The sequence below is a fragment of the Indicator indicator genome, chromosome 3 (genome assembly GCF_027791375.1).
Source record: "Indicator indicator isolate 239-I01 chromosome 3, UM_Iind_1.1, whole genome shotgun sequence".
Taxonomy (NCBI): domain Eukaryota; kingdom Metazoa; phylum Chordata; class Aves; order Piciformes; family Indicatoridae; genus Indicator; species Indicator indicator.
Window position 1 is genome coordinate 10,749,057 of NC_072012.1, and position 140,218 is coordinate 10,889,274.

Sequence of the window (140,218 nt, forward strand, 5' to 3'; positions counted from 1 at the left end):
TCCAGTGTCCTCAGACAAGAAACAGCTGCTTAAGGGTGACCCAGGGCTTCAGGTGTCTTTGAGGAGCCCAGGCCATCCCTTGGTACCCCAAAAGGGCCCCCAAATCCGGAGCAGGGCAGGGGGGGTGGCAGCTCAGCCTGGCAGACGCTGCTGGGAGGTTTAATCTCGGTTAATCGGCCTTTAATAAGCAGGTCGGGGCCTCCTGCTGGGGTGGCTCCTGCTGCTCCCAGCTTCACTCCAGCTCTCCCAGCTGAGTGGGGAGAGGCTGGTGGAGCCAGATCCTGCACCTCACCCCAGCCTGGACACTGGGGACAGGAGTGGGGGTTGTCCCCTGGCCATTGAGGGGTCCTGCAGAGCGAGGTCCTGTGTGTGATCCTGCTGCGTTTGCTGTCTCCATCCCACATCCCATCCCAGCACTGCTCTGCCCAGGATCAGACCCATACCCATCAGGGAATTGCAGGATTTGGCTCCAAATTGCAGGATTTGACCCCAAAAATACTGGTGGGGGCTTGGAATGAGCCCATCTACTGCAGCTGGGAAGGGGCAGGGTGGGGAGTCTCAGGGTGATCTTCAGTGGAGTACAGGTCCTGGAGGGGGGGTCCTGGGGGCATCAGGTCCCTTTTGGGTGGTGGCTGGGGGTGGAGCCTGCTGGGTGGGGTGGAGCTTCTGGTGTGGATGTGGCCTGTGGGGATGGGTGGGGCTTGGGGGGGATGCTCCACCCCTGATACCCTGCTGTGGGCAGGGCCCCATTGATGAGCTGGCCAGGGGGGTTCAGCTCAGCATTGTGGGCTGGGAGGGATAGATGGACAGACAGTCGGGTGGGTGGGTGAGTGGGTGGATGGATGGATGGTCAGGACAGACAGCCTAGCAGAAGGATCAATGGCTGGTTGGATGGATGGAAGGACAGATAGACGGATGGATAAGCAGATGGGTAGATGAATGGTTCAATGGCTGGACAGACAGCCAGGTAGATGGCTCAATGGTTGGTTGGACAGATGGATGCACAGACTCCGTCATGGATGGATAGAGGATGGATGGACAGCCTGGTAGATGGATACCAGTGGCGATGGGTGGATGGATGGATAGAGGATGGATGGCTAGAGAATGGATGGACAGCCTGGTAGATGGATACCAGTGGTGATGGGTGGGTGGGTGGATGGATGGATGGATGGATGGATGGACAGACAGCCTGGTAGATGGATATCAGTGGCGGTGAGTGGGTGGATGGATGGATGGATGGACGGACAGCCTGGTAGATGGATACCAGTGGTGATGGGTGGGTGGGTGGGTGGATGGATGGACAGACAGCCTGGTAGATGGATACCAGTGGTGATGGGTGGGTGGGTGGGTGGATGGATGGACAGACAGCCTGGTAGATGGATACCAGTGGTGATGGGTGGGTGGATGGATGGATGGACGGATGGATGGACAGACAGCTTGATAGATGGATACCAGTGGTGATGGGTGGATGGACAGATGGATGGATGGATGGATAAGCAGATGGGTAGGTGGATGTTCAACAGCTGGACAGACAGACAGTGGGATGGATGTCTGTACAGACAGAGGATTGCTAACTGGCTGACCAGCTGGACAAACAGCCAGACACACAGACAGCCTGTGCCCGCTCTGTCTCTCCATCCATCCATCCGCCCCTCCCCACCCCCCAGGCAGGAAGGATGATTGGAGCCTGCAGCCTAATCCTTGGTGATCCAATCTCCGCAGGCTTACGCTCAAAGCTCCGTAATCACCCAGCACTGCCCTACATATCCTGTCCCCGCCGCCCCCGGGGGCCATGGGGGGGTTGAAGGGGGTGTGCACAACCCCCCACCCCCACCACCAACACCCCCCTACCCCCAACATGTCAGCACAGAGCTGCCCCTTCCCATCCTATAGCCCCCCCCTAAATTCCATCCCCATCTCTCCTGCACTTGGACATGTGCAGCAGGTGCCAGCACAAGATGCTTCACAGGTGCCTCAGTTTCCCACCTGTCCCAGAAAATGGGGGGCTGGATCCAGGGAGCTGGTCAGCTAATCCTGCCCACCCCACACCCCACCTGACCTGTCCACAGCACAGGGCTGGATCAGCTCTTAACACCCGGAGTCACTCGGGGACGCACGGCCGTGTTGCCACAGTGACCATCCTCCTGCAGGTCCCCACATCCTCTCCACCCATGGAGACACTTCAGGGAGCCAGATACCCTCCTGGGGGGTGGAGGTCACCATCACCACCACCCTCACCACAATACCCCTTGTTCATGGGTGCCCAGCTCATCCCACACACCCACCACCCCATGCCCCCCCCCCCCCAAATCCACACTGGATGGAACAGGACCTCCATGACCACCCAAATCCATACTGGGTGGAGCAGAACCTCCATGACCACCTTCCCGACCCTTGGGTGATGGGTGGGGGACACCGAGGGTGCCTGGATGCACCTATGGGTGCCAGGGGGTGCCCATGTTCGCGGTGGTTCCCCAGGGCTGTAGTTGGCAAGTCTAGAACCACCGGATCCTGCTACCGCACCAGTGTGAGTTCTACCATTGCCAAAAGCAGACCCAGGGCTGGGCACCACCAGCACCATCTCAGCAGCCAGGCCCTGGTGTGGGGACGTAGGAGGGGACAGGTGGCCTTGGTACCAGGCTTGGAAAGCTGAAAAAAAATTAAAAAAAAAAAAACAAAACAAAACCAAAACCCAAACCCAGTAATTTCACTCCTCCAGCCAGAAACCTCTCTGCTCAGGCCCTCTGTGGAGATGCTTGGCTCAACCCCAGTGAGATGCCACCACCGTGGTCTAGGAGGGAACAAAGAGAGGGAGTGATCCCATCCTACTCATGATGACCACCATGGGGATGCAACCTGACTGAGATGCCTCCACAGGCTGGGAGACCACACTGGGATGGACACCTCCTCAGTGAGCACTTCTGAATGAGGTCTGATGACCATCCCTCCACCACCCCACTGATTATAGGTTGCCTCCCACCTCCAACAGCAACCCTTTCCCTGAAACCACCTCCTCAACAGCACCCATGGCTGATGACCATCCCATGCTCTTCTCTGGTGCACCCTGTGACAGGACAAAAGGTAATGGATAGAAACTACAGCACAGGAGGGTCCACCTCAACATGAGAGGAACTTCTTCACTGCGAGGGTCACAGAGCACTGGAACAGGCTGCCCAGAGGGGTTGTGGAGTCTCTTTCTCTGGAGACTTTGTGACCCATCTGGATGCCTTCCTGTGCAGCCTGCACTAGCTTCTATGGTCTTTCTCTGGGGTGGGACTCCATGATCTCCAGAGGTCCCTTCCAACCCCTAACATCCTGTGTGATCCTGTGATCCCACCAATGTGGGGTCCTTCCCACTTTCCCCCATCATCCAACAGCAACGCTTTGACCGAAAGCACCTCCCCACCACCCCCCTTCATCCGTTCCCAGCAACCCCACGCTGCTGTCTCCACCTCCTCCCATATTGGCACTACACATAATTGCTCAGCAGCTACCAATCACAGCAAAAATGTGCTAGTGCCAAAAGGGGCCAGGGCGAGGTCGGCGAGGGCCCCGCCGGCGCCCGCGGGTCTTTCTCTGCTCTGTTTATGGCCCTATGGTAATTCACTGACCGCGGGGTTGCACAGTGAATTCTACCAGTGCCATACACAGAACAGGAGTAGCGAGCTCACACCGTCCTGGCAGGGGGAGGGGGAGCTTCTCCCCTCCTTAAGTGCCTCCGAAAAATCCACCATTAAAAAAAAAAAACCACCAACCCACAACAGAAAACAAGAAAACAGAAAGAAATGTGTGGGGATGACATTTCAGCCATGCTGGGCTTGGGCTGATGGCCACGGTGGGCTTGGATTGATGGCTGTAGTGGTCTTGGGCTGATGGCCATGGTGGACTTGGACTGATGGCTGGAGTCACCTTGGGTTGATGGCCATGGTGGGCTTGGACTGATGGCTGGAGTCATCTTGAGTTGATGGCCATGGTGGGCTTGGGTTGATGGCTGTAGTCATGTTGGGCTGATGGCTGTAGTGGTCTTGGACTGATGGCCATGGTGTGCTTGGGATGATGGCCATGGTGGTCTTGGACTGATGGGCATAGTGGTCTTGCTTAATAACCATGGTGGTCTTGGGTTGATGGCCATGGTGGTCTAGAACTGATGACTGTGGTGGTCTTGGGTTGATGGCTATAGTGGTCTTGGGTTGATGGCCATAGTGGTCTTGGGTTGATGGCCACAGTGGGCTTGGGTTGATGGCCACGGAGGGCTTGGGTTGATGGCCATGGTGGGCTTGGGTTGATCTGATGATCTCGGAGGTCTTTTCCAACCAAACCAAATCAATGATTCTATAAGCAAGAGCAGAATGTCTCCATTCCCCAGTGGGGTGGGGGGGGGGTTGGAAAGGGAAGTAAATCATTATCAACCAGTAAAAAGGCTTCAGAAACCAGAAAGTGAAGGGAGATGCTCATCCGGATGTTTCTCCAGGGGTGGTAGGGAAAAGCCAGTTCCCAGCTCAGCTGGTTGATCACTGAGGATTTTTGGGGATGTGGGATGAGGAGATGCTGAGAACTTGGAAGCCGTTCCCCAGCCTTGGTGGGGTTCTGTGGGTGCCTTGGAGCCAGGTCTGGAGGGAGAAGACACTGCCAGATAGTTGCAAACCCCTTGAATGGCTGCAATCTCCCCCCATGCTCCCATTCTCTCTCCCCTCCCCCCCCAAAAAAAGCATTCCAACCTTCTGGAAGGCTGCAGAACCCCTAGAAGCTCACAGACATCACCGCCACCCCCCAAAAAAAACCCCAACCAGTGATGTTGCAACCTCTTCTTCATGGCCACAAGACACCCAGATGGCTACAAATACCCTCCCCCTTTCCCCCCCCCACCCCCAGTGAAACATTCCCACTCCCTGGAAGGCTGCAGAACCCCCCAGAAGCTCACAGACCTGCCTCAAAAAAAAAAAAAAAAAAACAAACTGGCAGCAACTTCTTCATCCCAAAACTTTCTGAACCCTCTTGATGGTTGCAGAACTTGCAGATGGTTGCAAACCTGTCCCCCACCCCCAGAAGGCTGTAACCCCCTCCTTGGATGGCTGAAGAGTCCTCAGATGGTTGCAGTCTTCCTCCTTACCCAAAAAAAACCCAAACCAAACAAAAACCAAAAGCTTCTAACCCTCTGGATGACTACAAACAATCCCCCCCAAAAAAAACACTGCAACCCCCTCAAAAAAAAAAAAAAAAAAAAAAAAAAGGCTGCAGACCTTCTAGAAGGTCCCAGATCCCACCCCACAATACCCTCCACCCACCCTCCAAAAAACCCAAAAAAAAAAAAAAAAAAAAAAAAAAAAAAAAAAAAAAAAAAAAAAACCCAGAACAACAAAAATTTATAAACCCCTTGGAAGGTTGCAGACCTAGGTCACAGACACCTCCAGGTGGTAGATCCCCTAAAAGGTCATTGCCCACACACAGACAAAAAAAGGTTGCAGACCCTCTAGAAAGTCAACCCCACCACACCCCCCAAACTTGTAAACCCCTCGGAAGGTTGCAGATACCCCTAGAAGGCAGCAAACAACCTAGGTCACAGACTAATTCCCCCCCTCCTCCCCCCCAAAAAAGGTTGCAGACCCCCTAGAAGGTCACGGACTCCCCAGAATAAGGTTGGAGACCCTTTAGAAGGTCACAGACAGCCCCCCCCCCCCCCCCAGAAACTTGAAGAGCCCCTAGAAGGTCACAGACACCCCCCAAAAAAAGGATTGGAGACCCCTTAGAAGGCTACAGAACACACAACCTCTCCTGGAAGCTTGCAGGCAACCTAGAAGCTCACAGACCCCCCCCACCCCCCCAAGAAAAGATTGGAGACCCCTTAGAAGGCTACAGAAACACACACCACACACAGCCCCCTCCCTCCTCCCCCCAGAAGCTGGCAGACCCCCTAGAAGATCACAGACCACCCCAAAAAAAAAGGTTGGAGACCCTTTAGAATGCCACAGAAGCCTTCCCCACCCAGAAGCTTGCAGACCCCCTAGAAGGTCATAGACTCTCCCCCACAAAATGGTTGGAGACCCCTTAGAAGGCTACAGAAACACACGGTCTCTACCAGCATCTTGCAGGCAACCTAGAAGGTCACAGACCCCCCCCAGTAAAAGACTGGGGACCCCTTAGAAGGCTACAGAAACACACACCACACACAGCCCCCTCCCTCCTCCCCCCAGAAGCTTGCAGACCCCCTAGATGCTCACAGACCCCCTAGAACCTCACAGACCACAAAAAAAGGTTGGAAACCCCCTAGAAGGCCAGAGATGCCCCCCCCCCCAGAAAATTGAAGACCCCCTAGAAGGTCATAGACCCCCCCCCAAAAAAAAGGTTGGAGACCCCTTAGAAAGCTACAGAAACACACAGCCTCTCCCAGAAGCTTGCAGGCAACCTAGAAGGTCACAGACCCCCCCCAAGAAAAGACTGGAGACCCCTTAGAAGGCTACAGAAACACACACCACACACAGCCTCCTCCCCCCTGCCCTTCCAAGCTTGCAGCCCCCCTAGAAGGTCACAGACACCCCCTCCCCAAAAGGCTGCAAACCTCTTGGAAGGCTGCAGACACCCCCACAAACCCCTACCCCTACCCCCCCCAAGGTCACAGATCCACTTCCAAACCTTGCAACCTCCCCTGCCTGGTTGCAAAGCATCCAGATGGCTCCAACCCCGCCCCCCTTCTCCCCCCACCCAAAATCTTGCACACACCCCCCCCCCCCAGGTGGTTGCAACTCCCCCCTCCCCCAGCTGGCCACGACGCCATCCCCAGCAGCCATGGCGGCGTTGGAGGAGGAGAAGGAGGAGGAAGGCACAAAGTCTCCTTTGTGTTGGCCAAGCCGAGGCCCCAACAAGCCGAGCGGCCCCGGGATGAGCTTGGGGTGCCCTGGATCTGGGGCTGGAGATGACCTCCCCCCAGCAAGGAGGCAGCCACCAATCCCTTGTACCCCTCTGGGCCTCGGGTCTGCGTCCGCAGGGGAGCAGCAGCGCTCCTGCCGCTCCAGCACCCCCATGGCATGGGGAGCGTTGGGAGCAGAGGGGTTAACCCTCTTAGGGAGGGATGTGTCCCCTCCACCTGCACCCCACCTTTTGGCTCCACCAGCAAAACCCTCACCCTGCAGCCAAGCACCTCAAAATCCTGAAGGACTGCCCCAAAGCCCCGAGGCACTCAACCAAGCACCCATGGCGTTCTACCGAGAACCCCAACATCCTGAAGGACTCCCCAGATGCCCTGCAGCACTCAACCATCAGCCTCAGAATCCTGGGGGAGACACCCAAATCCCTGTGGTGCTCAATGAAGAACCTCAAAATCCTGGAGAAACCCCCAAAGCACTCAACCAAGCACTGGAAAATCCTGCAGGACCCCCCCAAAGCTCCATGGCTCTCAACCAAGTACGTCAGAGTCCTTCAGGACACCCCCAAAGCCCAAAAGCACTTGACCAAGCACCTCAGGGTCCTTCAACACAGCCCAAAAGCACTCAACCAAGCAGCTCAAAATCCTGGACAAACCCCCACCTCCTCCCACCCCTGCTCCAAAGCCCCATGGTGCTCAACCAAGCATCTCAAAATCCTGTAAGACCTCCCCAAAGCCCAGTGGTGCTCAAGCAAATGCCCCCAAATCCTGGAGGAGACCCTCAAAGCCCTGTGGTGCTCAACCAAACACCTCAGAGTCCTGAAGGACACCTCAAAAGCTCCACAACATCCAAGACCCCCCAACATCCTGAAGGACTTCCCCCAAAGACCTGAGGCACTCAACCAAGCCCCTCGAAACCCTGCAGAACTCCCCCCGCCCAGAGCAATGCGGTGCTCAACCAAGCACCTCAGAGTCCTGAAGGATGCCTCAAAAGCCCCATGGCATTCAATCAAGAACCCCAGCATTGTGGAGAACTCCTCCTCAACCAAGAATCCAAACATCCTGGAGGACTCCCCCTCAACCAAGAACCCCAACATCCTGAAGGACCCCCGAAGCCCTGTGGTGCTCAACCAAGCCCCTCGAAACCCTGCAGAACCCTCCCCATGCCAAAGCCCTGCGGAGCTCAACCAAGCACCTCAGAGTCCTGAGAGGACACCTCAAAAGCCCCACAACATTCATCCAAGAACCCCAACATCATGAAGGACTCCCCTCAAGCAAGACCCCCAACATCCCGAAGGACTCCCCCAAAGCCCTGCGGTGCTCATCCAAACCCCTCGAAACCCTGCAGAACCCTCCCCCCGCAAAGCGATGTGGCGCTCGACCAAGCAGCTCAAAAGCAAGAGAAGCCCCCAAAGGCCACGGCACTGTCCTCACCTTGGGGCCACAGCGGCAGCTCAGGGAGGCCACCGGAGCTGGGGGACCGCGGGCAAGGCCGCTGGCACTGCCATCCTTGGCGTGACTTTGGCAGCAACGCCTTCGCCTAATCCCTTCCGTCGGCCGCCCCGCGTGGCTCCGGCACCATGCCAGCGTCTGCGGCCCTGGCACAGGGGGGGTTAGGATGACACTTTTTGGGGGGGCACCCCTCCACCCCCACCATCGCCCTTGTCCTTGTCCCCCCCCACGGTCTCCACCCAAGGCCACTGCGGCAGCCCAGGCCGCGGGGCTGAGCCTGCCCCTCTGCAGAGCCGTGACGTTGGGCGCTGCCGCATTGCGGATGCGGCTTCCCCCCAGGGCTCCCCCCCCGGCCCCCTTGCCAAGGGCTCCACCAGCTTCTCTCCAAGATGTTCAGTATGGGGACGTCATGAGGGGCTCCTGGTCACCAAGCCCCATAGAGGCAAAAATCCATCCCCAAGACCAAAAGGCATCACCCGGAGATGCTGGTGCCGCCACCAAGATGGTGGTGGGGTGGGGACCGTGGTGGCTCCAGGGCCATGGCCACTGCCTGAGGTCTTCTGCACCCACCCAGGCTTGAGCTCTCAACTCAGGTCAGGTTTGATGTCACAACTTCCACAGGTCCCTTCTCCATGGGCATCACCAGTGGGAAGGTGGGAAGAGTATAGAGATAGGATTGGGATGGGGATAAGATTGGGATGGAGATAGAGATGATGATGGGATCAGGAAGGGGATGGATAGGGCCAAGGACAGGGAAGGGAAGGAGACTGGGTTGGGGACAAATATGGAGATGGGGACAGGGATGAGGATGGGGAGACAAGAATGGAAATGGGATTGAGATGGGGACAGAAATAGGAATGGGGACAGGGATAGGGACAAGGATGGAGATGGGATTGAGGATGGGTATGGAGACAGGGAAGGGGACAGGGATAAAGATGGGGACTGAGATGGGAAAGGGGATGGAGATGGGAATGGGGATCGAGACAAGAATGGGGAGGGAGAAGGGAATAGGAACAGAGATGATGACAAAGAAGAGAATGGAGAAGGAGATGGGGATGAGGATGGGGATGAGGTTGGGGATGGTGATGGGAACAGGGATAAAGATGGGGATAGAGACAGGGATGGGGGCAGAAACGGGGATGCAGACAAAGATGGGGATGGAGTTGGGAATGCGGTCAGGGATAGGGACAGAGACAAGGATGGAATCAGGCACAGTTTTGGAGCTGCCCTGTTTTGAGGCTAAACTGGGCAGATTTCAGTCCCAGCACCTGAGGAATACCACCACCACCACCCAGTCCCCCGTGTCTGGACCAGGACCCCGCCCTGTATGTCCCCCTCAACTGAGGTTTTGTCCCCAAACAGGGCTGGGGGACACTCCTGACACACACCGGGGGTCCTTCCCCCCCCCTGCAGGTTTGGGGAAGACGCTGGGGTGAGGGCAGGGAGGGTGGACAGGGTGTTTGTTACCCCGGGGGAGGGGGTACGGACAGCCCCGTGTGGGTCCCCCAAAAGCAAGACTCCCCCCGCTCCACATATTGGAGAGGTCCCCCCCAGGCTGGCTATGGTTAGAGACATCATTTGACGACAACGGAGCTGACATCGGGGCTGCAAAGCGCCGACAGTCACACGGGGAGCTGGGAGGGGGCACGCGGGAACCCAAAAATACCCCCCCTAAAATAAGGAGGGGGGGGGGGGGTGCGGCTGCAGGCGATGGGGCTGGATCCCCAATTTCGTTGTCACCCGCGATCTCTGCAACTCCCAGCTCGTCGCCGTCCCCTGACGGCAGAGGGTTTTCTTTGAGGGGGGGGCCTGGGAAGGATGGGCGAAGCTGAAGGGAGGGATGGTGAAGGTGGGGGGGCTTACCCTCACTTGGGGTGTGGGCGGTGTGTCACCCTAAAAGGAGGGGGATCACCCCACGCCGAAGAAAAACAGGGAGAGGACAGGCCACCCCGGGACTGAATCCTGCTTGGGGTGGGGACGGACCGGAGGGAAGCGGGTGGACAAATTAATGGGGGGGGTGGGGGGTGGGGGTGGGGTAAGGAGGGTCCCTCAGTTCCCATGGTGGGGTCCCCAACCTGACCAAAACCTCTCAGGAGCCAAAGTGGCTGCACTTACCTCTTCTCTTGGCTCCGGGACCCGACGTAGTGAGGGTCACTCATGAGCTGGGGACCCACGGCGACGAACATAGAACCCTCCCGGTCAAAAGAAACGCTCCCACCGCCAACACCCCCCCTCCCGCCCACCTCCCCAGCGCTCGTCCAAGTGCCGGGGAGCGGCAGCAGCAGCGGCCTTAGCCCGGCCTGGGGGGACCCCCCCTGCGGCTCCCAATTGGCCCAGGTGCCCCGGGAAGGTGGAGCCGGGTCTGGGGAGGTGGGGGGAGCACAGCTTCACCTTGGGCTTTCCCCCCCCCCCCTCCCACCACTTCCTTACAGCCTCATCCATCCCATATCCCACCCTCCGCCCCGGGAGCTTTATCCCAGTTCTCTCCCAGTTAGCCCTTTACCAGCACCAGTGAGGGGGTAGGACCACCCCCATCAGTGATTCCTTAGCACGGGGCGGGGAGGGGGTGTAAAATGGGTAAAATTTAACACCCCCCTCCCCTATTTTTTCCATCCGGTACCGGGGTGGGAGGCAGCGGCTTGCCCATCACCTCAGGGCTGGGAGGTTCGGTCCCAGCGACCCGGGATAGGGGTGGGGGGAAAAGATTTGCGCTTCCCTCGGTCCCTTTTCCTTCTCCCTTTTTGTCAAGGGGGGGGCAACATTTTTATAACCGGGAGCGACCCGCCCCGGAGCCACCGTCGGGGCCATTCACCGGCTGTCGGGACACCGGACACCGGGCGACAGAAGAGCGGCCGAGCACCTGAACAGCCCCCCCCCCCCCCGCACCTACCCCTGATCCGGTTTCCCCTCTTCCTAAATCCACACCCCCGAATGGAAAATGATCCCTAACCCCCCCCCTCCCACCCCACCCTCTGCCTTCCATCCCCTCCTCAATCCATCCCGCCCCCACCTCCCCTTCCCCTTCAGTGCAGCGCAACCCGAGCCCGCAGCTGCCACCGCCCCGAGGGGACGGGGATGGGGTCGGGGGGTTTAGGGGGTGGGGGGTGATGTGCGGACACGACCCCTTTGTTTGGGGGAGTGGTGGTCAAGGGTTGGGGGGGGCATGGCTTTGTGTTTGTCCCCAGGGTGAGGGACAGGTCCCCACTGGTGTGTCCCAGTTGTGGAGGTAGCGGAGGGGGGGGTGGGAGGGGAGAGGCCGAGGGAGGGGCTCATAGTGGCGTACAATCCCCCCCCCCCGCTAAATTACGGCCCCCCCATTACATCCTAGCTCACTCACATTTACATTTTTTGCCCCCCCCAGCACATCCAGTGCCCCTAAAATCGCATTTCTGCCCCCAAATGACATCCCGCCCCCCCAAAAACATCCCAACCCCCACTAAAATTACATTTCCTCCCCCCGAAAAAACATTCGACACCCCCAAAATGACACCAGCTCCCACCCCAACTGCATTTCTGCCCCAAAACTGACATCCCACCTGTCCTAAAACTACACCACCCCCCCAAAAAAACCCCACCCTAAATTTTCCCCCCTAAAATTACATTCCCCCCCTGCCATCTCTCCCCCCTTAAAATTACATCCCCCCTCCCAATTACATTTCCTTCCACCAAATAACTTCCCCCCTAAAATGCATTTCTGCCCCCAAATGACATCTCACCCCCCCTTAAAATTATGCACACCTCCCCAAAAATTGCATCCCAACCCCCCCAATGACATCCCACTCCCCCCCCCCTTAAATTATGAGCCTCCCCCCGCCAAATTACACCCCCCCTCCCAATTAAATTATCCCCCCTCCCATCACACACAATCCCCCCCAGATGAAACCATATAGAACAAATTTTAGGGGGAGAGAATGGGAGGGGGTGTGTGTGTCACTGTGTTCCCCCCACCCTTCCCAGCACCCCGAAAGTGCTCTCCAGTGCAGCAAACCAGCCCAACCAGTTTGGGGCCGCCGGGACTGGGATCGGGTTGCAGCTGGGATGGAGGAGCTGGTTGGTGCCTCCTGGGTGGGTTGGGTTTTATTTGGGGACGGGGGGAGGGTTGGGGGTGTCAAACCCCGCTCTGGAAAGAGGCTTTTTGGGGTGTGGAAGGGCGGGGGTGGGGGGAAGAACCCCCCCCAAGAGAGACTGTAGAGGGGAACGAGGGGAAGGAGAGATCAGGGGAGGAGGAGAAGGTTGGTGCGGGGTGAGGGTGGTGGATCTTGGGGTGACCACTCAAGACGGGGCTAAGCTTGGCCCCTGTGATGGGGATGGGGATGTTTCTGGGGTCTGGGGAACCCTTGGGTGGTGTTGGAGAAAGGAGGGACCTTAGGTGGTCTCCCAAGGTGAGTCCCAAATGCTGGGCTGGATTTCAAGCAGGGACATGCTCTGGATGAGGTACAAGAGGTCAGAGAGATCTCTAAGACATCCCAGCTGGTTCCAAAGATCTGAGATGATCCCCAAGAGCTTGACATGGTCCCTGAGACCTCTGGGATGAGTGCTAAGCAAAGAGTCACCCTGGATTGTCCCCAGCCCCTGAGACAGTCCTGGAAAAGGTTCTCTAATATCCCAACATGATCCCCAAAACATGGGATGGTCCCCAAGAGCTCAGGACAGCCCTCAAGTAGAGAGACACCTTAGATGTTCCCTATGCCCTAGAATGGTCTCTGAGTCCCCAGGATGGTCCTCCTAAGTAGGGAGACACAAAAGATGGTCACCAAGAACCCACAATAGTGCCTGAGAACTTGGGATAGTCCCTAAGCAGGGAGGCACATTAGATGGTCCCCATGCCTAAGGATGGTCCCTCTGACCCTGGGATGATCCCCAATCAAGGTGGCACCTGGAATGGTCCTTAAGATCCCAGGGATGGCCCTTGAAACCCTGGGATGATCCCCAAGCAAGGAGGTACCTTGGGTGGTTCCCAAGACCCAGGAATGGTCCCTGAGACCCCAGGATGATCCCTAAGCACCCCAGGATGGCCCCTGAAATCCCAGGATGGTACCAAATCAGGGAGGAGGCACTTTGGATGATTCCCATGAATTCAGGATGGTCCCCAACCAAGGAGACACCTTGGATGGTCCCTGAGACCCCGGGATGGTTACCATGCATGGAGGCAGCTGGGATGGTCCTTAAGATCCCAGTGATGGTCCTTGAGCTCCCCTCTCCCCAGGCTGCTTCCCTACCCAGGAGACACTTTGATGACATGCATGGTACCAACCCAAGCACGTCCTGGGACCCCTCGGCGCCGCTCCTGTCCCTCTCCCCATCCCCATCAATACTTTGGCTCCACAAAGGTAGGGCCAAAATCTCCTGGAGGCCTGAACCTGTGTAACCTGAGTGGAGCAAATGGCCCTGTTTAAAAATTTACATGGTCTTCTTCTGTTCCTCAGACGAATATTGAATGAGGATGGAGCTGGAAGAGCTTCTGGAAAGGTGGAGGGGGGTCGGCCAGGGCTGGGTTTCTTTCTGTGTCTCCTCAGTGATCTCAGATGGGGATGGAAACCATAATGCAATATTGATGTGGAGGGATGAGGGAACTCAACCCACGAGCATTGGCCAAGAGTCCTCCCCAGCATGTTCTACGACCCCAGAGAGGCTGGTGCTGACAAAACCCTCCCTGCTCCATGAGATCCTGGCTTCAAAACGGGCTGGAAGCCCACTGAGGGTGGATGGTCACCCTCCTTCATCATGATGGGTGTAATCTTGACGTGGGAAGAGTGTCTCCAGGGTGGTGAGACACTAGAACAGGTTATCCAGGGAGGTCAGGGATGCCTCCTCCCCGATGGTGTTCAAGGCCAGATTGGACAGCAACCTGCTCCAGTGGAAGGTGGGTTGGAACTGATGATCTTTAAGGTCCCCTCCAATTCCACCCATTCTGTGACTGTATGATCTCACCCTGATGTGTTGGACCACCTTGGCTTTGTGATGGATGTTGGTCTGGGATGAAGTTGTTTGGTTTAGCATCACTATGCTCAGGTGGGAAAGGACAAGTGGGGTGAAGGAGAGAACTGCGGGGAGAAGAGGCCACAGTTCAGAAGGAGGAAAGAGGTGAAAGTTGGGAAGGAGGAAAGAGGAGATGAAGAACCATCAGAATCAGAGTCAGAATCAGCAGCTAGGGGGAAAACTCTGCCCACCCTCTGCAGGACCACCATGGGCACCTGGGCTGTGGCAGGAATGGTTACCCTTGCACAAGACCCACGTAGCAGCATGGCCACAACTCCAGCCCCACACGTTTACCTCCACGGACAGTAAGGAGTGAAGCCCTTCCCCAAAGCCTTCTCTCTGCCTCTTGTCCTCCTGTGAGGGGTGCAGGTGGCCCGTGGGGTTCCGAGGGGCGCTGGGGGGGTCGTTGGCAGGTGCCTCCCGCCGGTGCATCATGCATTAGTAATGGTCACTGAGCCACTGATGCCATTTCTTCTAGGAGGAACAATTGGGGCAGTAACTGGAGCTGAGGTGGCTCAGGTGTCCCACTGGGTCCTCGGGGTCATGGCAAGTGGCCTGGCTCGCTGCCTGTGTGGGCTCTGGAGGTGCATGGTGTTGTTCTCATCCTCCCCCCCGGAGCTGGTGGCCTGGGCAAAGCTGCAGTATTGGCATTTCTCGAAGTGGCATCTGAGTGGGGAGGCAGCACCCCTCAGCTGGGGCAGGCCCCAAGGGTCTTTGGGTCTCCAAAGGGGAGAGGGCTGGTCCCATGGTGGAAGATCACATCACAAGGACAAAGCCAGGAGAGAAGGGAATGTTCCCCCCTCATCCCAGGAGCAGCCCCAGGACCAAAGCCTGGAGCATTTGCCAGGGCTGGCTTGTCCCACTCTGACACAGGGGCTGTGTGGTCATGGGGATGGTGACCAGAACCTCATGGGGGTGGCACCCAGAGCCCCTCGGGGAGAGCACCCAGACCTCCATGGGTATGGCAGCCAAGGCTCTGTGGTGACAAGAACCAGGATCCCACAGAGATGGCACTCAGGACCTCTTGCGGATGGCACCCTAAACCTCTGTGAGAATGACCCCAAGAGCCCCATGGTGATGGCAGCCAGTGCTCCATGTGGACTGTACCCAAAGCCCTGTAGAGATGGGATGAAGCTCATGGGATGAAGCTCATGGGATGAAGCTCTGGGATGAAGCTCATGGCACAGCACCCAGAGCCTCACAGGAAGGGTATTCAGACTCCATGGGAATGGCACCCAGAGCCCACAGGACCCAGGCTCATGGCTTTGCCCTCCATTGGCACCTCTGGGTGCTCTGAGCAGCATCCTCCACCAGCTGTGGATCCCTGTCCCCCATGTCACCCCAGCTCCAAGTCCTCCAAGCAGCACCCTGGGGCCCCACAGGAGCTTGGGCCAGGTGAAGCAGATCCCAAAAGACGGTTGGTGGCACTTGGCACCAAGGGCACAGTGGGGACAGAGCAGAGATGCGGCCACAGCCAGAGGACAGGGAGGGCAGCCAGCACCAGACCCTGAAGTGGGCAGAGTGGGAGCCTACCGGTGTGGCACGGGGGCCCCCTGCTGGGCAGAGGGGACAGTGCCACCTCCTCCCAACCAGCATCACCCGAAGTGCGCAGGGCTGCCAGGCTGGGTGCTGGCAGCAGGTGGCACTGGCATGACACGGACCTGCCACCCTGTCCTCAGGCTGGGTCCTGGGGGTGACAAACAGCCCTGGCTGGAGGAAGAGTGTGGGGAGGAGGAGGAGGATGGAGAGGAAGATCTTAGCTCCAGCAATTTTAGGACAGGAGTTGCAAGAGAAACCATGATGAGGACAAGCCACATGTCAGGCTGCTGTCCCCTTCCCTGGCTCACCCAGAGCCCCAAAATGGCATCTGGGGGTCCTTTACCTGCTCTCACTCCTGGTGACATCTTCTGCAGACGCTCTCCTGATCCCCACGTCCCATCAAGCCAAAATGCTGAGTGGTTATCCAGAACAGAGCCACCTCTGTCATAGCTGCCAGCCCAGGACACCAAACATGAGTCCCACCGTGGCTGAAGCAAGCAGTACCAGCAATATCCTGTCCTGCAAGAGACCTCAAAAGAAATCCATCCTGTGAGGCTTGTGGGATGGGGAGGGATGGATGCCCTGTGGCTGCACTGAACAGCCCAAGACACTAAAAAAAAAAAAAAAAAAAAAATCAGCTTTGATGCCTCCAGCCATGGTCACCAAGCATGGAAGGTCATCACCCAACCACATGTAGAAGAAGGTCACTACCCTAAGCATGACCATCAGTGCATTGGGTGTGCTCAGCCACCTCCCTTTCCCACCTCCAGCTGATCAAATCTAGGCAGAAGAGGCCCTGGAAGAGCTTTGATCCTACATAGATGAGTGAAGGTATGGTGGGATGAGCCAACACCAGGAAGTTCAAGGCCTTTCCTGCAAGACCAAGATCCTAGCGATCAAGCAGCAGCCAAACTTCAAGGTATATACAGACTTTATTTTAAAAAACCAAAACCAAACCAAACCAAAACCCCAAAGAAAAGAAAAGCTTACAGTTCTTGAATGATACACAACTACTGCAGAGGTCATACCCTAAGAGAAGAAGAAGCTTTTTTTTTTTGTGTGTCAAGGTGGTGGATGTGCCCTCAACAGTGACAACCCAAGAAGAAAAGAAAATGGGAAGGAAAAAAAAAATAGGAAAAAAGAATTATTTAAAAAAAAAAAAAAAAGGAAAAAAATCAACTCAAAGCAAGGGCAAAACCCACCCCTGAATTCTTCAGGTATCACACAACAGGTACCAAAGACCAGCAGTGACCTCATGGCCATTTCTCACACTGCAACCATCCCAGGCTGAAGTGGCAGCAGAATCAGGAGGAGACAAGAAACAAAAAAAAAAAAAAAAAAAAAAAAAAAAAAAAAAAAAAAAAAAACCACACCCCCCCCCCCCCAAAAAAAAAAAAAAACCACAAGGAGAAAATACCAACAAACACCTCTCAACCTTCTTGATGGTCTGAAGATGGTCCTGGCTGATGAACAATCCCTGTCAGATGGGGGTGGAAGGGGAGCCCCATCTCTCTGGTGGGCATTAAGGGATGGGTAGATGTGAAAAGAAGAGAGAGCTGGATTGAGGTTCAACCATGGGTAGAGGCAGGACAAGCTCATACTGATGGCAAAGGTTCAACCATGGGTAGAGGCAGGACAAGCTCATGCTGATGGCAAAGGTTCAACCATGGGTAGAAGCAGGACAAGCTCATGCTGATGGCAAAGGTTAAACCATGGGTAGAGGCAGAAGGAGAAGCTCATGCTGATGGCAAAGGTTAAACCATGGGTAGAGGCAGAAGGAGAAGCTCATGCTGATGGCAAAGGTTAAACCATGGGTAGAGGCAGAAGGAGAAGCTCATGCTGATGGCAAAGGTTCAACCATGGGTAGAGGCAGAAGGAGAAGCTCATGCTGATGGCAAAGGTTAAACCATGGGTAGAGGCAGGACAAGCTCATGCTGATGGCAAAGGTTAAACCATGGGTAGAGGCAGAAGGACAAGCTCATGCTGATGGCAAAGGTTCAACCATGGGTAGAGGCAGAAGGAGAAGCTCATGCTGATGGCAAAGGTTCAACCATAGGTAGAGGCAGGAGGACAAGCCCATGCTGATGGCAAAGGTTCAACCATAGGTAGAGGCAGGAGGACAAGCCCATGCTGATGGCAAAGGTTCAACCATAGGTAGAGGTAGGAGGACAAGCCCATGCTGATGGCAATGCTCTTTTTCAGCCCATCCCCACAGCTTCCTTCTGCAGCTGCCAAACCAATGCAAGGGTCAGAGAAAACTCAGCGTGGACAATCACCAACTGGCCCCAAGAGACCAGGTGCCACCATCAAGGGACATGGGAACTCAGCTGTTCGTGACCTTGATGGCAAAAAGGAGATGTCACAGGACCAGAAGCCAAAGGTTGTCCCCAGACCAGCACCAAGGGGTTGTGGCAGGTTTGAGTAGTAAGGAACTGAACCCCGAGGTCCATCACAGGCTAGCCCAGAACTCCCATCACCCCAGCGAGGTGCTACCACCATTTCCCACAGGAGGAAGAGGAAAACCCCTCAAGAGGCCCAAGCCTTGCTTGACCACAACTCCACCTTTTCTTCCAGACTATGCAGGTGCAGTTTTAGTTACAAACTGTTTGGAGGGGGCATTTTTTTTGGGAGAAGAAGGGAAAAAACCAAAACCCCAAACACACCAAAAGAGATGAAAAATGATGAAGGGGGAAGAAGCAGAGGGGTGCAAGGTGGCCAAGGAGCTCCTGCCCTCACTCCACCTCATCCCCTGGAAGCTTCTTCCATCCAGGGCATTTTTTAGAAGCAGAAATACTTTGGTTTTCCCTCTGCCACCACCCATTTTGGTGGCTCTCGAGGTGCTTAGCCACCAGCTCACAGAGCTTGCAGGAACTGTGTCCTCACACCCAGGACAGGAACCAAACCGAAGCCTCAAGCTGCATCAGGGGAGGTTAAGATTGAACATTAGAAGAAAGTTCTTGACTGAAAGGGTTCTCAAAAGAGTGGCATCTGAAGGAGGTGGTTGAATCCTCATCTCTGGAGGTATTTAAGAGTCACCAGAGATGTGGTGCTGAGGGCTTAGCACCAGACTTGGGAGGGCCAATGGCTGGATGTGATGATCTTAAAGGTCTTCTCCAACCAAAATTATTCTGATTTGCCAGTGGTTTTTTGGGCTTGGAGGGGGTGGGAAATCCCTGCTAGTAGTTGACAGAAGGTAAGGGAAGGTTTGGAGCACTAAATCCATCTGAGGGGCAGAAAAAACCTGCAAAGGAAGAGGGGGATGAGGTCATCAGAAGGCTGTTTGTCTACAATATTGAAAAAAAACCCCATTGACTTTTATTGGGATTTGGGGCTGACTTTGGTTGGTTTTGAATTATTTTTTTGAGGGGGGGTGGGGGAGTTGTTATCTTTGAAACAACTCAGCACTTAACTCTACTCCTAAATCAGCACATACAGAAAAAGACCCAAACCTCAAAGGTCAGAGCACAAGCAAACTGCCAGGCTAAAGAAAAAAAAAACAAAAGCACCCAAGTTAAACCCTCCCCCCCACTGCCAGCAAAAAGGAAAATAAAATGTGGCCCCCTCCCCAGATGAATGAGCAAACAGGGTGCTAGATAAGAGTTAAGTACACCATTACACCTTAAAGATCAGTAATTAATAGAATTAATAACCACCCCTTCCCACAAGCCACAAAATGCAGTCACCAGCCACAGCCCTAAAATATTCACTGCTTGGAGAAAGGGGCTTGGGGAGGTAGGGGGAAAGAGAAGGGGAGGAAGAAACCTTCAGCTTCATGCCCAGAATTAACATAAAGAGGAGATTCTTTGTTTCTCTTTATTAAGGAAAATCATGCTAAAGCCAAAAAAAAAAAAAAGGGGGTACTTTAAGAGGTGTGGTTTTGTTCCCCAAAGACACAAAAAATAATAAGGCATCCCCCTCCCAACTCCCCCAAAAATAAACTGATCATGCTTCATGGATTTAAAGAAAGGATTGCAACCTTCCAAACACAATGGAGCCTAATGTGGTGGCATCTCAAAAAGAAAAAAACAAAACAAAACAAAACAACCAACCAAAAACAAACCCCAAACCCCAATGTAGTAATTATGGGGAAAATGGTAAAAATGCCAGTTTGAGGGTCTGCTTCCAATGTGGTGGCATCGCAAAAGGTAAAGAACCAATAAAACCCAACAATAAGCATGGGGAAATGGTGAAAGAAAAACCCCAGAAGTTTGGAGTTCTGCTCCCAGCTTGGTGGCATCTCAAAAGGCAAAAAACCAACCACAAAACCCAACAGTAATTCTGGGGCAATGGTGAAAAGCCCAGCTGGAGATTCCAAACTCTGCTCCAGGTAGGTGGAGTTTGTCATCTGCTGCCCTGTAGGCTGGACCTCAAATGAAAACACCTCATCCAACCCCTTCTGAAACCATTCCCCCACCCCTAAGGAAGAGCCAGCAGATACCATTCAATGTTCAAAATCCATCTCTGCCTCGATCTCCAGTGCACAAATCCTCTCCCAAATTCCAATAAAGCAGCAACCCCAGGGAGATATTTATCCTGTTAAGAGGTTTTTGTAGCCTTCAAAACTAACCAACTCGAAACCTCAAGGTGTTGACAGCCACCAGAAGAAACCAAGCATCTCCATTCAGAAGCATCCTGGAAACTAAACCCAAGCAACCCAAGACAGAGCAGATTTGCATCCTCAATTCGGTGCTTTTAGGCTTTGTTTTGTTTTGTTTTTATTCATCTCCATTTTTGTTTTTTCTCTCTAGATTTTGCATTTCTTTCACTTCTAAAGGACTTTCCAGTCCTGTTGTACACACACAAGCAAGATGGCTACCAAGCCAGTGCAGAAATGGGGAAGGAAAGTAGAAAAAAAAACCAAAAACAAAACAAACAACAAACCAGACAACAAAAAAGGCAAAAAAAACCAAGGAAAAGGAAAATCGGTGCCGATGGGATCGGTGGACTACAGCCAACAGCAGGATCTGAAAGCTCTCAAGCAAGGTTGATCCATCAGGGCAGAGGACCTCCAGGAGATGGTGAGTATCTGTGAGGTGTTGAACCATACTTCAAGCAAAACAAAAAGCCATAATAAAAGAAGAAAATCCAAAACTTGAAGCCAGTTTCCAAACCAGGACAAAGAGTTTGAACCTCAAGGTGCGCTCCAGCTTCAACCAAAGCATTGTTCAGAGAGCGGCAGTGGGGATGGGGTGGGAGGGGGCAAGGGTTGGTTTGGTGTTCTCCTTTTCTCTCCCCAAAGAGGGGAGCCAAGCTCCATAATCCAGACCGAGGAGGTGAATCACAATCCATGAAGAAGGCTTTACAAAGTCCAAAAAGAAAGAAAGAAAGGAGGAAAAAAAACCCCAAAAAATCCCAACAAAAAAGCTCAGTGGTTGTCAAAGTCCTTACAAGTTCAGGAGGGGCAGGCAGGAGTCCACATATAAAACTGGACTGAAAAATCCAGAATTAAGCTCAGAACAGCTCCATGCACTTGTACTGTTTGTTTTTTTTTGTTTGTTTGTTTCTCCATTTGTTTTTTGTTTTTCTCCCATGTGACTCCACACAAAATACCATCAGCAGCAAAGCCCAAGCTGAAGGAGCTACCTTTTAAATCCACTGTGTTTGATCTTCTCTACATTACTGAGGCAAACAACCATTCCACGTCCAGCTGAGGTGGTGTCTTTGGAAACAACTGATAAACAAAATAAAAAAAAAAAAAAAAGGCAAAATATCTTGGTTTTAATTTCATTTTTGTGTGTGTGTTTTTGGTGGTGTTATTTTTTTCTTTTTTTTTTTTTTTTTAACTAATTACCTACCTAAGCAAGGGCAGCTTTCATAGCTGACAGTTCAGTAGCGCACACACACAGAAAAAAAAAAAACCAAAAAAACAAACAAACCCCAACCAAACCAAAAAGAAAACACAAAAGAAAGAAAAAAAGAAGTTTTTGACTTGGCCAAATGGAATTTTGAATGCATGCATTTGGGCTGCATACTGCTACCCCCAACAAAATTATTATTATTATTATTAATAATAATAACAAAATTATGGAATGTGGGAAATATGCTATGCACCTTGGGTTGAAGAAATGACCAAGAAGAAGAACAAAACAAACCAAAAAGGAAAAAAAAAAAAAACCAAAACCCTAAAAAACCAAACCAAAAAGGAAAATAAAATAATAACAATAATAATAATAAATCAAGATCTAAAGGGTGATGATAAGAGATATATCAATGCTATTATTCATAAAAACCTTGTTTAGTAATAAAAAAAATTGCTTTTGTTTAAATATGAATATTATAGTCTGCTTCTCGTGGTTAGGAAATTAAAGAGTCTCTCTGAAAAGCAGGTTGCCCTCTTTTACTACAACTCCATGTCTTGAGCTTCATCTTCCGAGAAGTCGGACATGGAGCTCTCGGATGAGCTGTCCCCGGTGCCTTCTTCCTGTTCTTTTAGTGCTTCTTCTGTTGCATATTTCTGAATGTACTCTGTGGGAGGAAAAGACAAAAAAGGTAAGCAGCAAATAGTTGGGAGGTCATCTGTTCTTTTGAGGACTTGGGTCACATCACAGAACGTCAGGGGTTGGAAAGGACCTCCAAAGACCATCTAGTCCCAGCCGCCTGCCAGGGCAGGAACACCTAGGGCTGGATCCATTCCAGTGTGACCTGCTCTAGGGGATCCTGCTCTGGCAGGGGGGTTGGACTGGATGATCTTTGGAGGTCCCTTCCAAACATTCTGTGCTTCATTCTGTGATCACCTAGACTAGAATCATAGAATGGTCTGGGTTGGAAGGGACCTCTAAAGGCCATCTAGTCCAACTCTCTCTGCAGTAAGCAGGGGGCTGCCCAGAGCCCAGTTGAGCCTAAAGAAGATTGTCCCCAGATTTCTTCTTGGCCCCTTTAAGTCCTGAAAAGCCACCAGAAGGTCTCCCTGGAGCCTTATCTTCTCCAGGTTGAACAAGGCCAACTCTCTCAGCCTGGCCTCACAGCAGAGGGCTTCCAGCCCTCCCATCATTGCTGTGGCCTCCTCTGGCCCTGCTCCAACAGGTCACACTTCTCTCCTGTGCTGAGGACTCCAGACCCAGACATGAATATTTGAGAGTTAACCCAAGAGGGAAGAACAACCCCCACTGAAGCCAAAGCTGTGAGCCAGACAGAAGTGTAAAGAAGGACGGCCAGAGAAGACAAAGCAGAAGACTACTCAAGGGAACAGCTGCAGAAAGAAACCTGGGGCTGCCTCAGGCTCTGTTTTCACAGCCACAACTCTCACAGCCTGCTTCAGATCAAGAAGGACCTGCAGGGTGCCAGGCTGGCACGCCACAGGCCACCGATGGAAACCATGTCTCACAGTGGGGGCTGAAACCATGCTGGCTTCATGCATCCAGATCAACACCTTGAACTTCAGCCAAGAGCAAGCAGGAGAACTGGTTTTACTGGGATTCCTGCAGGCAGGCAAAGGAGCTGCTGCCAGCTCAGGCTGGTGTGGCTTTCACAGTCACCTCTGTGCAGAGGGACAGAGCAAAAAGGCAACACAAAGAGCTGGATTCAGTCTGCCAAACCCTTCAGAGGCCCCATCCCTGCAGACATTCAAGGCCAGACTTGATGGGACCATGGGAAACCTGATCTAGCTGGAGATGTCCTTGCTGACTGCAGGGGGTTTGGACAAGACAACCTTGGAAGGTCCCTTCCAACCCAATGGATTGGATTCTGTGATTCATGGCTGTGACCTCTCTGAGATCCAAGCTGGGGTTGGTGTCCCCAGCAGGCAGACAAAGCCTGCTCCTCACATGCAGAAGGGGACAGGGGTGAAAGGTTGCCACAAAACTGGCTTTAAAAAAAAAAAAAAAAAAAAAAAAGGTGCTCATCCCTCAACCTCAAGCCCTCCTCTTATTTAACTCTTTTCCACCTCACACTGAGAAAGCAGCTTCATGGCCTGAAGAAGTGTTATAACCTCATGATCTCAACAGCAGATCCTCCATAGCAGAGGACATGGACTCTGGGGAGGAAAGGGCTGTTGTGCTCATGTTGCTGCTGGGGAATTTCAGCTGTGAACTTCTTATTTTTCCAGAAAGGACCTAACATTTGACAAAGCCTCCTCCAAAGAGCAGTATTAAAAAACAGAAGAGGGAATATCACCAGCCCTTCCAGCTCCAAGGTGAGAGGTCTGTGAGGAGCATCTCTGCCCTCCAGGAGCACAGGTCATCACATTTTATTCCATATCATACTGGCAGGTGGATGGTTTGCAGCAGGACACATCTAATGCCAGAGAACTGCTACAACACAGCCTTTAGACTGTGCTTTGCAGAACCTGGTTCCTCTTAAAGCCATCCCTCCTGCTCTCTCCATCACCATCCTTCAAGCCTGCTGGGAGGGACAACACACTCCACAGAGAGACCTGCATCATCTTCATGGTTTCTTCACCCCCCCAGCCCCCAATTTCTGGAGTTGAGGTAAGGACACCAAGACAAAATGTGTTATTCTGGGTTCAGGAGCATAGTAAGGAAAGAGAGACTGAAGACAACACTTCATAAAATCACAGAATGGGTTGGGTTGGAAGAGACCTCCAAAAGTCATTTAGTCCAACCCCCCTGCAGTTCAGCAGGTACATCTTCAATAAGAGCAGGTTGTTCAGAACTGCAAACAACCTGACCTGGAATGGCTCCAGGGATGGGGCATCTACCACCCCTCTGTGGGCAACACCCACAGCATCAAAAAGGTCTTCCTTCTCTCCAGTCTACATCTCCCCTTTTCAGTTGCAAACCATCCCCCCTTGTCCTGTCACAAGAGGCCCTACCTAAAGTCTGTCCCCAGATTTCTCCTAGAATCCCTAAGTCCTGAAAGGCCACAAAAAGGTCTCCCTGGAGCCTTCTCTTCTCCAGGTTGAACAATCCAAACTCTCTCAGCCTGGCGTCACAGCAGAGGGCTTCCAGCCCTCCCATCATTGCTGTGGCCTCCTCTGGCCCTGCTCCAACAGGTCCATGTCTCTGCTGTGCTGAGGATTCCAGAGATGGATATGGCACTCTAGGTGAAGTTTCACTAGAGTGGAGGGGGAAAGCACTTCATGGAGGAGCTCCCTTGGCAGATCTGCCCCACCCTGAAAGGCTGGAAGGTTCTCCAGTGAGCTTCAGCTTCTCCATCTCACCATGCAGTCAGCTTCAGTCTGACTGATGAACATCATTCACCTGCTCACTTGACCTGTAGGAGCAGCTTTTCAGATCTGGTTTAGAAGAACTTGCTAAGAACTGATAGAACATTGAACCATGTCAACACTGGGAAGCATGGAGCACTCAAGGTCTTGGATTTCCTTCAGGCTGCTGGAGCCCACACAGCATCAACAAAAACAACCTTGTCCTCCAGTCCTGGCCACTCTGAACCTGCTTTCTTGGAAGGTGCTTGACCATGGCATCATGAAGCTAGGCCCTGCTTGATCAAGCCTACTGCATGGACAATAGGGTTTCAGAGTCTGGGGCAGGGACCCTTTGCCAAGAGGTGGACACTGCAAAGACAAGTTTGTGAGACACAGCTAATAAAGATGTGAAGGACCGAGGGAAGCAGAGAGCCAACGACGAGAGGGACCGAGGGAAGCAGAGAGCCAACGACGAGAGGGACCGAGGGAAGCAGAGAGCCAACGACGAGAGGGACCGAGGGAAGCAGAGAGCCAACGACGAGAGGGACCGAGGGAAGCAGAGAGCCAACGACGAGAGGGGCCGAGGGAAGCAGAGAGCCAACGACGAGAGGGGCCGAGGGAAGCAGAGAGCCAACGACGAGAGGGGCCGAGGGAAGCAGAGAGCCAACGACGAGAGGGGCCGAGGGAAGCAGAGAGCCAACGACGAGAGGGGCCGAGGGAAGCAGAGAGCCAACGACGAGAGGGGCCGAGGGAAGCAGAGAGCCAACGACGAGAGGGGCCGAGGGAAGCAGAGAGCCAGCGACGAGAGGGGCCGAGGGAAGCAGAGAGCCAGCGACGAGAGGGACCGAGGGAAGCAGAGAGCCAGCGACGAGAGGGACCGAGGGAAGCAGAGAGCCAGCGACGAGAGGGGCCGAGGGAAGCAGAGAGCCAACGACGAGAGGGGCCGAGGGAAGCAGAGAGCCAGCGACGAGAGGGGCCGAGGGAAGCAGAGAGCCAGCGACGAGAGGGGCCGAGGGAAGCAGAGAGCCAGCGACGAGAGGGACCGAGGGAAGCAGAGAGCCAGCGACGAGAGGGACCGAGGGAAGCAGAGAGCCAACGACGAGAGGGGCCGAGGGAAGCAGAGAGCCAGCGACGAGAGGGGCCGAGGGAAGCAGAGAGCCAGCGACGAGAGGGGCCGAGGGAAGCAGAGAGCCAGCGACGAGAGGGGCCGAGGGAAGCAGAGAGCCAGCGACGAGAGGGGCCGAGGGAAGCAGAGAGCCAGCGACGAGAGGGACCGAGGGAAGCAGAGAGCCAGCGACGAGAGGGACCGAGGGAAGCAGAGAGCCAGCGACGAGAGGGACCGAGGGAAGCAGAGAGCCAACGACGAGAGGGGCCGAGGGAAGCAGAGAGCCAACGACGAGAGGGGCCGAGGGAAGCAGAGAGCCAACGACGAGAGGGGCCGAGGGAAGCAGAGAGCCAACGACGAGAGGGGCCGAGGGAAGCAGAGAGCCAACGACGAGAGGGGCCGAGGGAAGCAGAGAGCCAACGACGAGAGGGGCCGAGGGAAGCAGAGAGCCAACGACGAGAGGGGCCGAGGGAAGCAGAGAGCCAACGACGAGAGGGGCCGAGGGAAGCAGAGAGCCAACGACGAGAGGGACCGAGGGAAGCAGAGAGCCAGCGACGAGAGGGACCGAGGGAAGCAGAGAGCCAGCGACGAGAGGGACCGAGGGAAGCAGAGAGCCAACGACGAGAGGGGCCGAGGGAAGCAGAGAGCCAACGACGAGAGGGACCGAGGGAAGCAGAGAGCCAGCGACGAGAGGGACCGAGGGAAGCAGAGAGCCAACGACGAGAGGGACCGAGGGAAGCAGAGAGCCAACGACGAGAGGGACCGAGGGAAGCAGAGAGCCAACGACGAGAGGGACCGAGGGAAGCAGAGAGCCAACGACGAGAGGGACCGAGGGAAGCAGAGAGCCAACGACGAGAGGGACCGAGGGAAGCAGAGAGCCAACGACGAGAGGGACCGAGGGAAGCAGAGAGCCAACGACGAGAGGGACCGAGGGAAGCAGAGAGCCAACGACGAGAGGGACCGAGGGAAGCAGAGAGCCAACGACGAGAGGGACCGAGGGAAGCAGAGAGCCAACGACGAGAGGGACCGAGGGAAGCAGAGAGCCAACGACGAGAGGGGCCGAGGGAAGCAGAGAGCCAACGACGAGAGGGACCGAGGGAAGCAGAGAGCCAGCGACGAGAGGGACCGAGGGAAGCGGAGAGCCAACGACGAGAGGGACCGAGGGAAGCAGAGGAGAGCCAACGACGAGAGGGACCGAGGGAAGCAGAGGAGAGCCAACGACGAGAGGGACCGAGGGAAGCAGAGAGCCAACGACGAGAGGGACCGAGGGAAGCAGAGAGCCAACGACGAGAGGGACCGAGGGAAGCAGAGAGCCAACGACGAGAGGGACCGAGGGAAGCAGAGAGCCAACAGAGCAGAGTGCCTTTACATGAGAGTGTGGGTTGGTAGCAGAGCACAGGCAGAGCTAAGGAGATGGGATGCCAAGATGACCTATCCTTGTAGAGGCTACTCCCTTCCCAGAGCATTCCAAGAATTCATCTCCTTCTGGAAACCCAGGAGTTGTTATTGCTTGCACAATCCAGCAAAGGGAATCCAGGTTCCATTTCTCTAAGACTCTGCATGTGCTTGCATGACTCTATGCTGTGGCCAAAGCCACCTAAACAACTGCTGTAGCAGACCCCAGACTGAAGGTTCTAACCCTAAGAATGAGTCTCCAGCAGCACACTGGTAATACAAGAAAAAAAAGCAGCTCCGTGGTGAAGGACCTGGGAGTGCTGGGAAACAAGGTCACCATAAGCCAGCAACATTCCCTCATTGCCAAGAAGACAAATGGTGTCTTGGGGTACATGAAGAAGAGTGTGGCCAGCAGGTGGAGGCAGGTTCTCTTCTGCCTTCATCTCTGCCCTAAGGAGGCCACAGGGGTCCAGTTCTGGGCTCCCCAGTTCAAGTGAGACAGGAAACTACTGGAGAGAGTCCAGTGGAGGCTCCAAAGATGCTGAGGAGCCCGGAGCATCTCTGAGGAGCAAAGGCTGAGAGCCCTGGGGCTGTTGAGCCTGGAATAGAGCAGCCTGAGAGGGGATCTCAATGCTCAGCAAGAGCTAAAGGATCTGTAGGGGCCAAAAGGATGTGGCCAGACTCTTGTCAGTGGTGCCCAGTGACCAGAGGAGGGGCAACAGTCACAAACTGGAACCCGGCAGGTTCCATCTGAACATGTGGAGAAACTTCTTTGCTGTGAAGGTGCTGGAGCCCTGGAGCAGGCTGCACAGAGAAGATTGTGGAGTGTCCTCCTCTGCAGAGATTCCAAACCCACCTGGCCATTGTGATCCTGGGCAAGCTGCTGTGGAGGACCCTGCTTTAACAGGGTCGGACTGGATGATTTCCAGAGGTCCCTTCCAATCCTCACCATGCTGGGATTCTGGGATGATAATGGATGTTGACAAGGTCCACAATACATCCTTCCTTGTTTGGGTTTCATCCCAAGAATCACAGGAGCTACAAAAGCTTGGGCCACATCTCCAAGCCTCCACCCATCTCTGCACTACCACACAAGTCCCCTATGTGCTCATAACTAAAAAATGAGAAGCAGCAGCAATCAATTATGCATCTGCTCTTCTAAGCTTCCCAGAGCAGAGGCGCTGCTCCAATCCATCCCATAAGTTTAACATCTCCAAGGCTATTTTTAAGCCACTACAGTATGAGGCACCACAGTTGGTTAGCTTCATCTTATCCTTGTCACGCAAGGCTGGGAAGAGACAGCAGAGGCAGGACTCTTGGGCACCTGGAACATCAGCCACCTTGTAAGCACTTAACGCTCCTTCTGGATCATCTTCAGGATGGAAATGAGGGAGAAGACTATCCTTGGCATGTCAGGATGAGAGAGTAGGGCTTGGCCAGCCTCCCTGAGGGATGTTCATAGAAGCATTTTGGCTGGAAAAGACCAAGTGCAGCCACTCTAACTCTGCTCATGGTGCCACATCACGTCCCTCAGCACCACATCTGCAGCTTTGGAACGCTTCCAGGGATGGGGATTCAGCCACCTCCCTGGGCAGGGTGTTTCAGCGTTTAAGAACCCTTTCAATGAAGAAGTTTCTTCTGATGGTGGACCTCAACCTCCCCTAGTGCAACTTGAAGCCATTTTCTCTCTCCCTCGTCCCTTGGGAAAAGTGACCAACACCCAGCCGGTGCCAATCTCCTTTCAGGGACTCGCAGAGAGCCAGGTCGTCTCCCCTCAGTCTCCTTTTCTCCAGGCTCAACAACCCCAGTTCCCTCAGGTGCTCCTCACAAGCCTTGTGCTCCACACCCTTCACCAGCCTTGTTGCCTTTCTTCGGACCTGCTCCAGCACCTCAATGTCCTTCTCGGAGTGAGGAGCCCAAAACTGACCCCAGTTCTCAAGGTGTGGCCTCACCAGTGCCCAGTCTGGGGGACAATCCTTGCCCTACTCCTGCTGGCCACACTCTTGCTGATCCAAGCCATGATGCTGGTGGCCTTCTTGGGCACACACTGGCTCACCTTCAGCTGGCTATTGACAGCAGCAGAAGCTTTGAGCTTCCTTGAAGCTCCTGCTGTTGGCCAGCTGCAGTTTATTTGCCTTTTTCCTTGGGATTTATCCTCTTTCACTCCATCGAAGTACAGAGGACACGCAAAGCGTCCCCTGTGCTGGGCCTGGAGATTTTATCTGACAAACTATTTTGCCTGGAAGCTTTGTCACACAAAAGCCAAACAAGCAGTGGACTTCAGGATACTGAGCAGGCCAGGTCTGCAGGGTAATTGTTCTGATCCTGTCATGGAGCTGTCAAGGGAGTCAAGCAGAGCGAGCTGAATAACTCAACATTGAACTCACAGCTTTGCTTGCCCTCATTTGTAATTCCACCCTCAAACAAAAAAAAAAAAAACACCTTGCAGCTGTAGAGTCATTTCCTAAATTCATAAGATTCATAGAATGGCTTGGGTTGGAAGAGACCTTCAAGATCATGCAGTTCCAACCTCCCTGCCATGGGACACCTTTCACCATCCCAGGAGGCTCAAGGCCTCATCCAACCTGGGCTTGAACACCTCCACTATTCTGATTTTTTAAATCTTACTTCTGATGTTTGAAAGATTAATTCCTTTTGTGTCTCACTTGTCTGCTTGCTAAGTCAGTTCTATCTCCAGACCTGGGAGCCTCCCCCGATGCCAAGGAGGTGCTGACCCTGCTCTTCAGCCTTGCCTAACGTGCTCTTTCAACCCTTCCAGGAGGAGACACACCAGCTGCCTCACTGGTTCTGCCAGTGCTCACCTACCCTCACTGGTCACTGTTAATGTTTAGCCTGGGCAGCCCCAGTTGAGTTACACATCTGTGACCACATCCTGGTCACCCTGAGCACAGGACAAATCATTCCCTGCCCCTTTCAAGGCACCTTTGACATGTCAAAGTTCACAACCTATGTTCAGTACTCTAGATTAAGCTCCTCCACTTCTTTCCCTTTCACCTGTTAAGACACATCTCAGCACAGGACAGATATAGATCTGTTAGTGCAGGGCCAGAGGAGGCCACAACAACGAGGGGAGGGGGCTGGATGCCCTCTGCTGCGAGGCCAGGCTGAGAGGAGAAGAGAATGTTCCAGGGAGACCTTCTGGTGGCCCTTCAGCACTTAAAAGGGGTTCTAGAAGAAAGCTAGGAACAGACTTTTGAGCAGGGGCTGTTACGACAAAGGGTGATGGTTTTCAACTCAAAAGAAGGAGATTTAGACTGGAGGGAAGGAAGAAATTCTGTAGGTGAACCTGCTCTGGCTGGGGGGTTGGACTAGGTGATCTCCAGAGGTCCCTTCCAATCTCTATCATCTTGTGATTCTGTGACCTGCTGACAATTCCTGATGTCTCCAACAGCATCACTAATGCCTTGATTGCTGCCCTCAGATCACAGAGCTGCTATCAAACCACCTTCCAGCCAGGAACTGTGCAATTGGATGCTCCCATTTCAGCTTAACACTTTTCCTTGTCTCTTCCTCAGCAGGGCACCTTTTCTACCAAATCATTTTTCTAGCCTCTCCAGACTGAGGTGAAACCTAACCCAGCTTTGCTTCCAGCCTGCCCTTAGGGTATCTTAATGATTTAAACCCCACTGCATCCATGGCAGCAGCAGCTCACCCGCCTCTTTACTTCAGTTTAAAATGGACAGAGACCTTCAATGAGACCTTTAAAAGGTTCCCTTCCAACCTAAAACGTTTTGTGACTGGCCACTGACCTCATTCCTCCAGGGTGGAACTCACAGGAGCTTAACCCTAAGCCCCCACCCATTCCATCCCTGTGTTCACTTCCTGTCCTCACCTTTAATTTTCTGTTTGTATTCTTCTGGTCGGTGGAGGTACATGGCTGCAGCATCACCATTTAGAGGATCTATAGGGTTGGGATAGGCCAGCAGCTGGGGCAGGAACGATTCAAATATGTTGGTGAGATCTGGAAGGGAAAGACAAAGTTGTTCATGGCCACAGATCCAAAGGCAACCCAATTAATCATCCCACAAAGAAAAAAAAAATAAACATTGAGGTCCTTCACCCCCCACTGAATTCTTCTCCTATTTCCACCTTTTTCTATCACCCTCCTTAAATGTGCTCTGTCACTAAATTATCATATCCCAAGCATAAAGCTTCTTCCAAAGTGCTTTAGATGACTGTGTTAATAGAAAGAGCAACCAACAAGTCCCTCCTCCAGCTCCAAACAATTTGCAGAATGTGAAGAGCTCACATTAACACCTTGGGGCCAGTTGGCATCTTGTCACTAAAGAATCCACAACAGGAAACGTCCTTCTGGTGCCGATGAGTCATTTGTGGAGACGAGAAACCTCCTTCCCACATCCCCAAGATGACACTTCAGTGGTGGAGGTGCTCAGAAGCAAGCCCTGTGCTACCATTTCTCCTTGGGAGCCTCAGAAGAACCTTGTACACCCATGCAGAGCAGAGATTAAACCCCCAGTGCTGGGGCTATGCACCAGGTTTGGTCACAGGACAGCTGTTGGTAGAGGCAGAGCAGCGTGGGGGCCTCTCTGCTGGGTTTTGTTTGTGAACGTTCTACTCATCTTCTCTCAGGATCTCTCTTTCCTAATTAAAATGGGTGTCTCTCTCTCTCATAGATTCATAGAACAGTTTGGGTTGGAACACACCCTCAAGATCCTCCAGTTCCAACTCCACTGCCACGAGCAGGGACACCTTCCACTAGACCAGCTTGCTCAAGGCCTCAACCAACCTGGCCATGAGCACCTCCAGGGAGGAGGCACCCAGAACTTCCCTGGGCCACAGAAATCCTGCCTGTGGACATGCATTATCAGTCCACACCAGTGTGGATCAAAGTAGAACTGCTGGAAGGGAAGCTCAACATTGTTTTGGGTCAACCATGTGAGCAGCTTTGCCATCTCAACCCATCTCTTACAGGAAGAAATTGGTGTGACTCTTCTTGGGCTCACACCTCTCTGAGCTTCATGGAGCTGCTAAACTTAGCCACATCTCATGGTGGGTAAAGTCCTCAGAGCCCATCACTGTCTAAAAGACTAATCAAAATGGGTGGGCAGTTATAGGGAGGCATCTCCAGGAGGTCTCCCTGTGCACATGGTTACACAGAAATCCCAGCATGGTGTGGGTTGGAACGGACCTCTGGAGATTATCCAGTCCAACCTCCCAAAGCAGAGTCACCCACAGCACACTGCCCAGCATCACCACGGCCAGGTGGGGTTGGAATCTCTCCAGAGATGGAGACTCCACAACAACCTCTCTGGGCAGCCTGCTCCAGAGCTCCACCACCCTCACACCAAAGAAGTTTCTCCTCATGGAACCTCCTGGGTTCCAGTTTGTGACTGTTGCCCTTTGTCCTGTCCCTGGGCACCACTGACAAGAGTCTAGCCACATCCTCTTCATGCCTCCTCCTCTCCCCTACCCCCAGGTACTTCATCTCTGAGCACTGATCAGATCCCCTCTCTCAGGCTGCTCTCCTCCAGGCTCAACAGCCCCAGGGCTGTCAGCCTTTCCTCCTCACAGAAATGCTCCAGTCCCTGGTTACTGCAGCTCTGGGCTGCAACCACAGAAAACCAGGTTCTAACTCCATCAGCAGCAAAGATACAGCTGCAGAAGCACTGCACAGGAGGTCCAAGCAGATCTTTGCCAACGCTCCATGTTACCACCTCTGCAAGTCCACCAACAGATGTGCTTCCAGATCTTGCTCAAGATCATCGAATGAGACACTGAACAGGCTGCCCAGGAAGATTGTGGATGCAGCCATCCCCACAATCTGCAGGTGGCATTTAAAGCTGTGGAACACCAGCACATGCTGCACTGAGCTGGATTCTGCTGCTGAACCATTCAAGATCTGCTAACACCATTTCAACTCCTCCACCTCACATCAAATCCTCCCAAGACCCAAGAGAATCCTCTTCTTCCATGAGCACTTGGGTCAGGGTTAAGCTGAGCCTTCACCACAGAACCAGGTGAAGCATACTCTGTGCATCTACTACACTCCAGGCATTTTGATGAGGAGTAAAGTTCAACAAGTTGCTATAGCAATTTCCCACCCAGGATTCACAAAGCCTGGGGTTTCCTGACAAAGAGAGCTTGTGAGGAATATGAAGTAGCTCACCCCTCTAGCTTCAAAGCTTCAGCTCCTAGAGGTGAAAATCAGCTTTTCATGGAAGAACATGAAGGATTTGATGTGCACATTCTCCTGAATACTCTTACACAAGAGTGGAGAAGAGAAGGCTCCACGGAGACCTTCTGGTGGCCTATCAGGACTTAAAAGGGCTGAGGCAAAAGCTGGGGACAGACTTTCTAGCAGGGCCTGCTGTGACAGGACAAGGGCCAATGGGTTTAAACTGAAAGAGGGGAGATTTAAATTAGATGTACAGAAGTGTCCAGTTCTTCCACTCCATGGACATCCTGGGGCAACAGGCACAAACTGGAACCCAGGAAGTTCCATGTAAGCACAAAGGAAAAAATTCTTCACGTTGAGGGTTGTGAAACACTGGAAGTTTACCCAGAGAAGCTGTGGCTTTCTATCCCTGGAAGTCTTCAAGGACAGATTGGGCAGGGCTCTGAGTAACCTGACCTAGTTGAAGATGTCCCTGCTCATGGAAGATGGCTTGTAACTAGGTGATCTTTAATGCCCCTTCCAACCAAAACAGTTCTGTGATTCTATGAATAGATTGAGTGATCCTTCGTGAGATTTATTTTCACCTCTCTGGCATAAAAAACAAATCTATGAAAGCATTTTCACATGAAAATCTTGCTGTTCTCATGATCTTGGCTCTGTGAGGAGCCTAAAACTTCAGCAAAACAAGCAACCACCAAACCAAGAGTTGGCCTAAGATCATCAAGCTGTGTTATGTTAACACACCAAATAAACATTAACCCGATCAACTTTCAGGGAAACACCAAACTCACCGTAGAGAGCTGTCCAAGTTTGATTGATTACATCTAGACATACAGTTCCTGACCTGAAACACATGGAAAGGGATGGAATTAGACACAGTCACACTCAAGAAATACTCTGGGGATTTAAGAAAACCTAACCCCACCTTCCCCTGCCCCACTGTTTCAAGGCAAGCTCTGATTTATCCCTCTTTTGTGGTTAACAAAGCCTTTGAAAATGTGAATCTTCATCCTCTGCTCAAAAGAAAATAAATTGGAACCTTCACTGAATGATTTGGTCCATATGGAAAGACTAAAGCAAAAGTGGCTCCTCTTAACAAACCTTAAACTGGGGAAAAAAAAAAAACAACCCAAACAACCCACAACGTGGCAAAACATCTCCCACTCTGGGCTTTTTAGATTGGTGAAAGCATCCTGAGCCCATCAGGAAGCCAAAATGAAGTTAAGAGTGAGACAAATCCCTTGGACAAAGCCCACCTGAGGCAATCTACTTACGCTTCGTCGATGTTGGGATGGAAAATTTTATTCATGAATCCTGCAAAGAGACACACTAGTAAATAACAGCAAACAAGAGGAGACTGGAATTTACTGGCCAAGGACTCATCTGACTGGTTTCAATAAAACCCCAGCCTTGGCTATGCTATATATAGCTATGTAACCTTTAAACCACACAGGCAGCGTTCTGCCCCTCAGGGTCCTTTGTCCATCCCCTCAAAATTCAGCAGAACTCCCTCTCCCCAGTGCAAATCCCACCACAAAGGTTCTGTGCTGCAGTATTATCAAGCTCAGCAGCACCATCAAGCACCCAGGTTTGATAAGGAGTTATCAAAAGCTTCAAGGATCTTTGGGTTTAAACCAAAACTTCCAGCTCGACATTTGCTGTGTGATTTAATTTTTTTTCAAATGCCTCTATGAACTTGGAAGTTGCATTTGTCAGCCAGTCAGGGGCAGGAGATTGATTGCAGAGAGATGAGACTTTGAGTTTTGCACCAGAACAGCAACGAATTTATCACCTGGTACCTCTGGGCTCCTAGAAAACAGCTCAACTGCAAGGTCTGGAATGAGAGAGCTCAGCATGTCTTTGTCCATGTCAGGCTTCTAGATTTGAGTGTTTTCTTTCTTCTGATTTGCAAATGGAATTGTTTCAGTGGAACTGGTGGTTCCAAAACCTTAGGACATCATGGGAGAAGATGTCTCACTGCAGTAGATGTGAGACATGTTTTCTAGTTACCTGCTTGAATCTTGAGTTCAAGTCAGATGGCACTTCAAAAATACCCTCCCTTTCAGTTTACAGAACAAAGATATTAAGGGATTCACAACACAACCTGTTTCTGTAGAAATAAAGCAAATCCACCCCAAAAGCCAAGTGAAGCATTGCACATGATGGCTGAGAGCAGAGACAGATTCACAGACTGCACAGAGTTGGAAGAGACCCTCAAAGGTCATCATGTCCAACCTCCCCGCAGTGAGCAGTGACATCTCCAACTAGAACAGGCTGCCCAGGGACACAACAATCTTGAATGTCTCCAAGGACAGGGCCTCAACCACAGCCCTGGGCAGCCTCTTCCAGTATTTCACCACTCTTGTGGTGAAGAACTTCCTCCTGATGTCCAATCTAAATCTATCCAGCTCTGGTTTCAATCCATTGTCCCTCATCCTGTCACTACAAGCCTTCCTAAACAGTCCTTCCCCAGCCTTCCTGTAGGTTCCCTTCAGGTACTGGAAGGCATAAGGTCCCCCTGGAGCCTTCTCCAGGCAGAACAACCCCAACTCCCTCAGCCTATCCTCACAGCAGAGGTGCTCCAGCCCTTGGATCATCTTTGTGGCCCTCCTCTGGACTCGCTCCAACAGTTCTATGTCCTTCCTATGCTGGGGACAGCAGAACTGGACACAAGCAAGGATCATGATCACAATCTGAGTGACAGCATGGTTGCCCACCTGGGCTAAGAGCTGACATATGGATTGAATTCCTTTTTTCCTCCCCATGTATTATGACACCAACATAATTTCATGTTCATACTGCTGGGATTTTGCACAAATAGCAAGCGAGGCCAAAATCATGCCCAAAGCTGGAGCAAGCTGAAAGGACCACCAAAGAACTGCACCAACAGCTCCACCCTAACAAAGGCCTTTCAGGAATATTTTGCCATGACTGAGCTTCAAAAACTGAAGCAGGCTTGAAAAAGCCATCAAATATTTACATTATGGCAGCTCTGACAGGTTTAAATCAGGTCACAGATCCATTATGCTGGCACTGGAGAGAGCTGCAGTGAGCATTGATCCTGACTCTTAATCCTGTCTCTGTCTTAGGAGGGGGAAAAAAAAAAATAAAGTTCTGGTAAAGCAGAACAGAAGAAAGGATGGGGGAAGGCTTGAGGAAGGCAGATTTAGACTGAAGATGAGGATGAAATTCTTTCCAAGGAGGGTGGTGAGGCACTGGAACAGGTTGCCCAAGGAGATTGCAGATGACCCCTCCCCCTGAAGGTGTTCAAGGCCAGGCTGGAAGAGGCCCTGAGCAACCTGGCCTAGTGGGAGGTGTCCCTGCCCATGGCAATGGGGTTGGAACAAGATGATCTTTAAGGTCCTTTTCAACTCAAACCATTCTGTGAACCTGTGAAGACATCAAGTAACAGGAATAGGATGGCAAGATGTAGAGCTGCTGAATTAAACACTTTGTTCTGGTATGTGGGATGCAGAGCAGCTCTTTTTTAACCCAGCTAGACCAGAACCCCAGAATTGTTTTGGCTGGAAGAGACCTTGAACATCATCAAGTCCCACCATCAACCCAGCACTGCCAGGTCACCACTGAACCATGTCCCTCAGCACCACATCTCCATGGCTTTGAAACCCCTCCAAGGGACAGGGACTCCACCACTGCCCTGGGCAGCCTGAGCCAGGTCCTGACAACCCTTTTGGGGAAGAAATTGTTCTCATGTCCAACCTAAACCTCCCCTGGTGCAGCTTAAGCCTGTTTGCTCTCATCCTGTCACTTGTTCCCTGGAAGAAGAGACCAACCCCCACTATGGATGCATAGAATTGTTTCAGTTGGAAAAGAATTTCAAGATCAAGACCATCACCATGGCCATTAAACCATATCCTAAAGTGCCATGTCCACACATTTCTTGAACACCTCCAGGGACAGTGGCTCCACCACCTCCTTAGGCAAGCTGTTCCAACACCTGACCACTCTTTCAGGAAAGAATTTTTTCCTAATATCCAACCTAAATCACCCCTGGCACAACTTGAGGCCATTTCCTCTTCTCCTACTGCTCATTCCTTGGGAGAAGAAACCAACCCCATCTGTCTCCAACCTCTTTTCAGGGAGTTGTAGAGACCAGTGAGATCTTCCCTCACTACAACCTCAGAAGCTGTAGGGAGAATGTTAAGGGATGGAGGCATCCCTTTCATTTTGATTTTCTGATCATCTCACCCATATCCTAGGACCTTCTACCAAAGCCACCTGCAGCTGGCTGAACAAGGCTGTGATACAAACCCATCTGTAAGGTTTTGGACAAGCCTTCATTCACACACCTGAGTGTTTAAGCTGCCTGTCAATGGAGAAGAGTTGTCTGCTCCAGCACGTCCTGTGCTGAAAATTTCTAATTCTTCTCTGGCATCTTTGCCCTCAGCCCAAGGCAGGAACAATCTCTTCTTTCACATTGTCCTTTCTCTCAAGCTTTGCAAATGATACAGTTGTTCTTCAAGATAGGACACCAACACCCCCTCCCTGTGCTTCCTAGGTTGTTGCAACATCATCTTGCAAGTCTTCAAGGTTCCCTCAGTCTCATTCTCCTACAGATATAAGCAGGCCAAAAGCAGCTCTGTTCTTACCTCTTTCTGCTGCCCCAGAAATTACCTCAAACCAGTACTTCCTCCTCTATTTGAGCTGGAAAGTCTCCTGCAGAGACAAAGCTTTAATGCTGCTCTATCAGGACTGACTTGCTCTGTAATTATTTTCACAAATACAAAAGACAAAGCAGGCTTCAACAGCCAGGGAAAAACGGAATTCCAACTGGAAGAGGAAGTCCCCAGTTAAAAAAACAAACCTCCCAAGCCAGCACAAACACTGGGGGAGGTTCACTGCTAATAGTCCTGGACACAGCACACCCAGATAAACCATGGAGAACTCCAGATGAGCACTGCTGGAAAGCAGCTCTGTGGAGAAGGACCTGGGAGTGCTGGTAGAGATCACCATGAGCCATGCCCTTGTGGCCAAGAAGGCAAACGGCCTCCTGAGGTGCATGATAAAGTGTGGCCAGAAGGTCAAGACATGAGTGAGGACACAGCTGGAGTCCTGGGTCCAGTTCTGGGTTCCCCAGTCCAAGAGAGACAGGGAACTACTAGAGAGAGTCCAGTGGAAGCTCCAAAGGTGCTGAGGGGCTTCGACCATCTCTGTGAAGAGGAAAGGCTGAGAGCCCTGGGGCTGTTGAGCCTGGAGAAGAGCAGCCTGAGAGGGGATCTGAGCAATGCTCAGCAAGAGCTGAAGGGTGGGGGGCAAGAGGATGTGGCCAGACTCTTGTCAGTGGTGCCCAGTGACAGCATGAGGGGTAGTAGGCACAAACTGGAAGCCAGGAGGTTCCATCTGAACATGAGAAAATTCTTGGCTGTGAGGGTGTTGGAGCCCTGGAGCAGGCTACCCACAGAGGTTGTGGAGTTTCCTTCTCTTAGAGAGCTTCCACCCCCACCTGGCCATTGTGGTCCTGGGCAAGCTGCTGGGGGTGACCCTGCTTTAGCAGAGGGGTGGCCTAGTTGATCTGCAGAGGTCCTTTCCAACCCTTAGCATTCTGTAATTCTGTGACTCCATGACGACTTCCTAAAGTCAAACTCCTGATTTTGGGTTCTCACCACAACCTGGAGCATGAAGCCAAGGTCACAGCCTGAGCAGCTGTGACTCTGTGTGCTGGACTGACTGTGAACACTTCACATTTAAAAAGCACATTCTCACTGCCCCCTGGAAAAGCCACTCCTGTGGAGGAATCTGAGCAGCACAGAGGCTACAGGTTCCACAACCTCTCTGGGCAGCCTCTTCCAGTGCTCTCTTTTCAGAGGGACACCAAGATCCAGGACTATTTTTGAAGGTGAACCAGGACTGCATAGAATCTGTATGGACATAAAGGGTTTGGGTGAGAACAGAAAATAAACTGTCCATCCAAACAGGCAGGGTGCTGGATCCCCATCCCTGGAGGTGTTAAAAGAGTAGATGTGGCACTTTAGGGCATGGCCTGATGCTCATGGAGGTGTTGGACCTGATGATCTTAGAGGTCTTTTTTAACCTTAATGCTGCTATGATTTTATGACTCCATGCAAGGAGTTACACAACAGAAAGGGACACATCTGTTCTGATCCTAGAAGATGCTGAACCAATGTGCAGATGCTGACCTTCCAAACTTGCTGGCATTTCTGCACTAGCCCTGGAGTCATGGCTCTGTGGGTTGACAGAAATGTGTGAAGAGAAAGGCACTTTGAAACCTCAGCTAACTGAAAGGCTTTCAATCTTCTTGGTGCTGCAAACACAGCAACACTCAAAGAGCTCCGGTTGCTGGATGTTTTCCAGTATGACATGATGTTCTCTCACCATGCTCAGGCCTATAGATGACTCTAATCACAGAACCCTTTGGTTGGAAGAAACCTTCAAGATCACCAAGTCCAACAGTTAATCCAATGCTCACCACTAAACGTTGTCCCTACACAGCTTTTAAATATCTCCAGGGATGGTGACACCACCACAGGCAGCTTGTTTCAGGCCTTGAAAGCCCTCCAGGGGAACAAATTGTTCCTCATGTCCACCCTAAACGTTTCCTGGTGCAACTTGCCTGTTTGCTCTCATCCTACCACTTGTTACTTGTGCACCCAGGGCATAGAGATGCAGTTGGGTCAAAGCAGTGACTCGAAGAGTTAAGTTCCCAAAAACCAGCTAGAAGGCACTGCCAGAACCAACATGAGCTGCTTTGCCACCAAGTTCTTCAAGAATCATAGAATTGTTTTGGTTGGGAAAGACTTCAAGACCATGGAGTCCAATCATCAATCTAAAACCACCAGGGCCATTAAACCATGTCCCAGAGTGCCATGGCCACATATTTCTTGAACACCTCCAAGGATGGTGACTCCACCATCTCCCTGGGCAGCCTGTTTCAATGCCTGACCACTCTTGCAGTACCAAAGTTCTTCCTAATATCCAACCTAAGCCTTCCCTGGCACGATTTCAGGCCATTTTCTCTCATTCCATCACCTGACACCAGGGAGAAGGGACCAACCCCACCTCACTGCAACCTCCTTTCAAGGAGTTGTAGAGTCAGAAGGTCTCCACTCATCTCCTTTTCTCCAGGAAGAACAACTCCAGGTCCTTCACCAACTGCATTGCCCAATATCTGGGTAACTTGAGGTGCACTGAAGACTCTCAAGGCACTTCTACTTGTCCTGTGGAGCAAAAAAGCTCCTGCAAGAGGTTGTTGCACATTGATTGTTCCCCTATCACTACACCTACAGGAATGGACTGTGATTTAGAAAGGGTCTCCTACCTTGGTACAGCCCCCATAGAACCACAGAAGGGTCTGGGTCAGAAGGAACCTTAAAGATCATCTAGTTCCAACCACCTGCCATAGGGAGGGAGATCTTCTACAAGACCATGTTGCTCATCTACCATTGAGGACTCAACTTGGGAGATAAGAAGGATCAGAAAACAAGGCTGGAGATGGTCTCCTTGCTCTTCCCACAGCTTCAGCTGCACAGTGCTGGCCCTGCAGCAACAGCAACCCTTCGGCACTCCTTGGAGCTTCTCCCCCAAGTCAGGAACCGACCACAATCCAAGCAGCAGCACTTCAAAAGGCAGCCTGCTGCTTATCTGAGCTCAAAGTACAGCCACAGCATAGCTGCTGGCTTAGCTGAGAGGTCCCCAAAGGAGACCTTCTCTTCCCCTGCAGCACAGCTATCGAAGCAATCCTGGTGCTGCTAGCCCTGTGGATGGATAGAGGAACAGCAGCATGGCAGCAAGCACAGCACTGGCATGAACGTGGGCTTCACATCTTCTAGCTCAGCTGGGGGTCACCTGCATGGTGAACCACACCAGTGATACATTCAAGAGGACTTCCCACCAGCTCTGGGGGAAATGTGCCAGAGTGGAGCTGCTTTCTATCCACATCCCCATCCCAAACTCACCACTGCTTGCTCTCTTTGCTCATAAAATGAAGTCAACTGGACACTTCACCACCCAACCAACTTGTGACAGCAGAATTCCTCTCTATGCCACCACAGTGCCAAGCCAACAGCTAGCAGGACTAGTGTGTGTAATCATGCAGTGCAACAAGACTAAGCCTCAAAGTTTTACTTTTCCATAAGAGATTGAGGCCAAGTCACAAAACTGCTCAGACTTCCTGGCCAGTGAGGTGGGAAGGTGGTTACAGTCTCTCTGAAGCAGGGTGTAGGTAGTTTTAAGCACCACACCAAGTCAACCTGGCTTAGGAGACCACCCAAAGCTCATGCAGAGAGATCAGCACCCAAAAAAACCCTTGTGTAGAGCACAGAGAGGTCAAAAGCAGCATTTTAAAATCCACACCAAGTCACCATGGCTTAGGTGACCACCCAAAGCTCAGGGCAGAAAGTCTGTGCACAGAGATCAGCACCCAGAAAAGCTCATGTAGAGGTCAAGAGCAGTGTTTCTAAACCCCACACTAGGCCAACATGGCTTAAGTGACCACTCAAAACTCAGGGCAGAAGTCTATGCACACAGATCAGCACCCAACAAAGCTTATGCAGAGCACAGAGAGGTCAAGAGCAGCATTTTTCCTCTGCTTTTTTTACCTAATGGAAAAAGATCTCCCAAGTCCTCCTGCAATGTTGCCAGCCAGATAAGATTAGGCTCCACATAATGTTTATTCCTTCCCCCTGCCCAAACACCCAAAAGCCTGTGAGGGAACACAAATTTAAACCCACATTGCCCTCATTTCAGAGGCTACCTTCTTGTGTAAGTGATCACGAGCCTGCCACACACCACAGGCTGAGAAACAGTGATTGGGGATGAAGGAGAGGGCACTAGGGCAAGGCCTCTGCCCTACTCTTCCACACAGTAGCCCTGCAGACTGGGACAACTGGTTTCTTGTGTGGCTGGTCTCCATTTGAAGGGCACAGGATCTGTCCACCTCCAATGCCACCTGAGAGGAGTCCTTCTGACTCTCTATGACTCCCTGAAAGGAGGGTGGAGCCAGGTGGGGGTTGGTCTCCTCTCACAAAGAAGTGATAGGAAGAGAGGAAATGGCCTCTAGTTGCACCAGGGAAGGCTTAAGTTTGACATCAGAAGAAACTTCTTCACTGAAAGGTTCCTCAACCCTGGAACAGGCTCCTCAGCGAGGTGGTTGAATCTTCATCCCTAGAGGTGCTCAAAAGCCACACAAATGTGGTGCTGAGGGACATGATTTAACATCAGACTTTGTAGACTTAGGGAGTGGTTGGACTTGATCTCAAAGGTCTTTTTCCAACCAAAACCATTCTGTGGTTTTAAGTGCAGCACTCTCAGGTCAGCAAGTTCTCACTGGTAAAGGCAAAGATTTGTTTTTCATGAAAAGGGGCCTACAGGACACCTTTTCACAGGGTCCTGTGGAAACGAACACCTACAGGTCCCTTTTCACAGGGAGGGACTTTTCACAAAGGCTTTGTTGTGACAGGATGAGGGGCAATGGCTTTGAGCTGGAAGAGGGGAGATTCACCCTGGAGATTAGAAATAAATTCTTCAGAGTGAGGGTGGTGAGACACTGGAACAGGTTGCCCAGGGAGGCTGTGAATGCTCTCTCCCTGGAGGTGTTCAAGGCCAGGTTGGATGTGGCCTTGAGCAACCTGGTCTAGGGGAAGGTGTCCCTGCCCATGGCAAGGGGGTTGGAACTAGGTGATGTTTAAAGTCCCTTCCAACCTAACCCTTCTATGATTCTGTAAGATTTGGAGGTTAGGAGCCCGAATATATAGGAGTCAAACACGTTAGGAGGCAAATAAAAGCTGTGCAGTCACACAGAGGCATTCACAGACAGCATGGTGGTGATGCAAGGAGCTGGGTAGCACCAGCTTGCCCACAGCAGAAGTGGAACAGTTTATGTTACCATACTCCAATTCTAGCAGCTCTTCAAAACAATACCATAAATAATTCTGTGGCAGCCTCACAGCAGGGAAGATCAGGACAGCAAAATATGTCTGAGAGATGATGGAAAAACAGTGGCAGAGCTAAAAACTCCGGATCCTCCTGCTCAAGAGCAAACTGCTGAGGGATTTCTTCATGGAAGGGGAAAAGAAAACCCCAAAACTGAGGGATCCTTCTCAGAAAGGGGGGGAAAAAAAAGAAAAAAAAAAAAAAATCAAACCACCAGTCTGCAAACTGATGGATAAGAGCAACAATGTCTAGAAAAACATGCACAAAGCACTGCGCAGTATCAGTTCATCTCATGGCTTAGGTGCAACCATCACCTGATGCCCAGGGCTTCAGAGACTGGCACAGAGGGCAGCAAATCTGTGCCAAGCCAGGCTGAAAACACCAACACACAGCCCCCAGCCCGTTTTGTCAGGCTGTTGCCATTCTCCTGATGGATAGTAAGAGGGAATCTGCGTCAGACCCAGGTGGAGACAGCGACACAAATGACTTGTGAGGTGTCTCACTTTGCCCTTAGACAAAGCCAAGTGCATCTGGAAGAACAACCATCTTCACTGCTCCTCTAGGTCACAAGAAGGAGCAACACAACAGAGAGGGAAGAGCCTGGTCACAGCCAGTAAGTGACTCATGAAATTCTAAACAGCAAAATGTAAAGCAAGCCAGAGACAGGAGCTGGAAATAAAAATAGCAGCTGCAGCTGAGAAAAAAAAAAAATTAAGCAGAGGCCAGGAGAGATCTGGTAAATCCTGGCTGGAGATGAACATTGCTTCATCCCTGTCCTGGCTGTCACAGTGCCTCCTTATAGACACACACAATGCTTCCATATGTTTTGTGTGCATAGGAGGCATTTGATTTTCACAGTAGCATAGAATGGCTTGAGTTGGAAGGGACCCTAAAGATCATCTAGTTCCAACCCCCACCCCCTGCCATCTGCAGGGACACCTCCCACTAGGCCAGGTTGCTCAAAACCTCATCCAACTGCAACAGTTCTGTGATTCTGTAAATTTGCAGCTGTGCCATTTGGTTATTAAGAAACTAGGAGTGACTCAAATGCTGGCTGGAACTAGACGATCTTTTAAGGTCCCTTCCAACCCAAACCATTCTGTGATTCTGTATTTCACCAGATTTTAGCACTAAAAGAAATCATAGAATGGTTCTGGTTTGGAAAGATGTCTCAGGTCATCAAGTCCAACCATCAACCCAACACCACTGTGGCCATTAAACCACATCCCACACTACCATGTCTACGTGTTTCCTGAGCATCTCCAGGGATGGTGACTCCACCACCTCCCTGGGCAGCCTGTGCCAATGCCTGACCACTCCTGCAGCGAAGAAATTTTTCCTAATATCCAACCTAACCCTCCCTGGCACAGTTTCAGGATGTTCTCTCTTGTGCCACACTGCTTCCAGGTGAGAGCTTAGGCTCCCAGGTTCATGTTTCTACTGTTCCTATCATCCAGAGCAGGGCAGGACCTTCACATTCTGAGCTTCCTCCTGTGTTGATGGCATCAAAGAGCATCCATCTCCAGCTGCTGGCATGAGTTAAGGACTGTTAAAAAACACACAAAATTTACACAAAGTGTTCTCCTGACCTGGGAGCTCAAAAAGTACTTCAAGTACTTCACAAGTGTCCTTTGAAATAAAGCAGGAAGAGATGAGGCAGAAAGTCTGCCTGAAGATATTAAATCCCAGAAGGAAGGGGAAAAGCAGGGAAGCAGTGCCAGCAGGGTTCCCAAAAATCATAAACAGCTCAAAACAGAGGCTAAGAGAAAGCAAAACCAGAGCCAAAATCTAGCAGGGGAGTGTGTCAGGTCCTCAAAAGCAGAAAGGGATCTTCACATTAAGAGCAGCTTCAGCAAGCAACTGGAGATGTGTTAGGAGCTGGCTTTGTTCCAACAACCTGCTCAAGTTGAGGAGGTTTGTTTGAACCCTGAAGATCTGAGTATTTAGGGACATGAATGGAGCTAGATCATCTCAGTGGGAGCACTCAAGCCCAGTGCCCACCCAACAGCTCTACATCTGGTTCTTCCTAGGGTGCCAGCAACGTGCCCTCATGGTCAAGAAGGCCAAAGTTCTCCTGGGGTGCATGAAAAACTGTGACCAGAAGGGTCAAGGAAGGTTCTTCTTTCCCTCTTCTCTGCCTCTGGGAGGACACAGCTGGAGTATTGGGTCCAGTTCTGGGCTCCCCAGTCCAAGAGAAACAGGGAACTACTGGACAGTGTCAAGTGGAGGCTCCAAAGATGCTGAGGGACATGAAGCATCTCTGTGAGGAGCAAAGGCTGAGAGCCCTGGGGCTGTTGAGCCTGGAGAAGAGCAGCCTGAGAGGGGATCTGAGCAATGCTCAGCAAGAGCTGAAGGACCTGTGGGGGCCAAGAGGACGGGGCCAGGCCCTTGTCAGTGGTGCCCAGTGACAGGACAAGGGGCACAAACTGGAACCCAGGAGGATCTATCAGGAAAAACTTGGTGCCTTTGAGCCCTGGAGTAGGCTGTCCAGAGAGCTTGTGGAGTCTCCTTCTCTGGAGAGATTCCAAACCCACCTGGACAATCTGCCATGGGTGACCCTGCTTTATCAGGGGGGTTGGAATGGATGATCTCCAGTGGTCCCTTCCAACCCCCACCATGCTGGGATTCTGTGATTTCCCTTTTTCCTGCATGCTTTATAGCTCTGGGTCAGAAAAAAAAAAAAAAAAAAAAACCCAAACAAAACAAGCATCTTGCTCCAACATGGGATCTGCCCAAATACAGCAAAAACAAAGCAAGGAACAGGCAGTGCCTGGATGTGATGAAACACTGGAAGCTCTCCCAGGAACTGCTCTTTTCACACGGATCCCAGGATGGTTCAGAGCTTTAAGCAGAGGCATTACCTGCCTTGTCAGGAGAGCACTGTCCCTGGGGCAGCATCATTTAATAGACTACAGAGATAATTATCAGCCTGAGGAGGGCAGGAAATAAATACCACACATATTTGAGAAGGGAGCTGTAGAGAGGGCAAGGGAGCAAAGATTTGGCAGGAGATGAGCCACCACATGGAGCAAAGATTTGTGCTGGAGACCCTCAAAGGTGAAAAAGACTGCGGCTGGTATCAAGCATAGATTCCAGCAGTTTCACAGAATCCTAAGGGCTGAAAGGACCTCTGGAGATCATCTAGTCCAACTCCCCTGCTAAAGCAGGGTCACCAAGAGCAGGCTGCACAGAAACATAATGTTCAGGTGGGTTTGGAATCTCTCCAGAGAAGGAGACTCCACAGCCTCTCCGAGCAGCCTGCTCCAGTGTTCTACCAGCCTCAAAGCAAAGAAGTTCCTCCTTCTGTTCAGATGGAGCTTCCTATGTTCCAGTTTGTATCCATTACATATTGTTCTGGGAACCACTGGAAAGACTCTGGCCCCAGCCTCTTGAGACTGATCTTTAAGTATTGATAAGCACTGACAAATCTGATAAAATAAATAGTTGTCTTTCCTTCAGTATCACTTGGATTTATCTCTCTTTCATTAATCAATCTTAAATGGCTGATAAATTAAACTGGGTCAGACACTTATGACCAGACCAGGCTGGATGGGGCCCAAGGATGCTCCCTCACTGGAGGTGTTCAAGGCCAGGGTGGACAGGGCCTTGAGCAACCTGGAAGGTGTCTCTCTCCATGGCAGGGAGGGCTGGAACTAGATGGTCTTTAAAGTGCCTTCCAACTCAAGTCATTCTATGATTTTATGATTCTGTGACAAGGACCACTACTCAATTCAAGGTCTAAAAAAAAAAAAAAAAAGAAGAAAAAAATCCACATTTGTTCAGATGACAAATCTGGAACCTGCTCTAAAAAAAAAAAAAACAAAAACAAAACAACTCCTTTTCGTATTTAGGTTTGTCAGGAGGAGGGCACCAACTCTTCCCATACCTCACACTCAGTCATGCTGGGATAAAAGCAATCTGAGCAGCTTAGAGAGCAACTATTAGCAGCTATTTTTCAGCAGCAGCTTTCTTGAACACTTGGATTTGCTTCAAGCCATCATGTCATTTGCTGCAAAAAAAAACCCCAAAACGTCCATACCACCTTCAAGACTGTGTTAAGATGGAAAGAAAATGTTAGCCTGCAGTACCATAGGAACAAGGAAAGCTGCTAGGACAGCATTTTTTTGGCTTTAAGCCTCAACATAAAAGTGTCATTTGTTAAAGGAAAGGCACCTGCTGGATTCTGTGCTTTACACAAGCCAGCAACTTCCACAGGCAATTTGAACTCCACATGTTGTCACCACAGTGGGGAGCTATGAGGTGCTGAGAACAGAAGGGCTGCAAACAAGCCACCCATGTGCTTGAGATGACCTTCTGTCCGTTTATGAGCTCCACCATCTCTGAAATCCTTCACTTCCACCTCTTTACCAATCAGAGACTGCCACAGCAATGCCCTACTAATTCCTACCCCTGTGTTATCCGGAGCTCAGGCTGGGGTAGGACACCCATGCTCACTGGAATAGGAAGAGAAGATGATCTTGTGTCTTTTACAAGCTCCCAGTTCAGCTCTGAAGCTATCTGTAATGCCCAAAGCAGTATCAGGCACTGCACACCCAGTCTGCCTCTGAAAGCAGACTGGGCTGGCCCGGAGGAAGGGGCTGAGACGTCACTCAGCTCTGGCTTCTCCAGATAAGCTGGGCTGGGGCTTGAGAAATGGGAACCAGACAAAGAAAAACAAACCTCTTCCTGCAGCCACTTGGAAGCTTCCCCAGGTCCTAGAGCTCTCCTTGGAGCTTCCACTCCCCAGCTCTTTCCTCCCTGCAGGAGAGCCAAGTCCTGCTTTGCTAAGCCAGCTCTGCGCTATCCTAAACTATTTGTTCAACCTGAAGCTTCAGCTGCAGGCTGCTTCACCCAGGAGGTAATTCAGGCTCCCAGAAGCTACAAAGAAGAAAAGCCAGCATTTGGGGAGCTCAGCAAGAGAAGAGGTGGGTTTCAGCCTCTCCAACAGAGACTCACAGGGCAAGGGAAGCATGCTAGAATCATGAAATAGTTTGGATTGGAAGGAACTTTAAATCATCTAGTTCCAAGCCCAGCCACCATGGCTAGGGACACCTTCCACTAGATCAGGTTGGATCATCCAACTTGGCATTGAACACTTCCAGGGAGGAGCATCCACAACCTCCCTGGACAACCTGTTGCAGTGTGTCACCACCTTCATTGTAAGCGTTTCTTCCTCATCTCCAGTCTGAATCTCTCCTCTTCCAGCTCAAAGCCATTGCCCCTCATCCTAGCACTACAAGCCCTTGTAGAAAGTCCCTCCCCAGCTTTCTTGTAGGCTCCCCTTCCTTGCAGGCCCCTAGAAGCAATGATGAGTCCAGAATAAGGCAGTCACAACACAACAGGTGTAAGCAAGCTGTTGAGGGAAAGTTGCTGGACTAAAAGGAAGACACCAAAAATGCAATATTAGAAGGGACAAAACAACTAGAGCAGAAAATAACCCCTCTGCAACCTCCTTGTGCTCACAAGGAGGAAAGGCCATCCTTGTGGTGTCAGTTCTGAAAACACAGCTGGGCCAGCTCTGATCTCTGGCTGCCTCCAAGCCAAACCCACCAAAATACCCAACACCTTCCATACAACTAACCAGAACCTAAATCAACAGCACTATAAATGCACATTGTATTTATAAATACACATATAGACACACAGCCAACCTTGAGCTGTTGTGCTTTCACAGGTTACTGGAGTTTGGTTTTTCACTTTAAGCCAGAGACCTTGATTTCTAATACATCCAGAAAGGATGTATTAGAAGGAGAGAAAATCAACTATAACTAGCATCAAAAGAAGGAAGCAGAGGTTTACATGCCCAGTTGTCTGTAGCCACCTCAAATACTGGGTTTAATTTTGGGTCCTTCACTCCAAGAAGGACCATTGAGGTGCTGGAGCATGTCCACAGAAAGGTAACAAGTCTGGTGAAGGGTCTACAGAACAAGTCCTGTGAGGAGCAGATGAGGGAACTGGGGTTGTTTAACCTGGAGAACAGGAGGCTGAGGGGAGACCTTCTTGCTCTCTACAACAACCTCAAAGAAGGTTGCAGTGATGTGGGGATTGGTTTCTCCCCTGCAGTATCAGGTGCTAGAATGAGAAGAAATGGCCTGAAGTTCTGCCAGGGGAAGTTTAGGTTGGATAGTAGGAAAAATTTCTGCACTGCAATAGTGGTCAGGCATTGGAACAGGCTGCCCAGGGAGGTGGTGGAGTCACCATCCCTGGAGGTATCCAAGAAACACGTGGACATGACACTTTGGGGACATGGTTTAATGGCCATGGTGGTTTTAGGTTGATGGTTGGACCAGATCTGAGAGGTCTTTTCCAACCAAAATGATACTATGGTTCAGATTGGCAATGTAACAGCACCCTGGTTTTGTGGAACTTGAAAATCAGGGAGGGGAAAATGGCACCAAATAACTCATCAGCAATCTCCAGCAGGTTTATAGCAAGTTTCAGAGCTGACTCAAGAGGAAGGAGAAACAGGTTGGCATAGCTGCAGCAGTTACTCAGCTGCATGCACATTTTTGTGGTTCAGCTGAGGTTCTGACAGAAAAAAAAAAAGGAAAAAAAAAGAAACCCAACAAGGTAAAGGATGGTCTAAAAATGATGCCTCTCTTTCCCAGAAGGCACAGCTCAACATTTGGAACTAGACAGATTATTCCTCACACCAGAGAGATCTTAAATAGGAGGCACTTGTAGTGTAAGAGTCTATTTTAAGAGAGCAGCCAACACTTATCAACTCCAAATCAGGATGTTGACGTCGGAAGGGACCCATCTCGTCCAACCCATAGAGTCAAGTTTCCCCATCAGCAGTTTTCTCAGTTCTTTGGAGTCCTCTCTGGTGGCTTGACCACAAGCACACCCTTCTGAGGGAGAAGCACAGAGTTACCAGCACTTACTTCACAAGATGGGAGAGAGATGTTGGACCTTCATGCATCTGCTCCAGTTTTTCAAGCTATACTGGCAATATATTTGAGTGATAGCTTAAGTGCTTGGGATGAAGTTAGGCACCAGAAGACATCCAAGTTAGATCATCAGTAGCCAAGGACAACAGTAAGATCATAGAATCTCAGAGTGGTTTGGGTTGGAAGGGACCTCAAAGATCCCTTCCTAGTTCCAAACCTTCTGCAATGGGCAAGGACACCTCCCACTAGATCAGGTTGATCAAGGCCTCATCCAGCCTGGCCTTGAACACTTCCAGGGAGAGGGCATCTACAACTTCCCTGGGCAACCTGTTCCAGTGTCTCACCACCCTCACTGGAAAGAATTTCTTCCTAATCTCCAGTCTCAATCTCCCTCTTCCAGCTCAAAGCCACTGCCCCCTATCCTATCACTACAAGCCCTTGTAGAAAGTCCCTTCCCAGCTTTCTTGTAGGTCCCTTCTGGGTACTGAAGGATGGATCCAATCTGAAGAACATCTTATCACACTTCCAACATGCTCCCAAAGGTTAAACACACCTGTGACAAGTCTAATCAGCTGCAGTTTTTCTAATGATAGCTCCCTGGCTGCTATGTTCTTCCAGACATGCATCACCTAATCCAAGAGGACAGAGGCTTCAGCTCCTGTCTTCACTTCCATCCACATTTAGTCCCAAAAGCAAGGTTCATCCCAAGATGATGAACACAGAATCACAGAATGGTTTGGGCTGGAAGGGATCTTAAAGATCATCTAGGGCAGGGAACACCTTTCACTAGACCAGGTTGTTCAAGACCTTAGCCAGCCTGGCCTTCGAACACTTCCAGGGATGTATTAAAAAGCACATAGCAGAGAGCCTCAACTCGTCACTATGTGAATGTGCCACCAAATCCCACTTCCAAATCCCACTTCCAGCTCCTGGTCCTTCACCTAAAAGACCAAACTTGCTGTCCACTTGGGCCATGATAGCTGGAATTCCATGCTAAAAGCATTCTGCAGACTCCAAGCAAAGCTGTTGCCCTGAGGGTTGGTGCAACTTCACCTGCCACAATGGTACAAGCAATAACATCTGTAAAACCACCACCAGGTTTTGGACAAAAATATTCTTGGTTACCTATAGATGGGGATTTGAAGGGGTATTTATCAGGAAGGTCGACTCTAACTTTCCATACTCCACCTTCATATGGTGCTGCAAGGAAAGAAATGCAGATGTTAGACACTGCTTCACTCAGGAGAAAAGAAACAGAACTGCAGTGCTGAGGAAAACATCTTTGGAAGAACACTTGGCTCCATCAGGAGGTAAAGATTTCATATCAAATCTCCTAAGGTTCCTCCTGTGCTGCCTGACAAGAAAGGGATGATTTTTAACTGATACTGCAGAAGATCTCAGCAGAGAGACACAAGGGCCTTGTTCAAAACAGACTTTAGAATAATCCACTTAGCATAAAATGGCTTAGGTTAGAAGGGACCTTAGAGATCATCTAACTCCAACCCCCCTGCTGTGGGCAGGGAAGCCTTTCAACTAGACTTGGTTGCTCAAGGCCTCATCCAATCTGGCCTCAAACACCTTCCAGGGAGGGGACTCACCTTCAAAGATGTTACTAAATTAAGGCACTTGTGACCTAGCCACTACAAAACACCTCTTTAATTACAAACTCCACAAAAAATTTAGATGACTGCCACAAAACTAGTGAGTCAGGTTTAGAAAAATTAAGGATCAATACTGAAGGCCATAGCAGAAGGCTTAGTTGTTTAAGGGTAGAATCCAGCTCTGCTCAGCTCCAAGGGAGGTGGTTCATCTGCTCACGGTTGTAATTTCTCGCTACCCTTGAGTGAGAAGCCTTCAAGAATTGCTGTTCTTTGATTTCTTACTCCCACTTTGGTTTGCTCATCTCTCCTTTTCCACTCCAGAAGAATGTGTCATTTCTCTGGTCCCCACCATGAGCCATTAGGTTGTTCTTACAGAAGGAGGGTTGGGTCAGATACTTACTTCCTTGTGGTCCATAAAACTTGACGACGAATTCATTGAGTCCTCCTAAGATTGTGACCTCATGTTTGCTCTCAATACTGATACAGCAAGTCAAGGAAAACATTTAGTGCAGGGAACCAAAACTCACTGACTCAGGTCTGGGTAAACTTACTAGAAGCCTGACAAACCAAAGAGCTTAAACCCAAATATTCTACAGCCTGCAACTGAAGAGTCTTGTTATGGTGACAAATGGAAATGGGCTCAAGTTGCACCAGAGGAGGTTTAGGTTGGTTATTAGAAGAAAAATTCTTCACTAAAAATGTTCTCAAAGACTGAAACAGGCTGCCCAGGGAGGTGAGGGTGGAATGCCCATCCCTGGAGCCGTTTCAAAGCTGCAGAGATGTGGTGCTGAGGGACATGGTTTAGCACCAGGACTTGGGAGTTAGAGATGGTCTTAAAGGTCTTTTCCAAGCAAAATGATTCTATGATTCTAAGCGACCACAGCACCAGCAGGATGCTAGTAAAAGCCAGTTCTACAGGCTGAAAGATCCCTCTTCCTGCATGAGCCATCTTGAGATTGAATCATAGAATCATTTCAGTTGGAAAAAAAAAATCCTAAATTGAGCTCAACCAGTCTCTAATTCTACCCAGGGTGGTCCTAAACCAGGTCCCTCAGCACCACATCTCTGTGGCTTTTAAACCCCTTCAGGGATAGAGGTTTGACCAGCTCCCTAGGGAGCCTGTTTCAGTGTTTGAGAATCCTTTTTGTGAAGAAGTTTCTTCTGATGTCCAACCTAAACCTCCCCTGGTGCAACTTGAGGCCATTTCTTCTTGTCCTATCACTTATTACTAGTGACAAGAGACCTGACGATTCTCTTCCTCTTAGAGCTGTGTGGTGTTCTCTATCTAATTCTGCACATGGATTTAAGAGAAGACCAAGACCCTCTCAGCAATGTATCTGCAAACATTTTTTGGGCTGCGGAGGGGAGATAAAAATCCAGCAACAGCTCCAAAGCTGCATCATACAGACAAAAGCCACAGGGCAGCTTGGAGGTGAGACCATGACATGGAGCAACCCTTCTCCTCTCCAGGACTCAGAAGATGAGCTATGAAGCAAGTCCCCACTGCCAACAGCTCACATGACCTGTTTGCTCTTCCGCTTAGATAAGAGGAGCAAAACTCACCCCAATCCCTGCTCTGACAAACACTGATGAACTCAGTTCTCCTTGGCTGCCTTCGGTGCTATTAGATGGCCTCCCACAGCGCCCATGCAAATTACCCCAATCTCACGTTAGTTTGACTTGCAAGACCAAAAAACCCCAAACCAATCAAACCACACAAAAACAACCCCCTTGTTGTCTTTAGAGGGATGGCAGAAGGGTGAGATTGACACACTGCTAAAACAACTCTGTTTCTTCACACTGAAATGAGAAGAATCAGAGCAGCAAAGCCGGGTGAGGGGTGGAGGAAGAGGGGGCAAGGGATCTTCATTTCAAGCAAGGCTCAATCAAGACAATTAGTGGTGATGTTTCAGTACCCAAGCCTGCTGAAGAATTTGGCCATAAATCAGGGTTAATGGATTGTGAATAATATCCTACAGCAATTACCTTTAATCAATAATCTTCATATGAATTATGAGGGAAGCATCAAGGAGGGGGAAAAAAAAAAAAAAAAGGGAGAAAAATTCCAAAGATTTTTCCCACCTGAACTCCAGGCTGCTCCAGCTCTGAACCACAGAGGATGTCCTTGTTTGAGGGACAAGGGCAATGGCTCAGAATATCTAATGAAAGATCCTTAATATCCTAGCAGCCAACTTGGCAGAAAGTGCTCAGGCTAAGAAGAACCAAAGCCAGCTTCTCCTTTTACAACCAGTATTTCTTCACTCTGATCCAGAAAGTTTTTCTGCTTTCAAGGCACAAAATTCCCCCAGATCACCACTTTGAAGAGATTATGTAGACTCCTCACACCTTCATGGCATGGAGCAAACAGGTACCCATGCATCCGGGCACATTCAAACACCCTCACTTAAATCCTCCTGACCCACTTGGGATGTAACTGCTTGGGTTCTACCAGCAGGACAGAGTAATTCTCAGCTCAGACCTATCCCTGATCTCACGCTATGATCCATGAAGTCTGCTTAAAGTGCATCACAAACTGCTTTAAGAGGCTCTGGTATCCAGAAGGGACAATGCCCAGTGGATAAGGAATTGGTTGGATGATTGCACCCAAAGGGTCTGTGGCTTGATATCCAGATGGAGATGTGTGACAAGTGGAGTCCCTCAAGGGTCTGTACCAGGAGCAGTACTGTTCAGTATCTTCATTACTGACACAGCAAGATCAAGTGCACCCTCAGCAGGTTTGTTGACAAGACTGAAGGACACAATGCCATCCAGAGGGACCTGTACAGGGTGAAGAAATGGGCCCAGAAGAACCTCATGAGGTTCAGTAAGGTGAAGTGTAAGGTCCTGCACCTAGGTTGGGGCAATCCTCGGTGTCAGTCCAGGCTGGGGGATGATGAAATTGAGAGAGCCCTGCAGAAAAGGATGTGGGGTTGCTGGTGGACAAGAAGCTGGACACAAGCCAGCAATGGGCATTTGCAGCCCAGAAGGCAAATGGCAGTCTGGACTCATTCCAAAAGAGCATAGTCAGCAGGTCGAGAGAGGTTGGTTCTGCACTCTGCTTTGCTCTGCCAAGACCTCACCTGGAGTGCTGCATCTAGCTCTCGGGCACCCAACGCTTGGGGAACATGGACCTGCTGGAGCAGATTCAGAGGAGGGCCACAATGATGTTCAGAGGCCTGGGAGAGTGAGGGTTGTTCAGAAAAGAAGGGTCCAGGGAGATCTTACAGCAGCATTTCAGTATCAGAAGGGGATTTACAGGAAGGCTGGGGAGGGACTGTTTAAATGGGCTTGTAGTGCTAGGACAAGGGGCAATGGTTTGAAAGCAGAGCAGGGGAGATTTAGGTTGGACATTAGGAAAAAGTCCTTCACAATGAGGGTGGGGGAATACTGAAAAAGGTTACCCAGAAATGTGCTGGAGCCATTGAAGGTCAAACTTGATGGGGCCCTGAGCAAATCCATCTAGTTGTAGATGTCCCTGCCTACTGAAGGGGGTGTTGGACAAGATGACCTTTGAGGGTCCCTCCCAAACTGATCCATTCTACAATTCTATGAATTCAACCCCAGGAGTCTGCTCGTGCACTCACAGGCAGGAGATCCAAATCCCACCTGCAGAGTCCATCAGGATTTATTACAGTTCAAGTACAACTACCAGATTGGAAGGAGCTTTCCCACAGTGCCAGCTCCAAAAGAGTCTGGACACAATAAACTTCTTTCCCTCCTTCTCATGGGGAGGGAGAGAAGTTTACAGTGGTTTGTTTTGGCTCAAAAGTTTTTCTGGTTCAGCAGAAGCTGCTGAAGCTGCCCTAGAGTTAAATGACAAATTGTTTGCTGCCACCCAAGAGCAGCTCACCACAGGCAGATTGATGCCTCATTGCCCCAAATGCAAGGGACTTTCCTTCTAAAACCTGTATCTCAAGAAGTTTGTGAAGCAGAGCTCCACAACTAAGTGTGGCAGCTTGCTTCAGATCTGGTGTTAAGGGACACTTGCCACCAGGGCTCTTCATGATGTGATCTTAAGTTTTAAATACAGGCTTGGCTGAGTTAAGTTCCTTTGAGAACATAGACACTGATCTCAGCTGGTGAAGGGTCTGGAGAACAAGTCTGGGGAGGACCATCTGAGGGAACAAGGATTACTTAGTCTGGAGAAAAGGAGGCTCAGGAGAGACCTTATTGCTTGCTACAACTCCCTGAAAGGAGGTCGCTGTAAGGTAGGGGTTGGTCTCTCCTCCCTAGTATCAGGTGATAGAATGAGAGGAAATGGCCTCAAATTGTGTCAGGGGAGGTTTAGGTTGGATAGCAGGAAAAAATTCTGTACTGCAAGAGTGGTCAGGCATTGGAACAGGCTGCCCAGGAGGTGCTGGAGCCACAGACCCTGGAGATACTCAAGAATGTGTGGACATGGCACTTTGGGACATGGTTTAATGGCCATGGTGGTTTTAGGATGATGGTTGTACTCGATCTTAGAGGTCACTCCAACCCAAACAATTCTGTGGTCTAATGGACTCCTACCTCCAGGTTCAGAAACAGGCTCCTGCACAAACCCACCAGGTTTGATGACGCCCAAGAGTGAAACATTTAATACTGAAGCACGTTAACACTTGCAGCAGCAGCACAGATCAGGTTCAACACAAATGGTTTCACTTAGGACTAAATCAAATACCACTTAATAAAAACCAGCTCTCCCAGTTTGATCTTCAGAGCGAGCTCCTGAGCAGCTGCAGCTCCTTGGCTCTGCAAGTTAATATCAACCATAAATTAAAGCAGAGCTTTAATTTCAGACTCAGCCCTAGATAAAAAAAAAAAAAAAAACAAAACAACGAACTAGTGAGTACCATGGGGCTGTTTACACTATTGTCCCTGTTGTGGCAAGCACCTAAAATCCCTACAATGAAACCAGCAAGCGAGTTGGGCTCACCCATGGGATACCTACTGGGGTGCAGACCCATCCACATCATGAATGTGATGCAAGAGTTGGAGGCCAGACTGAAAGCCAAGTGAATTTCAGCAGTAACAGCTTGCTGCTGCTCTGCTCCATTGTGCTGAGACCCCACCTGCCGTGCTGGGGCCAGCTCTGGAGTCCTCAGCACAGCAGAGCCACAGACCTGTTAGAGGAGGGCCAGAAGAGGGCACAACATGATGGGAGGCCAGGCTGAGAGATTGGGGTTGTTCAGCCTGGAGAAGAGAAGGCTCCAGGTACACTTTCTGGTGGCCTTTCAGGACTTCAACAAACCAAGATGACAGATGGGGACAGACTTTTGACCAGGGCCTGCTGACACAGCAGGGGTGAGGGGTTTAAAATAAAAGAGGGATATTTAGACCAGAGCAAAGCAAGATGTTCCTCACTGTGACAGTGGTGAGACCCTGGCCCAGATTGCCCAGAGAGGTGGTAGATGCCCCAATCCCTGGAACCATTCCAGATCAGGTGTCTGGGGCTGTGAGCAACCTGCATCTTATTGAAGATGTCCCTGCTGCCTGCAGGGGGGCTGGACTAGATGACCTTGAAAGGTTTCCTCCAACCTAAAGCTGTCTGTGATTCTATAACAAAGCCATTGTATAAACACAGCAGAAACGTCTGGAAATGCAGGAGCAGAATTAAGGAAGCTGGAGAAGTCCTTTCTCCTGGGTATGAGGTGAATTCCATGTGAACCTCCAACTTTCTAACACAAGTTGGGTGGAACCGTCTTCCCTTTCTCCTCTTCACTATGAAGAGTGGACCAGGAATTTCAAATTTTGAAATCCCCCTAACAAAATGATTGAGAGCATTAGCAGAAGTGCATGGAGCTATTTCAGGAGGAAGAACATTTACACCTCAGAAGCTCTTTCCATCTCCAGAAAGTCTTCAGAGAAGGAAGCATTTATTGCACAAGCTGGGACTCCAAGAACACCAGGAACCCAAAGTGGACCTCAAAGCTTCTCCATCCCACAAAAGCCATGCCAGGGAACTCTTTAGCAGCACATGGAAACAGCATTGGGGAACCAGCAGAAGGGATCAGATGCATCCAAGGGACTACCTGGACCATGCTCCCAGAGAAAGCTCCACCACAGCCTATGGCAACATATCCCCAAGTAAAGAACACAGGCTCTGACCCAACTATGTTCTCAGCTCAGATTTTTCCCACAAGACAACAAAACAACTGTGCCTACATCATAATGAATCTGCCCTCCTGCATTCAGACCTAGGTGGGACCTGGTGCCAGGTCCTGCAGCAAGCCCATGTAGCTAACAAGAAGAAATACTCCAGGGCTTCAGTAAATGGAATATGGCTTCAGGAAGCCCCAGGAAAAAAGAACTAAGAATTGAGAGAAAGATTTCCATGAGGTGCTCAGGTTGCTCACCGAAGCCTCTCTGCATTTATCCCAGGACAGCCACATTTGCATCCAAGATTCCCATCCACCTCTTTCACCAGCTACTGATGGAAGTATGTACAGACCCCCAGAATCCCAGTATGGTAGAGCCTGGAAGGTTGGGTCTAATCCAACTCCCTTCCTAAAGCAGGATCACAGCAGGTTACCCAGCATCACAATGGCCAGATGGGATTGGAAGCTCTCCAGAGGAGACTGTACAGCCTCTCTGTACAACCCTCCACAACCCTCACAGCAAAGAAGTCTTTCGTGATGGAACCTCCTGGCTTACAGTTTGTGCCCACTGCCCCTTGTCCTGTCACTGGACACCAGTGACAAGAGCCTGGCTCCATCCTCTTGCCCCCCACCCTTTAGCTCTTGCTGAGCACTGAGGAAATGCCCCCCTCAGTTTGCTCTTCTCCAGGTTCAGGAGCCCCAGGGCTCTGAGCCTTTCCTCCTCACAGAGATGCTTCATGTCCCTCAGCATCTTTGGAGCCTCCACTGAACACTGTCCAGTAGTTCCCTGTCTGTCTTGAATGAGAGAGCTGAGAACTGGACTCAGGACTCCAGCTGTGGCATCCCTATGGCAGACAAGAGGGGAAGGAGAACCTCTGGACCTCAAACACGCAGTCAGCATTTATGGGCAAGACCACAAAGCCCTCACACTTTCAGTCTACTGTTGCCCAGACCAATTCCTCTCTGTCTCTGCAGTCTTCTCTTACTGCACAGATGAATAATGAATGAGCAGGTAACAGATAAAGACTTTAACATGATTCTGGTGGCAATCAACTGGTTCATACTGGTAGTGCCTCGTTTCCACAGCAGGGTACATAGCTACAGCATGTGTATAGGGGGTCAAGATGAAGAGCTACAAAACCAGCCTCTAACACATCACACGTGCTGAAATGTTGAACAAAAGTGCCTTTCAAGGCTCGCAGCTTGCTCCTACTACTCAAGGTGACTTCTGGCCTAGCTGCTTTCATCCCCTTATTATCTCACTGCACTAATTTGACTTTGTGTCAAACAGAGCTGGTGTAAAAGTCGAGAGGAAAAGAGCAAAATCCAGAGATGAGTCAGGCTTCTAAGGGATGAGAAGTTCAAAAGCTTTACCTTAAGAGCACAGAAACCAGAAGGGAGTCTTGAGGACCTGCAGGAAAAAAAAAAATTATCTTTGTCCCAAGACTATTGAAGAGAATTTTAATGGCAGCAAGCGTCAAAAATATTTAGATGATGATATGGAAAGCAAGCTTATTTTCAAGCATCAGTTCAGAAGGGGTTGCTAGGAGAGAGACAGAAGGGAATTTTTTTCTGCAGCTGATTACAGACTCCCTCCACAGTGCCTGAAAAGTGCCAGGAGCACGAAAGGCCAGCGGTGCCACGGATTAGCATGACAGCAACATCCACAGCCCCCCTGTCAAGATCCAGGCTCTTTTGTTCAGGTTTGAGCTTGGAGGAAATCATTTCTTCAGTCAGAATGAAAAGTGATTTAAAGCATTTTGTCCGTTCTGCATTGGGACACACAAAAAAAACCCCACCACAAACCAACAAAACCTTTCAAGTCTGGAGAGTGAGATGCTGCCTGACCATCAGAATGAGGCTGCTCACAGAAAGGATTGTGTTGGAAGAGACCATCAAGATCACCTACTTCCAACCCCCTGCCATGGGCAGGGATATCTCCTACTAGACCAGGTTGCTCAAAGCCTCATCCAGCCTAGTCTTAAACACTTCCAGGGATGAGGTGTCCACAATCTCTCTGGACAACCCATTCCAGTGTCTCACCACCCTCACAGCAGAATCATAGAATTGTTTCTATTGGACAAGCCCTTTGAGTCCAACCATCAACCCAACACCTCCTGGTCATTAAACCATGTCTCATAGTGCTTATGTCCACACATTCCTTGAATATCTCAGGGATAGTGACTCCACCACCTCCCTGGACGGCCTGACCAATAGAACTTCTTATGTCCAATCTAAATCTACCCTACCCCAGTTTAAAACCACTGTCCCTCATCCTATCACCAGAGGCCCTTATAAACAGTCCCTCTCCAGCATTCCTGTAGGCCTCCTTATGGTACAGGAAGGCAACTCGCAGGTCTCATCCTGGTCACTGCAAATTTGCCTATTCTATGGCTGAAGCCCCCATTTCCTCAACCTCATCTGAGGTTGTCCACCACCTTAGGGCTGGATCTCCTCTGCAGTAGTAAGAAAAGATGTTAGGACTCTACTTCACACCCAGATCTCCCCAAATCCCAGATGAACATTGCAGACAACAAGTGGGTAGCTTGTTTGTAGGGTTGAGTGGCTTTTTTCCTGGCCAGTATGTAGCCTGAATGAAAAAAAAAAAAATAAAATCCCCTCATTAAGTTCATCCAAAATTCACAAAAGGTCTAAGCTTGGACAAAGCAGTACTCCAGCTAAAAATATTGCACTGAAAAGAGTTTTGCCAGCTTGTGAGACACAAACTGCCATGAGCAGTTCACCCCAAACAGGAAGACAAAGCAGAAAGGTGGAATACATCAGGGACAAATAAAGGTGAGCATTTATCTACATGCAGATAGGTTGATGTTCATCACAATCATAGACATCAATAAGGTTGGAAAATACCTCTAAGATCATGAAGTCCAACCATTCACCCCACACACTGGAAACCCTCTTTGTGGTGAGGGTGCTGGAACCCTGGAGCAGGGTGCCCAGAGAGGGTGGTAGAGTATTCTTCTCTTGAGAGATTCCAGCCCCACCTGGACACTGATCCTGGTCAAGCTGCCCTGGGTGTCCCTGCTTTAGCAGGGGTGGTTGGACTGGATGATCATCAGCAGTCCTTCCCACCCTCTACTGTTCTGTGATTCTATCACATAGTAATTGCATTACTACAGCTTCCATCAAGAATAGTTTGTTACCATGGTGACTGTACCTACTGGTGGTGAACAGAGCATTTAATGCACAAATTATCATCAAACTTCTCAAACAAGTGAGAAATTTGAAGTGAAACATCAGAAGGAGCCAACACAACCATTTCTTCTCCCAGCCGTGTTGGGCAGAGTTGATTTCCCCTCTGTGAGGGCTCAAGAAGCACTGAAACGCTTCTGAAAGAGAAACCATGGTTGTAAAAACCACAGAACTGAGAGCATGGCCCCAAAGGGGTGCTAGACCCAACGCCAAGCCCAAGATCCACCTGCAGTTTGAGGTCTATGATCTCCACCACGTGACCTTTGAGAAGATACCAGTTCTGCTGAGAGCAAAATGGTTTCGTTCACACGGTTGGAATACTTGGAAATCATTTCAGTTGGCAAAGACCTTTAAGATCATCAAGTCCAACCCTTATCATTGATTTAGACTTCCCAAAGACAAGTGTTACCTGGAGATGGGGCCTTTTCCCCCAAGTGAAGCTTGACTTAGGTTTCTGCAGCCTTTTCCACCCCAAGTAACCTACAGAGTCATTCAGAAACAAGCAAGCATGTCAGGTCAACTCAGCAACATAAACCCCCAAGCAACCATCTCAAGGCTGTGAAGCCCTCAAGATGTGACGTGCTTGTGGTCAATGCAAAGAGATGCAAGGGGGGGGTGGGTATGTCAAGTAGCTGAGCTCTGGCAGGAAGTTTTATTTAGGAGAAAACTGAGAAGTGTCTCAAGTTCTTGATTTTTAAGGTGAAAAGTTGAATAGGGGGAAAAGAGGAAGTGTCAAAGTATTTTCGTTCTGGTGCATTCAGAGTTACATCCTGTGGACCAGAAGCTTTGCTTTTCAGATGCTTTGGCACAGAGCAGTTACCACTTCTGCAGAGTCCTCATCCTCTTTGCTCCTCTTTTACCAGCAGCTTTTCTTGACTCAGCTGGGCCACAGAGACCCACTGAGAGAACACTTGAACTACTGGGAAGCTGAGAATAGTGTAAAGGGACACTTCACAGGGAGATGTCTCTTGAACAAGACTCTGGAAGTCCTCTCTAAAAGAGGCTTAACACAAACTCAAGCTTGAACTAATAAAACATTGAGAGGGAGGTAGAAAAATATTTGAAGTCCTGTCTATGATCCTGATCCCCTGGAGCCAAGAGACCATATCAGGGCAAGTTGCCTGTGAGCCAGCAATGTGCCCTCATGGCCAAGAAGACAAATGGTCTCTGGGATGCAGGAAGAGTGTGGCCAGAAGGTTAAAGGAGGTTCTTCCTTCCCCCTGCTCTGCCCTAGGGAGGACACAGCTGGAGTCCTGAGTCCAGTTCTGAGCTCCATAGTTCAAGAAAGACAGGAAACTACTGGAAAGACTCCAACACATGCTCCAAAGATGCTGAGGGGCCTAGAGCATCTCTGGGCCTGGAGAAGAGCAGCCTGAGAGGGGATCTGAGCAATGCTCAGCAAGAGCTAAAGGGTGGGGGGCAAGAGGATGAGACCAGACTCCTGTCAGTGGTGCCCAATGACAGCACATGGGGCAGTGTGCACAAACTAGAACCTGGCAGGTTCCATGAGGAGAAATTTCTTGCCTTTGAGGGTGGTGGAGCCCTGAAGCAGTCTGCCCAGTGATGCTGTGGAGTCTCCTCCTCTGGAGAGCTTCCAACCCCACCTGGCCATTGTGATCCTGGTCAAGCTGCTGTGGGTGACCCTGCTTTAGCAAGGGGGCTGGACTGGATGATCTCCAGAGGTCTCTTCCAACCTCCACCACGGTGGGATTCTGCAAACCTGTAATTTCTGAGCCCTCCTGGAGGAGGGTTGTCATCCACCAGTCCCCACAGAAACCAGCTTTAAACCAGATCTCAGACCCACTGATATTTCTACTCTAGGGATGTAGGAACTGAGAGCAAATTGAATTTGGAAATTAAACTGGAGACCAGGTACAACTCCCTTTGACCTCAAGTAACTCAGGGGAAAAGACATTGTGTGGCTTCAATACAGATTTCTCATCACCTCTAACAGCTCAGTTTGAAGCACCTCACAAAGTACCTCCAGATACAGGGGTTGTTCAGGGTGGATCATACCCTGAGGCACCTGTAGATTTTGCTCCTTTCATACCTTGATTTCAAACTTTCCTCTCAATTTTTTTTTCAGTTAGAAATAGGGGGGGATTTATTATGTTTGGTTTTTTTTTTTTTATTTTCTCAAGAACAAGTTAAATTCTACTCCTCTGCTGATTCTCAGGTTCAGCAGATAACACACAGAGCAGCTCAACAGCAGGTGGAAAACCATCAGGATGAACATTGCCTTGGGGCTACCTCCTGCCTATGCAGATCCATTGATATGTCCATTAACCAAATGGTGTCATTAACAAATCTGTTGATAGAGCATCCACACCTTGGAGGGGACATCTAAAATTGGTGATGGGGAACCAAAGGATAGGATGGCTTTTGTACACCACTTGTAAAACCATGAGGATCAAATTCAAGAATCAAGAAGGTTGGAAGAGACCTCAAGGATCATCGAGTCCAACCTGTCACCCTAAGCCTCATGCCTATCTAAACCATGGCACCAAGTGCCACGTCCAATCCCCTCTTGAACACCTCCAGGGATGGTGACTCCACCACCTCCCTGGGCAGCCCATTCCAATGGCCAACCACTCTCTCTGTGAAGAACTTTCTCCTCACCTCCAGCCTAAACCTCCCCTGGTGCAGCTTGAGACTGTGTCCTCTTGTTCTGGTGCTGGTTGCCTGGGAGAAGAGACCAACCCCCTCCTGGCTACAACCTCCCTTCAGGTAGTTGTAGACAGCAATGAGGTCTCCCCTGAGCCTTTGCTTCTCCAGGCTAAACAGTCCCAGCTCCCTCAGCCTCTCCTCATAGGGCTTGTGCTCAAGGCCTCTCCCCAGCCTCGTTGCCCTTCTCTGGACATGCTCCAGCAATTCAACATCTTTCCTAAACTGAGGGGCCCAGAACTGGACACAGTACTCAAGGTGTGGCCTAACCAGTGCTGTGTACAGGGGTACAATGACCTCCCTGCTCCTGCTGGCCACACTATTCCTGATGCAGGCCAGGATGCCATTGGCTCTCTTGGCCACCTGGGCACACTGCTGGCTCATGTTCAGGCGGCTGTCAACCAGTACCCCCAGGTCCCTTTCCACCTGGCTGCTCTCTCGTTGAAAGGCAGCAACAGGAGGCTGCAGATATGATAAGAGGGCTGGAAGCCCTCTGCTGTGAGGCCAGGCTGAGAGTTGGGGTTGTTCAACCCAGAGAAAAGAAGGCTCCAGGGAGGCCTTTCAGTAGTTAAAGGGTCTGAGAAGACAGATGGGGATAGACTTTTGAGCAGGGCCTGCTGTGACAGGACAAGGGTTTATGATTTAAATTAAAAGAGGGAGATTTAGACTGGAGAGAAGAAAGAAATTTGTTATACTGAGAGGGGTGAGACCCTAGCACAGGTTGCCCAGAGAGGTGGTAGATGCCCCATCCCCGGAACCATTCCAGGTCAGGTTGTCTGGGACACTGAACAACCTGCTCCAGTTGAAGATGTCCTTGTTGACTGCAGAGGGGTTGGGCTGGATGACTTTTAGAGGCCCCTTCCAATCCAAATCATTCTCTGAGATTTGTCCTCTGTGCTACAGCAAGAATTCCTGAGAGAAGTTCTGAAGGATGAGATTTGCTCTCCCTCAGTTATGTTTGAAGGCATCTCAGGAAGAGTGTTTTAAAGGAACAGCTCAGACAGGATTTTACACAGAATATTGTTGAAGGTTTTTGAGCCCAAACAAATGACCTGAAGGACAGAGTGAGAGATGACTTAACTCCTTATCTGAATCACAGAACTGGTGAAGTTATGACAACTACAATCATGGCTTCCAACACAGACCTTACACTGTTTCCTCTCAACCCAAAGCAGAAGAAAAAGTGCTCTAGGAAGAAGCACCTTCAGACTTTGGTTACACACAGCAGCCAAAGCTTTCTAGGTCACCTGCAATATAAAGAGCAAACACCAAACAGTCTCATGGACCAGGAAACCACAGCCGAGTTCGGTTAAAAGGTGGAGGAGCTTCCTGCATGCCACTTGATTTGTCCACAAATAGCTACAACAACCCAACATGCCACTGTCATGGCTATTAAAAATCAATTATCCCTTTGATTCTTACTCTAATGACAGCAGTGGGGCTCTGCTGCCTCTTTAGTCCTTCCTCTACAAATCCCATCAACAGATCCAACACCCCAGTGCTGGCTGGAAACAAACCACATGTCCAAGGGAAGTAGTTTAGCCCTCTTTAATTTTGTTCAGACCATCTGACCATCTTCAAAGGTTTAGTTTATAAAGATGGGTCCATCACTTGGCTTTCTACATACTCCCAAGTCAAGCCAGTTTATGTTGAATGCATCAGCCTTGAGGAAATGACAAACATTGCCAAGGTTAGACAGAAGGTTGACATGTGCTGTTCCCCACCTAGCCAGCCACTAAATCTAATTGCAGATGCAGAATCATAGAACTATTTTGGTTGGAAGAGACTTTTAAAATCATCAAGTCCAACCATTAATGCAGCACTGCCAGGTCACCACTAAACCATGTCCCTCAGCACCACATCTCCATGGCTCTGAAGCACCTCTAGGGATGGAGATTCAAGCATTGCTCTGGGCAGCCTGTTCCAGGTCTTGGTAACCCTCAAGGGAAAAAAAAATTGTTCCTTGTGTCCAACCTAAACCTCCCCTGGTGCAAGCTAATGCTGTTTCCTTGTCCTATCACTTGTTACTTGAGAGAAGAAACCAGCCTCTACCTGGCTCCAATCTTCTTTCAGGGAGTTACAGACAGCCAGAAGATCTGCCCTCAGCTTCCTTTTCTCCAGACTAAACAACCCCAAGGTCCTCAGCTGCTCCTTACAAGAGCTATGCTCCAGACCCCTCACCAGCACTGCTGCCCTTCTTTGGACCCACTCCAGCACCTCATCATTCTCCTTGGAGTGTGTAGCCCAAAAAACACATAGCACATGTTCATCACCAAACTACCTTTAAAAAAATCCCCATCTTGTTATCAGCCTTGGAAAATTAAGAAACCAGGCTGGTGCTTCTGTTAGTCTCTGCAGTTTTTTTTCCATCCAGCTCCTCATGGCCTTTTTCCACCAAGAAGTTAAACACTCTCCTGCAAGCAAGCGTTCTGCAAAGTCTCAAGCGCTTCTGAGGGATTTTTGGCCTTTCCCAAAGGATTAACTGGCCAGGACTTCCCTGAAAGAGCCATTGTGTTCGAGAGGAAGACATGAAAGAACCACACTTGGGAGACTAACAATGATCCCCACACCAGCTTCCTTCTGCAACTGAAAGATCAGTTTTATGGCCACAGCAGAAAGGTTGCCAAGGAAGGAACCTAACAAAGAGGTTGGGCTTTTGTTTGGAGGTGTGAATGGACCAGCAGGCCAGAGCTCGCCAGCCACCAACAAAACCACCACCACCAGGCAGCGCCAGGGTGGCACTGGTGCCCAGAACAGAGGGTGCCCTCACCCTGGGACACCTGCCACGCTGCATTCACTCATGGCAAATCACTTCTTTTTATGGTTTCCAGGCTTTTGAGGACCAAGCCTGAGCTCAGCAGCTGTACCAGAAGCAAAATCAAGTCAGCCAGGCTATTTTGGAAGTGCTGTGGCCTTCCCTAGCCTCTCGACATCTCACAGGGGTTTGTTAAAGTCAGTCTGGCACAAGAGGCATCACCACAACTAGAAGGAGGAAAAAAGGTTGAGTTGGTTGGTTGGGTTTTTTTGTTTGTTTGTTTTTAAAGCCCTGACCAGAACACCTAAAACACAGGAACACAGAGTCCTTGTCTCTGTGGCCATCCAGTTTCTTCTGAGCTGTGCAGAGAAACTGCGAAAGTTCCCTGGAAGGATTGGGAAGGTGGCTCCTTAAAGTTGGTCCTTTAAAAAGCTCTTCAAAGCAAGCCTTTCTACCCAGCAGATGCAACAAATCCACATGGAAAAGGTGGATTGGGACAGAGGAGCCAGTTTGTACCTGCTGGAGTAGGAGAACCTCATCCCCCAGCACTTTGGCTTCTGATCCAAGAGCCTGTTCTAGCAAGCTCAAGGCTTAATTATTCCCCTTCCCTCTCAGCTCCCTAACAAGAAACATCATTTATCCTGAAGACAGAGCCCAGGGGAGTTTTACAAATTAGCCATCCCAATTTATGGCCATGGATTTCTGGTAGCTGCAGGAAGAATCACAGAAGAACACTTGCCTGGAGGTTTCCTGCAGGAACAGCAACACCTCAAGTTTGTTACGTGGATTGGGTTTTGCATATAGCACCACAATACAAACCACACAGAATGCCAGCATGGTGGGGGTTGGAAGGGAACTCTGGAAACCATTTAGTCAACCCCCCCTGCTGAAGCAGGGTCACTCACAGCAGGTTGAGCAGGATCACAACATCCAGGTGGGGCTGGGATCTCTCCAGACAAGATTCTGCAACTTCTCTGGGCAGCATACTCCAGGGCTCCACCATCCTCAAAGACAACAACTTTCTCCTGATGGAACCTCCTGGTTTCCAGTTTGTGCCCCTTGCTCCTTTTCCTGTCCCTGAGCACCACTGAAAAGAGTCCTTTTTGCCTTCCACCCTTGAGCTCTTGCTGAGCACTGAGAAGATCCTTCTCAGGCTGCTCTTCTCCAGGCTCAACAGCCCCAGGGCTCTCAGCCTTTCCTCTTCACAGAGATGCTTCAGGCCCCTCAGCAGGTTCCCAGCCTCCACTGGACTCTCTCCAGTAGTTCTGTCTCTCCTGAACTGCAGAGCCCAGGGCTGGCTCTGAGAGTCCAGCTGTCACTCCCCTAGGGCAGAGTACAGGGGGAAGAGAACCTCCCTCCACCTGCTGGTCACACTCTTCACACCCCCAGGACACCCTTGGCTTTCCTGGACACAAGGGCACATTGCTGGCTTATGATGAACTTATCCACCAGCACTCCCAGATCTTCACAGAGCTGCTTCCCAGCAGGTCACCCCCTCACCTGTAGTGGTGCAAGGGTTGTTCCTCCTTGGATGCAGGACTCTACATTTGCCCTGGTTGAACTTCACAAGGTTCCTCTCCCCCAGGTCTCCAAGCCTCACTCTCAACACAAAAGCTGCTGCCAGACCACTGCTGTTCCCAGCTCTCAGCGAACTGCAGAGTGCAGGCAGCGCTTTCTTCTAATTAGTTAAATTTAGCTGAAACAGAAGATTCTTTGACATCATCTGCTTTGGATCACCATAATAAAAGGGACAAAGGAACACTAACAGCAACTGCACTACAAACTAATTAACACAGTTTAGTCCTTAGCGGGTGCAGCTGCTTGAAAAGTAGGATTTTTGTCACCGAGTTTGAAGGGTCTCCTCCCTCAGCGATGAGCTGCAGAATACCCACCCTCCCCCAAAGCTTCCACCACTCCACAACAAAAAGCCAAGAGCTGACCTCCACCAGATGCTCTGAATTACAGGTGACCTCCTAGGGTTTCAAAGCCACACATTTATCACCACTGCCTTCAATCCAGCAGAATTAAGCAGACTTGACAGGCTTGAAGCCATTTTTTTTGGATGACAATATTGCTAATCCACAGAAAAAAAAAAAAAAAAAACAGCAACAAAAACAATTAACCAGTGTGCTCCCACCAATACACAGCCAAGGAAGTTAAAACTGAGGACAGCTTGGAACTGGACAACCACCAAACTGCTCCCAGCAGCACTGAAACGTTCCCTTGTCCCATCAAAGAGATTTCTTTCCCCCCGACCCTTTATTAATTTTCTCCATATTGACAATTTGAAAAGAGATGGAGGCTTGAAAGAGGTGGGAACATTCCCTGCTCCAGATGGATTTTAAGGATAAGGAGAAGGAGAAAAGACTTCCCCTTTTGCTCTGAGTTTGAGTTGTTGCCATCCTTAAACCAGCACAGATCACAGAATCATCTAGGTTGGAAGAGACCTGTAGTATCATCATCAAGTCCAGCTGTCAACCAAACACTGACAGGTCACCACTAAACCATGCAACCAAAGTTCAGCTCAGAGGCAGCCAACCAACACAAAAGCAACCAAAAAACCCCTTGGCCATCTGGAACCACTGTCAATCAAGACAGGACTCAAGCCTGCAGGGTTAGAAGCTTCACACTGGGAGGAAGTGTTGACCTGCTGGAAGGTAGGAAGGCTCCACACTGGTTATCTGGCCAGGCTGAGGCAAAGTGTTAGGTCCTGGGAGGTAGTGGTTGACCGTGGCTGAAGATGAGCCAGTGTGTGCTCACATGGCCACGGAAGCCACCAGCATCCCAGCTTGCATCAGCAAGAGTGTGGCCAGCAGGGCAGGGATTGTTCTCCAGGGCTGGGCACTGGTGAGGCCAAACCTTGAATCCCAGGTTCAGTTTTAAGCCCCTCAGTGCAAGGACATTGAGAGGCTGGAGCAGGAACAGAGAAGGAAAACAAAGCTGGTGAAGGGTCTAGAGAACAGGTGCTGTGAGGAACAGCTGAGGCAACTGGGGTTGTTCAGCCTGGAGAAAAGGAGGCTGAGGGGAAACCTTCTGGCTCTTTACAGCTCCCTGAAAGAAGGTTGGAGCCAGGTGGGGGTTCATCTCCTCTCCCAAGAAACAAGCTATATAACAGGAAGTGGGCTCACATTGCACCAGGAGAGGTTTAGGTTGGACATCAGAAGAAACTTCTTCATAAAAAGGGTTCTCAAACACTGGAACAGGCCCCTGAGGGAGGCAGCTGAATCCCCATCCCTGGAGGTGTTTAAAAGCTGCAGAGATGTGGTGCTGAGGGACATAGTTTAACACCAGCCTTGTCAGAGAGAATGGTTGGACTAGATGATCTTCAAGGTATTTTTCCAACCAAAAGGATTCTGTGATTCTGTGTCTTATTACTTGCTCAGCAAACTGCTTGTGCTCCTCCCTACAGCTCCATCTCTGCTTCAGGAACTCTGCAAACAAACCTCAGCAGTGTCCCTGCTCTGTGTGATCAACAAGAAGCAGCAGGCAGGGATTTCACCTCTCACCTTCAGCAGATCTACAACTGGCTGTAGGGCAACCAAGCAACCAGCCCAGAAATAGGGACTGGGCAGGAGGCTGGCTCCAAAGCCTCACACTTCTGGCTCATGTTCTAAATTTAGTCCAGTCTGGTAATGACCTAAAAACAGTTGATGTGGGTTTCTGTGACGTATGTGGCAGCCTGGTCAGCTCCATTCAGCTCTGAAGAGAAGGATGTGGATGTTGTAAAGTCCTGATGGCTTTTAGGTGATTTCAGGAGAACCAAAGGGTGAAAAGTAGTTGCTGATTCACATCTACATACAATAGCTCAGAGCCAAGTAGTTTTCAGCTTCTGATCCTTCATGTATCTTTAAGAATTAGGGGAACATTTCCCCTCCTCGGGTGTTTTATGTCCTCATGACCACAATTTCTGCATGTTAAGGAAAATGAACAAGAGGAACACTAACACCAGATGCAGTCACAGAAGCACAAAACCTGCCAGCACAGGGCCTTCTTTCCTTTAAGATTGGTTGGTTTTTTTGGTTTGCTTTCTTTTTTTTTTTCCCTGCTGTTTGAAGTGTTTTAAAAAGGAGAGTAAAAGCCTTCAGCACCACAGACCTGAGTGTGCAGCCTTTTCAGCTGATATTGAAGAACTTCACCCCTCTTAGAACTGTCTCCAAGCCTGAAGAACACCAGCTGAGAGAGATTGCTGCACACAATACCCCAAAATGTCCAAACTACACTGACCTTCAGGTAGCAGTGAAGAACTTGTGATTTTGGAAGGCACAGAGGACCATTCAAGGACTCATTTTATATGTTCTGAGACTGCCTTTAACACAATCCAGCTAATGCAACTCTTGGGCCTGGAAAATCACAGAATGGGTTGGAAGGGACCTTAAAGATCATCCAAGTTCCAACCCTCCTGCCACCTCCTACTAGACCAGGTTGCTCAAGGCCCTGTCCAACCTGGCTTTGAACACTATTGGGCTTACAGACTCCACAACTTTCTACTCCAGGCACATGGAGCAGGAAGCCCTTGCAAACAGGTTAAGCCCAAAAAATAAGGAAACCACATCAAATGCAAGATTCATCAGCAAAGGACTAAGGCTTTTGGATCTAGGAAGACAGAGATGCTGATTCAGACTCAAACCCACTGCAGATAACTTAAGGTATCCTCATACATGACCCCACAACCAACTTCAGAGAAAAACTAAATGGAGGAAAAAAGGTTTGGAAGGCCCTGAAGCCACATGGACAACACTGGGGAGAGGACCAACAGCACCTGGGCTCTCTCAAGGAATCTTATCTAGAATCCCCCCACACACCATAAGCCGAGACTTGTTAAGACTGACAGGTGGAAGAGGCAAACCTTTGCTTAACTCTGAATCTTCTTCCCACACATCACACTGACGTGATGAAAGAAAAGTCTTTTTGACATTTAAGAAGCTACAGCAGGTCAATGGGAAACACCAAATCCACAGCAAGAACAACTGACCATGAAGTTGAAGCAAGTGATTGCATCTGAGGAACTGGGGGTGTTGAGCCTGGAGAAAAGGAGGCTGCAGGGAGACCTTCTGGCTCTCTACAAGTACCTGAAAGGAGGCTGGAGCCAGGTGGGGGTTGGTCTCTTCTCCAAAGACAAGTGAGAGGACAAGAGGGAATGGCCTCAGGTTGCCCCAGGGGAGGTTTAGGTTGGGCACTAGAAGAAACCTTTTCACAGAAAGGGTTCTCAAACACTGGAATAGGCTGCCAAGGAAGATTGTTGAATCCCTGTCCCTGGAAGGGTTTCAAAGCTGTGAAAATGTGGTGGCTGAGGGACACAGTTTAGCACCAGACTTGGTAGAGTTAGAGAATTATCAGACTTGCTGACCTCAAAGGTCTTTTCCCACTGCAGTAATTCTAGGATTCTGGTGTCCACACCTTTTATGAGAGCCTGAAGCAGCACCAGCCAAAGCTTGCTGACCAGCAGCTCCTGTCTGCCCAGAGAAGGGTGAGCTGATACCTCCTCACATACCTTCCCTTTCAAGGCACACAGACTCCTGTACTGAGTTACAAGGATCTGATTTCTGACATCTCAGCCTGAGCGTTGTGTCCCCCCTCCCCAGCCTCCCAAAGCCACCTTCTCCTCTCAGGATCTAAGCTTACCCCAACAACCGTGCATGGATTCCTCCCCTAGGCCAGGGGGATTGAGTTACCTGTGATGCCAAGGCTGCTGAACAAAACATGGATCATTTGAGTCCCTTATTTTCACTGCTTCCCCCATTTCACAACTGAGACAGCAGGAGCTTGAAAGCCTAACAAGGAATTAGACAAGGAAGGAGGTGGCTTAGGTAGGACAAAAGAGTAAGTCAGTTTAACTATGCAGAGTCACATCACAGGTGGATTTGACACTTCCAGGCTAGGTGCTTCACTCCTAGAAGGGTTCTTTCTTCATCTCAACCTTCATTACAATCCTCTCATACAAATGAGAGGGTCACAAAGCAAGACCATCACCAGAACTCCTGCAGAAATCACTCCATGACACGTTCTTGCCTGAGCAAGCTGCAACTGCCACTACCAAGCATGAAGCAGATGCCTTCAACACCATTATGGAGGACTGCTCCCAAGCACCATCCACATAGACACATCCCTCACACAGAAGATGAGCTCAGTGTGAAAGCAGCCCAGTTATTGAGAGGTTTAAAGCTGGTCCAGCTGCTACCTGAAACCAGCACCCTGCACAGTGTTTGTGTTCAGCTGTATTAGCTTTGGAGAGCTGAGGGGGAAGGTCAGGCAGTTTGAATTCATGATATGAGGTACAAGGAAAATGTAACTGGTTTCACTGGCCTTCAACAGAGAGTGTAGCAGAGCACTGGGTTCTACCAGCTTCCCCTGGCAAAGCAGCACTGGGTTCTACCAGCTTCCCCTGGCAAAGCAGCTTTCAGGGAATGTATCATGAGGGAGAAATCTCTAAGTCGTTCAAAACCAACCTCTCCCCACCTCTAAAAAGACAAAACAAAAGGAAAAAAAAAAAAAAAAACCTTGGCCACAAACAGAACAGCTTGGAAACAGCCAGGACACCAACCAGGGGTGGTTCTCCTCCCCCTCCACTCTGCCCTAGTGAGGACACAGCAGAAGCCCTGGGTCCAGTTCTGGGTTCCCCAGTTCAAGAGAGACAGGAAACTACTGGAGAGAGTCCAGTGGAGGCTTCAAAGATGCTGAGGGGACTGAGGCATCCTTGTGAGGAGGAAAGACTGAGAACCTGGGGCTGTGGAGCCTGGAGAAGAGCAGCCTGAGAGGAGATCTTCTTAATGCTTAGCAAGAGCTAAAGGGTGAGGGGCAAGAGGATGGCGTCAGACTCTTGTCTGTGGTGCCCAGTGCCAAGACAAGGGGCAATGGACACAAACTGAAACCCAGGACGTTCCACTTGAACATGAGGAGAAGCCTCTTTGCTGTCAGGGTGTTGGAGCCCTGGAGCAGGCTGCCCAGAGAGGAAATCTCTCCTTCTCTAGAGAGATTCCAACCCCACCTGGCCACTGTGATCCTGGGCAACCTGCTGTGGGTGACCCTGCTTTAGCAGGGGGTCTGCACTGGCTGATCTCCAGAAGTCCCCAACTCCCAGCATTTCATGATTCTGTGACTTGAAGGCAAGTCCAGGACTGTCAACTCCATGCCATGTTGTGTTCCTCAAAGTTTCAGTGACACCATGTTCCCCTCTCTGCAGATCTCCTGGGGCTGATCCTATTCCAAAAAGCCACAAGATCCACTCCCTAAATGCTGTCAAAAGCCAAACGTCGTTCTTTTCAGAACAAAAGAAATGGGCACCAACTGGAACCCAGGAAGTTCCATCTGAAGAGGAGGAGAAACTTGTTGGCATTGAGGGTGGTAGTGGAGCCCTGGAACAGGTTGCCCAGAGAGGTTGTGGAGTCTCCTTTAGAAAAATTCCAAACCCACCTGGACATTGTGATTCTCAGTAACCTGCTGTGGGTGACACTGCTATAGCAAGGGGCTTGAATCAGATGATCTCCAGATGTCCCTTCCAATCCCTACCATCTACAATTCCATCCACTAACTCAGGCAATCTTGTTCACCTCCACTCACATCCAGCCTCTCCTAACATTGCCATTAGAAAAGGTCCAGAGATGACTGATTAGAAACCATCAGCTGCTGCATGCTGAGCACCCAGGAAGCAGTTGGGAAGGCAGCAACGATTTGCAGATCAATAATTGGCATTTTAAATCCCCCACCACTTGTAGGAAAAGAGAAAGAGCTGAAGCCCAAGAGAAAAGCTCCCTGGAATTTGGAAATAATGCAGGATTTAGCTAACCATCAACTGTCAGCTTTTAACCTCCACCTTTCACAGGAGATGACAAATGCCTCCAGGGCTGAGCGCTCCTAAAGGGCAGCAACTGTCATAAATGCAGACATCTCCTAACAAAAAAAAAAAAAAAACATTAAGACAAATGTAAAACTGATCATTTTGAAGGAGTATCACCCAAAATCAAAAATTAAAGGCTGATAGTGCAAAATGTTTCAGAATAACCCTCTCAAAGAAAACTGATCCAGAATTGCTTTAGTTGGAGAAGACCTTTTAAGATCATCAAGTCCAACCATTTTCTAACTCTACCATGTCTGCTGCTAAACCACGTCCCTCAGCACCACACCTCCACAGCTTTAAAACACCTCCAGAGATTAGGATTTCCTCCCTGGGCAGCCTGTTCCAGTCTTTGAGAAACCTTTCAGGGAAATTTCTTCTAATGTTCAACCTAAACTTCCCCTGCTGCAACTTGAGGCCATTTCCTCTTGTCCCACAGTTGGTTCCTTGGGAGAAGAGACCAACCCCCACCTGGTTCCAACCTCCTTTAAGGGAGCTGTAGAGAGGGGATAATCCCTGTCCTAGTCCTGCTGGCCACACTATTACTGCTCCAAACCAGGTAGTGAGGGCCCCAAAACTGAACACGGAACTCAAAAGCGTAGCCTCATTTTATGCTTCTTTCTTCTAGCACATAGTGGAAGGAAAGCTCACAGCAGCAAACCAGAATCATTTCTGGAAAGCAGCATCTAACCTTCTGAAATTAATCCAACAAAGGGATATCTCAAAAATCTCTTCCTCACACTAAGCCATCAATATCTTCAAGTCTGCACCACCCCCTGCTTTTTCCTGCCTGTGGATCATGCAGAACCATCCAGGTGTGCTCTGTAATTCACAGTTTAGAAGGGATTAGAGTTGACAAACCACCACCCTGGTTTCACACAGATCCATCCCTCCACCTGATATAAAACACCTAATGCCAATGGACTGTGAGTGATTTGGCTTCTCTGGGAAGGCTGAATCAATTTGCTCCAGGGAATAAGTCAAATGATTTCAGACTAGAGGACAGCTGTTGGAAACTGCAATGGTAACAAAAAAAAAAAAAAAAAAGGAATGGTGTCTTAGTCCTGAATCCAGCCTCAGCAAACAATCATTAATGGCTACATCTTTTTTTTCCCCTCCTCTCTCCAAGAGACTTAAATCTAGCCTCAATCTTGAACAGATCATTATCAGAAAGACTGAGGAACTGGAATATGATGAAGGTTGAAGATGAGGAGATAGCATTTAGAGGTGAGGGGTCACAAGGTTGAAGGAAGTGGAGAGAGGGAAGGAAAAAGCCTGAAAAAGATTAAGCAGAGATTGTCTCAGAGACGAGGGAGTGGTGTTGCTCTTGAACATCTCCAAAAGGTGGCAAAAAAAGAAAAAGGACTGAAAAAAAACCAGTACCAACATCAAAATCAACCTGAATATCCCCAAAAGGTGGGGAAAAGGACTAAAACCAATTAGTATCAGCATCAAGAAACAACCAACATGAACAACCCAAAGAAAGGACTAGAAAAATTACTACCAGCATCCAGAAACAAATGTGATTATCCCAAAAAAGGTGGAAAATGGACCAAAACACTAGCAGGGTTGGGCAATACACAAAAGTGAGCACTCCATGGACCAATTTATTTACTGTGAGGTTGCTGGAGCCCTGAAGCAGGCTGTCTGAAGAGGCTGTGTAGTCTCCTTCTGTAGAGGCTTTCAAAACCTGCCTGGACATGTCCCTGGGTGACCTGCCCTGGTGATCCTGCTTTGGCAGGGGCGTTGGACTAGATGATCTTCAGAGGTCCCTTCCAACCCCTAACATTCTGTGCTGATTCTATGGTTCTGCCAGCAATGCAACTACTTCAGATGATGTCTGTGGAATCATGGAACGCTAGGGGGTGGAAGGGACCTCTAGAGATGCAGTAAAGGTGAGAACTGCATGGTTCTGCCACTAAACAAACTAACTCTGGACACTTCCCTGGGATGTGGTGGAAGATCATATCCCATGAAGGTGTTTCCCAGCAGTAGTGGCAGCTGGTTTGCAAGCTCCCTGCTGGAATTGACAGGCACTGGGCACACAGGCAGCATGACCCAGTAGACACTAGAGATGGCAAGGTCGGATGATTCCTCAGTCACGAGAGCTCTATTTTGGTGAAGAAAAAGAAAAAACAACAGCAAACCACAACACAAAAAGCCACATTCCACATTTCACGATTCCAGAAATCCAGGGATAAAATCCACAGGGCAACAGGAGGGAGTGAAAGGAATGCAACACAATAAGACACACAATGCAGGGTTGAACTCCTATAGGCACACACCCCCCCCACCACCACCTATATAATTCTTTCAGTATTAAGAATGTGTTACTCAGCACATTCATGTTTGCTGCCAGGAGAAGATCCAGGAGAGCAAAGCAGAAAATCCAGACACCTCCCTCCCTCAATCACATCACCTCTTATTTAAACAGACAGTAAAATGGGGAGTTATTTAGTTGGGAAGCCAGTCCATACTGGAGCCTGCCACTTTAACTGTGGGCATTTTCCTGCCTTAACAACAACCTGTTGTGTATTTATCCTGGTTATGACTCCGATTAAATCATGGCTTAAGAAGGGCACCAAGTCCCAACAGGTGCTGAGAACATTGAGTTATACTGCAACCAGCAATGGCTCTACGCTGGGGTGGTTTCAGATGCACCCTTCCCTTCCTAACGGCCAAGTCCTGCTGCTTTACAATGCCTGAAGGAAAAAAAAAAAAGTAAGAAAATAATCCCAGAATCCCAGCACGGTGGGGGTTGGAAGGAACTTCTGGAGATCATCCAGTCCAACCCCCCACCTGCTAAAGCAGGATCACACACAACAGGTTGCACAGGATCACAATGGCCAGGTGGGGTTGGAACCTCTCCAGACAAGGAGACTCCACAACTTCTCCGGGCAAAGAACTTCCTCCTTGTGTTCAAGTGGAACCTCCTGGGTTCCAGATTGTGCCTGTTGCCTTGTCCTATCACTGAGCACCACTGACAAGAGTCTGGCCACATCCACTTCCCTTCCACCCTTTAGCTCTTGCTGAGCTCTGAGAAGATCCTTCTCAGGCTGCTCTTCTCCAGGCTCAGCAGCCCCAGGGCTCTCAGCCTTTCCTCCTCACAGAGACGCTCCAGGCCCCACAGGATCTTCCCAGCTTCCACTGGACTCTCTCCAGCAGATCCCAATCTCTCTTGAACTGGGGAGCCCAGAACTGGCTCCAGCTGCAGCCTCACTAGTACACTGGGGACAGAAGTCTATCAGGCTTTTGCTCACGACAAGATACAGGACAGGGAAGGGCAGAGGGCTCCAAGAGGATCCTGCCCAAGAAGTCAAATCCTACACAAGAAGGGTACCAACCACCACCCCTGCCCTTAGGCAGCCCCTGTTGCCCTTGGGAATCTTCCCCCTCTCCACCAAGACACCAAATCTGAAGCCTTCAAGGAGCAAGCTGCCAGAGGCACTCAGCACACTTGGCTTTCAGTCTGCCCAACCTGCTCCAGGTACAACAGGTAGGAACAAGGCAAAACAGCAATTACGGATGTGTTTGAAGAATTAATTGATGCTCTCCTAAAAACAAAGCAAGAAAACACTCTGAAGGAGCAGGAGAGAGAAAAGCAGCAGCACAGCACGGGGTAGTTCCTGCTGTTTGTCACTCTGATATCATCCAAGCAAGCATCCAGCAAGCTCGAGGCTTTGCTTACAAGCTTTTCATAAGATTCTTTTTTTTTAAAGGCACAAAACCAACAGAATTTTCATGCACACAGCAACAAGGAGGACAAAACACAAGCTGCACCTAGACCAAGATTAAATGTAATATTTCCCTGGCAGTGGTAACAAGGGAGAGCCTCATCAGGGGCATCTCCTCCTTAATCCCACATATTAAGACTTTAACAGGGTTTGTGCTGGGAGCTGAATGTTACTGGGCTGCTGCTGCTGAACGTGTGGGAGTGCACCCAGGGCTTCTAAAAGCTTGCTGGGATTGTATGATAGTGGTGGTGACACTTCAAAACAATCAGCTACTACAAATCCAAGCCAGTTTAGCTTCACCACAAAAAAACAAACAAAAAAAAAAAAAAAAACCAAGAGAGGTATCAAGCACCCCATGCCAGATCCAGCAGCAGAAAGAAAAGCAGGGACACCATTTTCTCCATCAGCACAAGCAGCAAGGAGGGGAACCAACACCAAAGCGAGTGGAAGCTTGTAACTGCAAGAGCCAGCAGGAGAAAGATCTCCCTCAAAGGCTGAAGTGTCCTTGCAGAAACCCTTCACAGCTCTGCAGACTGAAGAAGCAAAACACGTTGCATCAGCTGAGACACTAGAGCTGGGTGACAGGACGAGGGGCGATGGCTTCGAACTGGAAGAAGCTCAATTATTGGTCACAAGGAAGGAGGAAGAAATTCTTCACCATGAGCATGGTGAGGCACTGAAACAGTTGCCCAGACAAGCTGTGGAAGCTCCGACTCTGCACATGTTCGAAAGGGTTGGATGGGACCTAGTAGAAAGTTGCCCCTACCCAGGGAGGCTGTGGATGACCCCTGCTGGGAGGAGTTCAAGGCCAGGCTGGATGAGGCCTCGAGCAACCTGGTCTAGTGAAAAGTGTCTCTGCCCATGACAGGGGGGCTGGAACTAGAAGACCTCCAAGGTCCCTTAGAAGCCAAACCATTCTAGGATTTTACAAGGCAAGCCACTTATTTTCCTGAAATCCTGTGTGCACTTTGGGTTCTTCTAGCTGTTACAACACAGAAACAAGCCTCCACCATTTGTTTTATCAGCAATTATTAATTAATGCCAGTTTAGACTTCAGAACTGAGCACCATGGCCACTGACATACTCCTCAGAATACCAAGAGCACTCAATTTGGGGAATAAAATCGAGAAACAGTTAAAATTACCCAAATGTAAAGTGACACAAAGGCTTTATCTTTCTTAAAGTGGAGTTGGGATGTCAGGCTAGAAAAGGCTCCATGCTCCCACTCGTCTTACCCAAATTCATATTCCCCAATTTCCCCTCAATGCCCACTGCAATTAGATGATTAAGCAGGTGCACCAAGCTTTCAGGTCTGCTCCACAAGCCCCAGCTTCAATAGCCTCCACAATCAAACTGACAAGGCAACAATGGAAGAGTGAACTTACAGTTCCAGCCAAGAGCCTCTCCTTTGAGGGAGGGGGGGGGGAAAAAAACAAAATCCAGTGGCCAGCAGACATCACATTCAGCTCTAAAAGCAGCAAGATGATACCCTTGAAAGTTGTCATTTAGGCAACAATTTTTTTTTTTTTACCCTCCTCTAGCTGGTTTTAGCAGAAGGATGTGTGGGTTCCAAGCTCTTGTGGTGGGGGGCACTATACCTTCTGAATCATAGAGTGGTTTGGGTTGGAAGGGAACTTAAAGATCATCTAGTTCCAACCCCCCTGTCATGGACAGAGACACTTTGTACTAGACCAGGTAGCTCAAGGCCTCAACCAACCTGGCCTTCAACACCTCCAGGGAGGGGGCATCCACAACCTCTCTGGGCAACCTGTTGCAGTGTCTCACCACCCTCGCTGTAAATAATTTCTTCCTAATCTCCAGTCTAAATCTCCCCTCTTCCAGCTTCAAGCCATTGCCCCTCGTCCTACGACTAGCAAGGCCTTGTAAAAAGTCCCTCCCAAGCTTTTGTGTATGTCCCCTTCAGATACTGGAATCATGTTTAACTGGATTTTATTGATAAGCCACAACCTGTGCCAGCATTTCTGGCTGCTTCGAGTGGGGGGAAGGGAGAGTGCCCTCCTGGTTCTGAAACAGGTGCCTTTGTGTGTTTTTGAAGCACCACCACACGATTCCCCTCATCCCTGGAGACCTCATTAAACCACAGCCCCAGAAGTAGAGCAGGAAAAAAAAAAAAAAAAAAAAAAGTAGCATGACATTTTAAATTGTATATTCTGACTCCTCAAATTTTCCAGAAATCTCTGTCCCTGGGAAAAAAAAAAAAAAAAAAAAACAAACAAACCAACAACAACAAAAAAAGACCCCACAAACCTGAAAAAAAAAAAAAAAAAAAAAACACAAAACGACAAAACACCACCAAACCCTACCAAAACAAGACATTCCAGTACACATGCTCTTCCCCTGGGGACAGGCCAAAGAGAACAAAGCCACGTGATCCCCCCTCTGATTGCTCAACCCCACTCTTGGAAGGTGTTCAAGCAGGATGATAAGTGTGGTGTAAGCCTCTAATGAACACAAAAACGAATTTATCCCAAATGTAAACTCTGTCCCTACCCTTTGCCTCAACCGACGGCGGCGGTGGAGCAAACACAGTGAGGTGGGGCTGGGGGGGGGAAGTTGGGGTGGTTACAAAATACCTTGCAGGTGAACTAAGGAGCTTTGGACCTTTATTCTCCTCAACTCCTAAAATTAGAAGGGAGTGTAATGCTCTGTGGGTTACGCTCTCCAGTAGCTCCGACGCGCGTTACAAACTAAACTGGTCAGAACAGGGAGATTCAAACGAAGCCAAGCACTATTTATAATCCTTTTTCGTGCAAGGAACAGGGTGACGCTTCCCTTTTTCCAGCTCCCCAATGCTTAAAAATAGAGCTTGGGGGGACTATGACCCTGCACCCAGCCACAAAAGGAGGAAAATAAATCAGAGCAAAATAAACTCCCAGCCAAGGGGAGGCTAGGAACAGCCCAGCCCGCAGCATTCGCCTCGCTGCTTGGCACAGAATAAACCCCGAGTTTGAAGGACAGCCGTCGGCGCGGTTTAGGGGAGGGGGTGTGGGGTGCCGGGGTGCGTGAGCCCCGCCGTGGGTGCAAACCCCGAGGGCTGGGGCACCCCAGCAGCTGCCAGCGCGCTCCGCCCCAGCCCCCGTTTCCGGGTAGTAACAGAGCAGCCAATCCGCGCAGTTGCAAGCTCTGCCCGAGGCCTCTCGCCTGCAAACACAGCTCCAAGGCCAGCAGCTCACCCCAAAGCTGGGGGGGGGAGAAGGGGGATGGGATCAACACCCCTTTTCCAGCACTCCGCAGAGCCCAAGGCGGTGGGGGCTACCTAGAGGGGCTCAGCGTTAAGCTGGAGTGCTCACGGGACATCCTTACGCTTCCAGGCTAGCAGCAAGCAGGTGTTGGGATATTTTAGGGGCAGGGGGAGTACAGAGTTTTTCTGCAAAGCTGTGCTCCAAGTTGGGGAGGGAGGCAAGCAGTGCCTCCCAACTCTGCAGGTACACGGGAGCATGGGAGGAGAGCAGCAGCCCCCTAAAAAGGGAGAAAGGCAGTGTGGAACCCCAGCATTTGCACAACGTTGCGATGGGGAGGGAGAAACAAGGAGTGACTCAGAGTTTCAGCACATCATCGGCAGGGCGATTATTAAAGATCAGCTCAACACATTAAGACACACACAGCTCTGTCCCCCCAGCCCCTCCTTCCAGCCCCAGAATGCTGAGGAACCTCTCCCCTCCTTCCCTTGCTCACAAAGAGGCATCCACAAAAGGACATGAACGTGTTAGGATTGAAAATAGGAATAATAAAAAGACCCCACTCGGCTCCCTTAAACCTGTCAAGAGCAGGAGAAGGCAGATGGGTTTTTCACTGTGGCCATCACCCCCTACACCACCACACTCAAAAAGGTAGCCCTTCGCAGGCCATAAATCCTTGCCATTATTCTCCATCAGACTCAAAAAGGGGCTGAAAAGGGAAGCTGTAATGAAAATGGCAGCAAAAAGGGGGGAAAAAACCAACACCCAAAACCAAAGCCCAGCACAACAAAACCCTCAAGCCCCAGGGAGGAGCAGCCCTCAAGTACATTCCTTCAGACAGCCCCTTCCCCTTTGGTGACCACCAAGACCATTCTCATTCCTACAGCTGGAAGCTGGTTGAAAACAGAGAGGAAGCTTCCCTAGGGAAGCATCTCAGGAGCTTGGGCCTAGTGAGCTGCACTCAACCAACCCAGGGCAGGCAAGGCAAGTCAGGCAGACAAACAAAAAAAGGCTTGGGGGGGGGAGGGGGGGGGAGGGAGGGAGGGAGGAGGAGTGGTGAGAGGAGTCATCTGACACATCCAACTTCCTAAGTTTGTTGTCCACAGGAGAGCAACTGCTCTAACCCTCAACCCCTCTGAACCACCAGGAAGGTTGAGTCGACAATAACAAGAGCTTGGCTTTTCGAAAAGCCTTTGGGTTTCTTTTGTCAGGGCAGAGTTGGGAAGGGGGAGGTAAAAAAAAAAAAAGCAAGCAACCCAGTGTTGGGAGGAATGCCAGATATTTGGGGCTTTTCTACCTACCACCACACAGCCAAAGACAGAGCAAGCAAAGCCACTTCAGAAAAACCTGCTCTTTGTCTCCTAAAATGCTGCGATGCTGGCTCCGAACCGAACAAAAAGGAGAAAAATAGAGAGGGGGGAGGGGAAAGGAGAACAGCAGTAGATCAGGTTGGGCCTCAGCTCCTCTCCAACCTCCCCAAAAAAAACAACAACAACAAAAAAATCTCTTTCCAAGCTGCCCCTAAAGCAAGATTTTTCTCTTTTCCACCCCAACAGCTGGAATTCCCGACCCTCCTCCCGGTGCGATTAAGCATCGATCGCAATTGGCATTCGGCTGAGTACGACATGTGTGTAACTTTAAACCCCTGGATAAAAATAGCTCCAATTCAAGCACCATTGGGAGTCATTTCCTATTTGCTTCAAAACAAGACAAAAAAAAAAAGAAGATATAAAAATATATATGAAAAGCAGCTTTGTACAGAGAAAAGCACAGGCAGAACGTCAAGCAGAAGTTTCCCCTCGATAAGCCACCCCTCAACGCCACAAACAGGAGCTCCTCCCTCCCTCCTTTCCCCACCCCCCCTCCCCCTCCAGAAAAAAACCCACAAAATCCAAGTTAAGTTTGTTTATCTCTCTCTGGAAACTAAATCAAACCCATTTCTCGACCCCTTTGCCACACCAAGTTAAAGCCACCAAAGCCCTGACTCCTGCTGAGGGAGGTCAAACACATTCAAGTCAACAGAGCTGAAAAACATTTCAGCTACTGGTGTCATTTCTTACCCCCCTATATCCCCCCCACCCTCTCCCCAAACCCCTCGGCCCAGCACATTGTAAACAAAAAACTATTAATAAAACAATCCCAAGAACCAAATCCCCAAGAATATTTTTCAATGCCACCCACACTCCAGACAGAAAGAAAAAGGATTCGCCACCGTGGAAAGGTCCAAGAATAAAAAAGGAGGAAAAATATAAACAGATCTATCACAGAACAAGGACAGGGGGAGGGAAGAAATAAAAATAATAAAGCCAAACCCAACCTGGCGTGTTACATAAACAGGACCTCTTGTGAGATGGGCTGAGGGCCCCGGAGCCCTTTGCCAAGCCCGTCGTCACCCATGGAGACCCCCTCCCTTCCATCCCCCACCCCCCAAATTAAATCCCTACGACAGCAGCAGAAGCTTCGTGAACCAGAGACTGAAATGGGGGAGTAAGTAATAAGCCCCACAAAAGGCTTTCTTCGGGCTACGGCTGCTTTCCCCTTCCTCACTCTTCCTCGGTGGCTGGGCTGCAGGCCAGGCCAAAGGTGGGGGGCGAGGTGAGGGGTGCAGGACAGGCTTCGGGGGGCACCTACAGGGATACCCCCAGGGCATCCCGGCTGGTGGCTGTCAAGCTCCAGAGGGCAATAAGACCCCAAAAATGAGGGAGGGGGAGGCTTAGGTCTCCCTCCCCACCCCGGTAAGGGGGAGCTGGGGAGGGGGGAGGTCCAAGCCTCAGCTCTGGGGAGAGGCCTAGGCCTGGCATCAGACAGGGGCGCTGCCGCCGCCCGGGGCGGTGCAAAGAGCGACACCGGAGGAAGGGGGGGGGGGAGGGGGAGGAGAGAGGGGGGGTCCCCGATGCTCTCCCCGCCAAGTGCGGGCCCAGCCGAATGCGGGTTCATCCCCGCGGGGCTCCCGGGGCGAGGGCGGGGGGCGAAAAAGGAGGAGGGTGGCGGTTAAGAAAAAGGTTCGGGAAGGATACAGCTTGACCACGTCGGTGTCCATCCGTCTCTTGCCCGGGCTGGGGGAGGACATGGTGGCCGCGGCCGCCCCCGGTGCTCCGGGCGGGCTGTCAGCGCCGCCGCTACCGCCGTGGACCGGGGCGGGGGGCGGAAAAACCCAGTACCGAGGGGAGCGGGGGGCCGCCGGGGCTCCGAGCCGCTGGGACCCCCCCCACCGCCGCCTCTGCTGTCGCTGCCGGTGCTGCCTCCGCTTTCCTCTTCCTCCTTCTCCGGTGGCGGTGCCGCCCCGGTGTTCTCCCCACCTCCACCGCTCTCGCTCCGCTCCCTCAGCAGCGAGCCCCACTCCGGCCGCCTCTGCCCGAGCCTCTCTCTGGACCCCTGACGTCACCCGCAGTGACCTCACCGCTCCGCAGCTTTCTTATTGGCTGCGTTGAGAACGTCGCCTTGGCCCCGCCCACCCGAGCAGTACGCCGGGAGCCGTAGTGCGGTGGGCTCGGAAATGATGGAGGAGTCAGGGGTTCGAGTCCCGCCCCAAGCACAGTGAGCTTGCAGGGAAGGTGTCCACAGCAGCAGAAAAGGTTGGAAATGAACTCTAAGGATCGAGTCCAATTGTCAGCCCAACACCACCATGGCCTCTAAACCACATCCAAAAGTGCCCCATCTACATACTTCATGAACACCTCCAGGGGTGGGGACTCCATCATTGATTGCCCTGGGCAGCCTGGGCCAGCACTTCACAACACTCAAGAGGAAGAAATTGTTCCTCATGTCCAACCTAAATCGCCCCTGGGACAACTTGAGGACATTTCCTCTTATCCTGTCACTTGTTCTTTGGGAGAGGAGACAAACCCCAACCTGGCTACAGCCTCTTTACAGGGACTTGCAGAGAGCAACAAGGTCTCCCCCTAGCCACCTCCTCTCCAAGCTCAGCACACTTAGCCCAGGTCCCTCAGCTGCTCCTCACCAGACTTGTTCTCCACACCCTTTGCCAGCTTTATTGCCCTTCTCTGGACATGCTCCATCATTTCAATGTCCTTTTTGCGGTGAGGGACCCAAAACTGCACCCAGGATTCAAGGTGTGGCCTCACCCGTGCCCAGTCCAGAGGGGACACTCCTTGCCTCAGGCCTGCTGGCCACATTATTGCTGATGCAAGCCAGGATTCTGGTGGCCTTCTTGGCCACACACTGGCTCATGTTCAGGCACTGCTGACCAACCCCTCAGGTCCTTTCCTGCTGGACAGTTTCCAGCCACTGTCTCAAGCTTGGAATATTAATTGGGTTGTCGTGACCCAAGTGCAGGACACAACACTTGGGCTTTTTGAACTTCATCCTATTGACCTTGGCCCATCCATCCAACCTGCCCAGATCCATATGCAGAGCCTTCCTATCTCTGAGCAGATCAAGAATCCCACCTAGCCTGGCGTGATCTGCCAACATCAAGGTGGAGCAGCCAGTGTCACCTTGGAGGAAGCCATTGAAGCCAAACACCCCAACATCACAAACCAAGGTAGCAGCAGATGATCACAGCATGAGTCACCATGCTGGCTTCCTGGTGTGAGACTGGCAAAGCATTTCCCAGTGCCTCATTTTACCCAACTGGATGCAGGAGGCACCTGCAGGTGTCACCCTGGAGGTGACAGCAGGATGTGTGACAATGACACTAATGGGTGTCACAACAGCATCTCCTCAAGCTGGCATGCCAAATCCACACCCAGAGTGGACATCCCACATTCCCGACCTTGGCATCACCCCCAAAATTTACCCCATCACTTCCTCCTCACATGGGGAGGAAACACAGCTGAGGAACCTCAAAATAGTCCAAGTAAAGAAGGAACCTCACAAGTGTGTTTGTGGGGCCACTTCCTCCACTTAAAGTCCCAACACTCCCCTCCAGCCCCATGTTGGGCTGGGGCAGGAGGCAACAAGCTGAAGGTGCTTGGATCCCACACCTTGGGTGAGGGAATGTGGAGGAAGCAAAGGAGAATGTGGTTACATTTGGGCAGAGCATGGAAGAGGTTGGGGTAGAGGGTCCCCCCATTTCCCCTCCCTGACCAGTTCCAGGCAACTGGGAGGAGAGGGGGAAAAAAAATAAAATCAGGGTTTTCTCTTAATTTCTTTAGATCTCTGGCTTTCTTCTGTGTAAAAGCAGAGTTCTACAATGGGGATAATTTCAGGGTGATGAGGACACAATAACATCTTGTCCCTTTTTGGGTACCTCAAGGCCACTCTTGCAGCACACAGCCACCCCATGTATGGGTTCACAGAAAGTCTGGGGAGTCCTCTTAGTCCTCCCAGGTCTGAAAATTGGGCTGAATGGGCAGGGGTGGTGGCTGTCCTTGCTCACCCTGGCACAGGGATATGATCTTACCCCAGCAGAAGTGCACCTCATGGTTTGTAGGGTGGTTCCCTGACCACCATGAGGACAATGGAGGTGTCAGAAGCCATGGGAGAGGTAGGGAATATGGGGAATCATTTGAAAAGGGGAACCATGGGGAAAAGGGAAGCTCTAAGGAGTAGGGTGAACTATGTGAGACAGAGAGTGAAAGCCAGGGAAAACCATGGTGGGCTGTTGGGGACAAGGGGATCTGAGAGTCGGGCTGCTGGGGAAGGATCTCCTCCCTGTCCCACTGCAGAACCCAGCCCCTGGCCAGCCCATCCTCACCCTAGTGAGGGGGTGCTTGGTGGGGGTGACATCCCATTTCTAACCCAACTTCCAGCCCAGCATGGCCATGGAGTGAAGCAGCTCCTTATTAGGGCCACACAAATGCGACCCTGAGGGAAGGAAGGTGACCCACCCACACTCCTGCCATTTCCCAGGACCCATGGAAGAAAGCCAGCAGTTAAAGGGTATCTCTCAGGAAAAGCCCCTGGAGGTATACCCACAAATTTTGGGGTTTGGGGAGAGCAGGGATCAGCCCTGACCAAAGCAACTGCTGTCCTCCCAGGCTTGAGGTAACCAGAAAACACCCAAAGAGGACGGGGCAAGATGCAGAAGAAACCACAGAACTGGGGGAACCAAGGCAGAAGCTCCTCCTCCAAAGGAGATTCCTTTGCTCTGAAAAAACCTAAGGAATGACATATCCTTGTGTCTTCACCCACACATATGTGGGGTGAGGAGATCCAACTTCCAAAGTCCTTTTCCCAAGGTTCTCAAGGGTGGAGATGGCAGATCAGGGTCTCAGTTCTTAGCTGCTTCCACAGAGACCAGTAGCTCCCCAACACCCAGCCTTGTAGGAAGGCCTAACCCATCTTCTCCTAGGGTTTGGCAGCACCCCAGCCTGGATGATTTTTGGGATGAATCCCACCCCAGTGAGGCTATCAGCCTCCAGTTCAACAGTGGCAAGCACCAGGGAACAAGACCAGGGGCACCTCTGTGTGTAGAAGGGGCTGAGACAATGGCAAAAAGATCAATGGCATCAGACAGAAGAGACTGCAAAATGAGGAGTGGGAAGAAAGAAAGGAAGGCAGCCAGACACTGATCTCACAAGGAAGAGCATCCCAAGGGATATAGGAGTCAAATGCAAAGTCCAGAGCTCATCCCACCCAAACAAGAAGCACTGCAACAGTGGCAAGGGAAAACAAACAAACAAAAAAAAAAAAAGAAATTAAATGTTTATTTCCCCCTGGCATCACTTCCCTTGTGCTGCTGGTGAAGGGTCACAGCTGGACAGGATGGTCACCCTTGTGAGGTAACCACATCTCCTCACTGGCCCTGTGCACCAGCAGCACATCTCAGCTCCAGGACAGGGCCAAGGGCTAGAGCAGCAATTTATGAAGGCAGGGGGTTGAAGGAAGGCAGATGAGGAAAAAGGGAGGTCCCAGCAGCTGCTGGGGGGCAGGGGGTATAGAACCTCCTCAGCATCCCCTTCCCAGGGCATGGAGCTGCTGCAGAAGAAACAGATCTCTACCAGACCAGCAGGATGCCCCATGCCACAAGCCAGGCAGCAGTTCCTGGAGGCAGCAGCCTGGTCAGGAGGAATTCATGCTCTCCCACTGCCGGAAAATGCGGAACACCTTGCAGGACTTCACCGAGAGGCTCTGCGAGAGAGGAGAGCAAAGGCACAACCAGAAGTTAAAGCACTGCAACAGCACCTTTGAGCACCAATGACCTGCTCACAAAGCACCCAAGGAGAAACTGCAGCAAAGAAAACCCACGAAAATATCCTAACTGGACACCAATTTGCTCCTCTCCATCAGCCTTATTTTCAAGAACCAAAGAAGAGTGAGGTGACTGCAAGCAAGAAGCAGGACAGGACTCCAACTCAATCACAGAAATCATTTTCCTTGGAAGAAACCTTTAAGATCATCAAGTCCAACCCAGCACTACCAGACCACCACTAAACCATGGCCCTCAGCACCACATCTACATGACTCTGAAATCCCTTCAGGGATAGGGACTCCACCACTGCGATGGGCAGCCTGGGCCAGGCCTTGACAACCCTTCTGGTGAAGAAAATACTCCCAAATATCCAACCTAAATCTCCTCTGGTGCAACTTGGGTCATTTCTTCTCCCAAGGAATAAGCCATAGTAAGCCAGAGAAGAGACCCACCCCAACCTGGCTCCAATTCCCTTTCAGGAAGAAAATGAAAACAAGAATAAAAACTTTTAAAATAAAATTTCTTCTTAATTCATCTGGATGTTTACATTTCACCTGAATAATACCAGAATTTTGCAATAGGGACTACAACAGCACCCTGAAAGGACAAACTGAGGAAGATAATGGTGCCCAAAGAGACACCAGTAGGTACTGGCTGCTCCATAGCTAGTGAGGGGGGCTTGTGGCTTCAGTTCCACTCTTCTGGCTCAGCAAGTCCACCAGTCCAACAGCCTGAGGTTGGTGGCTACAGGATGTCTGTAGAAAGGGTCAGGAGCTCTCTATTAGGACATTAAAATAGTGTGGCCAGCAGGGCAGGGATTGTCCCTATGCACTGGGCACTGGTAAAGCCACACCTTGAATCCTAGGTTCAGTTTTGGGCCCCCCACTCCAAAAAGGACATTGAGGGGCTGAGGCATGTCCAGAGAAGGGCAACGAAGCTGGTGAAGTGTCTGCAGAACAGGTCTTTTGAGGAGCAGCTCAGGGAACAGGGGTTGTTCAGCCTGGAGAAAAGCAGACTGAGGGGGGACTTTCTGGCTCTCTACAACTCCCTGCAAGGAGGTTGGAGCCAGGTGGGTTTGGTCTCTTCTCCCAATTAACAAGCAATAGGACAAGAGAAAATGGCCTTGGGTTGTACCAGGGGATGTTTAGGTTGGACATGAGGAACAATTTCTTTCCTTTGAGGGCTGGTAAGGCTTGACCCAGGCTGTCCAGGGCAGTGGTGAATTCCCCATCCCTGAAGAGCTTTAAAAGCTGTGTAGATGTGGTGCTGAGGGACATGGTTTAGTGGTGACCTGGCAGTGCTGGGATCATGGCTAGACTTGATGATCTTAAAGGTCTCTTCCAACCCAAATGATTCTGATTGTGTGAAGTGAAACTGGATCTTGGGCTGCTGGGGAAAGGCTGTTATCCATAGCAGTCCTCGAGCAGAGCTGCACACAACTCATCCTTGCAACATGTGAGACCTGGCCTACAGGCTGCCAGCACAGGTAGGGGAGAAGCTGGGACTTTGCAGACACATGCTCGGTCCTTGACACCCAGCTGGGTTTGCTTGCAGCCCAGACAAAGCCCATCCACCCCAAATCCTTCCCACAGGCTCTGAGCCCAGAGCGAGGCTGAGGCAAGCACGTTGCTGAGGTCTGGGTTTAAGGCTGGGGATCCCACAGGCTCACCACAGGCTCCGTCTCGGGCACTTTGTCACACTTTCTGGTGGCAAGGAGGGTGTTCAGCACTACTCTCCAGCCTGGTTCTGCCTTCTCAAGCTCCTTCTCCATCTGGTTTGATGCATCCTCCAGGACTTCGCCTCCTTCCACTGTGTTGACCCAAGGACACCAGTCACGATGTTGAGAGCTAGGGTTGAAGAAGCTCCTCAAAGAGGAGTCCTGGGAAGGGGAGGAGGTGACAGTGAAGAACACCAACAGTAATGGCTTAAATCAGACTCCAATGACACAGTAACACCCTCCCTATGTCTCAATGCCAGCCCTGAGCTGGCTATGGGGACACCACTGACAGGGAGACCCACGCCCCAGATCCTTCTCCCCCATCCAAGCTCTCCTCGTGGTGACTCACCGAGCTGCTGGAAGAGCAGAGCCGTGCCCGCTTGGCCTTGCGCAGAGGACTGGAGGGCACCTCCACGTTCTCCCCCTGCCCCATGCTGCGGGTGATGGGGCGGCTCCTCAGGGCGGGGCTGGCCACCTCCGCCTCACTCCGGTCCGTGGGGATGGGAGAATCCCAACCCCGTGGGCGAGAGGTTGCTGGGGATGGGCTCTTCTCATGCTGCCAGCGGGGAAAGGATAAAGGATTAATGGAGCTCTTTCGGTCACCAGCATGTCCTCTGCCTGAAGGAGACAGAGGGGACCCTGTCCAGTTCAAACAAGAGGACGAAGTCTTCTCAGCCAGCCCAGCAGGAGCCAGGCACCTTCCCTTCACATCAGGCCACACCTTGAGTACTGTGTCCAGTTCTGGGCCCCTCAGTTTAGGAAAGATGTTGAATTGCTGGAGCATGTCCAGAGAAGGGCAACGAGGCTGGGGAGAGGCCTTGAGCACAAGCCCTATGAGGAGAGGCTGAGGAAGCTGGGACTGTTTAGCCTGGAGAAGAGGAGGCTCAGGGGTGACCTCATTGCTGTCTACAACTACCTCAAGGGAGGTTGTAGCCAGGAGGGGGTTGGTCTCTTCTCCCAGGCAACCAGCACCAGAACAAGAGGACACAGTCTCAAGCTGCACCAGGGGAGGTTTAGGCTGGAGGTGAGGAGAAAGTTCTTCACAGAGAGAGTGGTTGGCCATTGGAATGTGCTGCCCAGGGAGGTGGTGGAGTCACCATCCCTGGAGGTGTTCAAGAGGGGATTGGACGTGGCACTTGGTGCCATGGTTTAGATAGTCATGAGGTTTAGGGTGACAGGTTGGACTCGATCTTTGAGGTCTCTTCCAGCCTTCTTGATTCTATGAAAGTTGCAATTCTATTCTATGAAAGTTACTTAGACATGGGTGAAGGCAGCCCCTAATGTGGAGCACCCTGAATTACACACGCCCAAGGATGGGGCTGGAAAGATCCTTTTGTGGCCTCCTACAGAAGGGCTGAGGAAGGAGAGGAGAGAGAGCAAATGATAAGAGCAAAAGCAGGAGCAACTCAGTCCTGTTGGATACTGCCTACAGCTAAAGACAGCACCAAAATGGTGGCACAGCAGGAGATGGCCTCAGGCTGCACCAGCAGAAGTTTATATTGGACATGAGGAACAACTGCTTCCCAGAAGGGTTGTCAAAGCCTGGAACAGGCTGCCCAGAGAGGTGGTTTGAATCCCCATCTGTGGAAGGCTTTCAAAGCCATGGAGATGCAGTGCTGAGGGCCATGGTTTAGTGGTGACCCAACAGTGCTGAGTTAATGGTTGGACTCAATGATCTTAAAAGCTCTTTTCCAACCAAAATGGATTTTATGATTCTGTTTTCCTCCTGGCACATTGTATCTCAAGAAGGCTCTTTCCACCTTGGACATCCCATGGCTGCCTAAACATGGACCCAGGCAGGTCTGACACAACAAGGAAAAAATGACCATAGCTAAAGGCATTTGCAGTGGGAGGGAGCAGAGCATGGAACCCATCTGAGATGCTACAGCTTCAGCCTGACAACTGGCAGAAGCAGCCCTTCCCAAGAGTAAGCTCTCTGCCTACCCACCCTCTTCCCTAGAAGCAAGGAGGACAATCCAAGCTCAGACCTGAAATGGAACAGACAAGATGACCAATCTAAAATTGGTCTTCTAAACAGCAATGTTCTTGTTGGTCAAGAGCAACTGAAGTCAGAGGTGATCAAGAAGTGATTCTGAGCTTGCTCAGATTTGATGCAGAGCACGAGCCAAGTGCAGTGCCAGAGGTGGGTGTTCTCCAATGAGACACAGGACCGTGTAAACAATGAGAAACATGAAAGGAAGACAAATGATCAGGGCTGGATGAAGATCTTGGAGGTCTTTTCCAACCAAACCCATTTTACCTTGGAAGAGGTATCATAAGGCAACAGACATGTAAACTAAATCAATCTTGACTCTTTGGTGCCCCTCTATCACCCCAGACACCAAGCTGGCTGTGCTGGGCCATACCTGCTCAGAGCCTGGAGGAAGCACATCTTGGCTCCGTGTGAGCATTCTCCTTGGAGATGTGGGCAGGAGCAGGAAGCGCTCGGTGGAAGTTGGTGATGTGTTGCTTGGGCTACAGGAGTCCAGCTCCTGCCCTGCAGATTCCAGCTGGTGGAAGCCCCAAAGTCCCACCTTCCTCATGCAGCGGGAGCAGGTGATGACTGAGAGGTGCAGGGACCCAGATGGAGCACTGCAGGGACAGAATTGAGGCATGAGAGAGAGGTCAGGGATGAGCCTGGGCCCTTCTCCAGAAGTGGAGCTTTCAGAAGAGTTGCAGGTGTTTGGCACAGCACAGGAATGGCCTCAGCTGCAGGTACCTGAGCCAGCACCTTTCAAGATGCCAGCAGCCCTGGGCTGAGGGAGACCTACTGGGTTTGTAGCCCTATGTGCTAAGAAGCAAAACGAGTGCATTATGAACCTTGGTTGCTCTTTGAAGAGCCATGTTTTAGTGGAGACCTGGCAGTGTTGGGTTAACAGTTGGACTGGATGAGCTTAAAAGGTCTCCAACCTAAATAATTCTGTGATTAAAACCCATCCATGATCTTAGAGATCTGTCCAACCTTAGTGATTCTATGATCCACAGCACTGATTTAAACTGGCTTGGTTACACAGAATCTCAGGATGGTTTACAGCAGGAAGGGACCTTTCAAGGTCATCTGGTCCAACCCCCACCTGCAGTCAGCAGGGACATGTGCAACTGGAGCAGGTTGCTCAGAGCCCCAAACCACCTGACCTGGGATGGTCCCAGGGCTGGGGGCATCTACCACCTCTCTGGGCAACCTGCAACAGGGTCTCGATACCCTCAGTAGAAAAAAAAAAAATTCTCTCTAGTTTAGTTTGAGTTTCAAACCATCACCCCTTGCCCTGTCACAACAGGCCCTGCTCCAAAGTTGGTCCCCAGCTTTCTTCTTGCCCCTTCAAGTCCTGAAAAGCTACCAGTAAGCCTCCCTGGAGCCTTCTCTTCTCCAGGCTGAACAACCCTAATTCTTTCAGCCTGTCCTCACAGCAGAGGGCCTCCATCCCTTCCATCACTGCTGTGGCCTCCTCTGGACTCATTCTAACAGGTCTAGGTCTTTCCTGGCTTCCCATGAAGTAGAAGCACACTCAGTTACAGGGCATCAGCCAGGAGTGTCCCCATTCTCAGCTCCAGAGCTGCCCAGGCACCACAGTAGCTCCACTCTCCCTCATCCCTTTTCCAGCCTGGACTGTAAGAGGTTGTTTCACCTTCAGGATGTGAACCTTTCTTCCTTTCCTTCAGACCTGTCCAGCAATGGAAGTGCTGGTGAGGATCTGTTACTGGGTGCTGGACCCTGGAACAGGCTGCCCAGAGAGATTGTGGAGTCCTTCTCTGGAGGACTCCAACCCCACCTGACCATTGTGATCCTGGCAACCTGCTGTGGGTGCCCCTGCTTCAGCAGAGGAGTTGGACTGGATGATCTGCAGAGGTCCTTTCCAACCACAGCAACCACGCTGGGATTCCTCCAGCCTCTGAGAGGTTTCAGCAGTAACCACAAGCAGGACAGACACTTCAGTATCAGTCTTTCACCACCACTCACCTGCAAGTCCAGCCACACAGAGCCAGGATACAGGCAGGAACATGCACTTGCAGGATATCTGTGGCAGACTTGATGGGTGGTTTCTCTTCCTCTCTTTTGTGCTTTAGTTCCTCCCCAATTAACTGGAGGAGCAGAGTGATCCTCTCCTCTGTCAAGGCCTGTGGGGCAGAGAAAGGTGGCAGAACTGGCAGTCAGAACACACTTCTACTCACAAACCATATCCTACATGGAGAACAGTCCCATTTTGACTGACCAAAAGGGCAAAGGGGATGAGCCAGCACCCTCAGAATGCAATGCTTTGGGTGTATTGGTCTCTTTCAAACCTTTGAAGTCTTTATCAATAATCTAGATGAGGAGATCAAGGCACCCACAGTCAGTTTGCAGACAGCACTAACCTAGGTGGGAGTGTTGATCTGCTGGAAGGTAGGAAGGCCCTGCAGAGGGATCTGGCCAGGCTGGCTGGCTGGGCAGAGGTGAATGCAGTGAGGCTCAACAAGGCCAAGAGCTGGGTCCTGCACTTGGGTCACAACCACCCCAGGAACGCTCCAGGCTGGGGGCAGAGTGGTTGGAAACTGCCCAGTGGAAAAGGACCTGGGGGTGCTGGTCAGCAGCAGCTGAAGATGAGCCAGAGTGTGCCCAGGTGGCCATGAAGGCCACCAGCACCCTGGCTTGGATCAGCAAGAGTGTGACAGCAGGACCAGGACAGGGATTATCCCCCTGAACACAGGCACTGGTGAGGCTGCACTTCAAATCCTGGATTCAGTTTTGGGCCTCTCACTCCAAGTAGGACATTGAAGGGCTGAAGTGAGTCCAGAGAAGGGCAGCAAAGATGGCAAAGGGTCTGGAGAACAGGTCGTGTGAGGAGCAGCTGAGGGAAGTGGGGTTGTTCAGCCTGGAGAAAAGGAGGCTGAGGAGAGACCTTCTGGCTCTCTACAACTCCCTGAAAGGAGGCTGCAGCCAGGTAGGGGTTGCTCTCCTCTCCCACAGAAGTGATGAGAGGAGACGATGTGACCTCAGGTTGTCCCAGGGAGGGTTTAGCTTAGACACAAGGAACAATTTCTTCCCAAAAAGAGATGTTAGGGCCTGGAACAGGCTGCCCAGGGAGGTGGTGGAGTCACCATCTCTGCAGGGCTTTCAAAGCTGTGGAGATGTGGTGCTGAGGGACATGGTTTAGTGGTGACCTGGTCATGCTCAGTTAAAAACTGGACTTGATCTTAAAGGTCTTTTCCAACAAAACAATTCAATGATTCTACTCTGGTTAACATCCAAAAGCCACACAGAGGGATGATGCCCTCCTGCTTTGTACCCATGAGACTGCCCCCATAGTGTGGACTTGTTTCAAGCAGCATTTGCTGCCCTGAGCACATGTGAGGACAGTGGGACAACACCCATCAGCTTTCTGCTGTCTCTTGTCAGGGGGGGCTTGCTGAGTTTCACAGCTCATGGTGGCAACCACAAAACACCTCTGGATGGATGAAGAGGTCCTCAGCTCACACAAGGCTACTCACTGCCCAGAGCCATCTGTTTACTGGTAAGGAAGTGCCCAAAATGGCAGATTTGGCTGGAGTAGAGAGGGGCCTGGCCAGGTCCCTGTGAGGACACCATTCCAAATTTGCCCCTGGCTGTGGCTACACTCCAGCCTCTTGTGCTGTAGCTCCTTGCTCCTCCCTCCTGCCTGCTGAGCCTCATCACACAGCTGCCTCACATCTGAGGCCCTGCTGTACCATGCTCCCTCACCTTCATTGGACCTCTACTCCAGGGCAGCCTTTGGCTCCCTAAATTCCCAGTCCCATCTAATACATCTCCAGTCTTGTGGGATGCTTGCTAAACAGTGATCCAACAGTTGCTTTATCTCATGGAACACTTGGAGGTAACAAACATAGATGGGAGATGCCAAGGAGAGCTCCTAAAGGAGTTTGGAGGGTGCTAAATCACTCTGCCAGGTGCCACAGAGCTCCATGCATAGGGGGATAGATGAAGAGTGGGAACTGGACACGGCAGCCCAATTTCTACCAGCAACATCATGGTGACATGAGTCAGCTGTGTCTGCTGCTGAAGGGCTTGCACTGCAGATGAGCCTTTCCAAACTCCCTTTTATGTGCTTCCAGAAACAGGAGGTGAAATCATCACGCAGTGAGTGTCTGAGGAGAGAGCCAGGGCTGAGCTTTGCCTACTTGGAAAGCTGGAGCCTCCAGTTTGGATCTTACAACTGTTTTGGTCAGTGTCTGCACAGCCCAGTCATGCCTGGCCTCGTCACTGGGGGCTTGAACTCTTCAAGGTCTTAGGGGCAGCCAGGAACTCACCATGTTTTTCATGTCTTCTGGTCTGAGGGAGGGCAGCTGCAGCTCCAGCTGACACAGGCTCTGAAAGCGGTCCAGGAAGTCCTGGAGAAGGGCTCTGGGTTCATCCACCAGCACCATGGCAAAACGATCTGGTGATGGCAAATATGGGAGGGCTGAGCTGTGCCACCAAGCTTACCACCCCCTCCTTATCCCACCAGGCAAAAGAGATGAATTCAGCCAAATTCTCCCCATAACAATCTCCTGGGTTCAAAAGAGAAGCTGAGCACAACCTTTTTTCCTTTGCAACCACCCATCCCCACGCAGCACAGCTTGTTAGATGAGATCTGTCACCCTTGGAGTATCCCATGGCATCCAGTCTTCCCTGCTCCCTCCACCCATTACAACCCAAAAAGCACTTTAACAGCCCTGGAGACACAAAAAGGTGAAGAGGTTGGGTACAGCCCAGCCTAGAGTAAAGTTGTTGTTCAAGAGACGTTGCTTTCCCACCACAGGTTTCACTGTCCCCACATGGAAAAAGGAGCCTGATGGTACTGCTTGCTTTGATAACTTGATGAGGAACCACAATTCCTACAACAGGAGACAAGAGCAGGGACAAAAAAGGGAGGCATAAAAAGGGGATAAAGCTGGATGTGGACACTAGCTTGGAGACACCAACCTGGGCAGGGGCTGTCCGGCCAGAAGCAGAACTTCTCATGAGCAGTGCACAAGGCCTTCTTCAGCTCCAGGCAGCGCTCCTTATCTGCAAGGCAAAGCTCCTGCTTCTACTGCCCTGCAGAGCCACCTCCTCCCCCAGGAACAGCTGGGAAAACCAAACCAGGAGAAGGCAGCACCAGGCTACGAGAGCTGCCCTGCTCCTCCCATTCAGCACAGCTTAGGTGACAGATCCCATCTGAAGCTGTAGGTTGCAGAGCCTGAAGCTCTCACTTCACACTCATCTCCTTCCCCACCAAAAGGAGCTGCTGAACCTCCAGCTTCCCTGCAGGCAACCACAGAGTGGCAGCTCCTGCAGCAGCCAAGGCAGGTTAGCTCAACAGGGTTACCTCCACAATATATCTAGTGAAGACCACCACCAGGCACCAGCACAGCTGAGAGGTTAACCTGCAGGAAAGCAGCTCCCTGGAGAAGAACCTTGGAGTCCTGGTGGACAATAAGTTCTCCATGGGACAGCAATGTGCGCTGGTGGCTAAGAAAGCCAATGGTATCCTGGGGAGCATGAAGAAGAGTGTGACCAGCAGGTCAAGGGAGGCTCTCCTCCTCTACTCTGCCCTGGTGAAACCACATCTGGAGCATTGTGTCCAGTTCTGGGCTCTCCAGTTAAGGAGAGACTGGGATATACTGGAGAGTGTCCAAGGAGGGCTATGAGGATGATGAAGGGACTGGAGCATCTGATGAGGAAAGGCTGAGAGACTTGGGGCTGTTTAGCCTAGGTAAGAGAAGGCTGAGAGGAGATCTTGGTCATGTTTACAGATAGCTGAAGGGTGGGTGTCAAGAAGGTGCCAGTCTCTTTTCAGTGGTGTCCTGTGGTAGGACAAGGGGCAATGGACACAAACTGGAACACAGGAGGTTCCACCTGAACATGAGGAGGAACTTCTTTACTGTAAGGGTGAGGGAGCCCTGCAGCAGGTTGCCCAGAGAGGTTGTGGAGTCTCCTTCCTGTGTGACCTGCCCCAGGTGATCCTGATTTGGCAAGAAGTGTTGGACTCAGTCTCCAGAGGTCCCTTCTAACCCCTAGCATGTTATGATTCCATGATAATATCAGTGTCACCAAAGCACTTCCAGCTCCCTGCAGCCAAAATCCCTTCATAATCTCAGGCACAGCCACCATGGAACAGGGTAACCTCACAGCAGAGGCACAGCTCAACCCAGCCACCAGCTCAGGAACCACTTGCTCCTGCCAGTTTTACCTCCTGGGCTGCTGCCAGTTCCTAGTTAACTCTCCTGACCCCTCCACCCTAGCTGCAGGAGCCAAATCAGAGCCACAACTGGAAATGCAGTTTCCACAAAGATTTGACACCTAATTTACCTTACTCACATCTTTCAGAACCAAATCATTCATTTTTTCCCTCCCCAATATATTTTTCAAGCCTTTCTTCCAACATTTGATTATTTCAGGTTTTCCTAAAACAGTGAAATTCCCAACAGAATAATTAGGCCAAGGTTTATTTAAAAGAGATAATCTGAACAAACAGCAGATGTCAATACCCAGAGTGACCCAAAAATGCTCAGGCAGCTTCCCAGTCCATGCTGCATTTGCCAGACTTGGTTGGACTTACAGAATCATTTAGGCTGGAAAAGACCTTTAAGATCATCAGGTCCAACCATTCTCTAACTCTACCAAGGCTGGTGCTAAACCACGTCCCTCAGCACTACATCTACACAGCTCTGAAACACCACAAGGGATGGGGACTCCACCACCTTCCTGGGCAGCCTGTTCCAGTCTTTGATAACCCTTTAAGTGAAATTTCTTCTCATGTCCAACCTAAACCTCCCCTGGTGCAACTTGAGGCCATTTCCTCTTGTCCTATCACTTGTTCCTTGGGTCAAGAGACCCACCTGGCTCCAATCTCCTTCCTGGGAGTTGGAGAGAGCCAGAAGGTCTCTCAGCCTTCTTTTCTCCAGGCTCAACAACCCCAGGAGCAGTCATGAAACAAGATATTAAAAAATGATGTGAAGGTACTTGAATGCATCCAGAGAAGAGCAAAGAAGCTGAAGGAAAAGCTGAAAGGAATGTCCTGCGAGGAGCAGCCAAGGACTCTGCACTCGTCTAGTTTGGAATGGAGGATGAGGGACAACTTCATTGCTCTCTACATCTCCCCAAAAGGGGAAAGGGAGGTGCTGAGCTCTTCTCCTTGGGATCCTGTGATGTGTGGAAATAGCCCAGAGCCACTTCAGGGGAGGTGTAGATTGGACACTAGGAAGCATTTCTTTACTAAGAGGATGGTTGCACACTGGGACAAACTTCCTAGAGAGGTGGTCAGTGTCCCAGCCCTGACTGTGTTTAAGAGCCATTTAGACAACGATTTAAGGTTGGACCAGGTGATCCTAGATCCTTCCTGATGGAACAATTCCATTCCAACCCATCTCTGACAGCACAAGCTGGAAGTTCTACCATGTTGTCACAAACTAAAGGAAGTTTATTCAACTCATGGCTTTATTTCCAAAGCCATCCAATACCCAGCACCTCCCAGGAGAAGACTATGAGGTCATTTTGAAGCAACTCTACCCCCAGCCTTTACAGCTCACCCCTTGTACCCCAGCATACGTACATTTGTTGACGTCAAAGGCGAGCTGCAGGCTCATGCAGAGGAAGGCCTGGCAGCTGGAGCACTTCAGCATGTCACACTCCACGTTGATCCAGCCATACTTGGCACAAACCAGGGGAGACAGCTCGTGGGGTTTGCCTGCCCACTTCAGAGGGTGCTCATGGTTAAGGCTAAACCCCAAGAAATTACTAGGAAGAAATTCTTTATAGTGAGGGTGGTGAGACACTGGGACAGATTGCCCAGGGAGGTCGTGGATGTCTCTTCCCTGAAGGTGTTCGAGGCCAGGTTGGATGAGGATAGTGCAGTGGGGAGGTGTCCCTGTGCATGTAGGGAGGTTGGAACTAGACCTTTAAGGTCCATTCCAACCTAAGCCATTCTAGGATTCTACAGGTTAAAAAGTCAAAAGCTTTGGCCAGGGTTCATTTGGTCAAAAAAGAAAAGCTTCAGAGAAGGTGGAGCCTTCTCGGGGACACAGGGACAATGACAGTAAAGCAGGGTGGAGGATGGCTGGAAGCTCCATGTCAGAAAGGATATGGTGAATGTTTCTACCCTGCTGAAATAGGCCTCCTTGCTGGCAGACTCCAAGGCAAAAGCATCCATTCGAGAAGCTCCATTAGCTGACTCTGACCAGTTGGATGTGTCCTTCCTAAAAGAAACAGCAGGTCAGCAAGCAAAGTTCTGGAGAGATTTCAGTAATAAAAACGCACAAAATGCTTCCTACTCTCTCATCCTTCAAGTTTCTTCTTACAACAACCCCTTCTCCACAGCCCCTAACTCCCAACATTTAATTCCCTCACCAATAAAACAACTAATACATTAATACAACAAGTAAAGCTGAGCAGTAAACATTTCATGATGAGTGACAGCAGCTGCAGATGGGGTGTGATGTGAACAGTAGGAGACAGGAACTGGGATTTTTGAGCCCATCAAATGCAGATCGATGATTGGGACATGTCCTGGAAGTTGGGAATGCTTCCAAGCTTCCAGTGTTAGCATCCATGGCTGAAACGTGGGCGCCACAGGCTGGGAACACCAGCCCCATGGCAAGCACTGCCCTTTGCTCTCTCCAACACCCCTCCACGGGCCAAAATTCAGGTATAGTTGGGTGAACCATGCTTCTGAGGGAGGCAGTTGCTTGGCTTTAGCGAGATACTCCCAAATCTCAGCTATCCAGTGCACTCCAGACTCTCCAGTGCCAGCAGCAGCTCCTGTGACTCTCAAGTGTCCCCCCAGACTGTGACCCTACAGTTTTTGGGTCACAGCCCCAATAGGTGGCCAGCTCAGCTGGCTCGGGCTGCAGGGCTGCCAAAACTCTGCAGGTCACTTACCTGTCCCCTGCCCTCCCAGTAACGTTCCCAGGGCACACCCATGCCTCCCACTGCCCACTACTGCCTCCCAGTTTTCACTACTGCCTCCCCGTGCCTCGCAGTCCCTCCAGTACTCCCAGTATTGCCTCCCAGTGCCTCTCAGTCCCTCTAGTACCCCAAGTACCACCAGTATTGCCTCCCACTCCCTTAGTCTCTCCAGTCCACCTAGGACTTCTTAGTCTCATCAATCCTCCCAGTGCATACTAATCCCACCAGCACCACCTCCCCGGGTCCCTTTGTGCCGCCAGCATCACCTCCCAGGGCCTTCCACTTTCCAGTGCTCCCTCGCCCCGTGCTTCCCAATCCCTCCCAGCAGACCCCAGCTCCCTCTCCCATAATAACTCCCAACAATTACCAGTGCCCTCCAGCACTCCTCGACGACTCTGATCGTCTCCCAGGACCCCTCAGGCCTCCCAGCCCTCCCCGATAACCTCGAGGGCTCCCCAGCCTTCCCCCCCGCCCCCCGTCGGTGCCACACGGCCGTGCCGCCCTCCAACCCCTCTCAGGCCCGGTGCCAGCGAGGCCTCGCCGCTTCCCCTCACCCATCAGGGCCAGCTCCTTCGGGGGCGATGCCGCCGTCGATGAGGTCGCGGATCTGCTGGGGGGTGACGGCGGGAGGCTTTCCCCGGCCCCCCCCGGCCCCCCTGGCGCTGGGCGCCGCCATCTTGGTCCCTCAGCCCGTCACGGCTCGGGGAGGCGGGGCGGGAAACGTGGCCCTGCAGGACCGTTCCGACCCCGCAATGGGGCTGCCCATGACCCCACGCAACTCTCTCAAGGCCTCTTCTTCCTCACGGAGGGTTAACGGTGCGCGGCCACCTTCATGCGGAGCCTCGGCGTCCCACCCCGAGCCCCGGACTCCGCACAGTCCCGCTTTCGGTGCTCTATTACTCCTGCCTTCCTCCGCAGCGTGGCGCAGGCGCGGCGATCAATTTGGTCAGCCCTCACAGCAACGCCGCGGCCTTCCCACACCTGCCAAGAAGCCCGCGTTTTATAGGTGGCGGCCGAAGAAGCTCGCCGATGACTGGTTGATGGCTGGGAGGTGGAGGAAAGGGGCCTGTCGCTGTCTGTCGCCTGGACTCGCCCTAAGGAGGAACGGTCGGGGCCATGTCGGCGGCGGACGGTGCCCGGGAGAACATCAGGGAGGGCTCAGGTGGCTCGGCGGGTAGCGGTCTTCTCAACCGCTTTGTGCAGCTGCCGGCCAGGCCGCGCTCGGCGGGTGAGTGGCGGCCGGTTCCGAGAAGAGGTGGGAGGGGGTGACCCTATCCCCAAGGCTCCCGGGGTGTCGGGAAGCGGGACACCCCCATCCTTGCGGTCCTGAGGGGACGGACGCCCCGCGGTTAGAGGGATTGCTCCCAGACCCGCGATTCTGGAAAATTTTTAGAGAGGCGCTGGGATACCCCATGGACTCAGGAAGGGAAACTCACCCTGTCCCCAGGGCCCGGTGGTGGAGTGTGAGGTGGGCTGGGATGTGATCCCGGGATATGTGGGCTCACAGGTGCGGATGGAGACAGTTACTCCTTTCCAAACAATCTCAGGGAGTTGAAGGGGACCTACAGTTTTGGAAGTGCCGAGGGGATCACCCACAGTCGAAGCTGGGGGTCGTTCTCATCTCAGTGACACCGTGACCCTGGTGACCCACCCCTTCTCCAGTCCCAGCATATGCGATTTCTAGGGTGGGGGTTCCACAGTCCTGGAAGTGATGATCCTGGAATGGGGGAGGTTCACTTACCAGAGGGCCCTTGGAAGAGACATCAGCCCATTTATGTGCCCTGGGAATGGTGACTCTTCCTCTTTTCCACCTTCCTTTTAGCAGCATCTGGATGTGTGGGTCACCCCACTCCAAAAGCCCCAGGATGTTAGTGGAGGGAAGCCAGGATTAACTCACAACTTCAGGATTGGGGATTTCACTCCCATCCCAACAGTTCTGCAATACTGGGAGAGGCACCCATGGGTCTGTGATGGAGGGGTATTCCTGGTGGGTTTGATGTATCCCCTGCTCCTTATCCCCATAGCACTGCCTGCACTCAAGAGCCACACGATGCTGGGATTCTGTCACCCAGGATGCTGGTACCCGGGGCCCACGGCATCCTTTTCTACCCTGGCACCACCAGTCATATCCTCAGTGGGGGATGTGAAGCCCCTCACTACCCTGGTGGTAGAAGCCTGGTTTGGCATATCTGGAGCACCAGCAGCAACTGGGAACGGCCTTTCAGAGGAGGGTCTTGTTTCCATCTCTGTGAAACCTGTCATAATCTGAATGTGGAAGGCAGGGATCTGGAAGAACCATAGAATTGTTTTGGTTAGAAAAGACGATCATCAAGTCCAACCATTAAGCCAGCACTACCAGGTCACCACTAAACCATGTCCCTCAGCACCACATCTCCATAGCTTTAAAACCTCTTCAGGGATGGAGACTCCATCACTACCCTGAACAGCCTGTTCTAGGGCTTGACGACCCTTTGGGGGGAGAAATTGTTCCTCGTGTCCAGCCTGAAACTCCCCTGGTGCAACTTGAGGCCTGAAAGGCAAGGATCTGGATCTGGAAGGCAGGATGCTTTCAAGCCTCATGCAAGACTGCTGTGAATTTGCTGAGTGGCTCCACAGTTTCTATTTTTGGGCAAATTCTCAAACGTGTTTCCTTCCTGCTGTGATAAGGGCCTGTCATGGTAACATGAAAGCTGATTATCTTCGTGATCCTGAATTGTAGCCCTTGGCTTGAGCAACCTGGTAGCACATCCTCTTAATATGCTTGTAATGCTCCTGCTTGTGGCTATCCACCTGCAGAGGGGCAGATGTCCCCACAGTCCTTGGGGCAAACTACCCTCACTCAGATCAGCCTTAGCACTTAGTTGCAGCCTTAACAAACCCAAAGCTGATCACTGATATTGATGAAAAACTCCCTTTTGAGTTAATTGCTGGAGTTTTCTCCCCATTTGACACCTGTTAATGTCCTATTTTTAGAGCTCCAGCAGCAGCTCTTACATAACCATTGGGACAGAGAGGAATAATTTTTCCTTTCCTTCTGTTTCCTCCTGATAGGTTTATCTTCCTACCTCCCAGTTCCCTTTCTGCATTTCCAGGAGGCATTCCTTTTCTTCACCCAACACTGAATGCCCTGGACTCCTCTCATAAATCATTAATCCTGGTTTTGTAACTAATTACTGTCGTGAAAGCACACAAAGAACCTGTAGCACACTTTGGCACTGGATCTGTTTATCACCAGTGACCAGCAACTTTAGGGAGGTCCTCCTCTTTACTGTGCCCTAGGGATGCCACAGCTGGAGTCCTGGGTTCTGTTCTGGATTCCCCAGTTCAAGAGAGACAAGGAACAGCTGCATCCAGCAGAGGCTCCAAAGATGCTGAGGGTCTGGGAGCATCTCTGTGAGGAAGAAAGGCTGAGAGCCCTGGGGCTGTTGAGCCTGGAGAAGAGCAGCCTGAGAGGGGATCTGAGCAATGCTCAGCAAGAGCTAAAGGGTGGAGAGCAAGAGGATGTGGCCAGACTTGTCAGTGGTGCCCAGTGACAGGAAAAAGGGCAGTGGGCAGAAACTGGCACCTGGGAGGTTACATCTGGAGAAACTTACAGGCTTTGAGTGTGATGGAACCCTGGAGCAGGCTGCCCAGAGAGGGTGAGAAATCTTCTCTGAAGAGATTCCAAATCCCCCTGGACACTGTGATCCTGTTCAACCTGCTGCAAGTGCTCCTGCTTTACTGGGGGGATGGATTGGATGATCTCCAGAGGTCCCTTCCAACTCCCACCATGCTGGGATTCTGGGATACATCCCTTCCTGCTGTTTTGCTCCTGCTAAGCCATGTAGTGTGTTTGAAGTGGATCTGAGCTATCTCTTGGTTCAACACAAGAGCACACACGTTGATTTAGGTGCTGTTTTTGTCACATTCTCCTTTTCCACCTGCTTATGGAAAAGACTTTTACCTTCTGACACCTTTTCGTTCATTCTGGAGAATTGAATTTACAGGAATAAGTGATTCCAAGAGGTGAGCAGGCAGCTAGTGGGAGCAGATGGCAGGGCTGTGCTGCTCTGTTTGCTTTCTGAAGCAGAGTATTTCTATTGAGGGTTTCTCAACAGGGGCTTTTCTCAAGCTCAAAAAAACCCAGTTTCTTTGTGTATTTGCTGTCTTGTGATGGGCAAAGACTCTTCAAACATCTAAAATTGAATAAGGGAAAAGGAAGGGCTATTTTTAGGTGTTTGTAAGCTTTAGATGGATCAAAAATGTCAAATATAGGTGGTGTGTGGTTTGTTCCTCTTCTTGTTGGAAACCTTTGAGTCCACATTTAAATCTTTTCCATGTTTTCACAAGGGTTTAAGTGGGTAGAAACAATCTGGAAACCTAAATATATCTTTGCTTCTTGCATGTTCAGCTCTTGTCTTGAGCTATAATTTTCCCCATGTCCCACTCACATTAGAGTTTTTTTTGGTGTGTGGTGAAGTTCAGAGCTTCTCATCTGTATTTGAAACAACTACAACAGAATTTCAAATACCCTGAAGCCCTTTGTGTCACATCAGGGAGCAAGACTGAAGTGCCATCAGATCCCAGGTAGCATCTGCAGGGGTATTGCTAGCAGAAAGAGATGGGCTGATCCTGCTCTACACCATGCTGGTGGTGCTGAGTCTAGTTGTGGTCCTCACACGTCAAGAAAGATGTGGACAGATTGGAGAGGGTCTAAAGGTGATAGTCAAAGGGCTGGAGAACAGGGTTTATGAGGAGAGGATGAAAGAATCATAGAGTGGTGGGGGTTGGAAGGGACCTCTGGAGATCATCAGCCCCCTCCAAAGCAGGATCACCTAGGGCAGTTCTCCTTGAGGGAGTGGAGGCTTGGGGAGACCTCATCATGCTTTTCTGGATACAAAGAGGATGGAGGGTCTTTCTCCATCAGTCTGTGATCTTCAATCCTACTAATCCCAAGGAGGTACATGGAAAAGACAAGAGGAAATGGGTACAAGTTGCTCCAGGAAAGGTTTCATCTTGATCTAAGAAAGACTTTTTTATATTGAGAAAATTATGCACTGGGGCAACCTCTCCAGGGTCCCCGTCAGTGGAGGGTTTCAAGATGCAGCTGGAGAAGGTGCAATAATCTCATGTAGCTTCCCTTTCCCACAAGAAGTTGGACCAGGTAATTAGAGACATTAGAAGGAATTTCTTCACTGTGAGGGTAAAGCACTGGAAAAAATTGCCCAGAGAAGTTGTGGAGACTCCAACCCTGGAAGTATTCAGGACCAAGCTGGATGGAGCCTCGAGCAACCTAACTCTAGAAGGAGGTGTGCCTGCCCATCTGGCACTCGATGACCTTTAAGGTCCCTTCCATCCCAAACCCTTCTGTGATCTCTTGAGGTCCCTCCCAACCTGGGCTGTTCTCTGGTTCTCATTTTCCAGGATTCCTTTGTTTTCTTTCCACATGAAAAAACCCAACCACTCAACAATCCAAGGAATAGTCCATTTTAGTAGAGTAGAAACACCACAATCTACAATATATGAATTTCTGGGGCAAATCTTTCCTCTTTTGCTCTGATCTCACTTCTTTAGGCTTCAAATATTTGAAAGGCTCCTGACCGGTGACCTGCAGGTTGTTTGGCATCCTTGGCTGGATCCTCTGGCCTCTCCCAGCTGCTTTTGGCCCTGAGCAGAGACTTCACTCAGATGTTGTGGATCCTCATGTAGCTCCTTTCTCTCTTGGGTGTTTTCTGGCAGCCTGCCATGGAAAAGAGCTGCATGATCTGAGGCAGCTAAATGCAGCTGGATGAAGGAATGGGTTTTAAGCCTTGGTGCTGGCGACCTGTTCACATTCTGCTTACCCAGATGTTTGTAAGAGACTCCAATTACTCGAGTTACAAACTTATTTTGTCTGGCTGGCATGAAAAAGATGGAGCTTTGAAGACTGGAGTCAAAGTCAATATTGACTTGTCCTGTTATCTCTCCCAACAGCTAGCAGGGCTTTGGCTTCAGCCCTTGACGTAAATGTCCCTCAGAAGTCTTGCAGAAATCAGAAAGGAAGAGACTGAAACCTGCTTCTGGGGAAATAAGACCAATACCATCTTTAAAAAGCCTTAAGGAGCAGTAAAGAGGACGTGTGCTCACACCTTAGCTCATGAGGTTCAACAGGGGCAAGGTGCTGCACATGGATCTGGGCAAACTTTGGTATCAACACAGGGTGGGAGATGGAGAGCTGCAGGGCAGCCCTGTGGAGAAGGACTCGGGGCTGCTGGTGGGTGAAGTGCTGCACATGAACCAGCACTGTGTGCTCCCAAGCCAGAGCCACCCTGTCCTGGGCTGATGCCCAGCAGTTGGAGGGAGGGGATTCTGCCCCTCTGCTGTGCTCTGCTGAGACCCCACCTGCAGTGCTGGGGCCAGCTCTGGAGTCCTCAGCACAGCAGAGACATGGACCTGTTGGAGCAGGGCCAGAGGAGGCCACAGCAATGATGGGAGGGCTGGAAGCCCTCTGCTATGAGGCCAGGCTGAGAGAGTTGGGGTTGTTCGTGCTGGAGAAGGCTCCAGGGAGACCTTCTGGTGGCCTTTCAGGATTTAAAGGGGGTGAGAAGAAAGCTGGGGACAGACTGGTCCTGTTGTGACAGGACAAGGGGTGATGTTTTGAAACTAAAACAGGAAGATTTAGACTGGAGAGAAGGAAAATGTTCTTCACTGCGAGACACTGGAACCAGTTGCCCAGGAAAGTTGTGGATGCCCACTCCTGGAAGTGTTCCAAGCCAGGCTGATGAGGTTTTGAGCAACCTGGTCAAGTGGAAGATGTCCCTGCCCATGGCATGGGGGTTGGAAGTAGATGATCTTCTAAGCCAAACCATTCTATGATTTTGTGACTCCAGTGGCTATCATGACTAAAGTAGGTTGAGATAAAAGGGAGTTTATAAAAGGCAGTTGCTGGGGTTACTGTTCTGGGAGGTTTGATGCTACCCCTGGATATGAAGGAATGCTTTGGGTCGTGTGTGACTCAAGATCATAAAATCATAGAATCATTTTGGTTGGAAAATACCTTTAAGATCATAAAGTCCAACTGTTCACCCAGCACTGCCAGGTCACCACTAAACCATATCCCTCAGCACCACATCTACATAGCTTTTAAATCACTTCAGAGATGGGGACTCCACCACTGCCCTGGGCAGCCTGGTGTTTTGGGGAAGAAAGTGTTCCTTATGTCCAACCTAAACCTCCCCAACACAACTTGAGGCTGTTTCCTCTTGTCCTGTCACTTGTTCCTTGGATGAAGAGACCAACCCCCACCCAGCTCTAGCCTCCTTTCAGGAAGTTGTAGAGAGCCAGAAGGTCTCCCCTCAGCCTTCTTTTCTCTAGGCTGAACAACCCCAGTGCCCTCAGCCTCTCCTATAGGATAATAGAAATTGAGAATCATAAAAACAGAGAACTGTAGAAATAGTTCTCTATTTCTATTCCCAGAATCAGGAGCTGCTCATGGATTTACTTCATAGATTCACAGAATGGTTTGGGTTGGAAGGGACCTTAACCTGGTTCCAACCCCTCTGCCATGGGCAGGGACACCTTCCACTTAAACCAGAATGCTCAAGGCCTCATCCAACCTGTCCTTCAACACTTCCAGGGAGGGAACATCCACAACCTCTCTGAACAACCTGTTCCAGTGGCTCAGCACCCTCACTGTAAAGAACTTCTTCCTAATTTGATATTTTTCTGGCAGCATGTTTATGGTAAGAAAAGGGATGGTTTCAGGCAGGCTGTAAAACCAGCTTCATATTCAACTCCTGTATTGTTTATTTCTGTGGAATTAATTCATCTAATTTGACCATTCTCCCTTCTGTTTAACAAAAAGAAAGGCCATCTGGGCTGGCTTACCAACTCCCCAGCAGGTGTTCCCCTCTTGATGAAGTTCATCAGCAAGATCATGCCAGTGTTGTTTTTTTTTCTCTGCAATCATGAAAGGCTGGGGAATAGAATGGAAAGAAACCACCTTTGTTCTTCAGAACTTGTCTTTGCTTGAAGCACCTCTCACCTTACCTTTGCGCTGCCTGTCGTTCAGTGCAACCACTTGGGGCTTGGTAGTTGAATTTTCTTCTTCTGTATCTTTGTCACAGAGCTGCTGAAGAAGAGCAGAGAAGTCCCAAGAGACTAGAGTGGAGCTGTTGATCTATAGATCTATGCTATGGGTCTGGGCATGCTGGTTCCATTTCATCTGCTCTATAACTTCAAGTATCCTCTGATTCCAATCGATTTTTTTCTGTCCTTTTTTTGTTCTTCAGGCCTTCAGTAGTCTTCTGTAGCTGTCAAAGGACCAGAAATAGAATTTAATAAACTTTGAAGCTTATGTCAGAAAAGGAACAGTCTTTATGGACCAGCAGGTGCAGTTCAGCTCTGTCCTTCCCATAAGATGGACATTTTGAATTACAGTTTTGATAGACACCATTCAAGATGCTTTCTTCTTCAAAATAAAGAGATTTGTTATTTTTTTTTTTCCATGAACATCTCTGAGCCAGCAATGTGCCCTTGTGGCCAAGAAGGCAAATGGTCTCTGGGGGTGTGTGAAGAAGAGAGGGACCAGCAGGTTGAGAGAGGTTCTCCTCCCCCTCTACTCTCCCCTAATGAGGCCACATCTGGAAGAACTCGCTTCAGTTCTGAGTTCCCCAGGTCAAGAGAGACAGGAAACTACTGGAGAGAGTCTAGTGGAGGCTATGAAGAAGCTGAGGGAACTGGAGCATCTCTGTCAGGAGGAAAGGCTGAGAGCCCTGGGGCTGTTGAGCCTGGAGAAGAGCAGCCTGAGGGGATCTGATCAATGCTCAGCAAGAGCTAAAGGTTGGGGGGCACAAGGATGGACCCAGACTGTTGTCAGTGGTCCACAGTGACAGAAGAAGGGACAATGGGCATAAACTGGAACCCAGGAAGTTCCATCTGAACATCAGGAGAAAATTCTATGGTGTGAGGTTGGTGGAATGCTGGAGCAGCCTGCCCAGAGAGGTTGTGGAGAGTCTCTTAACTCCACACCTGGCCATTGGAATCCTGGCCAAGCTGCTATGGGTCCCCCTGCTTTAGTAGAGGAGGTGGGCTGGATGATCCCTAGAGGTCCCTTCCAACCCCCTGGGATTCTGTCTTCTTTTTCTCACCCTATTTTGTATTCAGAGTGTTTGGTGAGGTAGCAAACCTCACCAGTGTCTTGTACCTTGGTGCTGTGCTGGGTCACATGAGGACATTCAGCAGCAGGTATTCATGCCACCTCTTTGGTTACTCTCCACTTGTAGTAACATCTCTTGCAGGAGAGGAGTTCTCTTAGGAATCCATCTTAACAAAGTCAGTCTGGGCCACCTGAGCAGCTCCCTCTGAAGGGACTCAATGAATCACCAGAGAAAGGTGAATTTAACAGGGTGCTAGCAGGTCAGTGCAGAGCCAGCAGGGGAGCTTCTATCAGGTAGCCCAGTCCTAAAGTAGGACTTTCCTTAATTATGGCCCTATCATGATGTTCCAACTTCCTTCTGTTTGTGGAGCAGATGCAGGGAGGGGATTCTGCCCCTCTGCTCTGCTGAGACCCCACCTGCAGTGGTCTGGAGTCCTCAGCACAGGAGAGACATGGACCTGTTGGAGCAGGGCCAGAGGAGGCCACAGCAATGATGGGAGGGCTGGAAGCCCTCTGCTGTGAGGCCAGGCTGAGAGAGTTGGGGTTATTCAGCCTGGAGAAGAGAAGACTCCAGACTCCTTCTGGTGGTGTTTCACCACTTAAAGAGGCCAAGAAGAAAGCTGGGGACACAAATTTTATCAGGGCCTGTTGTGACAGGGCAAGGGGTGATGATTTGAAACTAAAAGGGGGAGATTTAGACTAAAGAGAAGGGTGAAATTTTTTAAGCTGAAGGTGGTAAGACCTTGTCCCAGGTTGCCCAGAGAGGTGGTAGATGCCCCCATCCTTGGAACCATTCCAGGTCAGGTTGTCTGGGACTCTGACCAATCTGCTCTGATTGCAGATGTCCCTGCAGGGCGGTTGGACCAGATGACCTTGAAAGATCCCTTCCAACCCAATTCATTCTGTGATTCAATGACCTCTTTCCCAGCAGTCTGCCTTGACTCCTTACAGCATGCTGCTATTTTCCATGTCCAGCATCAACAAGTTTGTAGTGGAGCTTGGTGATGGTACCTTGCTGTGCTTCACTTGGTGTTGGGTCAGTCTGTGATAGGTCCTCCTCTTGGGCAGGGGGGCTTTGCTAACTAGTGGAGGAAGTTAGCAAACCCTTGGGTGTTTCCATCTTCCTGCACCTTTTGAAGCTTGTAATAGGCTGGCTGTGGGTCACTGACACTGGAGGAAAACCAGATCCAAAGCTTGCCTGAAGAACGTCAGGAGGAGATGTGAATCATCTCCCAACACGTAATTAAACGGAGATGCAGCTCGTAGAGTTTGTCTGCTGAAGGAACTCATCTGAATTAACTCTTCAATAGGTTCAGCTCTTAGAGGTCTCTTCCTCAGCAGGATAGAACTTGAGGAATCTTTTTCCAAGGCTTTCTTCTGAAGTGACTTAACATCACTTCAAGTCTGAACAGAAGAGTTTGGTGACAGCTTAACTGAGTTTAACAGAGTTCAGTCTATTGGTACATAGTCATAGGTGACTCAAAAGATGTATTAGATAATTTCTTTTCCTCTTCTATGGGTAGATATCACAGAATCGTAGAATGGTTTGGGTTGGAAAGGACCTTTTAAGGTCATTTAGTCAGACCACCAAGATACCACAGAATCATCATGGTTGGAAAAGACCTCCAAGTTCACCAGGTCCAGCAATTATACCAGGTCCACCATTCCACCATATCCCTGAGCACCATATCTAGATGGCTTTTAAATGCACCCAGGGATGGGGATTCAACCACTTCCCTGAGCAGCCTGTTCCAGTCTTTGAGAACCCTCTTCTCTGAGCATCTGTGGCCAGGATCTGGTCCATTGAGATGAAGGTGCTAGTGAAAGGCAGAGATTAAAATCAGTAGCCTGGAAATGTGAAGCTCTTCAGGAATCTTCTGCTGGGGGTTTCTTTGGTTAGCTCTTTAGTTTCAACTGACTTGTCTTGAGGGAGTGATGGTTACAAACTAAAATGACACATCATAGTCTCCTAAAATGGATCCTCCTTCTGAAGATGAAGCTTAGAGTTACTCTTACCAAAACAATGCTCTGCTACATAGAAAAAAAATATTTTTTAACCCTTCCAGGTGTAGTCAGCTTGAAATGTTTTAGAGGCATCTACAATCAGCTCCTTTGTGCATGGACCTGAGCAAATCTTCTTTTCCTTTCATATTTCTTGTCAATTACACGGTCCTGCATCTCAATGGAGAACACCCACCTCTGGCACTGCACTTAGCTCTTGCTCTGCATTAAATCTGAGCAAGCTTAGAATCAGAATCACTTCTTGATCACCTCTGACTTCAGTTGCTCTTGACCAACAAGAACATTGCTGTTTAGAAGACCAATTTTAGATTGGTTGTCTTGTCTGTTCCATTTCAGGTCTGAGCTTGGATTGTCCTCCTTGCTTCTGGGGAAGAGGGTGGGTGGGCAGAGAGCTTACTCTTGGGAAGGGCTGCTTCTGCCAGTTGTCAGGCTGAAGCTGTAGCATCTCAGATGGGTTCCATGCTCTGCTCCCTCCCACTGCAAATGCCTTTAGCTATGATCAGTTTTTGCTTCTTGTATCAGACCTGCCTGGGACCATGCTTAGGAAGCCATGGGATGTCCAAGGTGGAAAGAGCCTTCTTGAGATACAATGTGCCAGGAGGAAAAGAGAATCATAAAATCACAGAACCATTTTGGTTGGAAAAGAGCTTTTAAGATCATTGAGTCCAACCATTAACTCAGCACTGTTGGGTCACCACTAAACCATGGCCCTCAGCACTGCATCTCCATGGCTTTGAGAGCCCTCCTGAGCTGAGGACTCCACCACAGCCCTGGGCAGCCTGTTCCAGAGTTTAGCAACCCTTTGGCTTGAGAAATTATTCCTAATGTCCAACCTAAACCTCCTCTGGCAGAACTTGAAGCCACTTCTCCTTATTCTGTCACTTGTTCCTTGGGAGAAGAGACCAACCCCCACCCAGCTCTAGCCCCTTTCAGGGAGTTGTAGAGACCCAGAAGGTCTCACCTCAGCCTCCTCTTCTCCAGGCTGGAACAACCTGATGCTGCACTTCACCAGACCTGTTCACCAGACCCTTCACCAACTTCATTGCCCTTCTCTGGACCTGCTCCAGCACCTCAATGTCCTTTTTACAGTGAGGGGCCCAAAACTGAACCCAGTACTCAAGGTGTGACCTCACCAGTGCCCAGTACAGGGGTTAATCCCTGCCCTGCTCTTGCTGGCCACACTGTTGCTGATGCTAGCCAGGATGCTGGTGGACTTCTTAGCCACCTGGGCACACACTGGCTCTTGCTCAGTCACTGTTGACCAGCACTCCCAGGTCCTTTTCCACCAGGCAGTTTTCATCCACTTCCCCCAGCCTGAAGCCTTCTTGGGGTTGTTTGTCAGCCAAGTGCTGATGTGCTTCCCTAGGGCTAAACACCATCAGCTCTCACTGGAGGACCACCACAGCATGTGTAGTCCCAACCCTTGGACACAAGCTCCTCAGCTGCCACTTGGCTGAGGTTCTTTTACCTTCTCCTTTTGCTGTAGGCCACAGATCTCCACCAGCAAGAAGTGGCCATCGTTGTGTGGCAGATAATGCCAACCTCTATGTGTTTGGAGGCTACAATCCTGACTACGATGAGTCTGGTGGGCCAGAGAATGAAGACTACCCACTTTTCAGAGAGCTCTGGAGGTACAACTTTGCTACAGGCACCTGGCATCAAATGGGCACTGAAGGCTACATGCCCAGGGAGCTAGCCTCCATGTCACGTACGTATGGAAATTCCAGCCCTTTGTGTCTACTCCTGAAGCTATTTGAATCAGTGTGCCTGGTGGAATCCAAAACTGGGCAAGAACTGGGGATTCTGCATCCTCTTTCCAGCTCTACTGCAAGTAGTCAGCTTGAGCAAACCTTGAGTTTGGTTTGGGTTTGTGTTTTTCTTTTCCTTTTTTGCTTGTGTTGAGGCATAGGGGAAAGAAAAATGTCAAGTGCAAGAGATGGTCTTCAGGTCTTTAGCTTGATAGTTGTAGGGCACCTGCTCTTGGAGCAGCTCAGCGCAAGCAAACATCTCAAAGCATCCCAAAATAGCTCTCTTTGTTCAAAAGCCATTTTTCAAAGCAGGCCTGTGGTTGCCATGGTTTTTAGCTTGAATTCTTTCAATTTTAGTGCACTTCAGAGAATAGATTCATAGAATGGTTTGGCTTGGAAGGGACCTTAAAGATCATCTAGTTCAAAGCCCCCCTGCCATGGGCCGGGACACCTTCCACTAGCCCAGGTTGCTCAAGGCCTCATCCAGCCTGGCCTTGAACTCCTCCAGGGAGGGGACATCCACCTAGAGGTGTGATTCTCAAGCCACAAAAACGCAGTGTGAGCCACAGGGTGTTTGAATAACACCGAGTACTCTCTGCCTGCTGTCTGCAGAGCAGAGTGGTTGGGTTCTTCTGCACCTCCCAGCAACGAGTTGTCTGTGCTCTGTCTCTTCCCTCCTAGTTGTGTTGCATGGGAACAACCTCCTGGTCTTCGGGGGCACCGGGATCCCTTTTGGGGAGAGCAACGGCAACGACGTCCACGTCTGCAACGTCAAGTACAAGAGATGGGCTCTGCTCAGCTGCAGGGGGAAGAAACCCAACCGGATCTACGGCCAGGTATGGAAGACAGGCTCTTGTCCCTTCTCCAGGCACTTGGAGCACGTGCTGGGTGTCACAGAAAAGAGGACAGACTGTGGAGAATGGTAGAATTGTCAGGGTTGGAAGGGACCTCAAGGATCATTCAGTTCCAACCCCCCTGCCATGGGCAGGGACACCTCACACTAGATCAGGTTGCTCACAGCAACATCCAGCCTGGCCTTAAAAACCTCCAGGGATGAGGCTTCTACCACCTCCCTGGGCAACCTGTTCCAGTGCCTCAGCACCCTCATGGTGAAGAATTTCTTCCTAACATCCAATCTGAATCTACCCACTTCTAGTTTTGTTCCATTCCTCCTGGTCCTGTCATTACCTCACACCCTAAAAAGTCCCTCCCCAGTTTTTTTGTAGTCCCCCTTAAGATACTGGAAGGGAGCCTCCTTGGAGCCTTCTCTTCTCCAGACTGAAGAGCCCCAAATCTCAATTTGTCTTGAGAGAGGTGCTCCAGCCCTCTGATCATCCTCGTGGCCCTTCTCTGGACACGTTCCAGCATGTCCATATCCTTCTTGTAGTAGGGGCTCCAGAACTGGACGCAGCACTCTAGCTAGGGTCTCACCAGAGTGGAGCAGAGGGGGAGAATCACTGCCCTTGACCTGCTGACTATGCTTCTGATGCAGCCAGGATGTGATTGGCTTTCTGGGCTGCAAGTGCACACTGCTGGCTCACGTTGAGCTTCTCATCCACCAGCACCCCCAAGTCCTTTCCTTCAGGGCTGCTTTCAACCCAGTCACTGCCCAACCAATATTGGTGCCTGAGATTGCCCTGACCCGGATGCAGGACCTTGCACTTTGTCCTGTTGAACTTCATGAGGCTGGCTTGGGTCCACCTCTCCAGCCTGTCAGGGTCCCTCTAGATGGCATCCTTTCCCTCCAGTGTGTCTGCTGCACCAGGTCTCCTCTGCTGGTAACTGGAGTTGTGTGTGTGTGTATAAATGTGAGGCAAAACAGATGGGGTCGGTACTGGGACCAGTGCTGTTCAGCATCTTTGGACAGCAGAGTGGAGTACACCCTCAGCACGTTTGCAGATGACACCAAGCTGTATGGTGTGGTTGACAGACTGGAGGGATGGCATCCAGAGGGACTTGGACAGGCCAGAGAGATGGGCCCACACCAACCTCCTGAAGTTCAGCAAGGCCAAGTTCAAGGTCAGGGCAATCCCAGGCACAAATATAGTCTGTGTGAGGAGTGGCAGCCTTGAGGAGGAGGATTTGGGAGTGTCAGTTGATGAAAAACTCAACATGAACTTGCAGTCCAGAAGGCCAGTTGTGTCTTTGACTTCAGCAAAGGAAGTGTGACCAGCAGGGCAAGGGAGGTGATTCTCCCCCTCTGCTCTGCTCTCATGAGACACCACATGGAATACTGTGTCCAGTTCTAGGGCCCCCAACACAAGGACATCAAGCTGTTGGAGGAAGTCCGGAAGAGGTCTGCAAAAGAGATCAGAGGGCTGGAGCACTTCCCCTATGGGGACAGGCTGAGAGAGTTGGGTCTGTTCAGCCCAGAGAAGAAAAGGCTCCTGGGAGACCTTCCAGAAGAGGGCCTACAAGACACCAGTGATGAGACACTAGAACAGGCTGCCCGGGGAGGTTGTGGATTCCTCCTCCTGGAGGTGTTGAAGGCCAGGTTGGATGAGGCTTTGAGCAACATGGTCTGGTGGAAGGTTTCTCTGTCCATGGCAGGGAGGCTGGAACTAAATGATCTTTAGGACCCCCTCCAACCCAAACCATTGTATGATTCTATGACTTGATGATGTTAAAGGCCTTTTCCAACCCAAGTGATTCTATGATCCTTTGTGTCTTGTTTGCCCTTCATACTTCTCCCTGGTGCATCATCTTGCAAGTTGTAAGCAGAACTTTCCAAGTCTTGCTTTGGGAGGGCAGGAACTTTCTCTCTTGCAGACACTGATGTCACACCTCCTTTCCAGCTGGTTTCTCTCTCTTGCCTCCCAGGCCATGGCCATCATCAATGGTTGTCTCTACGTCTTTGGAGGAACGACTGGTTACATTTACAGTACCGACCTGCACAAGCTAGACCTCAACACCAGAGAGTGGATCCAGCTGAAACCAAACAACATGTCCTGTGACATGCCAGAGGAGAGGTGAGAAGCTGGGCAGTCCCAGAGAGCTTTTGCACTGGGGAGTCACCACCTTTCCTGGGGGTGAGAAGCTGAGAGGGCACAGATAGGACACTCTTAGAGCAGTCGTTGTAAACCATGGGAATTTGGTAGTGTTTTCCAAAAGAATTGTGTTGACAGTCCCTTGAACTAATTTCTTGTGCTGCTAAATGTCCTTCTTGGCATTTTCAGGTACAGACATGAAATCGCTCACGATGGTCAACGGATTTATATCTTGGGAGGTGGAACTTCCTGGACAGCTTATTCCTTAGATAAGGTAAAGTAATCAGAAACTGTGAGTGCTTGCTTGGGCAGGGGGTTTTCTGCAGTGAGGCATAACCAGCATGGTCTCTTCATCTGGCCTGGAGAGCTTAGTAAAGAAATAGACAACCAGAAGCAAATCATTCTCCTCTTTCTGTGAAACACACCCTGGCAACTTAGAGATGAGGATGAATCTGCTACACAGTGACCAGTGATCTGGATCTGTTGGAGATGACCTTGGATCTGTTGGAGAGGGTCCAGACGAGGGGTTGGTCTCTTCTCCCAAGGAACAAGTGACAGGACATGAGGAAAGGGCTCCAAGATAGCCCAGGGGAGGTTTAGGCTGGATGTTAGAAGAAACTTCTTCACTGAAAGGGTTCTCAAACACTGGAACAGGCTCCTCAGGGAGGTTTAAAAATGGCAGAGATGTTGTGAAGGACATGGCTTAGCACCAGATTCCGTAGGTAGAGAATGGTTGGACTTGATGATCTTAAAGGTCTTTTCCAGCCTAAGTGATTCTGTGATTGTAAGCTCATACACTCTGAAGGTGGTAGCATACCTGATTAGTCACTGGCTGAGAGGAGCTATATTTGTTTTCACACTCATAGATAAAGGTTATTTCTCTTGGCTCCCAGGGTCTGAGTCTATAACTGTGTCATGGTGGAATTAATGGCTCCTCTTTCTCCCTTCAGATCCATGCCTACAACCTGGAAACCAACACCTGGGAGGAAATTGCTACAAAACCTCACGAAAAAGTTGGTGAGTCTGGAATTCCCTCTGTCTTCCCTTCTCAACCAGAGAGTGGCCAAGAAGCTTGAGGATGGCACTTTCCTGGCAAGCTGAGTCATAACCTGGAGAAGGCTCTGTGGAGACCTTATAGTGGCCTTCCAGTACCTGAAGGGAGCTACAGTAGAGCTGGGGAGGGACTTTTCACAAGGGCTTCAAGTGTTAGGCCAAGAAGGAATAGCCTGAAGCTTGAGGAGGGCAGATACAGACTGGATATTAGAAAGAAATTCTTTACAGTGAGGGTGGTGAGACACTGGAACAGGTTGCCCAAGGAGGCTGTGGATGCCCCTTCCCTGGAGGTATTCAGAGCCAGATTGGATGAGGCCTTGACCAACCTGGTCTAGTGGAAGATATCCTTGCTCATGGCAGGGGGATCGGAACTAGAGGATCTTTAAGGTCCCTTCCAACCCAAACTATTCTATGAACCTTGTTTTACCATATGTGACTTGATATTGGCATCAGGGTCTGCTTGTTCAGAGCTTTCACAGCAAGGTCTAACCCATCTGAAACATGGTTAGCAGTCTGGCTTCTCACCCTCCTTAGGTGGGAAAGGTGAGAGTGGCTGCTTCTCCTCCCAGGAGAAGATAGATATCATCTCGGTGAGGCTCTGTAACAGGTTGCCCAGAGAGGTTGTGGATACCCCCTCCTTGGAGGTGTTCAAGGCCAGTTTAGATGAGGTCTGGAGCAACCAATTCTAGTTGAGAGACTTGCCTGCCCATGGCAGGGAGGTTGGAGCAGATGCTAAGCCACTCTCTGTCTCTGTGATCTCTGCTCCCTCTGAAGGGCCAACGTGCTGGTCTGGTTAGTGGCAGAGATTTCCCTGAAACCTTGGAGGTCCTTGGCTGCTGCTTTTCACCACGGGTGAGAGGTGGAGTCTGGGGGGAATGAGGTTCCAGCACATTTCTTCCTTTCCTGGAGAGCAAATAAGGAGTCAAACCTGAGGCCAGATGGTTGCTAAGTCAGAGATGTGATACCAGAAGCCCCTTAGAAATGAAACAAGTGACTCCTGGCCATGATGATACATTGAGATATAACCACCAATTGCCCAAGCACTTCAAAGCAACTCTAGTTGGTAACTTGTTCTTCCTTCTCCTCAGGCTTCCCAGCAGCCAGAAGATGCCATAGTTGCGTCCAGATCAAAAATGGTAAGACCTGCCTTCTGAAAATTGGTGTGTTCCACACAACCTAGCAGTGCCAAGCCCATCCTTCCAGCCTGGGACCTGCTGGCCTCCAAAATGTCTGAGAGAACTGCAGGGCACATGTGTCTTTCCCATTAACAGGCTTTAAGCTGTCCAGTTGGCACCACACTGCATGGGGGATTTTGCTGCTATAAGCAAATGAGGAAGGGACTGCACAGGACTGTTCCTTGCTGGAATTCTGCAGGATTTAGGTCACACATAAACCTCCTTTGGAATTGTGGCCACTTCAGTGATAGAAACCATGAGTTCTAACCATAACTCTCCATGACAGTCTGCAACTTCTGTGATTCTCCAAGTGTCCTCCCCAAGTACAAGCCATGTGCTGTCACCAGTTTGGGAGGTGCTGAGAGCTTGTGTTGAGGTGCATTACCTGTTGATCCTGAAGCTGTCCTGCAGGGGTGATTGTTGACTCCAGTCACTGCAGGTTGCTGGGTGAAGGGTGGCTGATCCTGTAAGCACCATTGTTTCTTCTCTTGCAGATGTCTTTGTCTGTGGGGGCTATAATGGAGAGGTGATTCTGGGAGACATTTGGAAGCTGAACCTCCAAACCTTCCAGTGGGTCAAGCTCCCAGCTCTCATGCCAGAACCAGCCTATTTCCACTGTGCTGCAGTCACACCAGTAAGTGACTCATTTCTTTCCTACCCAGCTGAAGCTCAACTCATTTGTCCAAGCACTCTGACATCTATGTGGGCTGTAAATAGAACCAAACCTACCTTAGCAAGCAGGTCATCTCCATTGGAGGCAGCATCTTTAGAGGGGAAACTGAGGGCTGGTCTGAGGTCACTGCATTGTCTCCTTGTATTCCTGCTGCTGTGGAGAGTGGTGATGGTCAGGATGTTCTGCTCTCTAAAAGCAACAAAGCTAAGTTTAGCTTTTAAACTGCATCAACTCTCCAAGGAGTGACTCCATGAGTGAGGAGCAGTTCCTCTTTGGAAAGCACTTCTCATGGGAAGGTTGCTATTGCTGGAACTTCTTACCCTATCTGGAAGCTGTGGTTGATGAGCAGCAAGCATCAAGAAAAGCATTTCTCTGTGGCTTCAACCTCCTTCACCTGATGGTGGCCTTAGGTTGGCATGTGAGGGCTCAGATGATTTGGTTTGAAGAGCAGGTGTCCCCAGGTATCATCAGGCCAGGTTGGAAGAGACTGAGCAGCCTGGCCTAGTGAAAGCTGTCCCTGCTCATGGCAGGGGGTTGGAACCAGATGATCTCTAAGGTCCCTTCCAACCCAAAACATTCTAGGATTTTAGAGGTTGTTATGAATTCAACTCTTTCTGGGAAACCTTAGGCTTGATAAAGGTGTTTCCTCAGGTGGTGCCTGGACAGCACAAATGCCCCCCCCCCTCTTTTTTTTTTTTTTTAAATCCTGTATATTAAAAAAAAAAAAAAAAATCACAAACGAAGCCAGCAGCTGAGCTTGTCATAGAATCCCAGAATTGTTTTGGTTGGAAAAGACCTCTGAGATCATTGAGCCCCAACTGTTGCCCCACCTCTCTTTCTTCATGTCATCCCTGGAGCTGGGTTTGCTGAGCCAGCAGAAGAGATGTTTTTGTATGGTGAGGCTTTAGTATTAAAAAAAAAAAAAAAAAAAAAAAGACCTTATTTTAGCTGAAGCCTAAGTGTGGTTATAGATTGGTTTAGTAACACTTTGCCCCACTCCTAGAATTTGATTTTTTGGGGTAGAATACAAAGCAAAGCACTCTGAGCTGTGGATATGAGCTTTAGGGAGTCTTTCTTTCAGTAGTGATTCCTTCCCCTAGTTACAAGAGGAGGTCAGGGTGATGACTCTGTGACACATTTAGCAGCACCTAAAGGTGTGTGAGATGGATCTCACCATGATGAGCCAGCTGGGAAGCTGGAGTCCAATGCAGCTTTTCCTGTGGAGCTGTAGTTGCTCCTCAGCACTGTCTGCTGGGCCAGTTTGAGCTGTGCTCCCTCCTAACTCCCCTCTCCTGCTTTGTCCCTACCTAGGCTGGCTGCATGTACGTTCACGGAGGGGTGGTCAACATCCACGAAAACAAACGGACTGGCTCACTCTTCAAAATGTGGCTGGTAGTCCCCAGCCTACTGGAACTGTCGTGGGAGAAGCTTCTGGAATATTTCCCTCACCTAGCAACCCTCTCCAGATCTCAGCTTTTGCACCTTGGACTGACGCAGGGACTTGTGGAGCGACTAAAATGAGACCATCTTCATCTCACCGCTTCTGTCCAAGACGTGCTACATTCAAGAAGCCCCCTTCCTCCTGCCCACCTTCCCTTATTTATGGATACCATGGATGATCTTGCTAAGGAAGATCACAGAAGATGGAGGAACTTGCTCCACGCCTTACTCAGCAAATACATCGATGCCTTTCTAGGAATTTTTCATATTTCAGTTGTTCGAGAGAAATTCCACTTTTTATTTATGGCTCTGGAAACGACACCATGAATCAGCAACACTCTGGGAGGACTCATCCATCAAAATGTCATCAGCACCTTGCTTGGGACTGACTGGGGGTGGTGGGGAGCTTCATGAATGGCCCAGCCTGTGCTTACACGTGGCACCTTCAACTCAGTATCTTGATGAGCTGTACCTAACTGAGAGCAGTGCAGAGCAACAACCAACCTGTTCTCCTCTTGAATGGCACCCAGCCTGCTAGCTCCCACCTGAGTTCTCCCTCTCTAAAACTCCAGCACCTCCTTCTGCTTTGAAGGCTTTGCATGTGTTCCATGGGCATGTTCCCCCCCTCTTTGAGCTTCAGAAGACGGCTGGAACGTCATGGGAGGGGTGGGCAAGGAGCCAAGCTTTGCCTGCTCAGCTTCTCCTGGTGGCCAGTGTTCAGAAGTGTGAAACATCCCCTTGTCTGTGCTCCTTCACCTTTTCATATTGAAAGGTTTGCTTGGAAGACTGGTTAGAAGTTGCCCACTTTAATGGACTACTGTGTAGTTTACTGAGGGTGGCTGGGGGGAGGGAAGAAGTTTTGCTGACTTTTCTTAACCCTTTCTGCTCATCCGAGCTAACAGCAAAAAAAAAAAAAAACCACAAAAAAACCCCTCAGGCTGTAGCTTTCAGAGCTGTATCTTAACCTGCAGCTTCTCCTGCCCAGCTCAAATCCTGCTTATTACCAGCTGACTTCTAGCATGACCCTGGAAAGCTTTTCGGGTTGTTTGTGTGTTTCCTTCCTTATTTGTTGGTTTCCTCTCTTCCTTTGTTTATTTTCCTGTTTCCTTCCTTGTTCATTTCTTCATTTCCCCCTTGTTTTCTCCCTTCTCGTGTATTTCCATCCTGTCTTCCTTGGTTGGTTGTTTCTATCCTCTCTTCCTTGTCTGTTTCCTTCCACCCCTTGGCCTTTTTCCCCTTACCTTTCCTCCTGGGGGTAAGGGATGTTACTGCTGCCTGTGGTTTTCACCAGGATCCTTAGAAGCCTCATGGAGCACTCAATGGAGGAAGCACAGAAAAAGGGGAGAGGGAGCAGTGAGGGAGAAGAGGAAGGGATCTCTGATTTCTTACCTCCCTGTGCTTCAGATACTGTGAAATCTCCTCTAGAGACCATGGCTAAGTGGCCACCAAACTCTGAGCAGCTGCTCTGGGCTGGCATCAAGTTCATGCAAAACCCTTTTTAGTTGAAGACCATTTTTAAAGTGCCTTTTGTTTGGTTGGGGTTTTTTGTTTGGTTTTGCTTTTAAATCAGCTTTTCCTAGAACCTTCCAGCAGCAAAGGTGAGGCTTAGACGCCAGGGTTTTAATTATTTTTAAACAATTGCATTTCTGTTGAAATAAAATAGAGCATTGTCCTTGTGTCCTTCAGCTAAACAGCACTGGCTGGTCACAGAGGATGGGAGGGAGGTGGGAAGGGACCTCCTGCAGATCATTCAGTCCAACCCCTGCTGCTAAAAGCAGGGGGAACCCACAGCAGGCTGCACAGGATCACAAGGGCTAGACAGGTTTGGAGTCTCTCCAGAGAAGGAGACTGCACAACCTTTCTGGGCAGCCTGCTCCAGGGTTCCACCACCTTCAGAGCAAAGTTTCTCCTCAAGTTCAAATGAAACCTCATGGATTCTGGTTTGTACCCACTCCCCCCTTTGTCCTATCACTGACCACCACCAAGAAGAGCCCATCCCCATCCTTATGGCCTCCACCATACTCATCAGCATTGAGATCCCCTCTCAGGCTGCTCATCTCCAGGCTCAACAGCCCCAGGGCTCTCAGCCTTTCCTTCTCACAGAGATGCTCCAGGCCCCTCAGCATCTCTGGGAGCCTCTACTGGACTCTCTTCCGTAGTTCCCTGTCTCTCCTGAACTGGGGAACACAGAACTGGACCCAGGACTTGAGGTGTCACCTCAGTAGGGCAGATTAGAGGTGGAAGAGAACCTCCCTAGACCTGCTGGTCACACTCTTCTCCATTTAGATTGGAAGACACATTTCAGATCAAGTCCAACCGTTAACCCAGTACCTCCAGGTCACCACTAAACCATGGCACCACATCTCCACTGCTTTGAAACCCCTCCAGGGATGGGGACTCCACCACTGCCCTGGGTAGCCTGGGCCAGGCCTTGACAACCCTTTTGGGGAAGAAATTGTTCCTCATGTCCAACCCAAACCTCCCCTGGTGCAACTTGAGCCTATTTCCTCTTGCCCTGACATTTGTTCCTTGAGAGAAGAGACCAACCCCTGCCCAGCTCCAGGCTCCTTTCAGGGAGCTGGAGAGAGCCAGGTTTTCTCTCAGCTTCCTTTTCTCCAGTCTGAACAACCCCAGGTTCCTCATCCACTCCCCACCAGGCTCATGGGGCTTTTACCACCTTTCTGGACAACCCAGGACAGAGTCTCACCACCCTGGGTATCAAAAATTTCCTCCTTTAGATCTAGTCTAAATCTCCGAGTTGCAAACCATCACCCCTTGTCCTATCCCAACAGGCCCTGCTAAGCTTTCTTCTAGACTCCCTTTAAGCACTAAAGGGCCACCAGAAGGTCTCTCTGGAGTCATGTCCAGCTTTTCACCCACCGAAACATAAAGGTTGAATCTGGCTCCAGAAATCCCAAGCATCCCTCACACTAGAGTAGATGTTCTCTCTGTAGCTTCAAGTGAGATACAGAACCTGCTTGGTGCCATCATCTTCTGTCCTTCCTTCCCTTCTATCTCTTACTGGCTCATGCTGTTGAGCTCCATCTGCTGCCACCAAATCTGGATATCTTCTCAAACATCTCTCAGGATACCTACACACTAGGAAAACAAACCAGCCTGATGAAGCAGCATCAAAAACTTCCAAGGAGGTGCTGCCATCTTTTGGGAAGGGGATCCCAGGCTACTTCCTGCCTTACTCTAGGCTCTTTAAAGTCTAGTTCTGTTTCTCCATTGACTATGGGACCTTCTGGAGCTCAAAATTCATGCTGCAGGCAATGAGCTCCCCTCCCTGATTCTCATGCTCCTGTGGGGCTGGGGAAGGAGAAGGTGCCCATGGATTTAGGTATCTGTTGGTGTCTTGCTTTGGGGTTTATTATAGAACTCCAATGAGGCCTTGAGCAACCAAGTCTAGCTGAGAGGCCTTCCTGCCTGTGGCAGGGAGGTCAGAGTAGATCTCCAAGGTCTTTTCCAACCTAAGCCATTCTACAATTCTATCCAGTCCATCCCTGTCCTCTCACCTGACCCACCGGTGTTCATCTTCCACAGGAGATGAGTCAGTCCTCAACATGTCACACCTTGCATCGTGCCAGCAGCACCAGGAGCATCCCTCACCCTTCTTTGGAGCCTGTTAAAAACCTCTGGGCAAAGATGAGCCAAGATAATTAAAGAATCCCAGCACAGTGGAGGTTGGAGAGGATCCTCTGGAGATCATCCAGTCCAACCCCCCCTGCTAAAGCAGGGTCACCCACAGCAGGTTGCACAGGATCACAATGGCCAGGTGGGGTTGGAACCTCTCCAGTGAGGGACACTCCACAATGCGTCTGGCCAGCCTGGTCCAGTTGGGCAAGGCCAAGCTGAAAAGAAGAACTGGAGCCTAGGGAAAGTCATGGAGCCCACAGCCACCCCTCTGCTGGCTCTGTCTTCATGGCACAGTGGTGGATCTCCCTTACAACCTGCTCTGGTGCTGTGACAGGATGTTGATTGCTGTCCTGCTCCTCTCCCAAAGATGCTGGCTCCAAATGAGCCATCACTGGTATCCAACAAGCACCACATTGAGACACAGCCTTGGTGGGCACCAAGTGGCCATCACACCAAGATCATCACTAACTTGGGTGGTAGGCACAGAGGGGCCTGGGCAGATGCCTAAAGGTTTGTTTAAGGAGATACCAAGCTTGTTCCTGGTTTCTACAAAACTGCTTTAATGACAAAATGGCTGGAAAATACCTTTTGGTGCATTTCTGGTACCATCAAGAAGCCCTGTGTGATCCCCAGGCTCAAGACCCTTCCAGGTCAGGGATCACCTACTGCCTGGAAGGAAAAAAGGCTCTTCTCAGGCACCTTTTCCCAGTGCAACACATCCCAAGAGAAGGGTCTGTCCTCGAGACCACACAAACCTCCTTCAAGACCCTCCACTATGGACAATTTTCCTTCCAACCACACAAGCACGGGCTGGAAATAACCTCTGTGAAGTGGCATTGAGGTTCCTTCTCAGTTCCGGAGTGCTTCCGTGGCCACCACCCTTCTTCCCATCACTGAAGCCCTGTTGGCACCCTACTGGGGGAGCCAGACAGCAGCAGAAGCTTCATCAAACGATGCTTCCAGACTGGAGCCAGCCCAGCCAAGTCCCTGAGACACCAAATAACATCTTGACAGGTGTTGAACCCAACAAGAGGGTTGGAGACAGTAGAGTCCAAACCTCAGCAACCACTGGGTGATGGGGCGAAGAAATACACAGCCAGGAGAATGAAGTAGACCATCACTAACACTGTGCCTAGGGCAGACAAAGCAGGTTGGAAGAGGTTACTGCATGGAGCAAGGAAGGAAGTTGGGTTTTAAGACCTTCTGGTATGGTCTGGACTAACCCACCAGAGAGGACTTCCATGGTGGTCCTCTGCAAAATCTCAAGAGGGGCTTATAATACCCTCTTAAAAGGTGAAAAGGGAACAATCCCTCTTGAACCTAGCACCTCCAAGATGGTTAACCAAGACCCTGGATTTGCTCAAGCCACCACATTCCAAGAGGGGCAGCAAGCAGATGACCCCAGGGCTGTCTCCAAGGAGCTTCCCACCCCATCAGCATATGAAAGGGGGGTACAGCAAGTCCCACAGCAGCTTCACAGGCAAGCAGTCACCTTGGAAATAGTCACATTTGCCATCCATGAAGATGTAGTTCATGAGCACCACACTGAACATGCTGGCATAGACGTGGAGGTCACTGAAGACAAGCGTGAAGTTGGTCGGCTGTAAAGCAGAGATGTTGTGTTTATGGACAGCCAGGACAACCCTGCAACCAACTGCAGCTAGAGACTTGCACACCACCCCTTGAACCCCCTCTGCCACATGTTCCTAGTGCTGGGAACATCATCAGCTGCAGTAGGAGACATCTGACCCCACTTTCCCTTGCACTGAGCAGACAAGAGGAGACACTGGGGACAGCAGCCATGGCCTTGCCATGTCTCATAAAGCTCTGCATGTCCCCAGCCCTGCTGAGGGAGGTCACCATGGGACTGTCCTGGGGCTACTTACATAGAAGATGGTGAAGAGCACCAGGATAGGGATCTGGAGCATGCAGACCTGGACAGCAATGCAGTTCCCAATCTCAATGCTGGGGAGGACAGAGAGGTTACAAGCCAGCAAGAGCCAGGTCCCCAGCAATCCTTGAATCCCTCAGCTTGCAGTCAGAACAAACCCTAAAGTGCCTCTGGTCCCACTTTTTTGGGTGGCTTTAAGTCCTTTTGAGGGCAAGTCCTGACAGATGTGACCCACCAACACTATTAAACTGGGCCCATCACAGCTATGGCCTACAAGGGCCATGCTGGAGGAGAGCACCCCAAAACCCATCCTTTGAGCTTTCTCACCTCAAGCTCAGGTTGTTCTGCAGGGCAAACTGGATGCCATTGACAATCTCTGGCAGCTCAGGCACCATTGCCAGCACAGTGACACCAATGAAGTACTGTGGGAAGAGGTGACATCAGCACATGCATGTGGCCTGATCCAGACCACAACCAAGCTCCTCAGGGCATGGACCATCTCAGCATTTTTCCTCCCAGCTTTTCAGTCTCAATCCTGTAGCCAGGGTAGGTTCTCAACCCTGGAGGGCACATCTTGGCCCTCAGGGCCACCCAAACCTGGCTTACCACCATCCCTACATGCTGACCTGTGAGATGGTGGAGTTAGTGAGGATGGGACTGATGTGCTCTGTGGCCAGGTCAGCACAGGCTGACATGCAAAGGGTGGAGAGCAGGAGGACGATCAGGGCCTGCCAACGAGACCAGTGGACCACAGCGCTGTGGTGGTGTCCAGGCACTGGGGGAAGAGCAGAAACATGATGGGATTTGGTGGGGTGGTGAGAAGCAGCATCCCTGCAGCTGGTTTGGGGACACTCACTGTGACAGTCACTGATGTGGATGTCGTAGATGTGCGAGTGAGTTTTCAGAGTGAAGAAGAGGCCGATGAGGTAGGCAGCAGGGAGCAGCAGGGACACTGTGTACACCAAGGGTCTGTGGGGCACAGGTGACAAGTTCAGTGACACTAGCTGGGGGTGTGGTGTAGACACCCCAGGGCAGGTCCCCTGGGGGTGAAGGAGATGGGGTGCTGGGTTGGAGCCCTTCATTGGGGTAGACAGAGGACTTGGGAGGAATGTGGGACCATGACTGAACCCAGGAGCTGCCACCCAAATGTGGGGACAACCCTGTCCCCATCCCAACAGATACTCACTGGACATGACTGTAGTAGAGGGTGCCATTGTTATCCATCTGCAGAGAGAGGACACCTGTCAGGAGGGATGCAGGAGACAAGGGACAACCCCATGGCTACTGGTGAGAACAGGAGCCAGGTGAGCTCAGTGTGTCCCCAGCTCCAAACTCCAACAGCTGAGGGTTCATGTCCCCACTCACCAGATCAAAGTGACAGTTGTGGCAGAGGTAGTGGCCCAGTGGGTTCTGGGTGACGTTGTGGCACTCACCACACACCAGCTTCCCATAGACCTTGGAGAAGAGTGTCGGGGCAAAGACACCTGCGAGGATGGAGGGACATGAGGTGGATGCCCACACTGGTGGAACATCCCAAACCTGGGGACACCCCTGTCCTCAACTCACCTCCCACAGAGAGGAAGAGCAGGGCTGAGCTGACACCCGCCGAGCGGCTGTTGAACCGTTGCTCCTGGTGCCTGATTCCCCCAATCACCATGCAAAGACCCTTGGGGATGGAGAAGGCCCCCCACAAAGCAAAACAAAAAAAAAAAACACAACAACAAAAAAACCACAACAACAACAAAAAAAAACCAAACCAAACAAACAAAAAACCAACAAAACATCAGTGCTTTGCTCCCAGCATCCTCCCAGCATTCATGCCATGGGGGTGTGCCCTCCTCTCACCGGGACAAAGAGGACACAGCCAACCAGTGTCCCTGTCAGCGCCGACTTGACGACCTCGGCATAGCAGCGGTTGCCCTCTCTCGAGCCCTTGATGAGGGCTGTGATGTAGAAGGTGAGCTCTGTGATGGAGCCAAACGTGGCATTCACCACCGCTCCCACCGCAAAGTTGCTCTGGGCCGAGATGCTGGAGGAGAAGGACATCATCAGTAGTGTGCTGCCACCCGTCCCTGCCTTGCCACCAAGCATCCTCCCCCTCACCACTCACCTGGCGATGGCCATCCCAATGTAGTAGGAGAGAGGCATGATGGAAAGCAAGGCCAGCGTGAACTTGATGGAGGAACTGGTCAGGCGGTTGTGGCTGTCCATGTAGCCCAGCACCAGCGTCACCAGCACCAGGGGCAAGAGATCTGGGGTGGCCAGTAAAGGAGATGACCAAGGTGGGGTTGGATTTGAGGGCAGCCCACCACCCTCCCAGCTCCAGCCCACCAAAGGATACTGACAGCGAAGACGTTGATGCCATCCACGGCATATTTGTAGTAGTAGGGGTTGACAGCATGGTAGCAGCAGAGGATCACCTCCCCCTCCAGTGGCACCTCTGTCTGTGGAGGTACAAGTGGGTCACGCTGCTCCAAGCACCCCACCCCACCCCACAATCTGCCCTGGAACAAGATGGGCGAAGGGGGGAAGGCAGACGGACGGGCGGGCGGGCGAAGGGGGGAAGGCAGACGGACGGAGATCCATCAGTCACCCACCATCTTCAGGCGCCGGATGAGGACCTTCTCTGGGGGCTGGAGCAGGACACTGGTGATGGTGCGGCCACTCAGCTTGGCCACAGGGATGAGGACGATGAGGAGCCATGCGGTGACACACACCAGCCCATGGGCCAGCACTAGTAGCGGGTAGCCCAGGCAGAGCCATGCCACAGTGCCAGCACGTTGCTGCAGACGAGTGTCCACCTTAAGGTTTTGCCCCACAAAACACCCACCCCAGAGGAGGCAGCAACCATGGATGCCATCCCCACCATGATGAGGAGCTCCTGGGGTGTCCACACCCAGATGCGGGTGTCACCATGTCCAGCTTACCCAATGCCTGGTATCTGCCCAGCACTGTGGGTGCCAGCGGTGTGGCATGGGGCCACTGAGCAGGGGCAAGGTCTCCCCTGCGCCGCTTGCCTCTGTGCTAGCCTCACGTGCACCCAGTGCCCGGTGGGATCTTTGGACCTGGGTGGGGAGATGGGGGTGGCAGGGTGTGACATGGGACACCCCAACCACCCCTTCATGGAGTTCTAAATTTGGGGCACATCATTACCTCCACTTTCTGAATCGCTTTGCCAAAGGGCCAGAGAAAATAACCAGCCAGGTCCCAGCAGAGCTGCCCTGTAGGGACACAAACATCAGCTCTGTTGGGGACACAGGTCCCCTCCTGCTACAGGGTCACCCCACCAAAAAGGAATCCAGGAGACCCCAGCACCCACAGGTGCTGTTTTGGGCTCAGCCAAGAGACCCACAGCTCACCCAGCTTCTCATATGGGGATTCCAAATCTGAGACTCACCATAAGGAGCCCCCACAATGGTGATGAACATAACAGCAGCCAGGACAACATAGAGTAATGAAAGCCAAAAGCCAAAGAGCAGCAGGTAGAGAACATTCCCACACGTCACTGTGGACCCTGTAGGAGACACAGGATGAGACCGTTGTCACCTGCACCATCCCAAATCCAGGCTGCCACCACAGAGGGTGTTCCCAAGACCACCCACCTCCAGAACTTCGGACAACATTGAGGTCAGAGTACAACTCCTTGACAATCTCCGATCGGTCCTCCCAGGGCCGTGCTGTCACGTGGCTCTTCCATTTCTTGAAGCCAAACTGCAGAGGTGAGTTTGGGGTTAGAGGGTGGGGAGAGAAAAAGAAAACCCATGACAACCATCCAGAAGCACCCATAGATGGCTCCCACCCATGCCACAAACACCCACCTTGTAGTTGTTGGAGAGCTTGTTAGCCTCCACAGCGTTTTCTGCCGTCAGGGTGGTCTTCATCAGGCAGCTCTCGCAGACCTCATCCGAATGCTGCTGGCAGCAGGCTGGGGAACACATGGCTGTGGGGGAGACAGAAGGTGACATGGGGTGTGGGACCTCCTCCCAGCACCCTGTGACCAGCTCATCTGGTGGCTAACCTACCTGGGGGGACACAGGGATGGTGGAGGTGGCAGCCCAGGTCACCCAGGTCACCCTGCACGTTGTTGATGATGGTACAGTGACGATCGCAGAGGGAGCCCCGGCGGAGGCCACTGCTGTCACTTCGAGGCTCAGCAGCCTTAGGGCCATCTGCAGGGAGGTGTGGGGGACAATAGGGGCTGGAGTCACACTAGAGCTATATCCTGCCTGGGCTCAGCACCACAGGATACCCAGGTGTTTGCTGCACTGAGATGTCACCTTGGTCCCCAAACCTCACAGGGAAGCCACAGAGCTCCCAGGGTGGTACCCAGGGTGATGGATCAGGAGTGGGGAGACCCCCTCGGTGCCAAGTTTGATTCTTGGGAGAGGGAACCCCACCGGTGCCCAGGCCAGGGTGCATTCCCCTCCGGTGCTCAATGAATCTTCCTGGTACCCAGTGCCATGCTGGGCGGGGGACGGGACACCCTCCGGGCCCCCAGAATGGGTAGCGGGGATGTCTCCCGGTGCCCGATGGGATGCCCGGGAGGAGAAAATCTCCCAGGGCCCGGCATGGGGAAACCTCTCGGTGGCCGGTGCGATGCTCGGGATGGCAGAGCCCGGTAACCAGGACAAGGACCCTGCTGGTGTGCTACTCAGGAGAGGGAGCCCTTCCAGGGCCCGGGACAGTGGGGGAAGCCCCTCGGTGCAGTGCTGGGGAAAGAGGCGGAAACCCTCCCTCCCCGCTCACCGGGGGTATCCTGCGCGCAGCAGCAGCGGCGGCGACGGCCGGGTTCGCTCTCACTGGCCATGGCAGGAGCTGCGGCGGTCCCGAGGAGCAGCAGCGATATGGTGTCGGTGGGCCCCGGCCCGCCGCGATTTAACGGGAGGAGCCGGGCATGCGCGGGGTGGGGGCGCGCCCTGGGGAGCCGCCTCCGCTTCGCACCGGGAGGGGCCGGGGTCGAGCCGCCTCTGCTGGTAAATGGATTGTGGAGGGTGCCGGGGGCACAGCGACAGGCAGAGAGGGAGTAGGAGGCTATCGGGGGGTGCACAGGGACAGGGGAGCACGGGGAGGGGGGGGGGTATTGGGGTGCACAAGAACAGGGGGAAAGGGGTGAGAGGTATTGGGGTGCACGGGGCGGTGGCAGGGTAGGAAGTACTGGGGTGCATAAGGACGGGGGCGGGGTGGGGGATACTGGGGTGCACAGGGACAGGGGGAGTGGGGGATATCGGGGTGCACAATGACAGTGGGGTATTGGTGCACAGGGAACAGAGGCACATGGGGACCAGGGGGTGGGGGTATTTGGATGCACAAGGACAGTGGGACAGAAGTGTGGGTATTGGGGTCCATAGGGACATGGGGACTGGGCGAGTGGAGGGTATTGGGGTGCACAAGGATGGGGAGATGGGGTGAGTAATATTGGGGTGCAACAGGGACAGGGGAACACGGAAGCCTGGGGGGGCAGGGGATGGTATTTGGGGGCACAGGGATGGAGGACTGGTGTGTGGGGGCTGTTGGGAGTGCATGGAAGCCAGGGTGTGAGGAGGTATTGGGGTGCACAAGGACAGGGGGACGTTGTGTATTGGGGTTCACAGGGACTGGAATGCAAGGGGACTGGGGACACTTTGGTATTATTGAAGTGCACAGTTTATTGGGCTGCAGAGGGACCTGGGCCACATGGAAAAGAGGTTGTGCAGGATCCTGTTGCTCCTGAGGGTGCCCTGTGGGACAAAGTTTATTGAGAAACACTCATTTACTCATTTTTGGGTCAAAAAAAAAAGATAATTTCTGCACCTTACGAGGCTTTAGCACATAAAATGATGATGAGGCAAAGGCAACAGTTCAGCCCTGTGCTGACCTCGGGGTGTGAAAACTGGGGTGAAGTCCATTGAAACCTGATTCTTGACGGTTCCTCCTTGGTACATGGATGGATTGAGCAGTGCTAAATTGGCATAAAAGGACCTGAGGCTGTTCATCAACAACCAGCTGAAGATGAGCCAGTGTGGGTCCAGGTGGCCATGAAGGCCACCAGCATCCCGGCTTGGATCAGCAAGAATGTGGCCAGCAGGACCGGGCCAGGGATTGTCCCCCTAGACTGGGCACTGAGACATTGAGGCCACTCCTCAAATCCTGGGGTCAGTTTTGAGCCCCTCACTCCAAGAAGGACATTGAGCAGCTGGAATGGGTCCAGAGAAGGGCAGCAAAGCTGGTCAAGGGTCTGGAGAACAGCTCTTGTGAGAAGCAGCTGAGGGATCTGGGATTGTGCATCCTGGAGAAAAGAAGGCTGTAGAGATGTGGGTCTCTACAACTTCCTGAAGGAAGGTTGGAGCCAGTTGGGCGTTGGTGTCTTCTCCCAAAGAAAAAGTGACAGGACAAGAAGAAATGGCTTCAGCTGCAATATGGGAGGTTTAGGTTGGACATGAGGAACAACTTCCTCTTGGAAAGGGGTGTCAAAGATTGGACCAGACTGCCCAGGGCAGTTGTGGAGTCCCCATTCCCAGAGGGCTTTCAAAGCTGTGTAGATGTGGTGCTGAGCGAACATGCTTTAGTGGTGACCTGGCAGTGCTGGGTTAATGGTTGGACTGGATCATCTTAAAGGTCTCTTCCAACCCAACCCATTCTCCAATGTCATGCTGAACCAGGAGAAAAACCCAAACCACATTTGATGGAACCAATTCATTTAATCCAGGAACCAAATGAGCCATTTTGTTATCAGAGCCTTGGGAAAAATCCTTCAGCTCCCTGAGGAGCCAGAGTCACAAGAAACAGTTGTTTCACACCAAAAAGAAGACAAAAAGTGAAAGTGCCTGTCTCACCATACAAACCCTACTAAAAAAATTAACCCTACAGGTTAATCCTCATTTCTCAGAACAGATTCTTCCCCATCCCCTTGCCCTTATAAAAAAATGTTTTTTGGCAAATATTGAACCCTTGATCCAAATCCAAATGTTTTTTTCCCAAAAGGAGGGATTTCAGAAGTTCCGGTCTTCTGCTGAGGTGCTGAAACCATTTTGTCAGTCCCTGGCTCCCAAAAAAAAGGAATTAATGACAAAAAAAAGGTGTGATGAGAGTAAAAAAGTCACTTGAAAAACAAAGGTGGGGGTGAAGTTGTGATTGCACTGGAAGCAGTTGGTGTTTTGGTGCTCCTCAGACCACCAAAGGGTGGTGGCAGCCCAAGAATGTGTTTTAAAAAAACGACAAATAAAAATACAAATAATAAAAATAAAACTAGAATTAAAACTCCATAGTGGTTTTCTCTTTCCTTCATACCTGCAGCACTGACCCTCAGCACAACTATTACAATAACCACAGATTATAAAATATTTTTTTCTTCTCATATATGTAAAATGAAGTAATATGAGCCTAAATTTTATGATTTGGCTTTTCTGGTGCCTAATTGGAACTTTGTGGATCCTGAAGTTGGTCAATTTGGTGTTTTATTCCATGTGCTGGTGGCTGTGCACAACCTCAGGAGGTTGTTCTAGGACCCAAAGCAGTTGGGGTTTAGTCCTGAGAACAGTTATGGAAGAAAAACAGCAAAAGGGCTTTTTTGGCCCCAAAATCAGGATTCCTTCAGGTGAGGAGGTGAAAAAGAAAACCTGCGTGCAGTAAATTAAATGTTTTAAATAACATCATCACAAAACCCACATGAGGACGACAAACGCCCCTCAGCCCACAAAACTGAGATGGAAAGATCTCATTTCAGGCTAAGTTCATGTTGAAGTCAAAAACTCAACAATGCTGCTTGGTTGGTTCTTCTGACCTGTAATCCCACTGGTGGTGTTACTCTCCAAAGATCCACAGAACATTGACTCCTGATAGCCCAAGGTTGACACGTCTGCAAGAACCGAAGTTACCACGATAAATCACAAAGCATTGGTTGAAAGTATTAAACCAAAACCCTCCCACCTCCACCCTTTGGGATGTGAAGTGTTGCTGGACAAGGCCTCCCTGGTGCTCACCCCAGCATCCCAGATTCTTTGGTCTTGATGATGTACAGGAACATAAGCAGAGTGTGGAACATGTTGTTTCTGCCCTGAATCCAGAGGAAAAGAATGGAGAAATGACATCACTGAGGAGATAAGTAATCACAGAGAATGACATCATGAAATGCCTTCCTGAGAGGCGCTACTGGACTGAATGCTTTCCTTCTGTCAGCTAGATAAACATCAGAGAAAGACCCAATGTGGGGTTTGGGTGGATTATCAGCTCCAAGTATTTCAAATTCTGGAGCTTTTTGGGAAGCAGAGATCCAGAGATCAATGTCGAATAAACCTCAGCTTGGGACCTGTAGCCCAAGCTGAGGTGTGAGTGATCTGCTGCCATTCAGGCAGACCTGGCCAGGCTGGAGAGTTGGGGGAAAGGAACCTGACGAAGTTCAACCAGGGCAAGTGTAGGGTCCTGCGTCCTAGGTAGGAACAACCCATTGCAGCAGTACAGGTGAGGGGTGACCTGCTCAGAAACAGCTCTGTGGAGAAGGACCTGCGACTGCTGGTGGACAAGTAGTTCATCATGAACCAGCAATGTGCCCTCATGGCCAAGAGTGTCCTGGGGGCTATAAAGAAGGGTGTGGCCAGCAGGTTGAGAGAGGTTATCTTCTCCCTCTACTCTCCCTTAGGGATGCCATAGCTGAAATTCTGGGTCCAGTTCTGGGCTCCTCAGTTCAACAGAGACAGTCCAGTGGAGGCTCCAAAGATGCTGAGGAGCCTGGAGCATCTCTGAGGAGGAAAGACTGAGAGCCCTGGGGCTGTTGAGCCTGGAGAAGAGCAGCTTGAGAGGGGAACTGAGCAGTGCTCAGCAAGAGCTGAAAGGTGGGGACAAGAGGATGGAGTCAGTGTCTTGTCAGTGGTGCCCAGTGACAGGACAAGGGACAATGGGCACAAACTGGAAGCCAGGAGGTTCCATCCAAACATGAGGAGAAACTTCTTTGCTGTGTGCGTGGTAGAGCCCTGGAGCAGGCTGCCCAGAGGAGTTGTGGAGTCTCCTTCTCTGAAGAGACTCCAGCCCCATGTGATGGTTTGAAACTGTCTTTTTAATTTTTCCTTGCAAAGTTCAGAACAGAGAAAGTGAAAGAATGTAAATAAGTCACTATTGGGTGTAAGAAAGCAAAATAACAATTGTTCTAAACACTTCCATTGGATAGATAGAAATGTTTAAGAACTATTACCCAAAACAAAGTAGGCATTCTGCACATTCTGCGTTCGGCAGTGGGGGCAGTTGCTGGGCTGTCTGGCTGCTGTTTCTTCTTCTCTTCTGGCTGAAGATAACACACACTGACCTTGGCAGCTAAGTTAACAACTTTCTGCTTAACTAACTCTGCTTCTCTGTCCAGGGGGGTCTGGGGGCAAGCTCCTGGGAGAGGGAGGCCCCTTTGGGAGGGTCCCCTTGGGGGGAAGCAAAGGGAGATCGGTTGTGCTTTTTCTGTTGATTGTATATATTTGTGAATGTTGTGAATTTTGTATATTTGTACACATTCATTGCATTTCATCGTAGATTGTAGTCTCTGCTTGTAAATACAGCCTTCATTTGTTTTCAGACTGAGCTAGCCTGGTTATTGTCGGTGGGGGGGGAATTTCAACTCACACCGACACACCCCACCTGACCATTGTGACCCTGGGCAACCTGCTGTAGGTGCCCCTGCTTTAGCAGCCGGGGTTGTACTGGATGATATGCAGAGGTCCCTTCCCACCCCCACCATGTTGAAATTCGGTAATTTTGCTATTACCTAGCAGCAGACTAAGTTCTATGTTGTGGTTAAAGACCAAGCTGGAGCAGCCGAATCACAAAACCACAGAGTAGCAAGGGTTGGAAGGGACCTCTGAAGATCATCAAGTCCAATCTGTAAGTGTAAGTAGTCAATAAAAGTGTCTGAGACCTCAAAAACTGACGACAAAACCAGATCTGCTCATGATTTCCTTCCAGGAGGAGAGACCCATTGAGACCAGCATACCTTGGGCAGGTTGTAGACGTGGCGCTGGTAGATCAGCTCATAGTGGGGTGGGTTGATGCTGCTCTGGTAGATGCAAAACACATTTTCATTTGAAGTGTCTGTGAATAAAAAGTTTAAACAATGAGGAGGAGTTGGAAGGAGCTGAGGTGATGTGAGAGGGGATGAGGAGCTCATCACCAGTACCTGGTTTATCTGGTGTCTGCAGGAAGTGCTGGGAAGTGAAGGTTTTGCCATCAGGGTACTTGGGGTGAGGCGGCAGCCGGGAGTCAAGGTAGGTGCAGAACACGTGCATGATGATCTGTGCAGAATGACACCAAACCTCCCTGAGTGTCCTTAAAAACACAGCCACTCTCTGGCTCTCATCTCAGCAGCTGGTGACAGGTTTTGATAGTTTTACTGATGGGTCTGCAGTAGTTGTGAGGGTTTGGCCAAGAAATCAAATGAGAGCTTCAGAGACACTGCACCCAGTGGTGGACGTGTCTCCTTTTCCCTTGGGAAAAGCAAACCAAGAATGCCCAAATTGTGAAATAAAGGCTCAGAACAAGTAAGCAGCATACATGCTTTGTGTGTTTTAACTCTTCCTGGAGAGTTCTCAATGTTTTATATGGGCAAAGTCACTAAATTATCTGTAATCTGGTGGGCTTTGTGCTGATTAGAGACAACAGGGGCTGTTCTGTAGAGGGAACAGAGAGTTTCTCTGGGCTGAATGCCCAAAGGTTCATGAAATGTGGGAGATACACCTTGGAAATCTCAGCTCTGTATTAGCTGTGATTAACAAAAATGTGGAGTTCTGTCTTTATTTGTTATTTATAGTCAGTGTCTTCAGTAAGTTTAAGTCAAAACTTCATGACAACTGGTTAGTTTCATCTCTCCTTTTGAAACTTCTTTCCTAGAATTCTTCTTTCCCAGAAATTCCCGGTTCTATCCTGCCCCAAACACCACCGTTCCTAGTTGATTTTGACAGAAGATTGAATTCCAGGGTGGGCTGCTCTGCTTCATGATCTTCAAACCCTTCTGAGCTGCTCATGCTGCTGTTTCCTTAGAAACCAAGAGCTGCTCCCTGACCAGACACAAACATTTAATCATCTTGACAAGGAGAAAACCAAATCCTATTTCAAGATGGATTTTGTACAATTTCAGCTTCCAGAATCTCAGCCTATCTTTTGGTCAAGCTCTGACATTTTGTTTTCATCCTCCCAAGTAAGAGAAAATCTATTTACAGTGCAAAAAACAACCCAAAACATAAACCACCTGAACTCCATTTTTGATACAGATTTCAAAGGAACACTCACACTGATTTCTGCTCCTTATTCTGTGGTCTTACTTTTAATTAGTTTTGTTACCTCAGCTGAATTTTCAAGTCCCTGTCTACACTGAGGTGCTGCTTCTGCTGACCTGTTCCTCCTGACCTGTCAGATTCCCTGGGAAGACTGGTTGATAACCCATCAGGCTGTGCTTCCATTCATTCCTCCATCAGAGTTGGAGAAACCTGATGAATTTCAACCAGGGCAAGTGTAGGGTCCTGCACCTGGGGAAGAACACCACCTGCAGCAGTACAGGTGAGGGGTGACCTGCTGGGAAGCAGCTCTGGGAGTGCTGGGCGACAAGGTCACCATGAGCCAGCAAAGTGCACTTGGAGCCACGAAGGCCAAGGGTGTCCTGGGATGCATTAAGACGTATGGCCAGCAGGTTGAGAGAGGTTCTCCTCCCCCTCTGCTCTCCCATGCTGAGGCCACATCTGGACTATTTTGTCCACTTCTGGGCTCTCCAGTTTAAGAGAGACAAGAAACTACTGGAGAGAATGCAGTGGAGGCTCCAAAGATGCTGAGGGGCCTGGAGAAGGCCCCTCTGTGAGGAGGAAAGGTTGAGAAACCTGAGGCTTTTGAGCCTGGAGAAGTGCAGCCTGAGAGAGGATCTTCTCAGTGCTCAGCAAGAGCTAAAGGGTGGAGGGCATGAGGAGGGAGTCCATTGACAGAACAAGGGGGAACAGTCACAAACTGGATCTCAGGAGGTTCCATGAGGAGGTCTTCGCTGTGAGGATAGTGGAGCCATGGAGCAGGCTGCCCAGAAAGGTTGTAGAGTTTCCTTCTCTGAAGAGATTCCAAACCTGCCTGGACATTGTGACCCTGGGCAAGCTGCTGTGGGTGCCCCTGCTTTAGCAGAGGGGTCGTACTGGATGATTTCCAGAGGTCCCTTCCAACCCCCACCACGCTGAGATAACAGGCTGATTAACAGATGCTAATTAAGCATCACAAGTCTCTCAAGCAGGATATGCACCATCTTCAAATCTCTCACAAAAGCTACTCAAGCAGCATTTTCTCCCTTTGGCATTAAAGCAAACAGAAATGAAGAGGAGAAATGCTCTCCCTATGTCAGGCACTGTTAGGTGAGAGCAGACATTTGACTTCCTAAAATATACAGCAAGAGAACTGTCCTAAAGACTTGAAGCCACCTTTGAACACTTACTGAGGAGTCAGTGGGCAGGTCAGTGTCCCATTTGCGGCCTTTGAAATCCCCTCCTCTGTTCCAGCGGAATGAGCTCATGCATCCTCCCTGAGAAAGCTCTGAAACAAGGATTTCTTCACTTACTGGGGATTGAAAGTGGTACTTTATGCTAATTGCTGGGGCTTCATACATGTTTATGATGTACAAAATCAGAAAGCTCAGCTAATGAGACCCTTGTAAAGATAGTAATAAGGGGAGGGGTTAAATGCAACACTTTCTACCTTGAATGTACAGGAGAAAAATGAGAAATGAAGCTTTAAAAACCATTCCCAAAGTTACACCCAAGACCTACATCATCCCATCCCTACATAAAGTTGTGAAGAAACATCTCTCCTGTGTAAAAGCTGCTCTTGCCCCTGCTGTGACTCTCCAAACATGTCCACAGAGGTAATGTCTGATGCCATCGACCCCTGAGTGTGACAAAGAAAGTGTCTGACAGTCACTAGGGTAACACCACCTACCTTTGATCCTCTCCACCAAGTACTCCTGGTTTGGTGTCAGATCCAAATACTGCACAAGAGCGTTTAGGGTTGGGATGAGTGGGGCCTTAACGAGCGCTGCCTGCTTCAGGCTGCTGATGCTGGCTTCTGCAACACAAGAGCCAGCCCAGGTCAGCTATGGCCACCATGGAGCTCCACAGAGCCTCAGGACAAAGAGTTATCCTGTGTGGGGCACCATTTGGAGGCCTAGAAACACTGACCATGTGCCACCACCACAAACACTTGGTCCTATTCCCACAGAGCAGTTGATTTCTGCTCTACATCAGCAAATGTGAAAGCTACAAGGAGTCAACATCCACTCTGAAGAGCAGAGGGAGAGTAACGAGGTGGGAATGAGGACAGCACTGGAAAGGGGTAAGGTAAAAAGAAAAA

The 140,218-nt window shown here is 50.6% G+C and overlaps 5 protein-coding genes across 9 annotated transcripts in view; 1 reads left to right on the forward strand and 4 right to left on the reverse strand.

Annotated features, from left to right (window-relative positions):
• Nucleotides 1–22,022: 22,022 nt before the first annotated feature.
• Nucleotides 22,023–84,530, reverse strand: UBE2H (ubiquitin conjugating enzyme E2 H). 4 transcript variants are annotated; one of them, XM_054399435.1, is made up of 7 exons: nt 84,478–84,530; nt 52,390–52,466; nt 51,514–51,588; nt 34,864–34,903; nt 34,381–34,433; nt 31,286–31,414; nt 22,023–22,294 (listed from the first exon to the last, which is right to left on the reverse strand). In XM_054399435.1, exons 1-7 carry the CDS (start codon nt 84,528–84,530, stop codon nt 22,170–22,172), a joined length of 552 nt encoding a protein of 183 aa, XP_054255410.1. In that variant the 3' UTR covers nt 22,023–22,169. The 4 variants fall into 4 exon arrangements, with proteins under 4 accessions (XP_054255410.1, XP_054255413.1, XP_054255411.1 ...); XM_054399438.1 differs by lacking the exons at nt 52,390–52,466; nt 84,478–84,530 and adding an exon at nt 35,382–35,566 and having other exon boundaries at nt 51,514–51,533; XM_054399436.1 differs by lacking the exons at nt 34,381–34,433; nt 34,864–34,903.
• Nucleotides 84,531–88,157: 3,627 nt separating this feature from the next.
• ZC3HC1 (zinc finger C3HC-type containing 1) lies at nt 88,158–101,828 on the reverse strand. The gene is made up of 10 exons (XM_054399589.1): nt 101,707–101,828; nt 100,332–100,443; nt 99,801–99,951; nt 97,190–97,273; nt 96,535–96,662; nt 94,232–94,389; nt 92,640–92,865; nt 90,623–90,829; nt 90,226–90,435; nt 88,158–88,495 (listed from the first exon to the last, which is right to left on the reverse strand). The coding sequence occupies exons 1-10, from the start codon at nt 101,826–101,828 to the stop codon at nt 88,427–88,429; spliced, it is 1,467 nt and encodes a 488-aa protein (XP_054255564.1). The 3' UTR covers nt 88,158–88,426.
• A 440-nt stretch (nt 101,829–102,268) lies between these two features.
• KLHDC10 (kelch domain containing 10) lies at nt 102,269–121,606 on the forward strand. Of its 2 annotated transcripts, XM_054399681.1 has the most exons (11): nt 102,269–102,380; nt 105,670–105,675; nt 107,338–107,388; nt 113,776–113,997; nt 114,719–114,873; nt 116,858–117,006; nt 117,214–117,298; nt 117,975–118,041; nt 119,166–119,213; nt 119,747–119,886; nt 121,237–121,606. In XM_054399681.1, exons 1-11 carry the CDS (start codon nt 102,269–102,271, stop codon nt 121,444–121,446), a joined length of 1,245 nt encoding a protein of 414 aa, XP_054255656.1. In that variant the 3' UTR covers nt 121,447–121,606. The 2 variants fall into 2 exon arrangements, with proteins under 2 accessions (XP_054255656.1, XP_054255655.1); XM_054399680.1 differs by lacking the exons at nt 105,670–105,675; nt 107,338–107,388.
• Nucleotides 121,607–126,062: 4,456 nt separating this feature from the next.
• Nucleotides 126,063–131,708, reverse strand: LOC128981178 (uncharacterized). Its single transcript, XM_054399849.1, has 20 exons — nt 131,642–131,708; nt 130,918–131,064; nt 130,714–130,835; nt 130,498–130,606; nt 130,293–130,409; nt 130,049–130,116; nt 129,823–129,960; nt 129,493–129,678; nt 129,237–129,339; nt 129,006–129,147; nt 128,741–128,924; nt 128,462–128,561; nt 128,261–128,379; nt 128,082–128,119; nt 127,752–127,864; nt 127,522–127,670; nt 127,223–127,317; nt 126,891–126,969; nt 126,497–126,605; nt 126,063–126,136 (listed from the first exon to the last, which is right to left on the reverse strand). Exons 1-20 carry the CDS (start codon nt 131,700–131,702, stop codon nt 126,063–126,065), a joined length of 2,253 nt encoding a protein of 750 aa, XP_054255824.1. The 5' UTR covers nt 131,703–131,708.
• A 2,885-nt stretch (nt 131,709–134,593) lies between these two features.
• Nucleotides 134,594–140,218, reverse strand: part of TMEM209 (transmembrane protein 209) — a 13,778-nt gene continuing 8,153 nt past the window's right edge. The window contains exons 9-14 of the mRNA XM_054399601.1: nt 139,808–139,933; nt 139,308–139,405; nt 137,025–137,139; nt 136,842–136,939; nt 134,854–134,927; nt 134,594–134,729 (exon numbers count right to left, since the gene is read on the reverse strand). Coding sequence (XP_054255576.1) covers nt 134,675–134,729; nt 134,854–134,927; nt 136,842–136,939; nt 137,025–137,139; nt 139,308–139,405; nt 139,808–139,933 — 566 coding nt within the window. The 3' untranslated portion in view covers nt 134,594–134,674. The remainder of the gene's footprint in view (nt 134,730–134,853; nt 134,928–136,841; nt 136,940–137,024; nt 137,140–139,307; nt 139,406–139,807; nt 139,934–140,218) is intronic.

Bases quoted from the DNA above. Each gene is read 5' to 3' on its own strand.
- UBE2H (XM_054399435.1), bottom strand. From the start codon at position 84,530: ATGTCCTCCCCCAGCCCGGGCAAGAGACGGATGGACACCGACGTGGTC. The intron at 52,467-84,477 runs GTATCCTTCCCG...TTGCTGTATCAG, and splicing joins GACACCGACGTGGTCAAGCT to TATTGAGAGCAAACATGAGG. The intron at 34,904-51,513 runs GTAACCAAGAAT...GTCTCTTTGCAG, and splicing joins CTTCAAATCCCCATCTATAG to GATTCATGAATAAAATTTTC.
- ZC3HC1 (XM_054399589.1), bottom strand. From the start codon at position 101,828: ATGGCGGCGCCCAGCGCCAGGGGGGCCGGGGGGGGCCGGGGAAAGCCT. The intron at 100,444-101,706 runs GTGAGGGGAAGC...TGTTTCTTTTAG, and splicing joins GAAGGAGCTGGCCCTGATGG to GAAGGACACATCCAACTGGT. The intron at 90,830-92,639 runs GTATGGCCCAGC...CCCCGCTGGCAG, and splicing joins TTCCTCCAGGCTCTGAGCAG to CATGAGAAGAGCCCATCCCC.
- KLHDC10 (XM_054399681.1), top strand. From the start codon at position 102,269: ATGTCGGCGGCGGACGGTGCCCGGGAGAACATCAGGGAGGGCTCAGGT. The intron at 107,389-113,775 runs GTGAAGTGCTGC...CTTTTGCTGTAG, and splicing joins GGACTCGGGGCTGCTGGTGG to GCCACAGATCTCCACCAGCA. The intron at 114,874-116,857 runs GTATGGAAGACA...CTTGCCTCCCAG, and splicing joins CCAACCGGATCTACGGCCAG to GCCATGGCCATCATCAATGG.
- LOC128981178 (XM_054399849.1), bottom strand. From the start codon at position 131,702: ATGGCCAGTGAGAGCGAACCCGGCCGTCGCCGCCGCTGCTGCTGCGCG. The intron at 130,607-130,713 runs GTGGGTGTTTGT...TCACCTCTGCAG, and splicing joins AGCTCTCCAACAACTACAAG to TTTGGCTTCAAGAAATGGAA. The intron at 129,679-129,822 runs GTAAGCTGGACA...ACTCGTCTGCAG, and splicing joins GGGCAGATACCAGGCATTGG to CAACGTGCTGGCACTGTGGC.